The 142944-nt window shown below is 42.2% G+C and overlaps 5 protein-coding genes and 1 long non-coding RNA gene across 16 annotated transcripts in view; 2 read left to right on the top strand and 4 right to left on the bottom strand.

The window, feature by feature from the left end:
• Window positions 1-8517, bottom strand: part of HHIPL2 (HHIP like 2) — a 20265-nt gene extending 11748 nt beyond the window's left edge. Inside the window, exons 1-4 of the mRNA XM_036277770.1 lie at window positions 8146-8517; window positions 3993-4645; window positions 2982-3125; window positions 434-765 (exon numbers count right to left, since the gene is read on the bottom strand). Of these exons, the coding sequence (XP_036133663.1) occupies window positions 434-765; window positions 2982-3125; window positions 3993-4645; window positions 8146-8466 (1450 nt within the window). The 5' untranslated portion in view covers window positions 8467-8517. The remainder of the gene's footprint in view (window positions 1-433; window positions 766-2981; window positions 3126-3992; window positions 4646-8145) is intronic.
• A 5026-nt stretch (window positions 8518-13543) lies between these two features.
• TAF1A (TATA-box binding protein associated factor, RNA polymerase I subunit A) lies at window positions 13544-33906 on the bottom strand. 2 transcript variants are annotated; one of them, XM_036277695.1, is made up of 10 exons: window positions 33736-33906; window positions 30731-30900; window positions 29398-29511; window positions 27609-27807; window positions 23448-23578; window positions 22219-22410; window positions 21536-21602; window positions 20404-20527; window positions 18590-18744; window positions 13544-13671 (listed from the first exon to the last, which is right to left on the bottom strand). In XM_036277695.1, exons 1-10 carry the CDS (start codon window positions 33854-33856, stop codon window positions 13559-13561), a joined length of 1386 nt encoding a protein of 461 aa, XP_036133588.1. In that variant the 5' UTR covers window positions 33857-33906; the 3' UTR covers window positions 13544-13558. The 2 variants fall into 2 exon arrangements, with proteins under 2 accessions (XP_036133588.1, XP_036133589.1); XM_036277696.1 differs by having other exon boundaries at window positions 22219-22377.
• Window positions 33907-48956: 15050 nt separating this feature from the next.
• MIA3 (MIA SH3 domain ER export factor 3) lies at window positions 48957-89104 on the top strand. 7 transcript variants are annotated; one of them, XM_036277686.1, is made up of 28 exons: window positions 48957-49089; window positions 51845-51978; window positions 55181-55267; window positions 57657-60480; window positions 61857-62018; window positions 63840-63985; window positions 72307-72438; window positions 74706-74727; window positions 75379-75467; window positions 75715-75792; window positions 75880-75990; window positions 77433-77504; window positions 77678-77782; window positions 78425-78547; window positions 78654-78765; window positions 79727-79782; window positions 79878-79968; window positions 80102-80240; window positions 82566-82667; window positions 83489-83549; window positions 83647-83682; window positions 83756-83823; window positions 83946-84043; window positions 84209-84343; window positions 85251-85330; window positions 85437-85508; window positions 87218-87368; window positions 88306-89104. In XM_036277686.1, the coding sequence occupies exons 1-28, from the start codon at window positions 48957-48959 to the stop codon at window positions 88611-88613; spliced, it is 5727 nt and encodes a 1908-aa protein (XP_036133579.1). In that variant the 3' UTR covers window positions 88614-89104. The 7 variants fall into 7 exon arrangements, with proteins under 7 accessions (XP_036133579.1, XP_036133578.1, XP_036133581.1 ...); XM_036277685.1 differs by having other exon boundaries at window positions 85248-85330; XM_036277688.1 differs by lacking the exon at window positions 85437-85508.
• LOC118640686 lies at window positions 66084-70869 on the bottom strand. The gene is made up of 3 exons (XR_004961438.1): window positions 70492-70869; window positions 67066-67152; window positions 66084-66258 (listed from the first exon to the last, which is right to left on the bottom strand). It is a non-coding gene; the product is annotated as an uncharacterized LOC118640686 (long non-coding RNA).
• Window positions 89105-91796: 2692 nt separating the features above from the next.
• On the bottom strand, window positions 91797-120817 carry AIDA (axin interactor, dorsalization associated). Its single transcript, XM_036277693.1, has 10 exons — window positions 120528-120817; window positions 114802-114871; window positions 107326-107379; window positions 106614-106668; window positions 102856-102919; window positions 102592-102698; window positions 98011-98133; window positions 94519-94641; window positions 92952-93069; window positions 91797-92829 (listed from the first exon to the last, which is right to left on the bottom strand). The coding sequence occupies exons 1-10, from the start codon at window positions 120635-120637 to the stop codon at window positions 92733-92735; spliced, it is 921 nt and encodes a 306-aa protein (XP_036133586.1). The 5' UTR covers window positions 120638-120817; the 3' UTR covers window positions 91797-92732.
• A 299-nt stretch (window positions 120818-121116) lies between these two features.
• BROX (BRO1 domain and CAAX motif containing) lies at window positions 121117-141666 on the top strand. Of its 4 annotated transcripts, none has more exons than XM_036277408.1 (13): window positions 121117-121247; window positions 123035-123151; window positions 126127-126233; window positions 126871-126967; window positions 129917-130012; window positions 131448-131520; window positions 132570-132675; window positions 133772-133861; window positions 135394-135479; window positions 136798-136879; window positions 137183-137333; window positions 138913-139072; window positions 140275-141666. In XM_036277408.1, exons 2-13 carry the CDS (start codon window positions 123051-123053, stop codon window positions 140356-140358), a joined length of 1233 nt encoding a protein of 410 aa, XP_036133301.1. In that variant the 5' UTR covers window positions 121117-121247; window positions 123035-123050; the 3' UTR covers window positions 140359-141666. The 4 variants fall into 4 exon arrangements, with proteins under 4 accessions (XP_036133301.1, XP_036133299.1, XP_036133302.1 ...); XM_036277406.1 differs by lacking the exon at window positions 121117-121247 and adding an exon at window positions 121626-121694; XM_036277409.1 differs by lacking the exon at window positions 121117-121247 and adding an exon at window positions 121651-121966.
• Window positions 141667-142944: the final 1278 nt, after the last annotated feature.

Genomic DNA, 142944 nt, shown 5'->3' with positions numbered 1-142944 from the left:
AGAAACACTGCGAGGGCCTGTCTGGATGCTCTGTGACTTACAGGGCCAAACACACTAAGCAGGGGAGACAGCGTGCAAACCTCGGGAGCACGCGTTGATGACCGACGTTTGGGGCTGGTGCTAGTGACTGATCACAGAGGGATGGCATTTCAGTGGGCTGTCCCGACTGGGAAATAAATAACGCACAGCCCCCCATTCTTCTCTGCCAGTGGTTCCCAAAACAGTGTGCCTAAAACCGCGTGGGGTACTTATTTAAAAGAGAGATTCCTCGGTCTATCCTGCTCCCGGAGTCCACCCAAGATTCTAACTGATTAGGTAGACACATCGATTCCCGAGACACAAAGACATTTCGGGGACCCACAGGGCAAGACACCCCCAGGTTGTATGCCCCACCCCACCTCCTCCGGGAAGTCATCCAGAAAGCCTTACTTACCCAGAGAAGCATTGTGACAGAGTTTCCTGTCGTAACACTCAAAGCCTTCCCTCGCTCTCCAGCCATAGTTCCCGCCTTTCACAATGACGTTGACTTCCTCAAACCGGTTCTGTCCCACGTCCCCACAGAATATCCGGCCCCGGCCCCGGTGCGTGACGGGGTCGCCTCGGTCCACGGCACAGCGCCATACGTTCCTGATCCCATAGGCATAGACGGCGGGGTGGGCCCCTGGCTCAGAGACAAACGGATTGTCCAGGGGCACCCGGTACCGCCTGCCGTCGGGGCCGGCCCCGTTCACGTCGATCCTTAGCACTTTTCCCAGCAGGGAACTTCTGGAAGACAGAGGGCCGAGAAGTAGGCACAGCATAAACACACAGGGTGGATTGCTGGTCGTGGGCTGGGTCTGCTGCGTGTCTGAGGGACCTCCGTGGCTTCCACTCCAGCTGCACCAGTCTGCAGTCCCACCAAGAGTGCACAGAGGTTCCAAGGTCCCCACGTCTTGCCAACACTTGTTTGTTTGGTTTTTGTTTGTTTGTTTTTTTAAATAGCAGGGGTGAGGTGGAAACTCCTTGTGGTTTTGACTTGCATTTCCCTGACGACCAGTGCCGTAGAGCATCTTGTCATGTAGCTGGTGGCTGTCTGCAGGCAAGAGGAGCAGGTACAGGCTGCTGTATGGCACTGTCCCTGTAACTAACCGTGTTGTACTGGACACTTGTATCCAAAAACAAACTGGAGCAATACAGTAAAAAATGAGCCCTGGCCGGTTTGGCCCAGCGGTTAGAGCATCGGCCCACGGACCAATGAGTCACGGGTTCGATTCAGGGCAAGGGCACGTACCTCGGTTGCGATTCGTACCCAGTCAAGATGGGAGGCAGCCACTCGATGTGTCCCTTTCATGTCAATGTTTCTCTCTCTCTCTCTCTCTTCCTCTCTCTCCCTACTACTCTACCTGAACAAAAATGGAAAAATGTCCTCAGGTAAGGATAAAAATAAAATAAAAAATGAAATTAAATTAAATAAATAATACAATGGCACAGGACCAGAGGAGACAGCCAAGGAAGGCCTGCTAGTAATAGTCAATGGCCAACAACTGCTAAAAATCACAAGGGGAGACATGAGTCTCGATATAGATATAGATATAGATATAGATATAGATATAGATATAGATATAGATATAGATATAGATACAGATACACACACACACACACACACACACACACACATACGCACACACACGATATTAAGACTTCCTGACTTTTGGCTCAGTGAACCACTAGGCAAAAATTAGAGGTAGTTCTGGTCCACAGGACCCTGAGCAAATTTTATTTACAATGAAATGGTTTCTCTCAGGTTTGGTCTAATATTGTGAATTTTTATTTATTTATTTTTTAAATAGGCCAGAACGTTTTATTTTATTTTTTAAGTGCTTTATTGATTTTTTTTAGAGAGAAAGGGAGAGACATAGAAACATCCATGTGAGGAACACGGATTGACTGCCTCCTGCACGCCCCCTACTGGGGATCGAGCCCATGGGACCACGCTCAATCCACTGAGCCACACCAGCTGGGCTAATACTGTGAATTTTTCGAATGTGCTGCTGCTGTTCTTCCTCACAGAGCAATGTGATCAGCAGAAAGAACAGAGGTTTCACAAGCTCTGCCAATGACTGGTCTCTGGGCCTCAGTTTCCTCACTTGTAAAGCAGGGGAGAATCGCACTACCTCGCGACGTGGTTGTGATGGAAGGGTGGCATGAGTTATGGTGATACAGCACAGAGTACAGCAGGCATTTTACAAATGTTGACTCTTAATTACCAGCCGCAATATTGCTGTGCTGAGGGGTGGCGGGGACCAAGTGCTTGCTGGGTGGGAAGGGCCCGAGGATCATGTGACCCTTGTGCAGGTAGTGCAGCCTCGTTGTCTGAGTTCAAATTCTGGTTCTGCCTCAGCGTGACCTTGGACAAGCTACTTCACTCTTCTCTGCCTCTACTGTCTTGTTGTAAATGCTGTCATGATACCTACACTCCACAGGACTCCTTCGTTCTGTGAGTGTTGATGAGTGACTCCCTTGTGCCAGGCACTATTCTAAGGTTTGGCCTTGTGGGTCGTTAGAATTACATTCTCGAACAAACACAAGGTATTTAGACAGCACCTGGGCACAGTGGGCACCCAATATACGTAGCTCTTATGAACTGACCTGTCACGTGTCTCCAGGGCCTTGCACAGTGCCTGGAACTCAGTGCTCAATAATATTGCTGAGCTGAGTTGAATTGGATGGTCAGATCTTAGTGTGCAAATAATGTTCTGATAATATACATTCAACATTCTGAATTCGTCTCTACAAAGTGCTCTGAAAATTACACTGACATCCATAATATTAATTACCAACATGCACTATGCCTGAAATGTACTGGACAGAAAGCCAAATGTCCCTCCCACTTGCCTCAACAGAGAGAAATACCTCTTGCAGTAAGTGGTTTGGGTTTGACCCTCTGGAGGTTCCTTCTCCGTAAAACATTGCCCCAGAGGCTCAGCCTCCATCCAGCTTACTTGTTCTGAGCATTTCCAAATTTGCCAAAGGGATCCCCAGCCTGTCCTCCATCCCCGGTGAATATGTACAGATAGCCATCCAGACCAAAAAGAAGTTGTCCACCATTATGATTCGAGGCTGGTTCCTCTATCTCCATGATAACCCTGGAAGGAAAAAAGAAACCATCCATTAGGCTTTAATGTAAGCTCAATTTGTGGCCTCTTGAGATACTCAGAAATAACTGATCCAAACCAGCCAAGACCTGCTTCAGAGTTTCCAAGGATCACAGAGCAGGTAGCTCTGGGGCTCTGAGACACCCCTTGCATCTTAGTATGACTCCTTCATGCATCATTTTTCTTTTATATCATGACTTCATGAGAAGTAGACACAGCCGAGGTAACCACCATCCTTTTCTGAGGTTTGGCCTTACTCTCTGCTCTACCAGAACCCTCAAATCCCTTCCTTTGAGCATCCGCACAGGGTTAGTCTATCCATTAGTCTACCAGTTCTCCATGCTCTTTTCATTCCCCCAACCTGCCTGTACAGTACAAGAGAGACAAGGCAGAAAGAAGGGTAAAAGGCAGGATGGTAGAATGGAAAGAGCATGAGCTCAGGGTCAGTTAGAACTGACCCTTCTTCTCTGCGTCATCAGCGAGCTTCCTGTGAGGACGAGGATTCCCACATTCAAGGCAAATAGCCTGGGATCTAATGGCCACATCACAACCAGAGACTATTTTATGTATGTTGATATTATCTGTGCTTATTTGTCAAACCATTCTGGCCTTTGCTTACCTTCTACAAAGTCAGGCAAGCACAGTTCTAATTGGGCAGCTACAAGGTGATGGCGATACCCCATGAAGACCCTTGACTCTAGAGTCTAACTTGGGCAGGCCTCATTCATCAACAATGACTCCTTGGTCAACATTACAAGCTAGTGGCCCTAAAACCAAGAAAGTTCCCCCATATCACCTCAGAGGACTGAGTGCATGATCTTAGAACACAGTTCGCAGATGCTCACAGGTATGGCTCACCTTTCTGACACCGGGTCAGCTTTGTTGGGATCAGCCTGAGAAACTTTCATCTGACTAATCCGGATCTTTTCTGCCTTCTTCTTGCCCAGGCATGAATAATAAATGTAGAACTTGCGATTCCGGCGGAACTTGGGATGAAAAGCCATCCCCAGGAAGCCTCTCTCGTCCCCAATCCATGGAGTGGTCAACACGATGCTCCTGAGGTCCAGGAAGGGTTGCTCCAGGCGACTCCCATCAGGCAGATAGACCCACACCACCCCCACCTGCTCAGCCACAAAGAAGCGATGGGTGCCGTCCGCAGCATGGACCATGGAGACGGGGTTCCTCAGCCCGTTGGCCACCTCGGTCACGCAGAGCTGCAGGCAGCCCTGCTGGTCCTCGGCCACCACACCCAGGTTGCGGTTGAGATGGTCATTCCTCAGGACATTAGGGAAGCAATAGTCCCGGTCAGGAAGGCTAAGGGCACGGCAGAAGTGGGCGCCGTCTTTCGCACGGGACCCCGGGAGGCGACGGTTGTTGGTCAGCAGGGAGATGGCCGAGGGGCAGTCAGAGTGAAAGGCGGAGCAGTAGTCCGAGCAGAGGCCGGGAAGGCTCCTGCGGGGCGTCTGAGGGTTCTCCGCATCATAGAGATGGGCCGCGTACGGTGAGCATTCCTAGAAAGGACAGAAAGCTCAGCGCCCACGTGTCAGGCTGCCCGTGGTGCGCTGGTCCCAATGTGGGAGCTAGCAGAGGGGAAACGGTCTAGGGAAGAATCAGGAGGCTGGAGTTTCTATGACCAACGACTGGTGAAGCTGTTCCCTGGGGCCCAAATTCTCCATGCAGTCGACCCTCCAGGAAGGCGGAAAGGGGGGATAAATCGCCTTAGTCACTATACAGCTCCCGCATCTTAACTTAGTTCTTGACACATAAAGTTTTATTAAGTGATACATTTTTTAAAATTGTTTTTACCTTTTTTTTTTTTAGAGAGAGAGGAAGGGAGAGGGAGAGAGAGAGATAGAAACATCGATGAGAGAGAACATTGATCGGCCGCCTCCTGCATGCTCCTCACTGGGGATTTGGCCCACAACCTGGGCATGTGTCTTGACTGGGAATCAAACCAGCAACCTACTGGTACATGGGTCGATGCCCAGCCACTAAGCCACACCTGCTGGACAATACATTTTTTTTTTAAAGAAATAGTACCAAAGTTCTCCATCTTTCCCTTTATCATAAATGCTATATCTGTAAGATTTGACTTCTTTATACGAATCTGAAGCAACATGGCAAAAGTTTCACATTTGTTCAATCTTGAGTGTTGACTACATAGTATCAATTATTTCATTTTCAGCACTTTTCCACACGTCTGAAATATTTTATAGTTTAAAAATAAAATGATCGAAATGGACACATGATTGATCTATTGCTCCCAGAGACCAGATGTCTAGTCATTTCATCATTTATTAAAAATATTTAACTGCTTGCCCTGGCCGGTTTGGCTCAGTGGTTAGAGTGTTGGCCTGCGGTCCAGAGAGACCCGGGTTCGGTTCCCGCTAAGGGCACGTACCTTGGTTGCAGTTTGTCCCTAGCCCTGGTTGGGTCGTGTGGGTGGCAACCACTTGATGTGTCACTCTCACGTCGATGTTTCTCTCTCTCTCTCTCCCTCTCACTCTATCTGAACAAAATATCGAAAAATGTCCTCGGGTGAGGATAAAAAAAAAAAAAAGATAAAAATATTTAACTGCTTAATGAATATAAATCTGATTGTGGCTATAGGGACATATGATCTCTCTTTCCACAAACATACAAGGACAGCTTGCCCGAATGAATGAGCACCTGCTACTCAGACCTCCCTAAACTAGAGTAACTTGTAAGAAATAAATAGAATATTGAGGGTAGACCACCAACTCCCAGTAGTGACGGAAGGCAGAGGCAACTGAATAGGAAAGTAAACAAGGCCCATCTAAAGGGTGTCATTGGGCTGTTGAGAAGTATGGAGTCCTCTGGCCCTGAACCCCTGATCACAGACATCGCTCCCAGCCAGGAGGCCAGCACGGGACTGTCTGTTGTCTCATCTCTTAGCAAAGGGACCAGCATCATTTCTCAGTGTATCTGCGTTCCCCATTCTCTAGTAGTTCAACCCTGACTGCAGACTGCAGAGCCAGGGCTGTTGCCGGGAAGGAGGGAGAAAGCCCAGGATTCATGGGGTCTGATTCAGGCACTTGTCAGAGCTGCGTAGGAAGCAAACCGGACCGCATGAGGCTCATCTCACCGACTGCGCACTCCTGGGGAGCAGGGAGAAGAGGAAGGGGAGACAGAAATCGGGATGAAATGCCAGTGAACCGAGGGCCTGTGGAAAGACAACCACCATGACACGCCTCTCAGGGCCTGCCCAGTTGCTGCTACTGCATGAGCCCAGTAACATCATTTCTCTCAGAAAACCGAGCCCAGGCGGGGTCCCCCTGCCACCAGGCACTGCTCTGCTGCTGGAGACACAACGGCTCTGTCCCCTCTGTCCCCACGAAGCCTACACTCGCCCCGGGCAGACCTTAAGTACCTGCTGGGACTCCCCTTCGGAGTGGTGTTATCTAAGGCACGGGACTTGGCTTCCGAACCTCTAGACTCATGCCCCGCTGTTTGACCTTGGCCTGGTCCTTTGACACTCCTGATTCCTCATCAGTAAAGTGAGGGTCCTAACTGCTGCCTGCGGTCATTGCTGGGAACACACTACCTGTGTGGGGGAAGAGAGGGAGAGTTCTTTGCAGTTTTTTAATAAATAGACGCCTAGAGCCCTGGGTGGTTTTGCTCAGCGGTTAGAGCGTCGGCCCGTGGACCAGAGAGACCCGGGTTCGGATTCCGCTAAGGGCACATACCTCGGTTGCAGTTTGTCCCCAGCCCTGGTTGGGGTCGTGTGGGTGGCAGCCACTCGATATGTCTCTCTCACGTCAATGTTTCTCTCTCTCTCTTCCTTCCTCTCTCCCTCCCGCTCTGTCTGAAGATAAGTAGAAAAATATCCTCGAGTGAGGATTAAAAATATATATAAATAAATAAACAGATGCCTGTAGGTTATTCTGATTCTTCAAATCCCTAAAGCAGGAGAGCTCGGAATTTGGCTCCTGAGTTCCCAGCCAATGGGGAGGGGCAGGGGAGAGATGGAGGAGACATTTTGACCAAGAGAATTCTCGGAACCTGACAACCTCTGAGTTGCTCCTAAGAGCAAGCACCCAGCTTCTGCCCAGACGCTGTCCCAGAGTTAATTCTCCAGGAAGCAGCCGGGGGTGGTGCCGAGGTGAGAGCACAGCCCCAGGCGGTGCCACGCGGGTGGCTGGCTTCCGTGCCAGACTCTGCCGCGCTCCCTGCACGGAGCTGGCCACGCTCTCCAGACTCGCAGCAGCGGGAGCCCAGTGGTCACGCTGACATGCCCAGGAAGGTCTCAGATCAGAGGTCTGCCTGGATTTCCTGTGTCTGCCCCCGCCCGTCGTTGGAGCGCTTCTTCCCACGGCAACCTCTTCCATCAGCTCTCCCAAGCTGGCTCTCTCCTGAACCCCTGAGCCCCTGAACCCCTGTTCCCACTAAGCTGGTGTGTGCAGCCTGCACCTGGCATGGGAGATGCCGGCTAGGGAAGTGGCTCTGGGCTGCTGGAGAGCCAGGAGAGGCAGAACCTCTGAGTCATTGGCCCTCAGCACTGGTGCGCGCCCAGGTCAGCTCTGGAAAGGCGGGGAGAGCCCCCGACCCCTGCCGCCAGCACCCACACACCAGGCCCCTGGCACACATGACCCAGTGAGGCCTGGACCCCAGCAGCTGCCACCGCCCCCCACCCACAGGTACCACACGGACACCACAGGTGTGCACTGTGCCCAGCTGGAGCACTGTGGGAGGACCAGACGACACTGCACTGAACGCATGAAGGACACAGGCTCATTCTCCCCGGGGGGAAACAGCACCGGAGCAGCAGAACCCCGGGGAGCGCTTCAGGAAACCAGGGGAACCAGCCTCGGCACATCCCAGCCTCCAGGGGCCTCCAGAGCCCAAAGCTCCACGGTGAGGCAGCTGAGCCTCTGGGTCCCAGGGTCCCAGGGTCCCAGCCACCCGACCAGCACCCGGTCTGCTGGGCTGGAGGGTGCTTCTCCAAGCCGGCTGGCTCACTTCCCTCGGTTATTTTTACACTCGGGCCTACCTGGCAGAGGATGTCTTTAATGTGACCGCCGCACAGCTCCCGGCCCTTCCCATCAAAGTAGTCCATGATGTCCCCATACCGAGCGGCGATGCGCTGGTCCTTACGCTGGTCACAGCAGCCGAGGGACTCATAGTCGGAGCAAAACGCGAGGTGCAGGGAGGGCTGGAAGGGGGGGCCGTAGTCCAGGCACTGGGGGTGCCCCTGCAGCAAGCCCACCTGGTCCAACAAGAACGTGAGGCAGAGGCAGAAAGTGCCAGAAGAGGTTGGGAGCCAGGGGGCCTCCCAACTCAGACCACCCCTGGGAAGGGTTGTCCTCAGCATTTTGGCCTCGGCAACACTCAGGCTGCTGTGTTTGCTCAGGTTGGCTTCCCCGCTCTGGGCTAATCCTGCCCTCCCCTCCCCACCCCGTTTTCCTCCTTCCTTCTCTCCCCCCCCCCCCACCAAGTTCACGGGGGGTGGTTTCTGAGCAGTAGCCCTTCTGAGGGCTGGGCAGCCAAGTGTCTCCTGTGAAAGCCAGGAGAGGTTTCCCTGTCCCTTCTAGTCCCCTGGACATGAAGTCCAGGCACCTACTGCTGACTTATTGGGGTGCATGGCTGCTTAGCAAACAGAGGTGATGGTGTCAATGGCAGGGGTGCTGTGAGTCATTAAAACTGCAAAGAATTCCTGCAAGGGGGAAGGAGCCAGAGACCAGGACATCTGGGCTGTTTACCACTAGCTGAGCCCCCAAGTCTCCCGCAAAGACATGTTACGCAGTCCAGACAGCCGTCTGTGGAAGCCAAGACTCAAATGCTCCCGCGGTGCTTGGTGGCTGCAGGGACTTGGGTGTGGATCGGGAAGACGGGAGCTGTCTGGTTCCTGGGATCCGGAAAGGTGTATTCAGAGTGGGAGGAAGCCAGGACATTTCATGAATTGAGAGGAGACGGTGAAGGAAAAGGAGGGGTGTGACCCAGTGCAAACAAGGAGAAGCAAGGCAGTTCTATCAGGACGCAGAGACGTCTGGGTCCTTTATTTTTGCCGAAGGGATACCTGCTTAGGTATTCCTCTGCACACAGCGTAGGTCTCAGCATTAGTATGTAAGAACGTGTTCTGTTCTATACATGTGCCATGCACACAACAGGCCTTTGATAAGCGTTTCTGGAATAACACGGAGTCCCAAATTCACACAGCCCCAAACCCACACGGAGGCACGAACAGGGGCCTCGGCCCTCGGAAAACACTCGGTACCTGAGCGCACTTTCCTCCTGGTGTTTTCCAAGCTTCCCCTACACCCTGAAACTTCCTTACTGGCAAAAGCTTCCCTTTGAAACGCACGTGAAATCAGAACTTCTTCTTGGTCCAGATGGGCTTCCAACGAGGGCCCTCCGCCTGGCTCTCCTACTCACCACCAAGAACAGCCTTTGCACCCTGGCTGGATTGGCTCAGCGGTTAAAGCATCAGCCTGCGGTCCCGAAAGACCTGGGTTCGGTTCCCGCTAGGGGCATGTACCTTGGTTGCAGTTTGTCCCCGGCCCTGGTCGGTCGTGCGGGTGGCAGCCACTTGATGTGTCCCTTTCACATCGATGTTTCTCTCTCTCTCTCTCTTCCTCTCTCTCCCTCCCACTCTACCTGAACAACAAAAAAAATGTCCTCGGGTGAGGATAAAAAAAAAAGAACAGCCTTTGCCACGTGTCCTCAAGAGGGGACAGCCGTGTCTGTGCTTTCAAGGCTCTGGATTAGGGAAGCCCCAAACTGAATTTAAAATATAAACATTGCCTGGCCCGTGTGGCTCAGTGGTTGAGCGTCAACCCATGCACCAAGAGGTCACCAGTTCGATTCCCGGTCAGGGCGCATGCCCAGGTTGTGGGCCCGATCCCCAGTAGGGGGCATGCAGGAGGTGGCCGATAGATGTTCTCTCTAATCGTCGTTTCTCTCTCTCTCCCTCTCCCTTCCGCTCCCTCTAAAATCAATAAAGGAAAATATATGTATATATATTGAGTCCAAAAGAAATACCTTCGTTGGAAAATAATTCTAAATGAGTCCATTTACAGAATTATGGCACACATTAAACAAACAAGCAAACAAAGACTAATATGGCCACAATAAAACATGAAACTTTGTAACTACCCAGGCCATGTAAGACCAAATCAGATCTTATTGTTTGGAGCCCAGCGATTACAAATCAGCACAAATCAGCAGGAACGGATCAGCTGGAAGGTCCCCTCAGGCAGAGGACAGTGTGAGCTTGATTGTTACAATATGTAACATTTCCGATGGGACTACATATTTTAGTTGTAATGACATAATACATGACTATATAATACTTAACGCAACAATCCATTTTACAATAGATGACTGTCAATTCGGCAGGTGTGTGTGATCACGTGCAAAGGATTGTGCTGGAAGAGGAATGTCTAACCGAAAACTGATACACAAGACAAACATTTTCAGGGAGTTTTTGACAAGAAGAAAGGTTAAAGTGGGTGTCCAAACTATACAAGGCAGATGATATTAAGATGACAATAAGAAAGGAACACATAGTCATCAGGGATTCTGAGAGAGAGAGAGGACATCCGGCTGGAGGGGATTAAGAAAATCTTAATAAATTTTAGATAAGGTACAGGTGAGCAAGAACAGGACACAAGCTGTGACTAAGTATTAGGTGAGTTTGGGAGGTAAGTCTGGAGCTGGGATCACACTGAGTATCCGAAATCACTTAAACTCCCACTTTTGAAAGAGATGGTATTTAAAAAATAAAATGAAATACAACGGATTGTATTAGCTTGCTAGAAGCAGCACAAACTGGGCGGCTGAGACAACAGGAAATTGTGTCTCAGTCTGGATGCCAGAAGTTCAAGAGCGAGGTGTCAGCAGGGTTGGTTCCTTCTGGGAGCCGTGAGGGAGAATCTGTCCCGGGCCTCTCGCCCCTCTTTAGGGCTTACTGGTACCAGTCTGCAGTCCTTGGCTCGCAGAGGCACTGGCCCAGTTTCTGACTTTGTGTCCCGTGGTGTTCTCCCTGTGTGCATGTCTGTGTCTAAAGTTTTCCCTTTATATGGACATCAGTCATGTTGATGAAGACCCAACCTAATGATGTCACTGAAACTTGATTACCTCTGTAAAGACCTTCTCTCCAAATAAAGTCACATTCTGGAGCACTAGGGGTTAAGACTTAAACATACCTTTTGGGGGGTACACAATTCAATCCACAGCAGTTGTACACACACATACACACACATAATTTTATATGGCGACTGCCTTGTAAAGATAATGTTGAGAGCTCTCTGTCCCGTCCCTTCTCCCCCAGGCCCTTATACCATAGCTTTCTTTCTCCTAAGTTCCAAGGGCCTTCTTTTGCCTCTGTAACTTATTTCCTGAGCTGACACAGCGCAGATGGCTCATTTATTTCTACCTCTATAAAATTAAATAAATAAATAAAATAAAAAGATAATGTTGAGAGGTTAAGAGTCTGGTATTTACCCTTGAATCAGGTCATGGAAGAGAATAGAAAAACATATAAAATGAAATGTTCTAGCTCAGTAGCTTCTCCCATAGTTTACTGATTTCTCTTGTGGTGTACCTGCTTGCCCTCAGTCTGAAAGCGATGAGACTAAGGAAAGTATTAATAACTTCCCTCACTGGTACCAAGCATTACAATTTACGGAGAATTCTCACACTTGATCTCATTTGATCTTTGCAACCATCCTTTTAGGTGAGCGAGGTAGATTTTACATCACCAATATATGGACATGTGAATTTAGTCTCACAAAGGTTCCGACATAGGGTCACAGTCTAGGTGCACGTAAGATGGCAGTAACATTTAGGTGTTCTGAATACAGCCCAGATCTTTTTCAACCCATCATTATGTATAAATATTAATAATTAGTAGTAGTACAGCACTTTCACCTGTTCTTCATTTATAAAAATGTGTTAGATGCGGCCAGCCAACTGAAGAGCATGTTTCGATGAGATTATCCGTGAACTCTGGGTAGAGGCATGCTGGGAGTTGTAAATCAACACTGGCCGTGGTTTCATTGTGGAGCTCAAGGGGCATAAGCAAATTCACGATCTGCCTCTACTCACTGAGTTAAAGGCTACATCCACACCTGAGAGGTCCCTGTAGCACTGAGAAGCAGACTCTTACTTGAAGGCTGAGCGTTTCTTTCAGAAGCATGGTTCTGGGATGGAGGAAGTTAACAGCCTCAAATAGATTCATTCTATAAGAATGGAGAAAATACATGGTTTGCCACCTAAACATTGGACTTTCTCTGAAGTTGGTGAGCCTCCGCAGAACTCAAATACTAGTTACCTGAACAGTAAACGTGTAAGAGCCAAGACAGTTTTTGTTGTGGTTAATCCTCACCTGAGGATATTTTCCCCATTGATTCTTAGAAAGAGTGGAGGGAGGAGAGAGAGAAATATCGATGTGAGAGGCACATCTATTGGTTGCCTCCTGCATGTGCCCCGGCTGGGGTCAGGGATCAAACCTGCACCCAGGTATGTGCCCTTGACGGGAAATCAAACCCACAACCCTTCAGTCTGCGGCCGACACTCTGAGCCAAAGCAGCCAGGGCAGAGGCGACGGTGCAGACGAACTCTCACTCCACCAGTCTCCACAAGAGGTTCCAAAGCTCGGCTCACACTCCAGATGTTGTTCTGGCGTCTGGGCCACGCTTTCCCAGGGGCCTGCGTGACCCCGGGGCCCCACTTCCTGCAGTCCCCTGCGCTGTCCGGCCGCCTGCGGCAGCATCCTCGCTTCCCAGAGAAAGCAGAGGACACAGGAGTTCTGAAGCATGCCGCAGACTGCTGTGCCCGGTAAACAAACAGCCCAGAACCTTCGCAGCTCAGCCAGCGCCAGCTGAGAGCAGCCAGCCCCCTCCCCTCTTGGACCCGATCAGTCCTCCAGAATCATCGGCACCTCTTATCCGGTCACTCAGCCCCAAACTGCCATGTCTTCACACCAAAAGAGAAAGGAGTCCTCTAAATCTTTGTTTCCAAAGTTTCCCAACAGAACTCATCACCAAAATCCGCTTCAGGACAGTCACTCTAACAGGACTCATTTAGCATCTGAAAGAAGGCTCTAAATTCACTTAACAGTTCCACAGTTCTATCTTCTTACACAAAGTCAGGCGAATTATCTGCAAATAACAGTCACTGCTGTACAGGTGTATTCTCTGACTGAACAAATATGTTTTTATTTGAAGGCTATTCCTTAATAAATGTTATATTTAACAGTACAAAAAGGAAAATATTTATAAAGAGGCAAGGCAGTGAGACTGTTTCTGCAACTATAACTAATAGTAAGAGAAAATATAAAAATAACTTTTTTGTAGCCGTATTAAACTACCTTAAAATACCAAATAAATAAATAAATACACTCAATAATTATCTGTTGAGCTTCTACACTGTAGCTACTAATCTGAAATAACTGAAATTCAACATCAGAGTCCTGGATTTACAATACTGTATTTTTTCACTAACTTCTTCATCCGCTTCATTTTCTTCTTTAAGACTTGATGATCTTGTTTTGAAATATACCGCAAATATCTACAACCTAAAAAAAATAAAACAAAGAAAAAAAATAGTTTTAATACTTATCAAATTATTCACATATATTTCTACATTTTTAACTTTGCTTCACTTCAGGCATAGTAATGACTATGAAATAGAATGACTTGTATTGTCTACACCAGCACGTCCTAAGCACATTCTCAACATGAAAGAGAATGACTTGTGTTGTCCTCACCAGCACGTCCTAAGCACATTCCCAGAGCCATTACCAATAAAATGTACTGCTTCCTCTTTACGGAGATGCTTCTGATCCATCAACATTAAAGCATAAACTTTAGCTGGTTTTCTATGCTGCCTCCCACACCCTAAAGTGATATGCATAGTATATACATTCATATATTAAATGAGCCTTCTCCAAAAGCAAATTACTATAGATTCCCTCTCAATGTTAGCTTGTAAGGCAGTGAAAAAGGCATCTGTTCTCTAGAGAAAACTTGATATAAAGCATTAGAATAAACAAATCATAGGTTAATCAGGGATTACCCAGTCCTTCTTTTTTTTTTTTAATCCTTACCCGAGGATATTTTTCCATTTTTTTGTACAGATAGAGTGGGAGGGAGAGAGAGGAAGGGAGAAAGAGAAACATCGATGTGAAGGGACACATCGAGCGGCTGCCACCCGCACGACCAACCAGGGCCAGGGACAAACTGCAACCGAAGTACGTGCCCTTAGCGGGAACCGAACCCGGGTCTCTCCAGACCGCAGGCCGACGCTCTAACCGCTGAGCCAAACTGGCCAGGGCGGGGATTACCCAGTCCTTCTAACCACCTAGCAGCTGGCTGGAGTTTATGTAGCCCTGTCAAAGGTGCTGGGTGCTCATTAGAAGTTCTGTCAGGTCCTCTGCCCATTTTTCAATCAGATCATTTGTTTTTGTTGTTGTTGAGTTATATAAGTTCTTTATATATTTTGGATATTAGCCCCTTATCAGAAGTATCATTTGCAAAACCTTCTCCCATTTGGTTGGTTGTCTTTTTGTTTTGTTGATCTCTTTTGCTGTGCAGAAACTTTTTAGTTCGATGCTGTCCCATTTGTTTATTTTTGCTTTTGGGGTCAAGTTTACAAAACCCCCGAGACCAAGGACTATAAGTTTAGTATATGTTTTCCTCTATGTATTTTATTGTCTCAGGTTTTATAGACAAGTCTCTAATGCATTCTGAGCTAATTTCCGGGTCTGATGTCAGAGAGCAGTCCAGCTTCCTTGTTTTGCATGTGCTTTCCAGTTTCCCAGCACCACTCATGGAGTGTTTTCGGCTTTTTTGTCAAAAACTAGTTGCTCATATATGTGTGGGTTTATTTCTGGACTGTCAATTCTGTTGCATTGGTCCGTATGTCTGCTGCATGTCTGTTTTTCTGCCAATACCATACTGTTTTGATTATGGTAGTATAATTTGAAGTCAGGAAGTCAGGCTTTGTTCTTTTTTTCTCAGGATTGCTGTGGCAATTCGGGGTCTCTTGTGGTTCCATACAAATGTGAATTTTTGTTCCACTTCTTTGAAAAATACCATTGTGGTTTTGACGGGGATTGTATTGTATCTGTATATTGGTTTAGGTACTATGGCCATTTTAACTGCTAACTCTTCTAATCCATGAACACGAAATATCTTTCCATTTCTCTGTCTTCTTCAATTTCTCTGAACAATCTCTTGTGATTTTCAGTGTATGGGTCCTTTCACTTCCTTTGTTAAATTTATTCCTACGTATTTTATCCTTTCTGTTGCAATTGCAAATGGGATAGTCTTCCTTTCTTTTTCTGATATTTCATTCTTAGTATATAGGAACACAATCGATTTTGTACAGTCGTCCCTCACCACTTCACACTTCGGCTTTCTCGGCTTCACTCTATCGCGGTTTTTTCAAATATAGCACAGTAAAAAGATGCGCAACCTCACTAGCTATAACGGAAATGCAAATCAAAACCACAATTATATTCTACCTCACACCTGTTAGAATGGCTACTATCAATAAGAAATAACAAGTGTTGCCCAGGCTGGTTTGGCTCAGCAGTTGGAGTGTCAGCCTGCAGACCAGAGAGTCCCAGGTTCGGTATAGCTAGGAGCACATACCAAAAATAAAATAAAAAAAAATAACAAGTGTTGGAGCGGATGTAGAGAAAGGGAACCCTTGTACACTGCTGGTGGAATTGTAAATTGGTGCGGCCTCTATGGAAAACAGTATAGAGGTTCCTCAAAAAATTAGGTTTAGAGCTACCATATGGCCTAGCAATCCCTCTTCTGGCTATCTACCCAAAATATTTTTTAAAACACAGTCATAAAACTGTATGTATCCCTACGTTCACTATAGCATTATTCACAATAGCCAAAATGTGGAAACAACTTAAGTATCCTTTGATGAATGACTGGATAAAGAAAATGTGGTACATATATACCACAGACTGCTATTCAGTTATTAAAAAGTATGAAAACTGCCATTTGCAACAGCATGGATAGAACTTAAAAATATCATCATAAGTGAAATAAGTCAGATACAAAAGGACAAGAACCAAATGACTTCACTCACACGTGGGATATAATGCAGAAAGCAACAAACTCAGAGACACAGATAACAGTATGGTGGTTACCAGAGAAGAGAAGGATTGTGGGGAGGATGAAGAAGGTAAAGGGGCCAAACATATGGTGACAGAAAGAGACTAGACTTTGGGTGGTGAACACCCAACACAGGTGCTGCGTTACAGAATTGTGCACCTGAAACTTACTCAATGTTATTAACCAATGTTACCCCAATAAATTTAATTTAAAACAAAGAAGTGCTACCTGCATTTCATAGTCTTACAATGTAAGAGGATCAATCAGTTGTTAAATATTTCAGAGACATGAATCAAATTTCTGCAAGAAAAATGTAAACTGGATGGTGTGAAAGGTATTTTACATTTGGTAAATGAATGAGACCATAAAGAATATGCGTAAATTTAATTTCATTACAGTCTTAGCTTGTATATATCCATCTTCTCTGGGAAATTGTTGGGATATACACTGTAACTAGAGCAGTGGTTCTCAACCTTCCTAAGGCCGCGACCCTTTAATGCAGCTCCTCATGCTGTCTGTGGGCGCATCTGCATGTGGGCAGACCTGCCTACAGACGGACAGAGGAGCGGGGTCTTGGTTCCTAAGACCATCGGAGATATGTTTTCCGATGGTCTTAGGCGACCCCTGTGAAAAGGTTGTTCGACCCCCAGGTAGAGAACCGCTGAACTAGAGTAACCATTTTATTATCCTTGAAAACACCAGAATTGCTAATATTTTATTGGCTATTGGGTATTAACAGAATAATTTGTGTCTCTCAACACATCTACCGCTTTGGTAAAATCAAAATACTTTGTACACTGATTTCTGCTTCTACCTGGGATACAAAAAGCTGGAGAAAACTTTGCTTCCACACTAAGACAGAGAAAAGCTGAGTAAACTACCAGCTCCCCCAGAGCAGAAGCCACAGGGCAACCGAGTAGCCTGAACAGCAAGGAGGAAAGGCCTCTCCAGTGACCAATGGGCCTGGCTCCCCTTAACAGAGCACGGAAGAAGGGCGGCCCCCATGTCCCACTCTAAGCACAAAGCAAAGGCGGACCACAGCTAGAACTGCATCCTATGATGCAATGAGGGTGACCAGAGCAAGAACAAAACCCAGCTCAACATTTGAACCAACTAGCTCAACCCCACATGAACACCCGGAAAGAAGAGGGGAGCCCATTTTCAGGCATAATTAGAACTTTTACTCATAGAACACTTAGAATTTCTAGAGCACTTGGACATGATGCTCACTTGAGGCTTACAACAACCCATGGACGGGTGTCACAATGTTCCTTTCACAGAGAAGGCTCCCAAAGGTTAATGCTTGGCTGAAGGACGTGGGAAGTTACAGGACAGAGCTGGAAAATGAACCCAGGTTCTCGGACTCTGCTCAAACACAGGCATCTTTAGGTATCAGTACTAGATACCTCTACACTCAGACAGGCAGAGAATCACAGTTCAAGTCACATTTCTGTTCCTGGTCTTTGGCGTATTAGAGAAAAATTTTAAAATCATGTTCAGGGTTGTTAATCTCTTTCCTCCTACAAAGCCAGCATTTTAGTAATCTTAGTAACCATCAGAAACACCCTGAAAATACAAATTCCAAAATAATAAAGGTCACCTAAAATCCACCAGAAACATCACTTTAAGATGCATGCCCTGGCCGGTTTGCTAAGTGGTTAGAGCATCGGCCTGCGGTCCAGAGAGACCCGGGTTCGGTTCCCGCTAAGGGCACATACCTCGGTTGCAGTTTGTCCCCGGCCCTGGTTGGTCATGCGGGTGGCAGCCACTCGATGTGTCCCTTTCACGTCGATGTTTCTCTCTCTCTCTCTCTCTCTCTCTCTCTCTTCCCCTCTCTCCCTACCATTCTATCTGAACAAAAAAATGTCCTCAGGTGAGGATTAAAAAAACAAAACAAAGATGCTTTAAACCCGCTAGCAACACACTGCTTCCTTGTGGTCAGTGTGAGGTTCACCTTCTTCCTCTCTGAACATATTTTGTGGCCACCTTTTCATATTTTAGTGATACAGAGCAGGTAAGAATTTTAACAGCTAAAACAGGGTTTTTAAATTAAGTTAATGGGAAATATACTTTTTCTTAAGGGGAAAAAATGTTTCATCCTTACAGGAATAAGTAAGTAAATATAATACAGAGCTATTGTAGACATGAAGGTCAATAAAGAGTATTTCTCTATTTCTAATAAACTAGACAAGTTCAGTAAACTTTCTACACAGAAGGATATTAAATGCTATTTCTCTAGCATCTAAGATCCTTAGGTACTGTACTGGGTGAGCTGTCAAGATGAATGAATGGTCATACTTTGTCATTTCAAAATAGTCTAAAAGCAATGTCTAGATAAAAAGAAAATAAAGCGTGTACCTTTTCCTAACAATATTCCAGCTACGAGAGCTTTCTCATAAGCCAAAGCTTTATCTTCCTTCCAATCACTTTTTGCCCAAAAGTAGCTGAAGTGAAAGTCTGGCCACCAGTTTTTCCTGGAATTCCACTCTTTTTGAACCCAGGCAAGATGATTTCTGGAAAAAAAAAAAGGTAAGTGATGGACACGGATCTATACTGTCAGAACATGAACTTCAGTAGTCTGTGGAATGATGAGCAGGAAGACATTTCAAACTAATTTCTGAGCTGGCCATGGACGTACGAGCACGTGCATGAAATCACATCCGCTTTGGTTCTCTGATCTCCACGTCCCATTTCCAACTCACTGAACAGCCAGTTCAGTACAGCGCAGTGGTTAATAGCACAGACTCCGAAGTCAAAATCCTGGATTCAAACCTCAGATCTTCCATTTGCTATCTATGTGATCCTGGCCAAGTTGTTTAAGCTCTCTGGGCCTCAGTGTCCTGGAAGATATTAATGGCACCCAGCTCCCAGCTTTGTTGTTATTCGGATTAAACTGGTCCAGCCATAGAGTCTCATATAAAGCTCTCGGCATAATGTCTGGTACATAAATGTCAGCTACAATTATTACTTAAAAGTAACTTTAAAACCTGATTTTAAATTATATGCTACAAAGAGTTACTATCCAAATTCAGATGCCATTATTATACAAATACATGAACAGTCCTGTTTGACAGCTGAACCAGACAATGCTAAGTGTTCATCAACAATTTAATTGAGCAAATACATGTTTAGGACCTATTTGTGTCCTGTGGCAGAACTTCCATAGCTTCAAAAAAATGAACAGCACATTTCTCTGCCTTCAGGAACTTTATGGTTAGTAGGGATTTAGATAGTGCTTTAGAGATGAAAAGTGGTTTACAGTAGTATATTGCTCCAAAAATATTTTAGATTCAGCTCTATCTCCCAGGTCAGGTCAGATCTGAAACCTGAAACAGGTCCCCACTGATAATGAACTTCCTAACCAACCAAAATGGATACAAACATAGATGAAACAATTTTTTGATATCCCTTCTTCTCGCAAAGGAAAAATGCAGCACTAATGATGTTATAATCAAAGCTATTGTTTGATGATATCCAGCTCATGCCCTGACTGGTTTGGCTCAGCGGTTAGAGGGTCGGCCCGTGGACCAGAGAGTCTCGGGTTCGGTTTCTGCTAAGGGCAGATACCTCAGTGGCGGTTCGTCCCCAGATCCAGTTGGGGTTGTGGGGGTGGCAGCCAGTGGATGTGTCTCTCTCACATCAATGTTTCTCTCTCTTCCTCCCTCTCTCCCTGAGTGTACTCGGGTGAGGATGAATAAAAATATCCAGCTCACAATGCACGTAAGAAATATTTGCTGAATGAATTGCCTACGATAATCTTATGAAGCCCTAAAAACCCACTGAAAATTACTGAAAACAGCTGAGAGGGAAGCTGCTTCCCATGCAAATGACAAAGAGTTTTACAAGAGTCTGGCAAAGAGTGGGAGTGATACCGTCTAGTCTGTATTTCCACTTGGAAAACCTACATAGTCCCTAACAGAGAAGTGCTCCTTATTTTGTGGTGTAGTCTTTGTTTTGCTGGTGTAAACAAATTTTGATAGACCTTTTGTATGTTATACTTGTTATTTTGTATGTCCTTGCTTCTGATGAAGTCAGAAGCAGCAGAAGACAGTTCAATAAGTCCAAAAACATAAACAAAGAAATTTATTTAAAAAGTGACAGATTACCAGCTATAATGTTGGGAAATACTACGTATGCTGATCTGGTAGTAAATACCATGGGTGCTTACTTACCCCATTAAGGTCTGTCTGAGATATTTTGCCAAATATTGCCAAGCAGTTATATTTTTAGTGCATCCAGCAAAATCTAAGACACCGAATAATACTTCCAACGCCAGTTTCTGGTGTTCTTCTTTGTCTGCAATGGTCACAGCAATTCGGGTTTACGAAAGTACTGAAGTACACAAAACTTAAGCAATATATTCAGCTGATAAAATGTCACTGAGCCATCAGCCCTCTAATTTGGTTAACAGTTTAAAACAATTCATTGTACTCATACTCTCCTGTGATGAATCGGAAAAATTCAACGATTTAGTCCATGCTAAAGTCAGAAAGCTGAGTCTGGTCCCTAAATGGGCTACACAGTTGAACATGTCAGTTAGGGGCGTCAACCCCCATCCCCAGTCAAAAATCCATGTCTAACTTTTGATTCCCTAAAACCTCAACTACTAATGGCTTACTGTTAACTAGGAGCCATACTGATCACACATTTTGTATGTTATATGTATTATATACTGTCTTCTTACAACACAGTCAGCTAGGAAAAAGAAAATGTTAAGAAAATTATAAGGAAGAGAAAATACATTACAGTATTTATTGAAAAAATTCTGCATATAAGTGCACCCACACAGTTCAAACCCATGTTGTTCAAGGGTCAACTGCATACACTGAGAACATTATTTAAAGTACCTGCTCTATTTGGACATTTCATATATGTTTTCTCCCGTCAGGAGAGGCACCAAATACTTTCAGTACCTGTTGGACTTGGACTGATTTCTTCCTTTTCTACACTGAGCTGCGATTGCAGTAGTAACTAAAGTGAGTTAAATTATGTGAATTAAGGCCACTTCTCTTTTGTTGACTGCTGCCTAATGTGCTCCAGCAGGAAGCAGGGAACTTCCTTTGTCAAGGGCCACAGTAAATGGTTAGGCTGTGTGAGTCACGTGGTCTCTGGCACAACGGAGCAGGCATGCTGCTGCAGTGCAAAAGCAGCCCCAGACAACACGCCGTGCAGGGACGGGCTGTGCTCCCGCAGGACTTGATTCGTAAGGACGGCTGAGCAGTGGGTTTGGCCCATGGGCCAGTTTGCTGACTCCCTGGTCTACAGATTGCCTGCACAGAGAGATATGAAATAAACATGACCTACCTGATTTTCTCAGTAACCTGTGGAATTCTAACATCAGTTTATGAGATGGTACAATCTGATACAAAATCTAGAAGAAAAAAATAATTGCGTAGTATTTACACATTCAAAACGCATTTCTCAATTTTCAGCTTACATTCAAATAAAGTTCTTTCTCTCGAATAGCCCCTCAGTGAATGAATCACAGATTTAAAAGATACTTTGCTTTTATCCAGTTTGAATTTGGGTATAGAAAGCAGATCAGCGATTGCCTGGGGCCAAGAGTATGTGGGATTAGCTGTAAAGCGAAATCATGGACTTTCTAGGCCGATGGAAATGCTCAATATCTTGATCATCATGGTGGCTACATGGATGTATATATTTGTTAAAGTGCATCTAAGCGTACACTTAAAATAAGTGTTGTATTGTATGTAAATTAAATTTCAATAAAGGTGATTTTTAAAAAGATAGCGATGTGGAACTTTCCAAGCAGAGGGGCAAAGGGTTTCTGAAATACTGATCCTCTCCCTCCGTCTCACTTGGGCAGGGGCGTGGTCTGGAGCCTACGGCCTCCTCTGTGTACTTCAGTGCACCGCACAGACATTGGACTCTGTGGGTGCTATAACTGAAGCTGGAAAGCAATGAACTAACAATGTTTTAAAACAGATCCCCAACCCTGCTCAAACACTGACATAAAACTTCTATACCTTCAGCACACTTATCAGTTTCTCTCTTGGTGCCTTCTCTCTCTTTAGAAAGTTGTATAAGTAGATGTGCGCATTGGGGTTTGATGGGAACTTTTCGTCATAGGCATAATTAGTGAGGACCTCGCGGGCTCCATCTTGATCTCCATAGAATTCCAGAATCTTTATAAAAAGACATAATACCTTAGCTACATTCTGTAAGATAGCCACATGAAAGATAATGCACAAGTTAATGATGGGTACAAAAATACCATGAACCTGAAAAATAGCCTTGACTCTATGGGGAACGGTGGTCATGCCAGTTTCTGCTCTCACCAGCCTGTTACAACCTCTATGGAGCACAGAGACCACTGACCACGAAGGCCTCCGTGGCTTCCCATTTTCTCCTTCTCATACTTTGTTACTGAAAAACGCAGCCACTTCACACAAGAAATGCTCCTATGAGAAATAAAGTGCTCAAAGCAGAGCACACTACAACTGAAAAGACCACAGGACGCAACTAACCTCGGTGCCCTACATAGCTTCAGGGGAATGACAATCCCTTTCATTTCATTCCCACCCTTACACAGGAACTTCCAGATTCACGAGCATTTGGTCTCAGAGATTATCTTCTGACAACACAATGATCAATTTAGCACTCATGAGACGTTCAAAAAGCACATTATTTTATTTTGTTTTGTTTTTTTTAGGTACGTGTCCCTAGTGGAAACCGAACCCGGGACTCTCTGGTCCGCAGGCCGACGCTCCATCCGCTGAGCCAAACTGGCCCGGGCAAAGCACACTATTTTGATGATTTATTCCCAGTGCCCTGTGCCAAGGCCCTCTGTCCTTCCGCAGTGTCTCTGAGATAAGAGGATGTCCTTATGAACTTTCGGAAAGCCATTATTCTTCATTCGATACACTGTGACCTAATTTCGGACTTTTGTCCCCTTCTCTTCTAAAGCCCGTCAAATCATAAAAGATCTTTCTGCTTTTAAGTTTAATAAGAATAATATAGCGTTGACATTTACAACTATATTGCTATTTTGTAAATATTTGGCTATGACATGTTATCCAGTTGTAAAAATAAACACAAAGTCACATGTACAGTATACTAGTAAAATAATCAAAATTGCCCAGAACAAAGAAAGTGACATTATTTATTTAACAATTTTTAGACATTAGTGTCCTTCTAATCAGTACAGATTAGGCTTATAATGAAACTAATAAAAATTTATGAAAAGTCTATTTACCTCAACATAACTCTTCACAAAAGGGTCCCAAACTCCAGGAATCTGAATCAATGCACAAAAGTTCATAGATGTATTCCAGCTGTGGTTGTACATACTCTGAGATGCTGTGTTATAAGCATAATCATCCTCATCTGTTCAAAGACAAAGGATTTGTAAGAATCATTCAGTACTGAAGACTTCTGTTGAATCAGCAATCAATAACTACCCACAAGAGAAGCTCAGGCCGCAATGGCTTTACTGGTGAATTCTAACACTTAAAGAATAACACTGATTCTTCACAAACTCTTCCTCCCCTCCAAAAAACAGAGGGAACACTTCCAATTCATTCTATGAGGACAGTATTACTCTCATACCAAAACCAGACAAAGACAAGAAAACTATAAACCAATATTTCTAGGAATACAGATGCAAAAATCCTCAACAAAATATTAGCAAAATGCATCCAGCAACATATAAAAAGGGCTACATACCACGCTCTAGGAAAAACTTGGAGGATTCACTATAGTAGTCCCCCACTTACCAGTGGCTTCCCTTTCCCCCATTTCAGTCACACTCAGTCCACTGCAGTCCAAAAACATTAAATGGAAATTCCGGAAATAAACAGTTCATACATTTTAAATTGTAAGTAGCAAAAAATCCTTCAACTACTGAGGATTCCCAGCCATGGACATTGTCTGCTCCTAATATCCAACCACTGACATCATCAGGGTTCAATGGGTCAAGACCACTGAAGCAGACAATGCTCCTTCCTGAAGTATCGTCAGAGGCCAGCAGTGGCCTAACACGTCTGAATGCCTGTCACTCGCCTCGCTTCATCTCCTCCCACGGACACTGTATCAGCTCACATCATAACAAGAAGGACTTGGAAAAGCCTGATTCATCAAGTGAAATTAAACGGGGCGGGGGATTAAGAGTGACAGCTAATGGGTACAGGGTTTAATTCTGGGGTGATAAGAATGTTCTAAATCAATGAGGTATCACCTCACACCTGTCAGAATGGCTGCCATCAACAAATCATCAAACAACAAGTGTTGGCGAGGGTGTGGAGAAAAGGGGACTCTAGTACACTGCTGGTGGGAATGCAGACTGGTGCAGCCACTATGGAAAACACTATGGTGGCCCTGGCCAGTTTGGCTCAGCGGTTAGAGCGTCGGCCTGCGGTCTGGAGAGACCCGGGTTCGGTTCCCGCTAAGGGCACGTACTTCGGTTGCAGTTTGTCCCCGGCCCTGGTTGGTCGTGCGGGTGGCAGCCACTCGATGTGTCCCTTCACGTCGATGTTTCTCTCTCTCTCTCCCTTCCTCTCTCTCCCTCCCACTCTCTCTGTACAAAAAGTGGAAAAATATCCTCGGGTGAGGATAACAAAAAAAAAAGAAAACACTATGGTGTTTCCTCAAAAAATTAAAAATAGAATTGCCATTTGACCCAATGATCCCACTTCTAGGAATATACCCTAAGAAGCCTGAAACACCAATCAGAAAGAATATATGCACCCCCATGTTCATAGCAGCACTATTTACAATAGCTAAGATCTGGAAACAGCCCAAGTGTCCATCAGTAGACAAATGGATAAAAAAGTTGTGTTAAATATACACTATGGGATACTATGTAGCTGTAAGAAAGAAAGATCTCTTATCCTTTGAGACCATATGGAGGGACCTGGAAAGTATTATCCTAAGTGAAACAAGCCAAGCAGAAAAAGACAAATACCACATGATCTCACTAATTTGTGGAATATAATGATCATAACAGTCTGAGGAATAGGGTAGACCCAGAGACATGGAAGTAGGGTACAGACTGATAACCCTCAGAAGAGGGGGTGGCGGGGGGGGAGATAAACCACATAACTTATAGGCATGTACGCATAACCAATGGACATGGACAACAAAGCCGGGGACAGGGTCGGGGAGATGGGGAGGAGGGTGTCAGTGGGGTAAAAAAAGGAGAAACACCTGTAACAAAAATACAATTTTTAAAAATGTTCTAAATCGATTATGATAATGGTTGAACAACTCTTTGTGAATATACTACAAAGCACTAAATTGTACCCTTTAAATGTATGAATTGTATTAAGAATTATATCTTGCCCTGGCCAGTTTGGCTTAGCAGTTAGAGCATCAGCCTGCGGACCAGAGTCCTGGGTTCGGTTCCCGCTAAGGGCACGTACCTCGGTTGCAGTTTGTCCCCACCCCGTTGGGGTCGTGTGGGTGGCAACCACTCGATGTGCCTCTCTCACATAGATGTTTCTCTCTCTGTCTTCCCCCCTCTCTCCCTCTCACTCTATCTGAAGATAAATGCAAGAATGTCCTCTGGTGAGGACAAAAAAAAAAGAATTATATCTCAATTCTCAATAAATCTGTATTTTTAGAAGAAATACGAGCAATCACTACACCTTATAATTTGGGTGATATGGAAAATTTGGCAATAACATACATTAAGGAAATAAAAGAAACCCCTGATCAGACTTCTAGTGGAATATAAATTGGAAACCACTTTGGAAAGGGTTCAGCCTATTACACACTAAAGCTGAGAATGTACACACTCTGTGACAACAATCCTACTTCTGTAAACACATACTTATGTGAACCAGTATACATACCCAAGAATTTGAAAGCAGCATTAACTGTAATAGCCAAAAACTATTAATAACCTATATGGCCATCAATATATAGAAGAAATAAACTGTATGAATATCATACAATGAAATGTTTTAAAACAATAAAAATTAACATAACTCTTATCTAAAAATCAATGGAAAAATATCCTTGGATGAGGATTAACAAAACAAACAAAAAAAGAAAGAAAGAAAATAAAACTTACCCAACCAACATCAGCAAGCCCATATTTAAGAAAAAATAAATCACAACGGCATTATGGCAAGGTTAACTAAAGAAACAGAGGACAGATATGTGATCTCAAAAGACTGACTTGGTTTCAACAAGGAGATACAACAGAAAACACACATGAAAAACAAAGCAAGAGACAAAGAACCAAATAACACAGGCTGCACAGATGGCTGATCTAATAGGTTTAAGGTATAAGAATAAGGGGTCTGCTGAGTCTTGAAGGGCAGAGGTCATTCTAGACAGGGAGATGGCACAAAGACCATGCAAGATTGTCCTGATGGAGACAGCATTTCAGAAGTGTCTTGGGAGAGATCAAAAATAGGAAGAGGGAGGGAATTTTGAGACTAGCAAAGTCGCATAACCAGAGACCAAGGAAATAATACTTATCCCATAAGTATAATAAGGAAACACTGCTTACCACACATGACATGATAAATACCAGAGCTGAGATTTGGATAGAGAATGAGAACAAAAAAAGAAAGGGGTTAATCCCAGAAAAGCTATGGAAGAAAACTAAACAAGAGAAAGAAAATGCAGGCAATCTATAGCTCTAAAGAACACAAACAAGGGGCTAGCATAGGATACCATCCCCAATAAAAAGTAAGAGAAAGGGAGCTCAGTTTGACACATGGTCAGTTTTCGGTATGATCAGCAAATCAAGAAAATTGTCTATTATAACCTTTGTACAGAGATGAAACAGCTTTATCTTGCTCTATTCTTTAAACACATTATTCTGAGAAACAACATTATAAAACACACTAAACCCCATTCTTAACTCACAAGAAGAAACATTTATGATATGCAATAATGCCTGAAGAAAATGATCACCTTTCTTGGAAATCTTGCTTAAAAATAGTCATTAATCTAAAATGGTCATAAATTTGCCCAGCCAGTGTGACTCACTGGTTGAACATCGACCCATGCACCAAGAGGTCACTGGTTTGATTCCCGGTCAGGGCACATGCCCAGGTTTCAGGCTTGATCCCCAGCAGGGAGTGTGCAGGAGGCAGCCCACACATGTTTCTTTCTTACATCAGTGTTTCTATCTCTCCCTCTCCCTCTAAAAATCAATAAAAACCTATTTAAAAATAAATAAAACTATTATAAACTTAATTTATAAATCGTCTAATTTATGTCTGAAAAGTTTTTTGACATACCAGAAATACAAAGGATGATTGAGAATTTTACATCCACAGAAACATCTGTTATCTGGATAAAGCTCAACTGGGAAGCTGGGGGATTAGATTATTCCTTAAAATCCCTGTGTCCCACTGATTCAGTCTTATCACCACAAAAAAGCTCACTCAGATCCACTCACCAAGCTTAGACAGCTCCATCTTCTTTTTAGACCAAGTATAATATTGCAAAAGCCCTTTATAGGCCTGAATCAGGTTGATTAACACCTCCTGGGAAGACGACTTTTCACCGTATCTCCATGTCTCCGCCTGGCTGAGATTTCTGCTGGCATCGTCAAACATCCCATGATGCAGAAGATATAGTGCATGTTGTAAGGAGATCTACAACAAAAATGAGAACATGCCCCCTGTTCTATAGGTCCTTAGATAATCATTCATCAGAAAGCTAAGTAAACATAGGATGTATGCTGGGTTAAGACCTTGGTAGGATACACATGGTGTAACAGCACTGTTGCTACCATCAAAGGTTTCTCATTCTTATCTTATTTATTTATTTTTATTTTTATCCTCACCCGAGAACATTTTTCCAGTTTTTGTTCAGGTAGAGTGGGAGGGAGAGAGGGGAACAGAGAGAGAGAGAAACATCGACATGAAAGGGACACATTGAGTGGCTGCCACTTGCATGACCAACCAGGGCCGGGGACAAACTGCAACCGAGTTACGTGCCCTTAGCGGGAACCAAACCCAGTTCTCTCTGGACTGCAGGCTGACGCTCTAACCGCTGAGCCAAACCGGCCAGGGCCCATCAAAGGTTTCAATCTAGCAAAGAGGATACATGAAACAACACTATGTAAATGAGAGTAAAACTATATAAACTTACAAGGAGAGGATGATGTGATCTAGTGAAAAGAACCTGGGCTTTGAAGACAGAGTCCTGGCTCAGATGCTACTTCAAAGCTACATGAACAGAGAGTAGACTAGTGGTTGCCAAGGGCGGAGGGTGGAGGAAACAGGAAGATGTGGTCAAAGGGTACAAATTTTCAGTTATAAGATGAATAAGCTCCGGGGATCTAATGTACAGTACAGTGACTACAGTTGATAACACTGAACTGTGTACCTGAAAGTTCCTATGAGGGTAGAGTTTTAATGTTCTCACCATAACAATGACACAGTGGTATCATGTGAGATGAAGATTGTGTAACTCATTTATCATGATAACTCTTTCACAATGCATATGTATATCAAATCATCATATTGTACACATTACATTTAAACACTGTTATATGTCAATTATATCTCAATAAAGCTGGGGGAAAAACATATTCAAACTCCCAATCTGTTTAGCTCTATCCTTTCCCAAACGCACCAGAGCCTAGAGAGCTCAAATGATGAGCAAAGGATGAAAATATGGCCCCCCTACAATGAACACATGTGCCATCTCTGAAGCAATGGTTTGGGCAGCTAGAGATCTACAAAGAGGAGGTATTTTAACTCCGAGAACAAGGCAGGCGGCAGGAAATGGAGCAGTGCATGGTTCTCATAGCACTGCTTTCTTTCAGCTTCTCTTATTTATCCAGGTGCATGCCAGGTGCATCACCCTTCTGTGCATGCCTTTTGCCTGACTACCTACCTTATCACTGAGACAAGCATCTTTTTTTTTTTTTTTAATTTGTATCCTCCCCCGAGGACATTTTTCCATTTTTTGTTCAGATAGAGTGGGAGTGAGAGAGGAAGAAAGAGAGAGAAACATCAATGTTAAAGGGACACATTGAGTGGCTGCCTCCCGCATGACCCAACTAGGGCCGAGGACAACCTGCAACCGAGGTACGTGCCCTTAGCGGGAACCAAACCCGGGTCTCTCTGAACCACAGGCCAATGCTCTAACCACTGAGCTAAACCGGCCAGGGCGAGACAAGCTATCTTGTTGAAATGAACACTGCAAAGGTAAATTCACAAAGCCTACATTCTTACCGTTAAGTAATTCATGACGCCAATATTTTTCATCCTGTCAGCGAAGGCATTAAAAGTATCCACGCTGCTTTTGGGATGATAATAGAGAATTTCACTTCCGAGTTTCCAAATAATCTGTCAAAACAGAAATTACTAAAAAAAATGTAAAATTTTTGCCTTAACAGATGTCTGTCTAAGAAACCTAAGAAACCTATTTTAAGGCTATGAAACTCAATGATCATTACGAGTGAGTTCAGATAAAGAAGAGATTAAAGGACTGAGATCTGGGGCACTCCTGAGTCAAAAGGCCGAGAGGAGGAGCAGTCAGAAGAGGAGACTGGGGAGTGGCCAGTGAGGCAGGAGAGTAGTGTCCTGGAAGCGGGACGAAGATGCTATCACACAGGAGGGAATGGTCTTCTATTACCAAAAGATGAAGTTACATGAGCACTGAGGGCTGGCCTCTAGATTTAGCAACATGGAGATCACTGTTTTTTATTTTTAATTCTTTTTTATTCTTGAGGTTTGTAGCTATTTATTGCACTGAAAACACCAAGAATAAAACACACGCCCCTCCCCGGGCCCTCCCGCAGCACCGGCATCATCTGCCATTTGGTGTCTCCTCGGGAAAGAAGCTGTTTTTAATTTTTTTTCTTTATTGATTTTTAGAGAGAGAGGATGGGAGAGGGAGAGAGTGACAGGAACATCGATTGGCCGCCTCCCGCACGCCCCGCACTGGGGATTTGGCCCACAACCTGGGCATTTGCCCTGACCCGGAATCAAACCGGCGACCTCTTGGTACATGGGTCGATGCTCGGCCACTGAGCCACACTGGCGGGGCAAGATCACTGTTGACCTTGACAAAGAAATTTGGTAGAAATGGTGACATTGGTGGTCAGAGAAGTTTAACTGGAGACTGTTTGAAGAGAACAGGTATACACGCTCTTTCAAGGAATTTTGCTGATAGAGTTGAAAAATGGGGTACAGCCTTTGGAGGGAGAGGGGGTCAAGAGATGATTTTAAGACAGATAAATAACATGTCTGTATGGTGATAGGAAACATCCTATAGAGAGGGGATAATAATGACAAGGGGAAAGAAGGATGAATTACTAGAGTAAATAAATGAATACTAGAGAATCTGAGAATTCAGAGCTTACACTACTTTTAGTCTCCTTTACAATAACAGTAAGTAAGAAGCGTGTGCAAAATAAATGTCCCAATACAAATGCTCCATCTAAAACTCCTTTAATGGTTTTTAGTAAAATCAATTTGAGATCCTGCGAACGCTGTTCTGGGTAGAGCGCAAGAGGCTGCCACTCGCGGCCAGGGAACCTCTCCCAGCCGACACTTGCCGTACCTCGGGCGCAGCCTGCCTCTTGCTGCTGTCCGAGTCTTCCAAGGTCTGGACGTAACTGTGCATGTACTCTGCCGCGAGCTGCCACTCGTGCCTGAGCAGGGCCTCTTGGATATTCCTCAAACAAGCACTTGTTGTCCGAGCAAAATCCTTCTCCTTTTTCCCTCGGGTCGCTATAAAGATTAAAGAGAAGAGCCTTTTATCCAGTGACCTCAGTTCAACGGCTCAGAAACTTATTTCCAATAAAAAGTTTTAACAAGTAGAAAAATATGGGCTTTGAGACAGACATGGCTTTGACTCCTGAGACCAGTACTTAAAGAATTATCTGAGATTCAGTTTCCTCATCTTTAAAATGCCTAGTACATAGATTTCCTGAGGAGTAATTTACTGATGTAATTACATGTGATGAGATTTACATCAAAAGATAAACAAGTCCTGGATGATTTTGCTCAGTGGTTAGAGTGTCGGCCCGCGGACCGGAGTCCCAGGTTCGGACAGTCCCAGGTTCGGTTCCCACTAAGGGGACGTACCTCGGTTGCAGTTAGTCCCCAGCCCTAGCTGGGGTCGTGTGGGTGGTAACCACTTGATGTGTCTCTCTCACTTTGACGTTTCTCTCTCTCTTCCTCCTTCCTGCTTTATCTGAAGACAAATGCAAAAATGTCCTTGGGTGAGGATTAAAAAAAAAAAGATAAACAGAAGCTAAAGTCTAGGAGCCAAGGGGAAAGAAGCAGCATTTGAGATCTTGCTTCCCAGCAACTGTTGTCAGTTTGGGCTCAAATAAGTTATTATAACAGTTCTTTTCATTGTATTTATTAATTGACTTTAGAGAGAAGAAGGGAGGGGAGAGACAAACATCCATTTGTTGTTCTATCCATTTTTACATTTCATTAGTTGATTCTTGGATGTGCCCTGACCATGGAATGAATCCACAACCTTAGTGCATCAGGATGATGCTCCAACCAACTGAGCTAACCAGCCAGGGCAATAAAAGTTCTTTAAAGGTTTGGACGTTTCTTACATGAACAACAAATTCAGATGAAAGCCACCATTACATAAATGCACTATACTGTAAAGAAATGAGTAATTTTAACTTTTAAGTTAACATTTTATTTGGGGCTAATTAATTTCAAATGCCCTGTTTTCTCTTTTGGTGTTTGGGTATTTTAGGACACAGAATATTAAGAAGAAGGAACCTAGCCCAGCTGGTGTGGCTCAGTGGTTGAGCACAGACCCATGCACCAAGAAATTACCAGTTCGATTCCCGGTCAGGGCACATGCCCAGGTTGTGGGCCCAGTTCCCAGTGCGGGACATGCAGGAGGCAGCCAATCAATGTTCTCCCTCATCGATGTTTCTATCTCTCTTCATCTCCCTTCCCCCCTCTCTCTAAAACCAATAAAGAAAAAAAAAAAAGAACTTAAAGATGACCTCATAAAGCAGTGGTACTCAATCTTCCTAATGCTGTGACCCTTTAATACAGTTCCTCATGTTGTGGTGACCCCCAACCATAAAATTATCTTCGTTACTACTTCGTAACTGTAACTTTGCTACTGTTATGTCTTAGGCGACCCCTGTGAAAGGGTCCCACAGGCCCTGGCCAGTTTGGCTCAGCGGTTAGAGCGTCGGCCCGCGGTCCAGAGAGACCCGGGTTCAGTTCCTGCTAAAGTCACGTACCTCGGTTGCAGTTTGTCCCCGGCCCTGGTTGGGTCGTGTGGGTGGCAGCCACTCGATGTGGCCCTTTCGCGTAGATGTTTCTCTCTCTCTCTCTCTCTCTCTTTCTCCCTCTCTCTCCCTCCCACTCTATCTGAACAAAAAATGGAAAAGTGTCCTCGGTTGGATTTTTAAAAAAAAAGGGTCCCACAGGTTGAGAATCGCTGTTATAAAGGAAACCACAGTCGTTCCCTCGCCACCTCGCGCTTCCACTTTCGCGGCTTCACTCTATCGCCGTTTTTTCAAATATATTCATTAAAAAGTTGATCGACACAGTGAAAATGATACAGCGCGTGCTCGGTTGTCTGAATCAATTATACACCCATGTTACAATTAAAATTAAAATGACTGTACGTATGGACTGTAGGCCTATGTATTCAAGTACCCCAGGAATCCCTCAACACCAGGGGCAACCACCAGAGTCTGGATTGAATTAACCTCGATAAACGAGGGACCACTGTAATTTGCACAAGGTCAAAAGTTAGGAGGATAAGTGGGTGACTCACAGCTTTTCTCCACCCTCCACTTTCTGACCTGGGCCTGTATTAATAGATCCCAATATTGGGACTCTTACTGAATGTGTTCTCAACCTGGCACCTTCTCTTTTCCATTTAATCAAATTATTTTTCTCTGATTATATATCAAACAAGAAAAAATAAATCACCTATAACCCATCAGCCACAAAAAGGGTGGGGCATGGAAGAAGGCTAGGCTAATAAAGATGTATTTGAGGGCAATAAGGAAAGTGTTGGTTTAAATGCATTCCCAGATCTACACCATCCAACATGCCAACATACAGATAACTGCTTCGTTTACATGTTCTTATATGGAATTTATCCCACAGAAAAATTTACATTAGATAAAAATGGAAAAAAATATTATTTTTCAACATCTACTATAGATCAATTCTATTAGCAATTATTCCATGCAATTTAACAGAAACTTCTTGAATACACCTCCTAGGTATGTACTCCTCAATGGCCATTTGTACTCCTCAGAGACCATTAGCTTCTTCACCTGTAGCCCCACTATTTAACCAATGCCAGGTACATAATAAGTGCTCAGTTAAAAAAATAAATAAAAAGTGTATCTATCATAATACAGACTGTTGTTAATTCAAAGAATTCTAAAAGAAAAAAATAATCTTTTTTTATTTCTTCTTTGCTACAGCATAAGAAACCCTCATGTATTTATTTCTATTTTGAAAAGTAAACCAGCTTGGTTATTCATTTTGTATCCATATTGAATCTTATCATCTCTCTGCACTGAAATTAAATCGGCTGTATATTGTTTTACTTACCCACGCTTTCTATATGCTTTTGCAGCCAAGGAAAACGCATTCCGGAACCAGAGCGAACATTCGTTTGCCCTGGGTCATCCTCTGACATGGGCCTCAGCAAGTCGTCACTGAAATCACTCATACTTGTTTCAAACTGAGAACATCAGTTACTTTCTGTTCATCCACAGCCTTCTGAGTTAGACAGAAAAACAGACGTTTTTTATTTCGTAAATGTCATTTGATCAGCAAAATTAATTGTACCTGGTAATCCCTTTAAAATTATAAATTTAGCCAGGCTTGTGTGGCTCAATGGACTGAGCATCAGCCCATGGACTGAGAGCTCCCAGTTCGATTCCCAGTCAGAGCACATGCCCAGGTTTCAGGCTCAAGATCCCCAGTGGGTAGGTGGGGGAGAGGGGGCATGCAGGAGATAGCCGATCAATGTTCGATGTTTCTATGGCTCTCTCCCATCCTCTCTCTCTCTAAAAAAAAAAATTCAATAAAAACATATTTTAAAAATAATAAATAAGCGCTGGCTGGTTTGGCTCAGCGGTTGGAGCGTCAGCCTGCAGACCAGAGAGTCCTAGGTTCAGTTCCCGCTAGGGGCACATACCAAAAAATATATATATCTTTTTCAAGTTCTAGAGGAACAAACAGCAAAACAATGCATAATAACAAAACAATACAACAATAATAGTAATACAAGTTAACATTTACTGGGCCCTTTCTATACACTGGGCATATAAATCATCTAATTAAATCCTTACAGACATCCTGAGGTAAGTACTATCATTTTCTTTCATTTTCATGTTGAAAAAAACTGAGGGGCTTGGTGAAGAAATGGAACCTGGCCCAACGTCACAAGAAAGGTGAGGAGCCCTGGCTGGTTTGGCTCAGTGGTTGGAGTGTCGGCCTATGGACCAGAGAGTCCCTGGTTCGGTTCCCGCTAGGGGCACATACCAAAAAAATAAAATAAATAAAATTTAAAAAAATAAATAAATAAAATAAATGCCCTGGCCGGTTTGGCTCAGCGGTTGGAGCGTCGGCCTGCGGTACAGAGAGGCCCGGGTTCGGTTCCCGCTAAGGGCATGTACCTCGGTTGCAGTTTGTCCCCGGCCCTGGTTGGTCGTGCGGGTGGCAGCCACTCGATGTGTCCCTTCACATCGATGTTTCTCTCTCTCTCTCTCCCTCCCGCTCTATCTGAACAAAAAATGGAAAAATGTCCTCAGGTGAGGATAAAAAAAAAAAAAAAAAGAAAGGCGAGGACAACATTCTATGAACTAGAGTATCAAACTTGGCCTGAACAGAGTTTGAGGGTCTGTGTGAAGGAGGGTTATCGGAAAGCAGAAGTGACGGTGGGAAACAAATCTAGAAAGACAGCCACATGCCAAACTGACTTTGGACTTCATCCCCAAGATGCTCAGGGCCCTCTTCCTCACTCCCCACGCCCGGTGGCTCATTCAGTCCTGCTGACACTACCTGCTGGTACTTCAATCTTCCACCTTCACCGCAATCCTACACCATACCCTAGACCAGCAGGACTCCTTTGAAATGGGCCTAGAATACCGCATTTGCTTTCTAACTGGTGCCCCTGCCTCAAATTGAGCTTTTCCACATCACTGACAGAGTAAATCTTTTAAAATCAAGTTCCAGCCCTGGCCGGTTTGGCTCAGCGGTTAGAGAGTTGGTCCATGGACCAGAGAGACCCAGGTTCGGTTCCGCTAACGGCATGCACCTCCATTGCAGTTTGTCCCCGGCCCCAGTTAGGGTGTGCAGGTGGCACATAGATGTTCTCTCCCTCTCTTCCTCCCTCTCTCCCTCCTGCCCTATCTGAAGATAAATGCAAAAATGTCCTCCGACGAGGATTAAAAAAAATCAATAAAAACATATTTATAAAAAATAATAAAATTAAATCAAGTTCCATAGTTAGGAGCATGGGTTTTAAACACTTGAATTTGAATCCCACGCGCGTATATTTTAAGGAGTCCTTAAAGCAGCAGCTCTCCCTTCCCAATTTCTCAAACACTACAGAGGTTTCATTCATTTGCCAAGTTCTCCAAAGTTTCTCCACCCTGCTGCCTCCTTCTCAGAAGCCGAGGTGTGGAGCACCAGGAGCAAACATCAGGAGAACAAGGGTGAATCCCACCGCAGCCCTTCCGGCCCCTCTGGCTGCCGGCAAGGATTGCTGGAGGATAACCGCGGCACCAACCTGCCTATGGCCAGACCTCTTCTGTACTACCAAACGCAGTCCCCTGTATCCGGAGCGGCGAGAGCAAACACCGGAAGCGGAAGCGAAGCAAGCGAGCGCTTTGTGTGAGCATGCGCAAAATCCGCTTCGGGGCATCTCAGGAGGCACGCAGACGCAGCTCCGCCCCTGACTCCTCCTTCCACGGCACAGCCGTAGCCTTCCGCCGCTTGACCCCACCCCCACACCCGCGTTCTCCACGCCCAAGTAACCCGGAAGTGACCGCGGACTTCCGCTTTCCCATTGCTTTCAGTCCCGTTTTACGTCTTTGTCTGTCCCAGCAGGGAAAATGCGAGACTTTGATGGCAAGCGGATATAGGGGCGACGGGAGGACAAGTGGATGATGAGGTAAACAGTCAAAAAAGCTAAATGTCAGTTGACCCGAGTAATCACTTGGCTCAGGAGCGCACTGCGCGAGCCTGAGAGGTGTGGCGGCGGGTGGTCCTGAGGAAACCAATCTGCATTGCCTTTTCATCGCTTTCTTCAAGTCATTTCTCTCTCTTATTCAAATTTCGCTTTGAATTTAAGGAACTCTTAACTACCTCTCCAAAAGCTGGGCAAGAATTTTTTTTTTTTCTTCTCGGCAGTGGTGATTCTGCAGACTCAGCTGGAGTCACTGTCATGAGCAAGGTCGACCAACTTTTTATGCAATAAAACTTCTTACGCAAGTAAGACGGCGACATGTGAAGGAATGGAAAGTGGACGAGTTCTAGGGAAGACCAGCCTGGCAAGGCTGAGACCCGTGGGAACACAACGTGTATCTCCAAACTGGAAGGGTGATCTGTGAAAGAAGGTCAGACTACGATTTCAAAACATCCAAGTGAACAACTAGGTAGAGCTAAGGAGTTAAAGGGAGGCGGCTCGAAAGGCAGTACGAGAATTTTGTGAGGCTGCACAAATGATGGCATAGGCCGGCAAAGGACGCCCGACTTTTCCCTAACCCTGAAAGGGAACCATTTGAGCAGAACCGGAGTCTTGTAGAGTTGCCGGAAGGGTCTAGTAGGAGTTTGTACAGGACTTCCTTGCTACAAATACTCGATTCTGCGTGGTCGTCATAAACACCTATGAGCTTGAGCTTGCAAGAAAAATTCCTTCTGTTGTTCCTTGTGTTCTAAGTCCTTGTCCTGACTCAAGCCTGTGCTCTAACTCCACTGTCAAGGCTAACTTAAGTGATGATGAGGCCCAGGAAGGCACACAAATCAAGTAACATAAATATAGGCTTCTAGTCTCAAGGCTTGGAATGGCTACATTTTTTTCCCTTGGGTGTAATTTCACCCAGACCAAACCAGAACTAATTTAATATGGCTAGAAATTCACGATCTTGCAAAAATGGGGAAGAAATGTCTGACTTAACAACAGTCTTAGATAACTCTAGGTAACAATAGATAACAGAGAAAAAGTTATGGACCAATATCTTCATATGCCCTACCTACCCCTTCCCTTTCCAACAGTTCAATTCTGGTAGAAAATGTGTTGCGTGAAGAGAGTACAAAGAAAATGACTATACTATATCGCATCCAATGGCATAAATAAGATAAAGAAATGGCATGACAAAAACACAACACAAAAAAAAACAAAGCATGCAGAAGGTTTTCTAGACTCCTATCTAGAAGAAAACATATACAGTACTAAGGAACAGAAAGCCTTTCTTACACTTTCATTGTACCACAGAGCAACTTAATGTAATTAATTATATATTTTTTAAAGCTGCAAACTTATTTAGAGAAACTGCAAACTTAGCATATTGGGATGGTGCTCTAACCAGCTGAGCAACCCGGCCAGGGCTAAGCTATTTAAATATAATTCTTGGCTTCTTTATGTTTGTCAAGAATAGTACATGTGTGTGAGATGATTATGAGAAATACACAATAAAAGCATGACAAGCACTTAATAACAAGGAGCATAATGATGACTATAGTTTACACTTTTTACTGAGGACTTCAGATTCAACTGAAATGGCAATGAAATTCTTAAATATCCTAATAAAAATCTCAGCCTCTGACCACAAACAAAAATTGGTGGGTTTTGAAATAATCACCATCCTTTTTCCTTCCACAAAAGTTCCAAAAGAGCTAGGCCAGAATTTTTTAAATTATAAAACACAATTTTAAGCTTTTTCTTTTCTTTAAAATAAGTATATGCAAAATAATGTACAGATGTATACACATATATGGTATGGATCTGATGTTAACTTTTAATCCCTGCTTTCTTGAGCTGTGCTGTCTTTAAATGTGCCTATTCTAAACTGATTTGTGCTCTAAGTGTAAAATACACACCAGATCTCAAAAGAGTCCATATACAATAAAGAACGTAAAATTTTATATTAATTACGAGTTGAAATAGTAATATTGTGAATGCATTGGGTTAAATAAAATGTATTATTAAAATTAATTTCATCTGCTTTGTTTTGTCTTTCTAATGTAACTTGGAGAAAATTTAAATTTGTAGCTGGCATTATGCTGCTGTTGGATAGCATTGTTCTAGGGAGTCAGTGGGAAATATCAGGTTTAGATCCTTTATTAGTCATTCTCTTTGATGTCATTCGTTCATCCTCTAATGTATCCCACACCATTTTCTATCCAGTGCAGATTTAAATAGGAATGAGCTCTTACACTTGCAGGGAACCCTTCTTAATCTTTCTGTATGCAACTACTCGATATCCACACTTGAGTAGTCTTCATAATGGTATTTATGTTCCTGTTCCTAATTTTATGCTGAATGTATCAATTAAAATGTTGAGGATTCAGGAGGTTAACTTTGTCTGGATATGTGATCTGTTAACGGGTCATCTGTGCTTGTACATTATCTTCAAGAACTTATTTTCTTCCTCTCAGTTCTTAGTGTCTCCTCCAGGAGGCGCTTTTGAACTGCCAAGCATAGCTTGGGAGGATGTTACTTGACACGCTGACTTTTTATAAGAAGGGAAGTGTCCAGGGTAGGTTCTATCTAAAAATGTCTCCTCTGTGACAAAGTCATTGGTTTGCTGAGACTCTTGTTGCACCATTAACCATCCCTGTTGGTTAAGACCTAGATATGTTGCCATTTAATTTTCAAACAATAAAAATGGGCAACTTTTAATATGTGACCTTATTTGCTTCTTAAAGAAACAGCATCTGGTGTTAGCATTAGCCCCAGTTTTATAGATGAGGAATCTAAGACACACAAAAATTTAAATTTGTAGCTGGCATTATGCTGCTGTTGGATAGCATTGTTCTAGGGAGTCAGTGGGAAATATCAGGTTTAGATCCTTTATTAGTCATTCTCTTTGATGTCATTCATTCATCCTCTAATGTATTCCACACCATTTTCTATTCAGTGCAGATTTGAACACAAAAATGGATGACTTGCCTTGGGTCACAGGATTAGACTTCTGATACTTAGCTCAGTCCTTTTTTTTTTTAATCTTCACCCGAGGATATTTTTCCATTTATCCTCAGAGTGGGAGGGAGGGAGAGAGAGAGAAACATCAACATGAGAGGGACACATCAACTGGCCACCTGCCGCATGACCCCAGGGCCGGGGATGAACCGCAGCCGAGGTACGTGTCCTTGACCAGAATCGAACCTGAAACTCTTCAGTCCACAGGCCGATGCTCTAACCATTGAGCAAAACAGCCAAGGCCCTAGCTCAATTCTTTTGGCTACATTTCCTGCCTCCACTGTTGTGCTGTAAGGAAGTAATTCATATCTGAAAACTGTAATGGATAAAGCCAGTCTACACTGGAAACTGAGTTGTATAGTCCCCACCCTGGAATTTGCTCTGCGTTTGTTTCAAAGCACCAAATATTTGACTTCTATGAAAACAGTGCCAAGGTAAATTAGTCCGAACCAGAAACAGGAACTTATATATAAGCTTATATACTAGTGGTAATTTCAGATGTTTGAGTTTCTTTGTACAATAGAAATGGGGATATTTGCCAAGACTAGATAAATAGTACATGCTGATAGACCTTGCCTTGTATATGACTCACTCCCAGTACCTTTGACGTGGCTCTTTTTTGGTTAATCCTAAACAGAAGATATTTTTCTTTTTCAGATAGAGTGGCAAGGAGGGAGTAAGGGAGAGGGAGAGAGAGAGAGACAGAGAGAAAGAGAGAAACATCAATTTTAGAGGGACACATTGATTGGTTGCCTCCCACACAACCTCAGCTGGGCTGGGGATTGAACCTGCAACCCAGGTATGTGCCCTTGCCTGGAATAGAACCCAAGACCCTTCAGTTGACAGGCCAGCGCTCTAACCACTGAGCAAAACCCGCCAGGGCTGACATGGCTTTTTAATTGTGGGGAAGGATTTAACCCTACTGGCCATGCTTAACACAAAACTCCATTCTCCATGGCTTCCAGAACAGGATACTTGCTTAAAATTCATTTCAAACTTAAAGTCTGATAGCTTTCTGTCTTTGACTCTACTGAGTCTTAAATTTGTGTGCTTGATTTTCATAATCTGATCCACACTACCCACCCAAATTTATCTCCCACTACTCTTTAATGTCACTCTAGTAAGATTAGGTCTCCTTACTCTCCTTTAAAATTATTTTCTGCTCTCTTTTGTCTTACCTTGCTTTCTTCACTCACCTTTTCTATTTAGGATCTAAATCCTACATACTTACCAAGACCTAACTCAAATCCCACCACCATCATTTATTTTCCTCCTTCTTTGAACTCCTTAGTGCTTAGAATTTGTACCAAAATACATTTAAGCACTAATTGTGTGGCAGGGTTCTTTTCTCTCTCATTCCTCCATTCTTACTTTTAGATCCTCACCTGAGGATATTTTTACATTTATCTTCAGACAAAGTGGGAGGAGGGGAGAGAAAGAGAGAGAAACATCGATGTGAGAGAGACATCAACTGGTTGTCACCTGCACAACCCCAACTGGAGCCAGGGATGAACCGCAACTGAGGTAGGTGCCCTTGGCTGGAATCGAACCCAGGACTCTGGTCCACAGGCCAAAGCTTTAACCGCTGAGCCAAACCGGCCAGGACTATTGTCATTTTTTAAAATGTTAATCCTCACCTGAGGATATTTTTCCATTGTTTTTTTGTTTTTGTTTTTATCCTCACCCGAGGACATTTTTCCATTTTTTGTTCAGATAGAGCGGGAGGGAGAGAGAGGAAGAGAGAGAGAGAGAAACATCGATGTGAAGGGACACATCGAGTGGCTGCCACCCGCATGACCAACCAGGGCTGGGGACAAACTGCAACCGAGGTACGTGCCCTTAGCGGGAACCGAACCCAGGTCTCTCTGTACCGCAGGCCGAAGCTCCAACCGCTGAGCCAAACTGGCCAGGGCAGGTTTTTTTTTTAAATAACTTTTTTTTAGTTTTTTTTTTTTTTAACCAGGAAATCTTTTTTTTTTTTTTTCAGATAGAGCTAAAGGGAGAGGAAGGAAGAGACAGAGAGAGAGAAACATCAACGTGAAAGGAACACATCGAGTGGCTGCCACCCGCACGACCCAACCAGGGATGGGACACTGCAACCGAGGTACATGCCCTTAGCAGGAACCGAACCTGGGTCTCTCCAGACTGCAGGCCAATGCTCTAACTGCTGAGCCAAACCGGCCAGGGCTCCATTGATTTTTTAGGTCAAGTGGAAGGGAGGAAGAAAGAGAGAAACAACCCTGTAAGAGATACACATCAATTGGTTGCCTCCTGCTTGATCCTAACTGGGGCCAGGGATTGAACCTGCCACTCAGGTATGTGCCCTTGACCAGGAATTCAACCCAAGACCCTTTGGTCTGCAGGCCAACGCTCTAACCGTTGAGCCAAATTGGCCAGTGCAATGTTGTCATTTTTTTATTTGACAATCTAAAGGAAAAGAGGTCAGTGCCCCTGACTAAAGAGTCAGGTATTGCATGTTTTTAAAATTCTTGCAGCACACTGTTTGAAAATTGCTGTTGTAGGTGCAAATTCCTTATCAGGTATATAACTGACAAATATTTTCCTCCTTTCTGTGTGGTTACCCTTCTTTTCACTTTCTTGATGATGTTCTTTGGAGCACATAAGTGTTAAGTTTTATAAAGTCCAATTTATCTGTTAGTTTCTTAGATTGCTTGTGCTTTTGTTGTCATATCTAAGAAATCATTGCCTGCTCCAAGATTTCTCCCTGTTTTCCCTAAAATTTTTAATAGTTTTAGCTTTTACATTTAGGTCTATGATCCTTTATGAGTTCATTTTTGTATGTGGTGCAGGGCAGTGTTCAATTTCTTTTATTTGCATATGGATATCCAGTTGTCCCAGCATCATGTGTTAAAAAGAATTCTCATCTTTGAAAAATATATTCCCTTGGTATACAACTCCACAGGGTCATATTTTTCTCTTAGCACTTTAGATATGTTGTTCAGCTGTCTTCTGGCTTCTATTTTTCCAACAAGAAGGCTCCTGTCACTTATTTTTGTTTCTCTGTATGAGGAGTGACTGTTTTCTCTAGATGCCTTTCACATTCTTTTCATTACCACTGGTTTTAAGCAATTTGATGTGCACTTGTGCTTGGGGTTTGTTGAACTTCTTGGATCTGTGAGTTTTCATCAAATATGGAATGCTTTTATTCACTATTTCTTCAAATATATTTTCTGTCTCCCACCTTCGCAGGGACCCCTATTACACATATATTGGAATAATTGAAGTTGTGCACACTGATGCTCTGTTCATTTCTTAGTCTCTTTTCTCTCTGTTTCATTTTGAAGAGTTTATATTTCTAGGTCTTAAAGTTCACTAATATTTTCTTCTGCAGTGTTTCATCTGCTCTTAATCCCATTTGGTGTATTTTTCATCTCAGCCATGTTTTCTTCACCTAAGTTTGACCTGGATCATTTTTGTCCACTATGTTTCTCTTTTACATGCTTATGCTTTCCTACAGCATCTTTTTTTTTTAACTTTTTTTTTTTTTTTTAATCCTCATCCGAGGACATTTTTCCATTTTTTATACAGACAGAGTGGGAGGGAGAGAGAGGAAGAGAGAGAGAGAGAGAAACATCGATGTGAAAGGGACACATCGAGTGGCTGCCACCCGCACGACCAACCAGGGCCGGGGACAAACTGCAACCGAGGTACATGCCCTTAGCAGGAACCGGACCCGGGTCTCTCCGGACCACAGGCGGACGCTCTAACCGCTGAGCCAAACCGGCCAGGGCTCCTACAGCATCTTTAACATATGGAATATAGTTCTGTTAATGTCCTTGTGTAGTAACTGTCATCTGTGTCATGTATGAAAGTTTCTATTGATTGATTTTTCTTTTCACTATGAGTTGAACTTTCTCACTTCTTTGCATGCCTCATAACTTCTTATTGGACTCCAGACACTGAGAATTTTCCTTGTTGGGTGCTGGATATTTTGTATTCTTTTAAATATTCTTGAGCTTTGTTGTGGAATGCAGTTAATTTACTTGGAAACATTTACCTTTTTGAGGCTTGTTTTTAACCTTTGTTAGAGTAGCCTTCAATCTTAAACTGCTGTTTTTCCCCCTTTACTGAGCAATCTATCTGATGCCCTGTTTATTACAGGTTTTCTACTCTGGCTGGTGGGAACACAAACTATTCTCTAATCCAGCAATTTTTCTCCTTTTCTTTTCCAGTGGTTCTTTCCCTGCCTTCTCGTAGTTCTTTACACACAAGTGGTATCATTACCCAGTTGAAGACTTGAGAGAAACCATCTGCAAGTCTCTGGAGCTGTCTCTGTCTGTTAAGTTCTCTATTCTCCACGCAGCTCTCTTTTCTCCTATGCTCTTCCCTGCAAATCCCAGCTGCCTTGACCATCCCAAAATTTCAAATGTGTCTCTTCAACTCAAGGAGATCACCTGTTTGAGTTTTCTTTCTCTGGTGTAGCCTGGAGTAAGCTGGGACAATCACAGAACTCACCTCATTTGTTCCCTTTATCACAGGGATCATTGCCTCATACTGCTTACTATCCAATCTCTGACTCATATATTTTGTCCAGTTTTTTTTTTAGATGTTTGACATGGGAGGATAAATGTGAGCCCTGTTACTTCATCTTGGCTGGTAGCCATGGTACTCAGTAAATGTTTTACACCATTCTCTAGACTCTTAAGTGGTTTCATCATTGGCAATAGACTTGGTTCTTCCTGGTAACTTCAGTGTTAGACATTCAGGTGTTCCTGGGCAGGCGCCATGGGAAGTTTACAGTGATAGATGTTACTATGCTGTATTCTATTTGTTTCAGATGTATTTGTCTTGTTCTTTTCCATCAGACTACTAATTATTTACAATCAGAAACCCTCCATATATTATATTTTGATATCTCCCCCCTAAACTACAAATTACTATTTTAACTCTTACTCATGTTTGCCCAGTGAAAATTCCATTTGAGGTGTTAACAAATAAAACACTCAGGATTTTACAGTATATGTTAAGCTTCAGTGCCACATAGTCAAATGCTATTAAAAATTAATGCTGAGCCCTGGCCGGTTTGGCTCAGCAGTTAGAGCGTCGGCCTGTGGTCCAGAGAGACCCGGGTTCGGTTCCCGCTAAGGGCACGTACCTCGGTTGCAGGTTGTCCTCGGCCCTAGTTGGGTCATGCGGGAGGCAGCCACTCAATGTGTCCCTTTAACATTGATGTTTCTCTCTCTCTCTCTTTTCCTCTCTCTCCCTCCCACTCTATCTGAACAAAAAATGGAAAAATGTCCTCGGGGGAGGATAAAAAAAATGAATGCTGATTCATCCACTATAATAATACATATGCTGGCAAGAAGAATTACCAGCACCACCCTCTTTGTGGGCAGCTAAGAAATTTTTTCAGGTTATTCACCAAACTTGTTAATATCTGTTTAAGGCAGTAATAATAATAATAATAATAATAATAATAAATGCAGCCTGGCTAGTGAAACTCAGTGATTGAGTATCAACCCATGCACCAAAAAGGTCGCCGGTTCGATTCCCGGTCAGGGCACATGCCCAGGTTGTGGGCCCAATACACAGTGGGGGGCATGCAGGAGGCAGCCAATCGATGTTCTCTCTCATCAGTGTTTCCATCTCTCTCTCTCCCTCTCCCTTCCTCTCTCTCTAAAAACCAATAAAAAAACCCAGCTGCTGTGGCTCAGTGGTTGAACATTGACCCATGCACCAAGAGGTCGCTGGTTCAATTCCCGGTCAGGGCACATGCCCAGGTTGTGGGCCTAATCCCCAGTGGGGGGCATGCAGGAGGCGGCCAATCGATATTCTCTCTCATTGATGTCTCTCTCTCTCTCTCTCTCAATCAATAGAGAAAAAAAAATTGTTTTAATAAAATAAAAACCAATAAAAAACCCAGCTGGTGTGGCTCACTGGTTAGGCATCATCCCATGGACTGAGAGGTCCGGGTTCAATTCCTGGTCAGAGCACATGCCCAGATTTTGGGCTCATTTCCCAGTGGGGGTGTGCAGGAGGCAGCCGATCGATATTTCTCTCTCACATCGCTATTTTGGTCTCTCTATTCCTTCTCTCTCTAAAAAAATCAATAAAAACATATTTTAAAAAAGGCATAAAATCAAACATTTTGAAAAATAAATAAATAAAAATCAATAAAGGAGGGGGGGGAGAGTGTAGATAAACCCACATCCAGAAAAATACAAACTAAGCAGTAACTGAGAGTTCTCATCCTTCATATAAAAGCATTTCTGAATACTAGTCAAAGAAAATATTAGTAAAGTAATATTGAAGTCATTTTGGAATTTTGCTTTTTCCACCAATGAACTGTCATTAATCTTATTCTAAATAGAAATAAGAAAAATTAAAGTTACCTTTATTTGCTCTAATATTCTGGTAGTATATAGGGAAAATTATAGTGCAACTCCTTTCACCCTCTGCAACAATATGCCTCCAATCTACAAATATCCTCCAGGTTCTGTTCCCAGTGTTAAGGGTGCTGCTGAAGGCAAGACACAATTTGCCTTGCTCTCATGTCATATTTACTCTTGCTGCTGTTCATATATGGAGGCCGCCTATAGGTTAATAGTATACTATATTTATAATATGTGAGGAATCATGGTTTCATCCACCAAATCATTTGTTGAGTACCTCATACATTCTAGACATTTTCCTAGGCACTTGTGTTATAACAGTGAATAAAAATGCCTTTATCCCATGGAACTTATATTTGGAATATAAGTTTACCTACTGACAGCAGTCAAATAGATTAACAAATGTAAGGCAGATGGTAAGTGCTCTGAAGAAAAATAAAGCAGGATGATGGTCTAGATAATCATAGTGGAAACTCTATTTTATGTAGAGTGATTTGGGAAAGCCTCTGTAATAAGATGTGGTATTGTTACAGACCCCTGATGAAGTGAGGGAACTAGTGAGCCAGGTCAGCTCTTTGTTGGAATTGTTCCAGGTTGAAGGAAAAATGCTCTGATGCAGGAGTGGGCTTGATGAGTTTGAGTGGCACTAACAGAGCAAGAAGAAAGTATTAGGAAATGGGGGTAAAAGGGATGAGCAGGGTCCGATCAAATAAGACAGTACAGTCCATGACAAAGTCATTGCATTTTACTTGGAAGTGGGATGACATAAGAAGGTTTTGGGCAGAAGAGAGACATGACCACATTCATATCATGAAAAGTCACTCTGGCTTCTATTACGACGATAGGCTTTAGGAAGGCAAGGACAGAAGCAGAAAGGACAGTGAGGAGGCTTTGCAGTCTTGCAGGTGAGAGAGAGTGATGGCTTGGCCTGCAGTGCTAGCGTAAGAGATGTGAGAAGTGGTCCAATTCTGGATGTATTTCAAATGCTTATGCTTGGTGAAAGAAGTCTGAGAAAGAAATAATATATACTGTATGATTCTATTTATATTGAATTCTCAAAATTACAAATCCATCTGTAGCCACAGAAGGATTTCTTGGAGACAGACAGGAAAGGAGAGGGAGGAATTACACAGGGGCACAAAGACTCTTTTAGGGATGATGGTAATGTTAATTATCTTGACTGTGGCAATAGTCTCACGGGTGTATACATATGTCGAAACTCATCAGATTGTATACTTCAATTTTTTTTTCTTTATTGATTTGAGAGAGAAACATAGATGAGAAAGAACATCTGTTGGCCGTCTCCTGCATGCCCCCCACTGGGTATTTGACCCACAACCTGGGCAAGTGCCCTGACCAGGAATTGAACTGGCGACCTCTTGATGCATGGATCGACACTCAACTACTGAGCCACACTGGCCAGGCAAGATTGTATACTTTAAATATATGTAGCTTATTGTATGTCAATTATACCTCAATGATGCTATTAAAATAAAGAGTGCACAGGATTGTCTGATGGATTGGACTTGGGATGTGACAGAAAGCAGTGTGAAGAATGGTTTGTAGATTTTTGACTTGAGAACCTGGAAGATAGGAATTAAAATGTCATTATATATTCAGATCGGAAAGTTGAACAGAGCAGGGTTTGAGAATGAAAATAAAGAGTTTAGATTTTAACATATTGAGTTAGAGATGCCCGTTAGACACACCTAAGAATCTAAAGCAAACAAATACATAGTAGAAAAACAGAAGAACTCCAGAGGGCACTACTACTTAAATACATGGTGACTTTATTCAATGTGCATTCTCTCCAGACAGAATGGGAACTACATTGGACCAGTGGAACACCTCACAGCTCCTATAGACAAACAACTGTGAACTTCTCTGAGAACATCCCATCTTTTCCTTTTGTCAACATTATGGATTATCTTCAACATTACCTTCTTGCTTTTAAAGAATCTAATAATTTAGGAAACCAACTGATGGGTTTGACTGTTGTTCCAGGTTGATGAATAACCTTAGCAAAACTGCAATGAGCAGGCCTTAGTCACAGACAAATGCAAAGTGCTCCAACCAAGGCCCAACATCACAGCCACCTCTCCCTGAACTGATCTGTGGGCTTGTGGCCTTTTTTAAAATTGTACATATAGATAATTCAGTTATATTGTGATTTAAACAAGGTTTTACTTACCATAGCCAGAAAATTCATGTTGCTTGGTGAAGGTTTAAAGGGTTGTGATTAAAAGGGAAAATACTACGTGGTTTGAATTTTAGCTTCATCACCCACTAGAGTTCAAATGCCTCAATTCACTCATCTCAAAAATTAAGATAGGTAGTAATAGGATCTACTATTATGAGGTACTATTGTTTTGAAGATTAAATGAATTGATACATATAAAGACCTTAGAATAACATTGGCTCCTAAAGAAAATACTGAATGTTCGTAGTTAGCTTTCTCCTACTGACATTGATTTGTTAGTCGTTCTTATGCCAGTTGGTTTGCATTAAACTGAGGGCTTCCTTAGACAATGGCCAGATATCTTGTCTTTGACCTACATATTTTCGCACACCACCCTAATACTTTGTCCAGTACCTGAGGCATGAAATGGTAGTATAAAATGGAAGCACAACACATCTGTGTTAAATTAAATCACTTCTTCCCTTATGGGTAAAGACGCAAGAATCTTAAGATCTCGGCACGGAGACCCATAGCCTACCACCTCCCAGGGCCCCTAAAAAGACCAAACCGGCCAGATGCTCTAATTTACATCACCAACGCACCAATCCACTCACTCTCCGCCTCCGTAATCAAAGGGATGCCTGGGATGAGGCCCCAAGAATCCCTGGGAGTGCGAAGGAGAGGGAGCCTCGAAACAGAGATTAAGAGGGGCAAACCGTGGGTGGGATTTCGTAGATGGGAAAAGGAGGCACTAAACCAAGAATAAGGGTTGCGGATCAGAAATAAGCTGCGGCAACCTCGCGCCGTCCCACTAACAGGCTGGCGCGAGGTGAGGGGATCCAAGGTCGCAGAGCCGGGGTGGAGCGAGTGGGGAGCGGAGACTGGAGTGGCGGTCCTTTTCCTCCGAGACCCCTTCTTCCCCTCCCAGAGCCGGTGCTGACGTGTCAGCCTGAACAACTCAACCCTCCCAGGCGCCGCCCCTCGGAGCCAGCTCCCCACCCGCCCGCGGGTCCCGCCCCGGCCCCGCCCCCTGGCGCCAGCCCCGGCCTCCTCCTCCGCGTCACCGGCTCGCCGCGGTGACCACAACATGGCTGCGGCGCCGGGGCTGCCCTTCTGGCTGCTCCTGCTCGGGCTGCCCTGGCGGGTCCCGGGGCAGCCGGGGCCTGACATGAGCCGGCGCTTCTCCGAGCACAAACTCTGCGCGGACACCGAGTGCAGCAGTGAGTGGTCCGAAGGCGACAGTGGCCCGGGCTGCGCGGGGGCTGGAGCGCGGGAGCTCGGCTGCCCGCATGCCGGCGAGGGAGTCGCAGCCCCGACGGGAGGGCGGAGCACTGGGAAGGGGGGTCTGGACCGAGCCGGAGTCCTTGCGTTTGTGCCTTGCGGGTCTCCGGGCACCGGGGCCAACAGGCCCCGGCCTAGGGGTCTGCACCTCCCACTTGTTGCCGGCGATTTATTTTTCTTTCGCTGGCCGAACGGGGGTTTGGGGGCTGAAGGTGGCCCCCGATTTCCCTGGGGCGGCTCCCAGCGTCCGCTACTCCCCGTAGCCTGGCTCCGAAGGGAGATGTGGTGGCGCGCCGCGTGCCCTAGTCTTCCCACGCTGCCTCCGAACGCTTTCCTGCCCCCGCTGCGGGACCCGGGTGGGTGCTGTCGGGGCGATGCGATCAGCGCTCAGCGGGGGATTCACTGCTGGAGGCTGATGATGAGGCTCAGGAAGGGCGCTGCCCCCTCGCCCTTCTGCCTCACTAGGATTTGGGGGCGCATACCGCTTTTGGAATAGATAGTGGAGTTTAGGTTTGGGACAAGCTCGGAGTCCAGGCATGTGATGTATCCCAAGGTCTCCGCCCGGCTCTGCCTCTATTTTGTCATTTCTGTGCTTCGAAGCCTTACAAGCAGCCAGGCAGGGAGGGCGCCAGCAAGGCCACAATCTGGCTCTAGAAAGTTGCGGTGGATCTGCAAGGCCACCTGGGACCCACAGCCTCCTCTTCTTTGCGCAGGAAGCGGAATTCTTCCCCGGTCTCGGATTGGGGGTGGGGTGCGTTTCGGAGAGCAGAGATCTCCGGACTCCGATGAAGAGGATTATTAAAGTAACTAATAAATACTCCAAGGGTTTTTATAAACCCAACCAGCTTTAGCCTTAGCCCCTTGTGTTGTTGGAATCTCTTTCTAAGTGTTTGCTGAACCAGGGTCATTCTTACAGTCTCCCAGCAGGTCTCAAAGAACCTTAACTTATTGATAACCGCTTCCGAAACGGTTGTTCATAAATTGGAATCCAGAAGTATAGAAAATGTTCACTGTGAAAGGCCGTCAGCCTACACTTTAGCTGTTTGTATTCAAATAGGTGTTATTCAAAAACAAATTTCATAATTTGAAGTTTGTATCACTGCAACACCATTCCTGGAGGTAACCCCAGGGCCGATGTAAATAAGCACAGCGGAAGCAAGCAACTTAATGACTTTTCCTTTAGTTTTCTCGGAGCAAACGCAGATTATTAGCACGCGGGGCTGGCTTTGGCAAATGTTTGCTATTCTTTGCTTTCAAGCACTATCCTACCTGAGTTCCTCAAAACCAGTTACCTGGAGAATCACATCGCCCGCTGATGCTTCCTCAGTAGGAGACATGGTGTTAAGTTGTCTCATGTCCTGTGTCCAAGCAGATGTAACCAAACACAGCAGCAAGCAGCTGAAGCAGGGTCTGGGTTGTGTGGCATGTGCTTTTCTGATAGCTGTTCTACAGTATGCATTATATTGTCATCTCATTTATTATTATAAATTCTCAATGATCTGTTCTGAGGGGAACAAGAGAAACACTGCTATTTCCAATTCTGATAGAGTCCCCAATCTTAAATTGTCCATCACCTTCAATCTGGCATCTCACCCAATTATATCTGAATTAGGAGGCTGACATGTATTAAAATAAGGAGATTTTTTAGCTTCAAAATCCATAAATCCCCCTTTATGTTTGTCCCTCAAATATGTATTTAAAGATACATTTTAATGTACTTATTGCTAACTGGCTTTTAGAAAAGTGTTATTTCCATTTCATCCATTTTTTTCCTGCTATTTAATTGCATTTATTGTTCATTTCCTCTTACATCAGAAACTGTGTATTTGGCCAACAAAAAGAAAAATACTTCTACCAGTTTCTAGATCAGATGTGATTTAAGTCCTGCATCTTAAGACTGAAGGTAGCTACTGACTAATTCACACATTTTGCTTGTCCCTGCCACATGTGAGGTCCACTTTTGATTTTGCTTCAAATAAAGCTATTTAAACTTTGTTTTGAAACCTTCTTAATGTTGGCCACAGTGAACATTATTTACTTTCAGAAAATATTACCTTGTAATGTGATTGGATCCGCAGAATAGGGTGTGATACCCTTTCCCATGAATTTATCCAGATATTATGAGGCAAAAACAACTTGGTGTAAATGAAATTGACATTGTTTACTGCTTCAAGGTAGCACTTAGAGCCACTTTAAAATAGTGCCTTTAGTGGTTAGTTCAAGCTAATTGATCCCCTGGGGGTTCCTGGGTGCTCTTCCCAGTTACCTCTACATGTAGCCATGCTTAAGCTAGTCAGCATCTGCACCTGAATTTACCCAAATGCAAAATGAAGCTGTTTTATGATTATGAAACAGCAAAGATCGAGGACTAGAAACTTAGAGAGGGAGACAGGAGTTTTATTTGAGACCAGCCCTTTGTGGTGGTGGACACACTGGTTTTTGTTTCTCAGTATTATCCATAAAGAAAACTAGTGAGTTTCCCTCTCTCCTGTCTACTTGCAGAGGGGTGTCATGATTTATAAAGATAAAGCTCTAAAGATTTGACACTTTGAGCATGTGACCTGAAAATGATTGATTCCAGACAATATGGAAAAAGTTGTTCACAGCAGGTTCTTATATTTCCTGATAAATCAGTATGGACTATGAAAGTTGAATCGTGCTATCTGGTTATTTCTTTTCTCTCTTCATATACAGTGTTAATGTACCGGGGTGAGGCTCTAGAAGATTTCACAGGCCCGGACTGTCGGTTTGTGAATTTTAAAAAAGGCGACAATGTCTATGTCTACTATAAACTGGCAGGGAAATCGCCTGAAGTTTGGGCTGGAAGTGTAAGTAAAAAAATTTTATTTTTATTTTTTATCACCCAAAAGGATTTATTCAGGAAAAAGAAAGGATTGCATTTCAGAACCTGCAGACTTGAGGAGCTCTGTGCAAATTCTGCCAGGAAAAAGATGGAGAGAAGGACATACTTTCTTTTCTGACTTTGTATTGGCTTGTTTAGCACTATTTAAATAACTTTTCCTGGGGTCCTTGATGGCATTAACCTGTCCTCTGCTATGTCCCCAGCAGGCTTGGCACAAAGTAGGGGCTCAGCGGAGGTTTCTTAAATAGAACTGAACTGCTTCCAGCTAGTGCTCCTCAGCATCACGTTCTAGGCCTTCTCAGCCATGGGTACTCCGTACGTAGTAAAGGTTGAAATGTTGCAACCTGAAAATCCTAACTTCATGGCTTTAAAATGGAAGGATTTGTGGGCATGAGACTTACTCCTGTAAGCTATGTGCCAGATGGTGTATTGGGCACTCATGATTAAAGTTGATTTTGTGTGCATTTTTTTCTAAATTATTAATGTTTATGAAAAACTGGCAGCTCTGGGAACAGTCATCTAATCATGTATGCTGTTTTTAGTATGTTAATAAAGCAAAATGTTATTTTGTCTACGTGCTCTCTTGTTGGTGGTGTTGGCACATTCTGGGTCATCCTTTTCCTGCTTTTCAGATACTTGCTCCCAGTGGGTCTCCCAGCAGCTTGATTCCACCCAGTTCCATGGATACCCAGATATTGGGCATGGAAATCAATGAATGCATCATGCTTTGATGTTTTGAATTAGGAGATTCACTATGAGTGAGCTGATTGGAGGTTTCTGAGTTATTGTCCTTTATTTAAAAAAATTTTTTTTTCTTTATTGATTTTAGAGAGAGAGGAAGGGAGAGGGAGAGAGAGGTAGAAACATCGATGAGAGAGAACATTGATTGGCCACTTCCTACATGTCCCCCACTGGGGATCGGGCCCACAACCTGGCATGGGCCCTGATCAGGAATTGAACCAGTGACCTCTTGGTGCATGGGTTGATGCTCAACCATTGAGCCACACCGGCTGGGCGAGTTATTGTCCTTTTTAAAAAGTGTGATGTGTGGACTGTGTATTTATTGAAGTAGTAAGAGTCCTTGATGTCCTTAGGATTGTCCAAACTTAGAGAACTACCCAGTTCCAACTGTGAAAGCTTTCAATCTCAATAAAACACCAAACAAACAACAGAAAATAAGGCTTGAGAAACCTCCATAGGGAAAAACAGATTGATTTTGTTGGCGTTCCAGCTTCCCAGGGAGGAATCTTGAAAGGCCAAGTGTGGTCAGGTACAGCCCTTGCACTTAGGCAGAATTCCAGCTGAATCACTCGATACAAAGAAGAATCTATTCTGTTTCTTTCAAGTCTACCACATGAGATTTCTGAGTAATCTCCATGTCCCTTACACTGCATTTTTAATCTAGTGGTCAGGTTTGAGCATTTGGATGAGTGAACTCAACTTGCATTTTTCTACCTCCACACTTTTGTCACGACCATATTTACCTCCAGAAAGCCTGGCCCAGCTCTCTTCCTGCCTTCTTTGGGAAACACTGTCCCCAGCAGAAGGGATCTTTGCTGTCTAATAATTGTTTAGGAGGCTCTTGGTGTTCGCACTGCTTGTGTGACATTTTTTTTTTTTTGCTTTGCATTGCAGTTAGTGTGTGAACTGTCTTAGCTCTTATAAACTCAGAAGCTCTGTAATGGAAGGGCCCACGTGTAACCCATCTTCCTTTTGCATATTTGCTTTCAGGGCCGTGGCATTTATATTTGTCTGGAATGTAGCTATGCAGAATTTGTTCTCTTGAAACAATATTATGTTTTTTTCCCCAAATCATATCAGCAATTCCTTGACAGCAGTGATATATGGAAGCAAAATTAGATATAAAGATTACTTTGGTTATAAGGGCCCATGATTCTGCAACATTTTTGGGGGGTCAGGTCATAAGAAATAGGATCCCACCCACTATAAAGTTTTATATGACAAAGATTGCACAAAGATAAATGTATTTTTTTTCTTTATAGATCTCTGATATTTTCCCTTTTCCAGATTCTCTGTAAATAAAATTTCCCTGAGAAGGAAAAAGATATTTTCCCTTACTCTCCTCCTTCATTTCGTGACCCTTATACTTTAGGAAATTAAAAACCCTCTCTCCTTGGCTTTCAAGTGATTCTTCTTTCTATTTCTTAGTTTTCATCCTGCGGTCTTACTTGGTTTCTCGGAGTTTCAGACGTGAACTGCCAATGTGGCAGTTTCTAATTGCCTGGCTTATCTAATCTCCAAGGCAGTTTCTACCACTAACACTGGCTCTCAGGTAGTTGCCAGATATAACAAGAGCACTCATAATGAGGATATTTTAGGAGTTCGTGATAAGATAGCCTATTTTCTTTTTGTGCACTTGATCTGCTTATCAGTCTCCTTCTTTAATGATTGGGAAGAGATCTACCACTCTCTTTCAGACTGTAGCTAGTAACAGACAGTGTATGTTTCTCAAGAAGACATACTTAGTATAAACTTAGCTGTTACTGCTATAGATAAGTGGGATCATCTTCTACAGAGGTTTACTTTGCATAAAACTAAAGCTTGATATGTAGATTCGTATGAATTTTATTTTCTCCCCAAATACTTGTAAGTCAAGTTTTTGAAAAAGCTAGTACAGCCCATAATATCAATAAATAGTTGCCTTTTGTTGTGTTGAGCATACTTTTCAGAAATTTTATACTTTTTGTTAATTTTCATGGCTGGTGTTTATTAGTGTTAAGAGACATACAAGTTTTGGTTTATGAGCAATGCTGTGAAATGTACAGGTAAATTCTTGATAGAGGTTATTTGGAATTGTGATTCCAACCAGCTTTGATTTGCTTAGTTTTAATCATATAATATACAACAATATTTTTGAAGCAGATTTTTTTCTCTACCTAAAAAAAATCTAACTTTATGTGCCCTGAGTTTAGCATTAAGCTGAATGTTGAAAGAAAACTTAAGTGGTTTTAGAAAAGTTGGCTTTACAATATTATGTACTTAATTTTTATTGGAATAATCCTCTCTCTAATTACAGGGACTGTGTGTTTCTGTGGTTATATCTACCTGTCTAGCTATATATTTCCTCTCATTTACATTTCTCTCATTTATATTTCTTGTACAGAATTTTGATTGATATTTTTTCTTTTGCTCATTCTTTTATGTAGGTTGGACGTATTTTTGGATACTTTCCAAAGGATTTAATCCAAGTGGTCTATAAATATGCTAAAGAAGAGCTAGAAGTTCCAGCAGATGTAAGTTGTGGATTTTTTTTTTTTTTTTGGTTCTCAATTATAATTGGTATTCAGATTCATCAGTTATTAACTACATTAATCCTCACTTAATGTCATCTATAGGTTTTTTTACTTGAAGAAAAATGACATATAACAAAGCCAATTTTATCATAGGTTAATTGATATAAGCAAGAGTTAAAGTTCTGTGGCATCTCATCAATGAGATAATGAAATGACATTGAACAAGATGTTATTCAAGGACCTGCTGTATTTTTTTAAGTCTTTGAATGTGTTTTGGTTAAAAAAAAAGTTAACATTTATGTATCAGATTTTAATTTAGAATCAGACTGCCTTGTAAAATAGAAAAAAGAAAAAGAAAAGTTTGAAAAGAATTTCTAGGAGACTATATCATAATCTGATAGTTATCTAATACATTGAAGCAGGTCTTATACAAGGCTGTGTACTTTTATATAGGGCTTTTCTTTGCTGCTTTAATGAGAAAAAAGTTAAGAATTCAGTATCTTTGCATTTAGTTATTAAAATGAAGTAAATAATTCTTTTCATATGCTAAAAGGAATAGCTGTCAGACAGTTTAAGTATATAGAAATCAGGTTAAATTTATCAAACCTTAAATTATGTACTAGGCCAGAAATGCAAATTTACAGGGCTTTTCTTATTATTGACCCTTTAGTGATTTAAGGGATCATGGTTATTATAGATTTGGAAAAGGAACGTGAGAGTTGCAGAAGTTGTCCTATTGCAAATCAACAAGGTACTGACTGCACGTTCTATAAAGCATTTGTCTAGGGTGCACTGACTTAGAGTAGCTTTATCAAGGCAGGAATTTTGTGTTCTGGGGTCCTCGTTCAGCTGATTATTTCTGGAGTTTGGGAATTTATAATAATTGATGCCCACCTTCATTCAGAGTCTGAGCAGCTCTCCGGGGTTGCTGCAGAGCATGCTAGCTGCTGGCCTAGGGAAATTCTTAGGTGACGCTGCAGAACAGATGATGTTTTAGAGCCATCACTATTCTTAAAATTTCTTGATAATCCCAAGGGCATAAAGTCAGCCCTACTGCCTGTTTGGCCTCAGTCCGAATGAAGAGACTTCCAGGGTATGTGTGGGACAGCAGTCTGTTGGTCACAGGGACCTCACTTGTTTGGGATTCTGCCTTCTCCTTGTACCTCCCACTGTATGCTTCCCTCCCTGTTAAGAACATGGCTTAGAAATGCATGTGATGAAGAAAGGAAATCATTTTTCTCTACCACACTGGTCGGGTCTCCCCAGAGTAATGTGAAAGTTTAGTTAGGAGAAGAAAATGATCTTTGTTGTTGTTTTTTAACTTTTCCCTCTGGTTATGGCCCCTTTTATGTCAATATGGTTTTTAAGGGAGGAAAGGAAGAATATAGATCTATAGATAGTCCTGAAAGCAGATTTTAATGACACCAAGAATCCTGATGCAGAGTAGAGCACAGCCCTGACTGAATCTTGTTTTCAAGTTATACTTGTAATAATTAAGTGGGAGTCCCCTGACACCATTCTTTGTTCCTTTAAATTTTTACTTCCTGTGCACCTGTATTTCAATAAGATACTTCTTGAGCTAATAAGTCTTTCCCAATCCAAGTAAAAGATAAGCCAAAAATCTGGGTAGCCTTGGAGCCTGATAGCAAGGGGATTCTGCCTGTTTCTAGCTGGGTAAGCAGAGAAGTTCAGCTCAGAAAGCAGGATGGCAGAGAAGCTGGATGGTATTGTAGCTTCACATGCACAAATTATTATGTGCTGGATCCCCAGAACATCAGGTATTGGTGTTGGAAGTTGGGGGACCCAATCAGTGACACCCCACTTTTCCCCACTTGTGGTCAGAACAAATTGAGAGACCCAAGAGTTGGGCAGATGGAGACTAAAATGTCACCATTATTTATTGATAAAGCTTTTTGGCAAACATGGCTCAAGTGTGCAGAAATAATAGGCTTTCGAACATTGCAGTCTAGAATAAGACAGACAAACACAGCCAGAGGCAGAGCTAGGTAAAGGGGAACCGTCCCTATAAAACTGACAGCACAGAGGAGAGAGGATGTGTGTTCCTTCCTGCTGGTCTCAAACAGAAAACAGGGCTGGTACAGGGCGGACTCACCAGCCTCATGAATCATCCCTTCCCTGGGGAGAGAGAATGAGGGGAAGCCAGGAGTATTACTCAGGTCGAAGTCCTTCCTCGGGGAAGCAGAAAGCCAGGGACAAGTGGGTCCCAGCCTCCTATCTCCCCGCTACACAAGAACAGCAATTCCCGAGGCTGGCACAAAAGCCCCTGAAGAGCCATATATGAATTTGAGATTCTCCTTGTCATTAGCATGGTTAATTTCTGCTCTTGTGACGTGGCTGGCGACACACTCATGTTTTCTTTCCCTTACAGGAGACAGATTTTGTTTGCTTTGATGGGGGAAGAGACGATTTTGATAACTATAACGTAGAAGAACTTCTAGGATCTTTGGAACTGTACAATTCTGCAGCTAGAGATTCTGAGAAAGCTATTGGAAAAACTTCTCAACATATGGAAAAACCTGCCGAAGTATCTGAAGAAAGTCACCCTGAACCTGATTCAATACCAGCCACCTCCGAGGAAAGAGAAAATGTTTTCTCAGAAAACACTGGGGAACTCAAAGAAAGACATGCAGCTCAGAAGAACCACCCCCATGTAAACAGTCAAAGAAATCACCCTCAGCGAGAGCCAGCTTCATCGGAACCATTTGAAAAAATGCTTCAAGATAAATTAAAAATGCCAGACAGTGAAAACAACAAAACCAGCAATAGTTCTCAGATCTCAAATGAACAGGAGAAGACTGATGCTTATAAACTTTTGAAAAAAGAAATGACTCTGGACTTGAAAACCAAATTTGGCTCCACTGCTGATGCACTTGTGTCTGATGATGAGACAACCAGGCTCGTTACTTCATTAGAAGACGATTTTGATGAGGAATTAGATGATGAGTACTACATCATTGGGAAGGAAGAAGAGGAAGAGAATCAGGAAAACTTTGATGACTTGCCATTACTAACCTTTACAGATGGAGAAGACTTGAAATCTGAAGTTGGGAAATACTCAACTGATAAAGAGCAGAACTCAAGTGAAGAGGATGAAGTGGAGGTAACTCAGCCCTTGGGCATCAAAGATGATGATAAAAATCTACGATCACCTTGGGAGGATACCGTCTTCTCTGCTGTCACAGAAGGTGAAGAACAAACAGGTATGGATTTCGAGAATTCTAACTCAGAGGAAGAGATGGAAGGCGATGATGGATTAGTCACAGACAGCCAGTGGGAGAAAACACAATCAGCAACAGATTATAGTGACCTTGAAAAGGCAGAAGATGATCTTTTGACTGTAGAAGTTTCTAAAACAAATAATGATAAAAATACAGAAACGGACAGAGAACTTGACATTAAAGGAAAAGGGAGGACAGCTGAGGACTCCAAGGGGGACCTGGTACTGGATAAGAAAGGACTGGAGGATGAAAAGAAAGAAGACAGGACTCTGCACGGTTCTACTCAAAGCAGTAACCTCAACTCTTTGCCAGCTATTGGAAAGGGTAAAGAAACATTAAAATCAGCTTTTGGTAACAAAGAAAACGATCTAAAAGGAGCAGCTGTTCATGCCTCAGAAAGAATGGCCCACGAAAGGAAGCCTGGAGAGCAGACGGTGGAAGGTGGCTCAGAGAGGGGATGGGAACACCGAGCTGCAGGGAATGAAATGAAGGAAGAAAAGAATAAACAGGAAGCCAGGGATGTTACACCGCTCTTGGGAGATAATCAGCATAATGTATCCAAAGATGGTGTGGAGAAGGAAGTAGATGTTTTAGTAAATGGACCAAAACAACACATACTTGCAGCAGAGCACCCAAACGAGGAATTTAAAGAGGAACAGCTTCTGAAAACTCAAAATCAACCTAGATTCTCCTCTCCTGATGAAATTGGTTTGTCAACAGAACTGGAAGATGAGGGTCCCATTGTGGGACGAAATCTTTCCTGGCAGCAAGAAAGAGATGTGGCTGCTGCAGTTAATAAGCAAGTGAATGAGACGACAAGGCTGTCTGAGCAAGAGGTCACAGGAAACACCTTAGATGAGGAGTTTGTTCATCAACAGCCGGGCACTCCAGAAGCAGAAACAACAGGCCAAACTGATAGTGCAGAAGTACCAGGTTTCCATCCTGAGAAACCAGAAGCAGAAGATGACGATTCCACCCCTGAAGAACTATTGGAGGATGAAAATGCTGTAAGTGCAAAACAGTCTAAAGAAAAGAGCCCTGAGATGCAAGACAGGCAGTTAGATATTCATCTACAAGTCCCTGAAAAAGGAATTTTAGGCTCCGCTAATACTGATGCAAATATTGAAGAAAACAAAGAAAAAACGAGTAATATTTCAGAAATGGAAGGAAAAAATGAAACTGGGGGCAAAGAGGTAGGCACACTAGGCAATGAACCTGGCGGTCTGGTAGAAAAAGAAGAAAACACTCTTCCAGATAATAAAGCACAGAGACCACCTGCAGGAAGTGAATTTCTTGACAAGAAAAAGCACCAGACTCCAGAGTTAGGTGAAGTGTTTCAGAATAAAGATTCTGGTTATCTCAAAGAGGACAACCCTGAGGATTACCTGAAGACCTCAGGGCTCGCCGAGAAACCTGGGGTAGAACTCTCCAAAGAGGACCAGGAGGACATAGAGAAGAAGTTCACGGACGTACAAAGCCAGGAGGCAGCTTCTGAGGAACACGAAGGTGGTCTGTTCCACAGGACTTCACATACACCTACAAAGCCAGAGCACAGTGACCATGTGGAGGACTTGCCTATAATAAGCAGCTTCTTTAAAGAACAGCAGTCTTTGCAGAGGTTCCAGAAGTACTTTGATGTCCACGAGCTGGAAGCCATGTTCCAAGAAATGTCACTGAAGCTGAAGTCAGCACAGCGGGAGAGCCTGCCCTATAATGTGGAAAAAGTCCTAGATAAGGTCTTCCGTGCGTCTGAGGCACAGATTTTGAGCAGAGCAGAGAACATGCTCGATACTCGTGTGACTGAACGTAGAGATTTGGGGATGAAGGAAAAGAACGTACTGGAAGAGGCTGCAGTGCTAGACGATGTGCAAGACCTGATCTATTTTGTCAGGTACACACACTCCACAGGGGAGGAGACTGGACCACTGGCCGCGACGCAGCCTCCAGAGGAAGGCGGCGGGGAGCCAGCAGAAGGTAAAGTACCTGCCTATGGCCTCGTGGAGTTGGGCTGGAGAAACAGGCGTGGAGCTGGGGGTTTGCTGAAGTGTCTTACCATTTGTAAAGCTCTGTCCTCGGTTTAGAGCATGTCTGAAGGCAAGAGGCAGCACAGTGACATCCACATGTCCCTTCCTGCCTTCTTCCAGGCCTGGATAAGGGTTTCTTACCCTGTTTTTCTCCTTAGAACAACTGAGAATGGTAGCATTTTCAAAAGGAAACTATAAAACGATAAAGGTGCAAACAAGAAAAAGATGCACAGAATAGACTTGTTAACAAAGTACAAGTTTCATGTAAAATTATGAAAGTGCTTTTGCGAACACACTTTCTTAATCATAAAATAACTGCTGTTGGACCAAGGATTGACTGGCGTAGGTCTTCAATCGATGCCCTGCCTGAGGTTCTTCATTCTCCCAACTTTCATCTTTTGTGCATGCCATGTACTTTCTGCTTCTTTGGAGCAGTCACCTAGGTCAGTTCAATTCTGCTGGGCCCTGGGGTTCTTGCAAGCACTGAAGGAGGATCAGGGACGTCTAACACAGCACTGACACACAGTAGGCATTCAGTAGACAGTGGTTGAATTGACCCTGAGACAACGTCCTTGTTCCAAGTTCCAAGTTCCATGCTCTCTCCTCTTCCCTGTGCTTTTCAAACCCATGGCATATGGGGGAATACCAGGCAGACATAAAGGCATAGGGTAAATATACCCAGAGTGCCAATTTTCTTGAGTATTTGAGCAAGGGAACATCTTTGCATTTCATTAAAGCACATACATATTGGATTAGAACGTAAAACTCAAAATTTCAGGGTAAATTCTGAGGTTTGAAAGAAATTCATCTTTGTTGTGGGTCACACTGGGCTAAGCCCTGAGCCTCTTAGGGACAGAAATGGATTCTCTCTTTGACTATAAGAGGTAATTTGAAGATATCTGAAAGGCACTTCAGCAAGCTGCCTTTGTATGAAATGCCCTTCTCTGTGCTGGCTCTCAGAGGCAGACATGTTTGTGAGCGAAAGAGTTCATGTCATTTCTGTGTAGAGACGTTTCGTATGTTTGCTCTTGAATGGGATTCTCTTTTGCATATTTATCTGTGCGGTCCAAAGAAAGTTAGGTTATTGAGGTCCCTACTGTGAATATATTTACTTATGAAATACTTTGGGAAAAGAGTTTCTTTGTAACTTTTATTATGTAGATTAGCCATCTTTGAAGTGAGATACAGACATTTGAAACTCTTATTTCCCTGCCCACTGGTGCTCCATGAGCTGCACACGTGGAGGGCAGTGGGGTGCCCTGGAGCTGAGATGCAGGAGCTCAGTGGGGCAGCAAGCTTTCCAGTGCAATGCTTTCTTCCCTGTAGAGGTACAGCCACCGCTGGAAGATCATTTCCCACAAGAGGACATGGAAGATCTTAACATGCAGATTCTTGAGGAGCCTGGCCACTCGGATCAACCCGTGACTGATAACATGGGTGTCTCACAAGTGTTACAAAAGCCAAATACTGAGAAAAACATGCATCCAGGTAAAGCTTGCTAATTTTTCTTTTCTTTTTGTACGAGACCCTAGTGGGAACCGAACCCAGGACTCTCTGGTCCGCAGGCCAACGCTCCAACCACTGAGCAAAACCAGCCAGGGCAAAGCTTGCTAATTTTTCTCTACAAAGTAGGGGCTTCTCATAAAGAAGAGCTTCTAGGAGGTTTGTTGTTAAAGATAGGAAATAGAGGGGAAAGGAATACAGGTATGAACAAATTTTGAAAATAAATCCTAGAACTAATGGAGACAAGCAGGAGTTAAGACACATGGAGATCAATCATAGGACCCAGGCCGGAGACTGTAACTAACCCACACACCAAGGACTGCTAGCATTAGCTTGTGCAGATAATTTTAAACTAAAATGTCTTTAAAATCCTTATGCTCTGAAACACTTTTCAACTAGACCGGCCGCAACAGAAACTCAGTTTAACCAGCCGTCCAGGAAATTCTGATTGGGGGAAAGTGAAAGTGAAAGCTGGAGAACCATTGCTCTCAAACTCACAAATTCAGTGTCCCCCCATTCCATACTCTGCCTCCCCCACAGCTGAATACCGTGTAGCTCAGTTCTCTCTCTCTTTTTTTTTTTTATCCTCACCCGAGGACATTTTTCCATTTTTTGTACAGATAGAGTGGGAGGGAGAGAGAGGAAGAGAGAGAGAGAGAAACATCGACGTGAAAGGGACACATCGAGTGGCTGCCACCCGAACAACCAACCAGAGCCAGGGACAAACTGCAACCGAGGTACATGCCCTTAGCGGGAACCGAACCCGGGTCTCTCCGGACCACAGGCCGACGCTCTAACCGCTGAGCCAAACCGGCCAGGGCAGTTCTCTTGTTAATTTGCTATCTGGACATGGTTAAAAAACAGGGAAGGGGGTATTTATGTGCAGGTGTCGATATACTGTAAGTACAGGAAGCAGTACAGCACGTTGCCACATGGGACAGTCCAGCGTAGATCGACACTTGTGAACAGTACCGGAATCTCAGCACAGCGGACATCTAGCGGGAGGGCAGCTCATTTTGTTTGAGTTGAGAAAGTTGTTTTAACAATAAAATTTAAAAAAATGCAACCCCAATGATAGTGCCAACAACTTTCTAGTTGTGTAGATCACTCATTTCACCAGGAAATCGGCAGCACAGCTGCTTGTGTTGTTTTGTCCATAGTGGTGACACGACATCATCACTGTTCTTTTTTTTTTTTTTTTTTTATCCTCACCCGAGGATATTTTTCCATTTTTTGTACAGATAGAGTGGGAGGGAGAGAGAGGAAGGGAGAGAGAGAGAGAAACATCGACGTGAAGGGACACATCGAGTGGCTGCCACCCGCACGACCAACCAGGGCCGGGGACAAACTGCAACCGAAGTACGTGCCCTTAGCGGGAACCGAACCCGGGTCTCTCCGGACCGCAGGCCGATGCTCTAACCGCTGAGCCAAACTGGCCAGGGCCATCACTGTTCTTGTGTTGAAAAGGTTATGGCGTAGGGGCCTAGGCATAGCTTCACCCTGGGATGCCGCGAGGCCCGGCAGCCCTGGGCTGGTCTCCCTGACCCCCAGCCACGTACAGGAGGAGTCACAGCAGGGAGAGGAATTCAGCTGATCTGGTGAGGGGGAGAGTGTGCTGGAGATACATTCATTGTATAATTGAGGCGTATGATGGCCTGATGGGAAGTCTGACTTTTTTCTCTGTGTGATTGTCTTTAGGAGAGGCACAGTGACTATTTAGTGGGCACTCAATAGCTATTTTAAGTAAAGAGAAACAATTCTTATTCGAAAGCATAAAATAACATGTCCGCCCCCCCTGGATTTTAGGGACATTTGTAACGGAAAGCGCCCCTGACAGTGCTGCTGCTGGAAGAAAGCCGCCGGAGGGACACGCTGAAGAGCCCGCCAGGGCCACACCTGTGGACGGCGAGGGTTTCTCACTGCGCTCACTCCTGCGTCATTCAGCCCAGGCGGTGAGTGCGACATTTATAGCTGCTTCAAACAGAATGCTGATTGGTACGGTTTTGAAGTTGATTTTGAGCATGAGGTGAAAAACTTGAAATGTTTTTATGAAAATTACTCCTGATTCTTTGAAGGCAGCGTCAGAAACAAGCCACGGGTACATGGCTTTGATGGGTTCTTAGTTCACTTAGCAGCCCTCGAAGGGGATTGGCTCTGTGCAGAGGGGCATGTACATAGCTATGAAACATGGTCCTTCCCCTGAAGAACCTCAGTCCAGCAAGAAGTGAGGGACATTCACTTGAACAGAGTATCATGCAGGCAGAAGGAGAAGTATTTGCCTGATGGTAGAACACCGTGTTGAATAAATTGAGTCATTGTGGTGGGAGGAGGGTCAGAGAAGGTCAGAAGTGGGCTGAGACGTGTTTTAAGCAGAGTTGAAGGACCAATGGGAGTTTGATTGTAGTTTTTTGCTGAATAGAAGGGCTGGGGGGAGGGAGACAGGGCTGTGTGCAGTCAGAAGAAATAACATGTTCAAGGAGATGGAGGCATAAAGGAAAGCTTGTTTGGGGAGCCAAGGAAGCTTTGTCTGTGTCGTTCAAGAGCAGAATAGGAGGGAGATGGACATACATAAAGGAAGCTGTATGTCATGGTATGTTAGACTGTTAGGTGTGGGGATCCTTTGAAGTTTTTAGCAGGAAAGAGGTATGGTCAGATTTGTTTCTTAGAAAGAGTTACTTATGGTGGAATATTTATTCAGATGTATCTTTCTAAAGGAAGTCATGATCCAGATGAGACATTTTTTTTATCTAATTTATCTAAGCTTTTGAGGTCTTAGCTCCCCCTTGTGGTGTTTGTTGAAATTGGGTGATTTTTCTAGGTAAATTACTGAAATGAGCTAGAAATATCCTCCCCAATAAAAATATTTTTCTTCTAGATTCTGTTATGTTAAGACTTACGTAGGAAAGAGGGTGTTTTGTTTTGTAAAATGCATGGGTTTTGACAAAGGATCTGGTTTTAAAGCCCAGATACATCATTTAGAAGCATGGGCAAATTGCTAAACTTTGAATATCAGCTTCCTCATCTCTAAAATGCAGATTATACCTACTCCAATTTTTGTAAGAATTAAATGAGTTGGTAATATAAAGTGTCTAGTGCAGTGCCTGGCATTTTGTAGGCATCATCCCCGACCTACTTCTCATCTGGATGGTCAAAGGGCAGTATGAAGATACTGAATACTGAGGAATTCAGGAGAAAGGCCGCCAGAATGGGAAGGATGGAGGAAAACCAACCCATTTCTCAGTTTTCTCCATGGTCATTGTGGTGGCAACAACCCAAGTGAAGGTGTATATGACCTCTGAGTTGGAAATCCCAGTTTTCAATAATATAAATATAATTATTTATTTAATTTATTTTATAGTAGTCACACAACAGTGTTAAAAATACCAATACCAACACTACCACCACCATGTTATTGAGAATATTTTAAAGATGTTCTGCAGGTCTTTTTATGTTTACCTTGTATCCCACTAAGGTGTGCTTGAGAGAATTCCTCTTTGTTGTCCTGCCACCAACTTGGTACACAGGTTAATTGTTTCATTTTGCTTTCAATTTTTAGGGACTTATCTTAAAGATTTTTTTTTAATTCTCACCCAAGGATATTTTTCCATTTTCTAAAAATCTTCAGATAGAGTGGGGGTAGGATGGAGAGAGAGACAGAGACAGGCATATCAATTAGTTGCCTCCTGCATGAACCCAACCAGGTCTGGGAACGAACTGCAACCAAGGTACGTGCCCTTGACCGGAATCAAACCCATGACTCATTGGTCTAAGGGCCGATGCTCTAACCGCTGAGCCAAACTGGCCAGGGCAAAGATTTTTTTAAATAATTATCTGACATAGTTACAAGATCCAAAGTCAATCTGTAAAACAAGGTCTATGCAGAAAAGTCTAGCTTTTTTCCTAGTTCTATCCAATCTGTTACTACCTTCCTCTACAGGTAATTAAAAAATTATTATCATTAGCTATCCTATCATTTAAACATAAGCAAATGATATTTGCATCTAGCCAAGACAGATTTCTAGGTATTGGCTTTAACCTCATAACTGAAACAATTAAAAAACAAAAACAGACAAAATAAATTAAAAAACTGTTTTTAAGACACTGGACATCAGGTAGCAAAGAACAGTAATTCCTGGAAGATGGGGAACAAGTGCTGTAAGCCCGACAGTTTATCCCAGCTCACTCCACTGCTTTGAGAGAGTTCCCAGGCACAGAAAGGAGGAACCTGGAAATGAAGGAGGACATGGAGCTGAGAGTCAGCAAGTTCACTAGAGTTCACAGGGCTGAGTACCAAGTAAAAGAACCATGTACCACTCTGGAGATCTCTGAAAGTCCTCTTGGGGTATTCTGCAGACTGGATCAGCACATGAGAGTCACAAAAATACTTAAGGTCAGAGAAACCATCTAAGTGAATCAAGGCAAGAGTTCCTAACACAGGGCCAAAATGAGGACCTTATAATACTAGGGAAATTGAGTAGAGGACTCAGAAGGACCCTGCCTCAGACTAAAGGCTGCTCGTGTCTTGCCTAACAAATCTTAAAAGCAAGATCCAAAAAAATCAAACTATTTTTCAGTAATTTATCTGCATCCCAGAACAAAGCTCAAGAATGTTTATTTTATTAGTCGTCAGAGTTCTCTAGAGAAACAGAACCAATAGGACATACACAGGCATACCTCAGCAACATTGAGGGTTTGGTTCCAGGCCACCACAATAAAGTGAGTATCACAATAAAGTGATTCACATGAATTTTGTGGTTTCTCATTGCATATAAGTTATGTTTACACTATACTGTAGTCTATTAAGTGTACAATAGCATTATGTCTAAAAAAAATGTACATGCCTTAATTAAAAATACTTTAATTCCAAAAAAATGCTAACCATTATCTATCTGAGCCTTCACTGAGTCATAATCATTTGCTAGGGAAGGGTCTTACCTCACTGTTGATGAAAATGCAATATTTGTGACGTGCAATAAAGTGAGGTATGCCTGTATATAGGAAGAGGTTCATTATAAGGAATTGACATACGTACATATGGAGGCTAGACATCCCACAATCTGCTGTCTGGAAGCTGGAGACCCAGGAAAGCCAGTAGTATAATTCAGGCAGAGTCCAAGGCCTGAGAACCAGGGGTAAAGAAAGTTTATTTTCTAGTGATAAGAGTCAGTTAATGTGCTCCTAATAACAGATCTTCAAAATACATGCAGCAAAAATTGATAGAACTACATGGAAGAACAGACAAGTCTACAACAAAGAAGACCTAAATATATGGAGAAATATACCTCGTTCATGAGAGGGAAGACTGTTGTTAAACTATCATATTGTCACTCTGACAAACAATATGTCAAATATTGTTAAGCTCCCCAGTTTGATCACTAGAGACAACAGGATTTTTTTTTGGTAAAATGACCATCTGATTCTACAATTCACATAGAAGATGCTAAGGACCTTGAATGGCACAAACATGACCTGATTTCAGGGCTTATAAAGCTACACTATTTAGCTTTGAAACAGAATAGCTAATTCGGAAATAGATCCATACATGTATGGCCATGGACTTCTGACAAAGGTTGAAAGACAAGTGGAGAAAGGGAAGCCTTTTTAACAAATGGTACTAGAACCATTGGAAATATCCTGTGCAAACACTAATCTATAACTCACATTGTAAACATAAATTAACTCAAAATCGTTCATAGGCATGAATATAAAACTTATAGGAAAATGTTAGGTAAAGATTCTCAGATTTGACACTAAAAGCATGATTCATAAAGAAAAGTTTAGTAATTTGGATTTCACCAAATAAAAACGTCTGCATTTCAAAATGTACTGTAAATGAAAAGACAGGCCATAGACTGGGAGGAAATCATTGCAAAGCATATGTCTGATAACAAATAAGCATATGAAAAAATGTTCAACATTATTATTTATCCAAGAAACACAAATACAAACTTCCATGAGTTATGACTACTCACGAGAATGAACTAAAATGAAAAAGACCATTATACCAGGTGTTGGAGAAGATGTGGTAATATCATACACTTAGGTGGGATGTAAAGTGGTACAACCAGCTTGCAAAACAGTTTGTCCGTTTCTTAAAAAGAAACACTCCTGCCCGGCCAATGTGGTTCAGTGGTTGAGCATCAACCCATGCACCAAGAGGTCACCGGTTTGATTCCCAGTCAGGGCACATGTCCAGGTTGTGGGCCCGATCCCCAGTGGGGGGGCATATAGGAGGTGGCATCGATGTATCTATCTCTCTCTCCCTCTCCCTTCCTCTCTCTCTAAAATCAGTAAAAAAAAAAAAAAAAAAAAAAGATAAACACTCCTGTCAAATTATCCAACCATCCCTCTGCTAAGCATTTACCCACAAGAAAATAAATTATACATTGATAGAAGGATTTGTTCATAGCAGCTTTATTTGTAAAAGCCAAAACTGGGGGGGGCAAATTATCTATCAACAGGTGAATGAATATAGTGATAAATCCACACAAAAGAAATGCTACTTAGTAATAAAAAGGAATGACCTATTGATGTATGCAACATGGGTGAATTTCAAATTATGCTGTGTGAAAGAAACCAGAGAAAATAGGATATATGGTATTTTATTCTATATGTATGCAACTTTAGGAAATGCAAACCAATCTATTATGACAAAGATCCTGCTTGTGGGGCTAGGAAGAGATGGCAAGTGGCAGGAGGTGGGATTACCAAGGAAATGTGGAGACTTGGAAGTGAAGGATAAGTTCATTATCTTGACTGTGATGATGGTGTCACAGATACATTCATGTCAAAACTTAAACTGTGTACTTCAAGTATCTGTAGTTTATTGCATGTCAATTTTACCTCAAGTCCATAAAAATATATATTCGTCTCTCCTTACTTTCTTAGATAATAGTATTTTATACTTTTCTCCACACCCTCCTTAAAAAAAAAAATTCTGGAAACCATACCCTAGCAGTGTGTAGAATGATGTAATTTCTTTTTTTCTGGTTTCATAGTACATGTTAGTGTATATAACAGCTCTCCTCTTGATGGGCATTTTGGTTATTTCCGGTCTTTTGTTATTATAAATAATGTTGAAATAATGTTTCTTTTCAACATTTGTTGTTATTTCTCCTTTGTCTTTGAGATAGATCTTTAGCAGTAGGATTGTCGTCTCAGTAGATAAGTACACAGGTCATTTTGTCATTTTGGAAGATGTTGCCAGATTCCCATTCATAGGGGTCGTATCATTTTATATGATGGACAGCAATACATGAAAACACCTGCTGCCCTTCTCTTCTCTCACCCACAGGCCATGTTGTCAGATGTTTGGATCTTGCCAATATAACTGAGAAATGCTTATCTCAGTGTAGGTTTAATTTGTATTCTTTAATTACCAACGAGGCAGAGCATGTTTCCATATGTTTGCCAGCTACTACTATTTCTTTTCCTGAGCACTATCTGATCATGTTTCAGCCCATTTTTCTATAGGTTTGCAGGCCATTTTCTTCTCTATTTATTTGTAAAGTTCTTCATACTTTAGCAATATTAACCCTTTGTCTATGTATGATACAAATATTTTTTCCTCAGGTTGTCATAATCAAACTTAGCTTATTTTGCATTTTATGTATGTGTGTGTGTGCAGGGGCTAGACAGATTTTTTTATTTTTAAATATTTTTTCTTTATTGATATTAGAGAGAGGGAAGGAGAGAGAAATAGAAACATTGATGAGAGAGCATTGATTGGCCGTCTCCTGCATGACCCCCACTGGGGATTTGGCCCACAACCTGGGCATGTGCCCTGACCAGAAATCAAACCGGTGACTTCTTGGTGCTCAACCACTGAGCCACACCGGCCGGGCCAGATTTTTTATTTATTTCTGTTTTATTTCTATTTATATATTTATTTTTTCGTACATGCCCCTAGCGGGAACCGAACCTGGGACTCTCTGGTCCACAGGCCAACACTCCAACCACTGAGCCAAACCGACCAGGGCCAGATTTTTTATTTTTAAGTAATCACGTTTTACAAATCTTTTCCCTTGGATTTTAAGACATAATTATGAAGGTTTTGCCCACTCATAATATATTGAGAAATTCACCCATATTTTTCGTAGGACTGTTTTTATTTTTACATTCAGGCTTCTGAGCCATTTAGAATTTATCCCATGAATAGTGAGAAAAAACCATTTTATCATTTTCCATATGGTTATTTAGTTATGTCAGCAACATTTATTAAAATGTCACTTTTCCCAACTTACTTTTACTTTTACCCCAAATTTCGAATGCCGTTGGGTCTGTGGATTTTCTATTCTGTTCCCTGACCTGTCTGTTGTTGGGCCAGGACCACTCCACTGCAGAGCCTGCCTTCACCTCGCGGCCCACCCCTCCATTCCTCTCCTTTTTCAGGACTTCCCTGCTCGTTCTTGCTCTATTGTTTTTATGAATTGACTTTATATTCAACCCGAAGACATACCTTCAAAGATGTGCAAAAACTGTTTTTCTCCAGGTTAATATCCCCCGTTTCTTCTTAATCCTCGTCTCCGTCCGTAAGTCCCATAACCATCAAACGTGGGACCCAGAACTGAACCCACTGGCATGGGCGTGATAATGACATCACTCCTTAGAACATGGCGTTTTAAGGGGGTCAGCAAGAATGGGGACAGTGGGAGCCTCTGGAGGTCAGGAAGGGAACCGGGAGCAGGGCACAGGAGGCAGAGGAAGGCCTCGCCGAGGGGACGGCGGCCCGGTCTGAGCGGCCGCCCGGTCCGAGCGGGCGGACGACGGGTCTGGTTGCAGCAGCGGTAGCAGAGGGTCCGCGCGGGGGCGTGAGTGGCCGGCCGGCCCGCCCCTCCTGCTCCTCCTGCTCCTCGTAGCTCGCGGGCCTCCCCGAGACCGCACTTCCTCCCAGGTCCGGGGCAGGTGCGCCTCCTTCCTCCCCGCAGCCCTGTATTGGTTTCTTCCGCGCAGGTCCGTTCGCTCTTCTCGCCTCGCTCGGCCATTGGTTCCTTCCGCCCTGGCCCCGCCCACTGCGGACCGGCCTCTGCCGGCATGTTTACGTCCGCCCGGGGCAGAGTCTGATGACGTGTTTCACGGAAGGTGTAGGTCGGGAAGTGTCAGTGCCAGCAGCCAGGGAAGGCGAAGTTCATTCCCAGCCTCCGTCCCTCGGGTCCTGTCCGAAGGAGGAAGCGGTGACAAGAGAAGGGGGTCCAGTGCTGTAACGGGGAAGCGTCGCCTCCGCTCATCTGGCCCCACACAATGGACTCAGTACCTGCCACTGTGCCTTCTGTCTCTGCTTCCCCGGGGGACTCGGAGCTCCTGGGACCCCTGTCGGTGCTCTACGCAGCCCTCATAGCCAAGCTCCTGGAGGTGACGGTCCATTCCCGGGGAGGGACCCCAGCTCTGGCAGGCCGGTGGATAGTTCTGACTGGAGCAGGTGCCCGAAGGACCGGGCGAGGGAGACAGGGAGTGTGTCAGGCCCGAGGCAGGCAGGACCCTGCAGTGCTGTTTAAGGAGGCCAACGGGAGTGTGTGTTCGAGAGGTGTCATTACTTGTTCACCTTTTTATTGAGCACTTACGATGTAGCAGGTACTGTGTTACTGTCTGGTATTCGATCACTATGAACAGTGACAAACACGTCCCTGTGGTCCTCCTCTTCCAGTGACCCTGGTACTGTTGGGGGCGGGGCCAGCCTGACAGTTAATTGTGAACTTCTAGAGGGCAGTGAAAACAGTGTAGAAGCAGGCAGGTGTTTAATGCACTGTCTTTGAGGAAGCGTTTAAACAAAGCATTGAATTTTATAGATGACAGTTAAATTCAGAGAAGTTTAGACCATTTATCAGCTGTCTGAACCTCCTCAGTATTTGTCTTTAGGTAAGAGTGGAATACCATTAGGATGTAAAATCTTAGAGGAAAAGTGCCTTATTTGTGTTAATTATCATTTTGGTTTTATTTGCCACTGTAAAAGTTTATTTTATAGTATTTCAGTTTGTTTCATGTGCCTTTTTTTTTCTTTATTGACTTTTAGAGAGAGAGGAAGGGAGAGGGAGAGAGAATAGAAACATCCATGAGAAAGAACATCAATTACCACCTCCTGCATGCCCCCCACTGAGGATTTGGCCCACACCTTGGGCATGTGCCCTGACTGGGAATCAAACCAGCGACCTCTTGGTGCAGGGGTCGATGTTCGACCACTGAGCCACACTGGCCGGGTGCTGTGGATAATTCTTTGTGGCTGCTCTATTGTAAATATTTTTATGGTTTCCCATTGTTTCTACTATTTGTGTTTCAGCTACTTTCTACATTGCATGGTGATGGTCAGCCTGGGCCTGATTTTTATGGACTGCCATGGAAGCCTGTACTTATCACTGCCTTCTTGGGAATTACTTCATTTGTCATTTTCTTCTGGAGAACGATCCTTGTTGTAAGTAAATTAGATTACCTTATACATGATAAATACAAGGAATATTTTATAAGCACTGGCCCTTTTGTTTCTTTTTTAGTTCCTAACACGAATCGAATACAAATAAATGCATATAATCTACACTAACCTTATAAAATAATTCATTGTCATCTTCATTGGTAAAGACTTAAGTGAACAAGACAACCTGTGTATAATCTCAATGGGAAAACTTCAATTTATAAATCCCTTATATCAAAACCAACATAGCCCTAGCTGGTTTGACTCAGCGGTTGGAGCGTCGGCCTATGGACCGAGAGTCCTGGGTTCAGTTCCTGCTAGGGGCACGTGCCCCCCCCAAAAAAAAAATCCAACATATACACTGTTAGTAGAATTGGGAAGTTCTACAGCCATCCTGAAAAGCAATTTCATATGTATTAGAAGCTTTAAAAATGTTCACATCCTTTTATATAGTATAATACCATGTCTAATAATCTAGCCTAAAGAAATAACCAATCATGCATTAAAGATCTTGTATGACTCTGGCCAGTTTGGCTCAGCGGTTACAGTGGACCAGAGTCATGGGTTCGATTCCAGTCAAGAACACTTACCTTGGTTGCAATGCGGTTTGGTCCCCGGCCCTAGTCAGGGTTGTGTGGGAGGCAACCAGTTGATGTGTCCCTCTCACATCGATGTCTCTCTCCCTTTCCCTCCCCCTCTCTCCCTCCCACTCTATCTGAAAATAAAATGGAAAAATATCCTCGGGTGAGGATTTAAAAAAGAAAGAGTCTATGGCCCGGCTTCCTGTGAGGACTCCTCTAATCTTATAGGGGTTTTCCTCAAACAAAAGAGAAAAGGGAGAATAGAAAGGATAAACGGAAGGGGAAAAGATGAAAATGTTTTCTATTTCCCACTCTTATTTTTCCCATCTTAAAATCCTTAACACCTGCCTGTTTAGATTTTCACAGGGTATGCAGGCTCTGCGTCCTAACTACTGCTTCTCAGCCTCGGCATCTGACTTTGGGAGACTTGGTCCCGACTCTCAGTTGCCTGCTTCTTGCTTCTTTCTCCTGCCTGTTGATTTGGGTGAAAGGAGGGCAAAGGGAGCTTACTCTCTCATTAGCATTTAGAGAAAGAATTATTATTTCCTTTTAGGAACTCAGAATGTATTTTCCTGTAACAATATTAGTATAAGTGGTACTCTAATAATATTAATATATCACAGATCATTTGTGGGCTGATCTGAGTATTTCATCACCATTTATAATGTTTGAAAGAGAAATAAATTCTGGGTTACAAAGACATTCAGTAACACTGTTTTTGAGTATTGCTTAGATCTTATTATCCTATAAATAAGTGCTACCTTTTTTTTTTAATCCTCATCCGAGGATATTTTTACCTTTATCTTCAGACAGAGTGAGAGGGGGAGAGAGAGAGAGAAACATCGACATGAAAGAGACACATCTACTGCTTGCCACCCTCATGAACCCCAGGCATGACTCCAACCCGGGTAGGGGACGAACCACAATGAAGGTATGTGCCCTTGGTTGGAATCGAACCCGGGACTCTTTGGTCCACGGGCCGACGTTCTAACTGCTGAGCCAATCCAGCCAGGGCTTAAGTGCTATCTTTAGGAGATGATTTAGATGTGAGCTGTCTTGGTGAATTTTCCTGTAGCACTCTCCTTTCCCTTTCACGTTTATGACCACTATTTTTAGGGGTTTGAGAAAATCAGACGGTAGAGTTTATTAGATTTCTAAATTAAGCCAATAGTCAACTTTGAATAGGATTTCCAAGATGTTTTCTGGTGAGAAGGAGAGCCATATCTTAGTACAAAGATAATGCATTTAATTTTGTCTTTTTGAATAATCATTGTTTCTAGACCTCATTTTGACTATTTGGGGTTGTCAAATTATTTCCGGCAAATGAAGTATTAGTATATTTAATGTGAAAATATTATCTTTTTCATTTTTAAAGTTGAGTGCTTATTCAATTTAATTCACATTAAATATACTAATTGGTGCTCATTTAATAGGGATATATAAATGTATCTTTTGTTGCAAAATAAGGTATTTGCCTTATTGCTTTTATCTATCAGAAACTATGAAGTATCACTACCAATTATATTTGAAATGCTTTTTAACCTATTTTTAATTCTATGGCTCATTAGGCTGAACCAACTGTTATTAAATTTTCCTGTAGTTATGGTTTAACTGTTGTATTAGAACTATAATATTAATATTGATACAAACTTTTGACATCAAATTTAATTTTATTTCTCTCTCTCTTAGGTAAAGAGTCATGTATACCAAGGTAAATATTTAGGCTGATTTTATTATTTGTACTGTTTCCTCATTATTGGTGTTTGATATGAGTTTTACAAGCTTGACCTAGATATAGTGATAGCTGCTGTCTGATTGATTTACTAACATTTTGATTTATAAACCTTTTACTAATCCTAGGTTGCTAGCTTGGATGCTACCCACTGAGATAGGGGATGAGGTGGAGCAAACAGGGAGTAGGAAGATGATTGGTTTACTTTGGGGCAGATTGACATTAAATGTTGATGCAACGCAAATTTACCACATGTGAACAGGGTTCCTGTGCTAATGGTTTAATCAATATAGTATATATATTTATTTAAGTAGATAATTTGGGGAATAAAAAAAGGCGAATCAATATGCCATACTTTCTGTCTGTTTCTCTTTGTAAGTGATATATATTTGAAATGATCACAGTTTCTGCAAAGAAAGGCGCTTCATGAAGGGAAGAATATAGAAAAGTTTAATATTTTTACACCTTTATAGCTCTTAACTACAGATCGCTTTTTAAAGGCTAATAGTTATGCTAAGAAGTTCTTTTCCCTGATAGTGCAGGATAAGATGTCTTTGTTGCTAATACATTAGGTAATTCAGTTTTAGCTAGTCGTCATAACCACATTGTGGTTCCCCCCCCCGTTTTTAGTCACTGAAGAGCAAATTTCTGAGAAGTTGAAGATGCTCAAGAAAGAAAACGCAGACCTTGTACAAAAATTGTCAAATTATGAACAGAAGGTATAATTCTTTTAGTTCCCCTCACTGTGGTTCCAGCTTGGATCATTGCCTCCTCCTGTCTTATAGTTGTTGTGCTATTTTTAAATCATATTTTAAAATTCCATTATTTCCTACAAACCATCCAAATGTCAAGCAATTATCAAATGTATAAAGTACTACTTTCTTTTCTAAGGGGTCATCTAATGCAGATAAGTTTTGATAGCATGCTAATTCATATTTCTATATTCTGAATGCTTTATTTAAATAGATCAAGGAATCAAAGAAACATGTTCAAGAAACCAAGAAACAAAATATGATTCTCTGTGATGAAGCAATTAAAATTAAGGTAAAACTTCTTGATCTTTTTGAGATTACATTCTAAAAACAAAAGGAAACGAGTAATTATAATTACTCTTAATGTCTTTTTTAATAGGATAAAATCAAGGAACTTGAAGAAGCTAAGGAAAATCTGAACGATACAGCTAAAAATCTGCGTCTTATGTTAGAATCTGAGAGAGAACAGAATGCCAAGAACGAGAACTTGGTAAGAGTTTTGCTGCTAGATGTTAACGGAATTTGGATTTCAAACTTTTTTTTTCCTTTTCAAGCTATTTTGTAGATTGGGTGAGTTGAACTCTGCATTTTCCCATGTTGTAACTTGAATAATTAAGATTGGGAGTCATGGAAGTCGAACCTACTCAGTCCATTTTTAAGGAATTTAAAATGCTAATATCACAAGTTATTATTTTTATGGTCCCAGGAAGTATTTTTGTCCTCAGCCCTGGGTAGCTTTTATATTGCTTGAGCAGCTAAGAAACTGTAGCCCAGTGGAACAGTTCTAGTACTTTGTTGTGTTTGCATGGTTCTTTTTAAAAATAAACGTTTAATATTAGAATAGTTTTAGAATTAAAAGCGGCAACAGTGAGAGAGGGTTCCTGTATATCACACACCCAGTTAAGCTTGATCACCTGGCTGAGGCTTCTCCACTGTGTAGTTACCCTTCCCACCCTTTGTGTGCTGTATTCTGGAAGGAAGTCACTGTGCACAACCCACAGGTAAAGAGGAGAGTATGCTCCATCTCCCTGGGGAGGCAACATCTTCATAAATTATTTGGAAGACTTCTATATGTGAGATTTGTTCTCAAATCCAACCATTTTTAGTTCAGGCAAAATAATTTTTAAAGTGACCTTGGGGCCCTGGCCAGTTTGGCTCAGCCGTTAGAACGTCGGCCTGCGGTCCAGAGAGACCCGGGTTTGGTTTTTGCTAAGGGCACGTACATAGTTGTAGTTTGTCCCCGACCCTGGTTGGGTCATGCGGGTGGCAGCCACTTGATACTTGATGTGTCCCTTTCACGTCGATGTTTCTCTCTCTCTTTCTGTTCCTCTCTATCCCTCCCACTCTATCTGAACAAAAAATGGAAAAATGTCCTCGGTTGAGGATAAAAAAAAAGAAAGTGGCCCTGGCCGGTTTGGCTCAGCGGTTGGAGTGTCGGCCTGCGGTACAGAGAGACCCGGGTTCGGTTCCCACTAAGAGCACGTGTTTCGGTTGCAGTTTGTCTCCGGCCCTGGTTGGGTCATGCGGGTGGCAGCCACTTGATACTTGATGTGTCCCTTTCACGTCGATGTTTCTCTCTCTCTCTCTCTCTTCCTCTCTCTCCCTCCCGCTCTATCTGAACAAAAACAAACAAACAAAAAATTGGATTGGTTTACTTGAAAGTCTTTTAATTTTCTTTGCTTTCACCTTTTTGTCTGATCATCTACCACATTATCTCATAGCCAGGAAGGTTGTGGGTGGCATGAAACACTTATGCCTCCAATTATTTTCTTTCCCCCCTATCTCTTTACATTCTTGACTTTTCTTGTAGTCTAAGGCTGGATCACCTGCTTTTATCTGATATGTAGGGGGTAGCTCTTCTTATTTAGCATAGATCCCAGTGTTTCTACTGAAATCCTAATATATTTTTCGTGTTCTTTTTCCACATGGCAGATATCGGAAAACAAGGTATCTTTAGAGAAGTTAAAGGACGTGATCGCAATGAATGCCTCAGAGCTGTCAGAGGTAAAGCTGCCTGCAATTCCTGCAGGATAGTAACCTGATGTGTTAGTTTTATTGAGGAGCAAACAGTTATGTGTGCTAAAACATGCAAACAAACGAAAACTATCTGATGTCTCATTGGGAGAGTGTAACTTTTTCTTTGGAATTAATTCGCTAATAGGAGTGTTTTGCATTAGGTTCAGATTGCCCTTAACGAAGCTAAACTTAGTGAAGAGAAGGTGAAGTTTGAATGCCATCGGGTTCAAGAAGAGAATGCTAAGCTTAAGAAGAAGAAAGACCAGGTAAAGAAAAGTTAATGCCATAGATTATGTAATCTAGAGACCAACTATCATTGCCTCTTGAATATCTTTTCTCAGATCTGTTTTTAGGGACATGAAATGTGTGTGCAGGATTCTATTCTGAGATATGCAAAGTTTAAACTGTGCTCTCCAAATTGAGTACATGTGTTTGCTCTCCATCTGTTCTGGATTTTCTGTTCTTTTGTGCAGTTTCTTAGAGCTAACAGAGTGTTTTAGTTGTTGTCTTGTCAAACACCAACCAGTTTTTAACTTGAATGGCCTCGAGGGGGCGATGGATTTGCTTCTGAAACTTAAGAATTAGTTTAAGCAGTTACTGCTTCACCGATCAAGGGAAGATTACAAGATCTGGAGTCTGGGAGACTGAGACTGTACCCCTCTCGTCCCACTGGAAGTTAATTATTTGAATTGGCTACAATTATAGTAAACTGGTAACTTTTGACAGCTCTTTTCCCACTGCAGTTCTCAGGGTTAGAGCCACTCTGCCTTTGCCCTGAACCAGGGTTTAGCCCATCATGCTGGCCAAGGAGGAGCATGGCTCATACTAACCTGTCTCATTCACATGGTCCTGATGTCTTTTGTGCAAAAGCCCTAACTTTTGGAAACTCATGTGTTTTCACTTTTCAGTTGCAGCAGGAAATCAAAGACTTGAATAAAGCCCATGCTAAACTCAGTGAGCAAATAAAATCATTTGAGAAGTCTCAGAAAGATTTGGAAGTAACTCTTACTCAAAAAGATGATAATATCAGTGTAAGTTCATTCTCTTAGATACACGTCTTATTCTCATGAATTCCCTTGCAGCCTGCTCAATTAAAACTGAGAGGTTCTTTCTAAAACCATTTTGCTTCTTTTCTAGGCTTTGACGAATTGTATCACACAGTTGAATCGGTTAGATTGTGAATCTGAATCTGAGCGTCAAAATAAAAGAGGAGATGAGTCAGATGAATTAGCAAATGGGGAAGTGGGAGGTAAGATCGGTTTCGGGGAGGTCGGTCCTCTTTTTGCCTCCCTGTATTTAAGTATACTAATGCTCCTTGAGAGCTATGGGCATTGGGCAGAGGTGGGTTGCTGGGCTGTGGTTTAACTGGGCGAGCAGTGAGCACTGGCTGCTTTTCCAGCGCATTAGAACTGGATGTGCACTGGAGCTAAGTACTGAACCCTGTTCAACTGGAGACACTTGGCTCACCTTCATGGAGATGGCATTTGAATTTAATGCTCATCATCTCTGAGCTCTGTGGTTTTAAGGCCCCACAACCGACTTTCAGAGCAGTGAGTTGGTGGGAGCCATAAGCTAACTGGGGTCAGGAGAGCGAGGCTGAAGTGTGGCTGTGTCACCTGATGACATTTCTAGACTGTTTCCCAAGGTGGATATTGCTTGCACAGTGGGTGCTTTCAACCTCACCCAGGAGCAGATTCTAGGGGAGAGCAGAGGAGTGAGTCTTTCTAAAGAAGATGCCTGAGCAGGTGGAGGTAGATGTGGGGGAAGGCAGAGCTTTGCCTCGCACACCTCCTTGCTCAGGACAGCACGGGTAACATTGTTACTACACCTCCTTGCTCAGGACAGCACGGGTAACATTGTTACTACACCTCCTTGCTCAGGACAGCACGGGTAACATTGTTACTACACCTCCTTGCTCAGGACAGCACGGGTAACATTGTTACTACACCTCCTTGCTCAGGACAGCACGGGTAACATTGTTACTGCACCTCCTTGCTCAGGACAGCACGGGTAACATTGTTACTGCACCTTCATTCTGAATCGAAGTTTGCGATTCTCTTAAAAGTCAAGCAGCCCAATTAGTGCTATTGGTTAATTTGTTTTGCCTTTGAATGTTTAAACATGGTAATTGTTAAGTATGGGGAAAATTAAGAAAATGTAGTTTAAAAGCATGGAAGGAAAAAGTAATGAAAACCTTTTGTTTTTTTTAGGTGACCGAAGTGAGAAGATGAAAAATCAAATTAAGCAGATGATGGACGTTTCTCGGGTATCATCCTTTGTACAGAACAGAGTGCCATAAATGCCTGTGAATCCTTACTGTGCCTCACTTTTAAGAACGTCTCTCTCTGCTGCATTTTTTAGACCCAAACGGAAATATCAGTAATTGAAGAGGATCTAAAACTTCTACAATCAAAGCTGAGAGCCTCGATGTCCACAAAATGTAACCTGGAAGGTAAGATGCCAAATACTGGAAAGATACAGAATTGTGTTGAAAAGAGAAAGGGGGGCCCCGTTTTCGTATTTCTCACCCTCCAGCTGTCAAGTCCTTTCGCACACACACAGCTCAGAGGTGTTCTCCTTCACAGACCAAATAAAGAGATTAGAAGACGATCGCAGCTCCCTGCAGTCTGCCAAGGCTGGGCTGGAAGAAGAGAACAAGACGCTGAAGCAGAAGGTGGAGATCCTGAGTGAGCTCTATCAGCAGAAGGAGATGACTCTGCAGAAGTAAGGTTTTCAGGGGTTGTCAGCAGTCTTGTCACTTAACTGTGTGTACTCTGATAGATCATTTTGTCTCTTTTTAAGAGATTATGACATTTTTCCATCTACAATTAGTACAGGGTTGCCTTTTTTCCTTCCATTTTCCATAACTTGAAGTTTTCTTGTCATTCTCACCGTTGTCAGAAATTATTGCCTGCAATTTATTTGAGGGGGAGTGGTGTATTGGGACTAATAGTTATTGTTGTGGAGTGGTTTTTTTTGTTTTTTAACATCCGTACCTCTTCTATAGTTTTAAAAAATCCTGAACGATTTATATACATGATTTTTAGTAAAATAAATACTTCAAAAGGAATATTTGGTTATGAAGATATAAGTTTTGGACTTAATATAATCAAATACTCACACTGAACATTATATAATGTAATTGTGGCAAGGATGTTGAGAGTTTTAAAACAGAAATGACTGTTTGGTGTGTATATTTTGGGATTAATCTTCTGAAATATACATCTCAAATTTGGAGTTAGGTATCTTTGGAAAGATATACTTTTATAGATCATTTTAAGTTTTTTTCTGCACAAAAATACCTGAGTTCCCTGCATTCCAGTGCCATCCTATCTTCCTGTCAGATGCTCCCCGGTCCTTGCTGCCTTTTGTCATTCTTTCTGGTCTTGCAGCAGTTTCATGGGAAGGTGCCATGTGTGGGTGGTTCTTTGTTTTTTTTGTTTTGTTTTGTTTTGTTTTTTAATCCTCACCCGAGGACATTTTTTGTTCAGGTAGAGTGGGAGGGAGAGAGAAGAAGAGAGAGAGAAACATCGACGTGAAAGGGACACATCGAGTGGCTGCCACCCACACGACCAACCAGGGCCAGGGACAAACTGCAACCAAGGTACGTGCCCTTAGCGGGAACCGAACCCGGGCCTCTCGGGACCGCAGGCCGATGCTCTAACCGCTGAGCCAAACCGGCCAGGGCGGTTCTTTGTTTTTGTTTCTCTTCCTCATCCCTTCCCTTTCCTATCTGTTTTGCTGCTTGGGATCATCAGCACCTCTTGAATTTTGGTGTCTTTTTTGTGTATTGATTCTGCCTCATTCTCTCTTCTTCTGAGATAACTGTTTAAACATTTTAAATTATTTCTTCTATGTCTCCTATGTTCTTATCTGTCTTTGCTTTATTCTGGAATTTTTTTTCTGACCCATCTTCCAGCAGATTTGTCATTTCTGCTGCTAAAATCGTTCATTGAATTCTTAATGTCAGTGTTTCAGGTCTATAGTTTCTGTTCCTCTGCTCAAACTCATAATTTTGCCATTTACTTCCTTAAATATATAAGGCACAATTATTTCGAAGTTTGTGGGTACCTGATGGGTCCATTTTGCTTGTCTTTCAGATTTTGATCACAAAGTCTTGCAGAGTGCCCTGACAGTTTTAATTGAGTGGCGAACATTGTATATAACAGTATTTGTCCATACTTGAATCGTAGCATTGTACTAGGCAACTGGCGTATTATAGCCACTCATAGAACACTTACTGAAGTACTGAATGGGCAGTTAAGAATACATAAACCTTTTTCTCTTTGTTGCTATTAATACTTTTTACTATTGCTCTTCTCCCATTTTGCTTCTGATTCATAGAAAATTAAATTTCAAGTTAAGTGTCTTTTGAATCAGAACCATGAGCAAAGAGGTCCAAGAGGAACAAGAAAACAGCATTTTTAAACCATTCAATGTTTTAACCATTGTCATTTATGTTATAGTAGATTGACATCTTGAGCTTGAAGGTTATTGGGTTAAAACCAGGTTCTGGTAGATCGTACGCCGATTATGGGACAGTCGGATTCTTTTTCTATTCAGTAGACATTGCCAGTGCTTAGGCTCTTTCTTCAGCGGACTGTCTCGTGGTGCCAGTCTTGAACTGAGGAGCAGTCCTTCCTTAACAGAAATAAGAGAAGTAATTATAAATCTTTCCATGGTTGAAACAGGAGAAGCGTCCCCTGCTCCATCATAAGCCTGACCGTGTCAGGCAGGTTGGCCCTGGCTTTCCACATTGTGTCCAGTGAGCTTCGTCTCAAGCCCGAGAAAGTTGCCAGTGGGGCACATGATTTTTTCCATGTGTTTGTTTTATTTATTAATAAGTAGAGATATACGAGAAGTTAGAACATGCAGGTGATTTGCCGACAGACCAGAGATCGATTTTTGTCCCTAAATGGCAGGCGTGACTTCCTTCTTCTGAATTTGTCTGTGTGTCTGTGCATGTGAGAGAGGACGGGAAGTAGTGACGTTTGAGTAGGGCAGTGACAGGCGCCGGGAGGAGAGCTCACCGCGCTGGCTTTGCCCTAGGAAGCTGAGCCAGGAAGAGTTCGAGCGGCGAGAGCGGGAGCAGCGGCTGTCGGCGGCCGATGAGAAGGCGGTGTCGGCGGCCGAGGAAATAAAGACCTACAAGTGAGTTCAGCCTCTGGAGCTTGAAACTTCTGTCGGCTTTATAAAAAAACGAACCATTTTTATAATTTATACAACAAAATAGCCCAGAAGCATGAATAATGGTCAAAGGACATGAATATATTTAACTTACATTTTTTTTAAGGTAACAAAGGAAAAAAATATTTAACAAAAATTTTCCTACACCCAACACTGGCAAGGCTGTAAGACAGCGGTTCTCAACCTGTGGGTCGCGACCCCTTTGGGAGTCGAACGACCCTTTCACAGGGGTCGCCTAAGACATAACAGTAGCACAATTACAGTTATGAGGTAGCAACGAAAATAATTTTATGGTTGGGGGTCACCACGACATGAGGAACTGTATTAAAGCGTCGCGGCATGAGGAAGGTTGAGAACCACTGCGAAAGGGAACCTGGTTCATGCCAACAGTTCTGAGTGGTTTTATATGGGGCAGTAACTGCTTGAGGAAGGCAAAAACCATTAGAAAGACCATGCCATTATGGACCCATTACTCATAGCTCTGGGAAATTTTCTGTGGATATAAGGAAGAAAAAGCTTTGTCGAGGAAGATATTCATGGCAGGCTTATTTGAGAACAGATTGAAGAACAGTTAAAGACATTATAATGTATCAACTCAGAATAAATAAGGAAGTTATGTGGTATTAATTTTGATCATATTGTACTCTTATTATAACCATGTAAGATACGTTTCTGCTTTACGGATGAAATTTGTTTGGGTACAGTTAGAGTAAAGGGGACACGGTGAATTTAACATTTTATTCAGTTGTGCTGAATTGATAAAAGCAAGTGAAATTCTCACTCAGGTGGAGAATTGAAGAATTGGAGGATGAATTACAGAAAACAGAGCGCTCCTTTAAAGACCAGGTAATTACTGCCATATTGCTGCAGAATTCTTTGGGAGCTCCTACAGACTAGTATAATGAAGCTGGAAACATATTTTTTGATGCGTTGTCTTTTTCAGATTTCTGCTAATGAGAAGAAAGCTCACGACAACTGGGTAAGATTTTTTCCTCTGCTTTACTTGCTGCACAGTTGACCGCAGCTGAGTTTGGGTGCTTTTCCCTCCACAGCTCAAAGCTCGTGCTGCAGAAAGAGCCATGGCTGAAGAGAAAAGGGAGGCAGCCAACCTGAGGCACAAGTAGGTGACTCCCACCGTTTCTTCCGTGTGTTTCAGAGGTTTTTAAGGCTTATGCTGTGTGATATTTAATGAGAATTGAGTTTTGATTTCATATTTAAATCCATCCTTTCTTTATATTCAAGATTATTAGAATTAACCCAAAAGATGGCAATGTTGCAAGAACCTGTGATTGTAAAACCGATGCCAGGAAGACCCAACGCACAAAATGCTCCGCGGAGAGGTAGGGAGCCTTTCAGCGGGCAGCAATCTCTATTTTGGTACAAACTGTATATAGGTTACTTTTTGTTTCTGTGTGTAATAGTAATGATGCCCTGGAAATAATGCCAAGAACTTACTAAAAAAAAGAAAGGTTGCCTGGAAGTGGTAATTGGACTGTCGTCTGCAGGTCCCCTGAGCCAGAATGGCTCTTTCGGCCCATCGCCTGTGAGTGGTGGAGAATGCTCCCCTCCACCAAGAGACCCGCCCGCGAGACCCCTCTCTGCCACGCTCAGTCGGAGAGATGTGCCCAGAAGTGAATTTGGTGAGCATTCTCATGTTGCCTGTAAACTGTTTCAAGAGTGTCTTCCCCTTTTATTTGAGAATTCTAAAGTGAGCAACATTTTAGAATTTGGGCTTGTCCAACTAGAGAAGAAATTTCTTAATTATTCTTACTGAGTGTTTCAAATAGTCTGCTGCAAAATGCTTTAGAACAGAATATCTATTTATTATTACTAATATTTATTACATATAAATAAATATGTAAAACATATTTATATGAAAGTAAATACATAGTTTTTGCTTTTTTTTTTTACTGGGATGTGTAAGCCTTTATTTTTAAAATACATTTTTATGAAGTTCCTTTCTTGAATATTATAAAAATAGCCTTAAACTTGATAATTTATGCAGCATACAACCATTTCTCATTATAATATGAAATGCTGTAAGTCTGTTTCTATTCATAAATATGTCTATGAAACTTGACAAGATATGGAAGTCGTTCCATACACACTGAAAATAAACCAGCCTACAGAGCTGCATCAAGCCGGTAGCGTGAAGACCGACCATCGCTGCTAATGTGCAGGTTTTGTTGTCATTCGTTCAATCCAAGGCAGCTCTCATTTTAATTCTTTAAGTCTGTGCATGAATTGTGATTTCCCCTCTGAGGTATTGGGGGACCCGTTTTTAATGTTGCTTTCTAGGCAGAGTTGAACCCTGGCTGTCCACAACTGGTTTTTTCCTTCTGAACATCCATGCAAGGGCTCTGTTCTTTCTTTCTCGGGGTTCAGTGGAAGGACCTCTGCCTCACCTCCAGTGCTCTGAGGCATCTGGGAAACCCTCTGCTTCTGACAGGGACCTGAGTGTGTTGAGTGTAAAATCATGTGCGGAGAGGACCTTTTATTCTTCCTCAAAGAGGAATCAGTCTAATTCAGTCCTCTGGCCTTCAGCAGATCCAGGGTCTGGTGCAGCTCTGCTGATGAACAGCAGCCCGAGAAGCTCTTCCCCTTCGAAGGTGGTGGATGAGGGCAAGGTAAGCATTTCAGGAAACGTTTAACTGTTCCTGCAGCACCCTCTGCCTCATCCTCCCGTCTCGGTGTTCTGTCATATCTGTACTGTCTCATTTATTTTTTAACAAGCAAATTGTTCCCCAAGAGTGTGAAGGCCCTTCGGTTCCCAGCAGTACATCTTTGGCTGAGCATCCAGCAGCAGTAAGTACTCAGAGGCTGAGGACTGAGCCCGGCTTTCTCGTGGTGTGTTTCTGCAGGACATGCAGAGCACTAATCGGCCTTGTTAAGCTGCATGGCAGCGTGATCTTCTCCGTCTTGGACTCACAAGTGTTTCTCAGTTGCTGAAATCTGACTGGTTGCTTGTTTTCTTTGTCCTGTTTCTATTTTGGTTAGGTGATTGACCTCCTTAGTGTTGTAATTAACTGAAAAATGTGCAGCCATCACTCCGCCTTGACATGTGTGCTAAATTGTTGAGTGCTCTAAGGCAAAGAAAATCCATGTGTATTGCACAGTTACCATTATTACATACGCGTTTGGAAGTCTACTATTTAAGACTATCTCCAGGCAAACCCTGTTTTGAATAATCTGGAATTACAGCTTGGTAACAGAAGATAGCATGTGTGCTGGAGGTGAAGTACTGACTAGTGAAAACCTGCAGTTCCTGCTGTGCCGGTTCCCAGCAAGGCCTTGACTCTCCTTCACAGGAGAGTTACTCTCTTGTCACTTGTGTAGCTGTTTTAGTCAGTAAGTCCCCTGATCATGCCTCACAGTGCTGCTTTAGGTTGAGATCGAAGTCCGTGTGATTTAATCTTTTAGAATTTCCAACCCATGCCCTGGCTGGCTTGGCTCAGCGGTTAGAGTGTCAGCCCACGGACCGGAGAGGCCGGGGTTCGGTTCCCTAAGGGCACGTACCTCGGTTGCGGTTTGTCCCTGGCCCTGGTTGGGGTCGTGTGGGTGGCAACCAGTCCATGTGCCTCTCTCACATCCATGTTTCTCTCTCTTCCCCGCTCTCTCCCTCCTGCTCTGTCTGAAGATAAATGCAAAAATATCCTCGAGTGAGGATAAAAAACAAAAGAATTTCCAACCCAGTTTCCCATTAGAAAGCTTAGTCATCATCTCCTAACATACAGCACCACTGGTGAATGAAGGCAGTTGGCGCCGTGCCTGTCCAACTTATACATAGAACACTGCTTCTGTTGGAGAATTCTTCGTTTCAGTGCAGGACTCCAGAAATATCCCTTTGACAGCTCCTTTTCTCCAGGGGCAGCTTGAATAAGACCCCAGGCCCCTTTGAAGTGGAAGACTTCAAAGAGAACAGACTGCTTTGTTAGAGGGAGACAGAGGTGGGAGGATCGGACCTGACAGTGACTTCTCCCTTAGCCCCTTACATGCTGTATAACCTTCAGCACATTGTCCAATACGCTCTATGTTGTTTGCTATTTAAAACAAGATGATTATATCTAGAGATTCAGAGATCTGAGAATTAGAAAGGAAATTGAAGTTGCTCTGAATAGTAGCTATGATTGCATGTGCAGAAAATGAATTTTGTTCCCTTTTGTTTTCTCTATTCTTAGTATGGAAATAATGAACTTTGTGGTGATGGGAGGGATATGCGGAGGGAGGTGTTGCCCTAGAAACAGGTGATCGTGTATAGTATGGTGTGATTTTTTTATTAGTTCAGAATCACCTGTTACTGTCCTTTGACAGACAGCCCCCCTTTCCCTTCCCCTTGCACAGAGCAGCAGCAGCACGATCACAGAAAACTCCCTGCTGCGCCGTCCTGTTGCACCGGCTCTGCTCATTGGCAGGTGCCTGACATCTGCTTCCTTGGGGGTTCAGCTCTTCTGGTGTTGGTGCTTCTGCTTGTCATTCCAAAGTATTTCAAAACTTGAACTGTTTCTGCTCTGCAGGTGAATATGGCTGCAGAAGGACCCCCTCCTTTCCCAGGGGTGCCCCTCATGAGCTCCTCCATGGGAGGCCCTGTACCACCACCCATTCGATACGGACCACCTCCTCAACTCTGCGGGCCTTTCGGGCCTCGGCCATTTCCTCCACCATTTGGTATGATTATTGAACAGTGGTCCATGACCTGTAAAGCTAATCATCTTTTCTGTGTGTTCCTTGCTAAAATTTTAACAGTTGCTATCACAGGGCTATGTAATGAAAGGGTAAAGCTGGCTGAGTCCATTTGAACTTGCCCTCAAGTTTTGTAGGACACATGACTGCTGCATAACCGCCTGTGTGGAGATGGGCAGCAGACACTCTGGTGGACAGCAGAAAGGGGCTGTCTACAAGAAAGCCAGGAACAGCACTGCGGCAGATGTTTATGGAACATCTGCGGCCACATGCCAGGCTCTGGAATGATGGATGGACCTCCCCACTGTCCAAACTCCCGAGAGCTTCCGGTGTCCCATAGGACACAGCTACGCACATTAAAACAACGTAAATGGGTCAGAGTCTAAAGGGAAGATTAAACCCTCACTCCTCACCTTGGGACTAAATGGGAAGGAAGTTTTAGAGAAGGTAGAATGTGACAGCTACCTAATGAATGCTGCTGAATTTAGTTAGGTGGAGCTGGACGGCCTTCCCAGGACGGCGAGCACCTTGAGTTGATGGCCAGTAGGTCCAGCTGAGCTACTATGTGGATTTTTAATTGATACAGTAGACAGAGGATTTCCTGTATCAAAATTTCTTTATCTTGTGAAGCCCCATTTCTCATAATGTGTTCAACACAAACCAAGGTGTTGTGCGGTAGCTGCAGACTTGTTAGGAGGAAGACCGTAGCTAGTGGAGCCATGTTGAAATCCTGCCCGTGTTGTTTCACGGCTGGTTGGCCATAGGCCGAAACTCAAACTTGCGGAGTCTGTTTGATGTATGAAGCGTGGGGATCACCCCCTGACTTCTAGGGTTGGGAGAAACTAAAGATCAACATATCTGGTATCACGTAAATCTAGGTATGTTCGTATGTATTTACATGATGCAATTTTCATTTTTCCAGGACCTGGTATGCGGCCACCTCTAGGTTTAAGGGAATATGCACCAGGGGTTCCACCTGGAAAACGGGATATGCCTTTCGACCCTCGAGGATTTGTACCAGGACACCCTCACTTTAGACCTGGAGGCTCTCCGGGCCCTCGAGAGTACTTTATTCCTGGCCCCCGACTACCGCCCCCAAGCCATGGCCCCCAAGATTATCCTTCACCTGCTGCAAGAGACTTACTGCCTTCTGGCTCCCGAGAGGAGCCCCCCCCCGCCTCTCAGAGTGGCAGCCAGGACTCTTCCCAGGCAATGAAACAGAGCCCATAACTGACCTCCGACGTGCAGTCTCGTGGGAGCGGACTGCACATTATTCATTACAGTCTTAATCCAAAAGTTTAAATAAAGTTAGTTTTTAGACCTAAGCTGCCCTGGCAGTGTGCATTTTTGAGCCAAACAATAAAAAAATACCATTTCCCCCCTAAATAAAAACCACCTCTTAAGCTAGAGCCTCCTTCCAACTTTGAAATGTGCAATAAAGAATACCTGTGTTTTAGTTAATGTAGCATATGTGACTGTTAAATGATTTAGAACATCATGAAAAATATGGACATTTCCTGTGGAAATGCTCTAAGAACGTGTATTTCCATTTATTATCCTGTTTTTAGTGTACACCAGTTGAATGTAGAGCGACGGTGTTTATAAGCTTGAATTTTTAAAGTATCTGGTCGCAAGGACTGTTACGCTAAAAATGTTTACTAAAAGATCACTGAACTTTATCTCCCCTCTTGCTGAAGTTCTTTGCAGTAAAAGTTCATTAAAATTTGGTTATTAATGTTTCCCAGGTGTCTGTTGATTCATTGGCTTGTTTGCTCATGAGACTGTGCCTTTGGGAAGCTATAAAGGCAGGCGCCCTGCTGCTCCTTGCTCAGGAGGTTCGGCCTCCGTCACCTGGGCACCATGACTGAGGTCTTCCTTGACCTCAGCAGTGGGCCCATCTGTACAGCACTCACGGGCTTTCTGTGGCTAACTCTAGTCCGTTTCCTGAGCATGAGTTTATAGTAGCAGCAAGAACTGTTTGACCTGATGTTCTGTTGCTTCTGCTGTTCTTGCATTAAGGGTGCACAACAGAAAAATGAAAACAACATCTTGTGACCATATAAGGAAATTTATTTTATTAAAAAATATAGAGTCTATTATTTCTCCCATATTTTGCCTATGATTTTCAAAGAATATGGCAAAAACAATCAGAAGAGTAGAATACTATGAGAAAGAACGATTTGGAATTTTCAGGCTTGTAACATGCCCTAGGTCAGCAACCATGGCCGACCTCGATTCTTTTCACTGATTGATTCTACTCCACAGTTAATATTTGAATGTTGGCCCTTATATTTAAAAAATCAGTATATCTAAGAATCTGGGATTACACCATAGTTAAAAGTCTTATACTGTTACTACACCCTGTCTTATAAACAATTGTTTCTTAAGAACTAACTCTTTAGACCCTTTAAATTATAGTAACTTAATAGCACATTTCAAAAAGTTTAATATGTAGATGAAATCAAAATTATAAAAAGCTGATATCCTTGTTTACTGCTTGACCAGACTCTCCCATTCTCTGAAGTTCTATGATGTAATGATATTACCTAGATCAGAGTTATGATCTTTAATCCACAAAGAATAAATACCCTATTAAAAAAAGCAAAATTTTTACTGTGAAACAAAATATTCCTTTAGACTAAACCACTGATATATATACTACTTGAGAAAGATAAAGACCTTTGAAAGAAGAGAACTCTTTCAAAATTTGTAAGTAATATATCTTCAGCAAAAGAATTTCAATAGGTCCTCCCATTTAATATCAAGACTAGAAGAAATTTAAGAGGAAAACTCCATAGTTAATAGCAAAAATTATTTTTAACCATGTAAAATAAGATTAAATCATAAATACAACTTTTGAATATTTCAATCTCTTTAGGGCACAAAATAATGATGAAGTTCATATCATTTCTAATTTTAAATAACATTTAAATATAGATTATACCAGCTAGGAAGATAAGTAGGAAAGGTAAATGAAATCTGTTTTTTAAATCAATCAAAGCTGGAGTCTTTTTTTTACCTCTAAAGCTTTTTTGGGCATTGATTCTATAGCTCATATCACTGAAAATCAGTAAGCTGGAGAATATCAGTGTCACTTACCTGAGCAGTTCTGAACCTGCCCTGGGGGCCCCTCTCGGCCCACAGAAGAGCCCAGGCAAGCTGCCGTTATCCAGAAAGGGGGAGGACCACCTCCAGGTCACATGCGACCATCTCAGAATTCACAACTATTTCAGAAGTCATCTCCAGCTAATTGTTTCTGGGCTTAGTTGTGGAAATCATCTCATTGATCAAGCAGTAGGGTTTCAGTCTGAAAGCATTTCTGCTACACTCATGGTGGTTGGTCAATAGCTGATTTTTTTTTTTTTTCATTTAAAGTAAATTTAAGTAATTTGTGGAATATGGAGTATTTTGTGTCGACTGCTTCAGACAATCACTCATTTTGTCATATCATTCGGGTCTGAATTAAAGCTAAGCTACTCACACAGTGTTCAATTTAAGCTTCTTTAATACTGATGAAAGGCATGTGTAGTTCATATAAACCATACTTATGTGAACAGTAGCAGATGCTTCATATAAATTATCACTTTGATATACATGTCTTATGGTCTATGAGAAAAGAGAAAGAACAATATATCAGTTTTGCTACATTTTAATAGTAGGTTTTTGAGGGGTAATTTTTTAGGTCTCGTCAGCGACATCAAAGGTCCCGAGTGCCCCGCAGGGCACGGCGCTGCCAAGCTCCTCGGGATTGACAGGACAGGGAGAAAGTGTGGTTCTTGCCCCTCGGGAGCTTACAGTCTGGGGGGCTGGCAGCTCACAGTCTAAGAGTTGAGTGAACAACGAAGTTATTTAAGGCAATTCCTCATCCCCTCCAACTACTGTGCACTGAATCATCTTGGAATTAATCTAATCAAGACGAGAGACAAGACTAAATCTGGTTGAGAATTCTTTCAGGCTCAAAGTTTCTGACATCCATCTTAGTAGTAACCAGAACTGACCTAACAGATAATGGAAAGACAAGACTAGATCTCTTGAAGTGCAAGGGCTAGGACAACTTAACTGTGGTTACTTATTTTAAAAAGCAAACATTGAACAGTATGGTGGGTTATTACACTATTTAAAAACAGGCCAAACACTGGCACCTCATTCCCTCCTGCCAGCACTGGCCACTGAAAGTAGTGAAGAGTGCACACGTGGGCTCCACATCCAACCCACAGAGCCCACCCCAGATCTCGATGTGCTGTGCATCAAATAGCCGCCTCGTGTGCTACGAAAGTTTTATTTATGCTCCATTAAGTCAAATGTAATGTAAATAGTCAAATTATAATAAGCTAATGACCTGCATATTTCCATATGGATGAATGTTGATATATCTAAACAGGAAATAAATGGCAATCCTATCTACCTATGTAAAAAAAAAAAAAATAGAGTATCTCCAAATGTCGCATACTCCTCGCTATAAGAGGTTTGCAGGTTTCAGGTTTCACAATCAGTCGTCAGAAAAACAGCAGTCATTCCTGCAGAGTCTTGTTAGCATCTGACTCCAATTATTTTTAGATTACATGATTTAGAAGACGTTATTAACCCATCTAACAATTTGTAATTATTCTGAGATGGTTCCACGTTAACCCGAGAATTGCTATTGGGAAGAATAACAATGTGGCATAGAAGGACCAGCAAATCAACACGACTAAACACATGCTCACTTTCAGGAACAATCTGGTCATCTGGCAAAATCCCAGCTACAACCTGGGAACGCTCCCATATGGATACTGATCTGGCCAAGGCACACTCTAAGCAGGAAAGGGATGAGATCAGGGTGAATTTAGGCCATCTCGGAGGAGTGGCCTAGAAATTTCCTTCTTGGACAGCATAATTGGTCCAAGCCCTCAACGCAGTTTCATACTATCCTACCCACATCGGCCCAAAGTTTGACATTAACTCAAAAATCCAAAAGAACATGGTGGAGCAGAAGTGAACAGATGTGTAAACTCTAGTACATTCTTATTGCTGTAGTAAGTTTGAAGATGGGCACATCCTACCCACAGCAGTGTTGTTCCAGGAAGCGGGCAGTAGTGGTAAATCAGAAAAGAGACTATTAATTGCACAATCAATAGAAAAGTAAAAACAGGTTTCAAAACCTACAGTAAGCCTGTATCCAAAGGAGGCTTGCATGGCAGTGATGCTCCGGACATGGGGCTGCTGCAGCTTGGCCGTGGACTCGCACTGGCCTGCTGGCACGGTGCCGGCTTGCTTCCTGCCTGCTGAGGGTGAATGTTCTACACAGAGCTACGACGGTTTCTAGTGAGTGGTAAAATTCACAGAAGTTCCAGGTTATTCATGGCAGGGTCATTCCTTGTGCAAAGTTTGATGTAGATGAAGATAAAGTGGTTTCTTGGTCAGTAATTGCAATTTCTTTCTTTTAAAGTCAGTGGGTTTCTTGTATCTGTAACCACAATAGAAAAACCACTGTTTAAAATACTTTGATCATCGACCTAGTCCAAGGTCACATACTAAGAAGTACTGATTACCATTCCGTCCGACTAATCCCATATATGCATCACTTACAGTTCTATTACAATGGGCCCAGGCTTAACTTCATCCATCTCCATGAAAGCGAAACACTTGGTACTGGTGAACCTTTTTTTAGGCTTGTAGTGTTTGAATTCAAAGAAGATAGCTGCACCTGAGGGATTAAAACAAACCAACTAGCCACCATTCTAGTCAATACATTTTCATTGATCCCAGAAGCATATGAACAAGCTACAACTGGCATAATTTCAAAAGTAACCTCTGTCAGACAGTCTGATGGTATGCCTGTGGCTGTCACCCCAAACTCTTCTGTATCTGAATGGAGGGGCATTTCTACAAAGCACAGCAAAACTTCTAGAGCCAGAGTGACTGAACAAAAGGTGAAATGAGAACAGCCTAGGAAGATGAGCTGAAATGCTCGTAACCATGAAGATAGCACAGTATATTCATTAGCATTAATGTCAAACTACAGTAATTGCACATAATGAATTCAAAGCTGGAGAAAATGAATGGAGTCAACTTCTCAGGACCGCAGTCTGACGCTCTAACCGCTGAGCCAAACCGGCCAGGGCTGGAGTCAACTTCTGAATACAGTCCTACTTATAACACCCTGCGAGTCAAGTCATCGAGAGCACAACTCAATAACATAGACACACAATAAAATAGTCCAGGAAACATACCCCTATACCCACGTCAGAAACATTTCTCAAAGCAATGGAGTTAAATGGAAAAAAAGTTTCATTAATATTTTTATGCAGGAGGCACATTTCATACTGAAATTTCTTGGACACAATTTCTTAAGCATGTCCTATTTCTCTAACACGATGTCCCAGCCTCAGTGGGCATCAGGTCTAGGGTGGGGCCCAAGCATCTGCATGTAACCAGGAAGGTTCCAGGTGCTGCTCACACTGGGAGAACCACCCCTAACTGGAGTCTTCAGAACAAGGAACAGCAGCACCAGGTCTGAGAAGGGAAATACCAAATGCTTTAGGGGACGAGGCAGGGGTTCAGAAGGCGCCTGTGTATCTTGCACAGCCTCCCACAGGGCTTGAAGTTTCCAGACTGCAGCTGACGCTCAGGTGACAAAGGGTCTGCAGCCTCCCTTTCAGGGAACACTCACATTCCCGACGGGCAAAGGCACGGAGAAACATTGCCTCCTAAGAACCATGTAACTTGGAAATGTAACTTCACCTTTTGAAAAATTTGTTTTGTCCTTTCCCATCCTCCTGCCAACAAACCGCAAATTATAGGATCAGTCTGCCAATAAATTCAGCTGGAAAAGAGTGTTTCTTTCAACTACGAGAGACTTAACCTCCAGGGAGCCCTGCTTCCCCCAGCTCTTTAGTATGAGGAAAGTTCTCACTTAGTTCTGTTGTTAAAGACGATATGATTTTACTATCAAAGACTATTTGATTATATGTTATTTATTATACAGGTAGATAATATGATCCCTAAGTCCCACATTTAAATATATATTTATTTCATTCAAACCAATAAACACTGTGTGGCATTTATTTTTTCCAACGCTGCTCGGTCCACCAGGCCAACAATGAGTAAGTTGAGACCTCTGAGCACAAGAGGCCAATTACTGACCATTACACACCTTTGGTTAATTTCTCCACATGCTTCTGGAGCTCAATGTCCACATTAAAATGAACATACGTATCTTCCTTCCTTGAAGCCACAGGAGTATCTTGCACAGGAGTTAAATCTATGCCGTTCAGATCTAGAGAAGAAAAAAGCTTCTGCTCAGCAGCGTTCAACTGCAGACTCCAAACCCGGCAACCGAACCCCAGGGGACTGTGTTTTCTAGAGGCAAAAGCCCAGAGGGGACTCCCAGCTAGCAGGAACTCCCATTTGGGGCGGACGGCCACCTGGGGACCCGTGGCTTCCAGGGGTACGTGAAGGGGGCCGAGGAGAGAGGAGGTGGGGGACCTCATCGACCGGAGGAGGAACCCTGCAATGACCGATCCAAAAGAAAGCCTGGCGATAACAAAATCTGACCCTATTGTCAAGAGAAGAGAATCCGGTGTCTTCCTCAGGGAACAGGCCAGTATATTTCTGTGTGCAGTAAAAATTTGGAACATGAATACTACCCCTAATTCCCCACCTTGATCGTGGCATGGGAAGGCTTTTAAATTCCCATTATCAGAATGCCCATCGTATTCAAGTCCGAGGACCAAACAGCGGGCATGAAAGCTGCCAATGAACCTCTCGATACATGAGTGCTTTTCCATGTATGGTACCTAATTCTGGTCATATCTGCTGTAACAAAACCTGGTTTACAACAGCCAGATGGTACACTATGTATGGTGGATGGTTTTAACTTCCTGGAGGTGGGAATCTTCCAGTTTAATCAAATTCAACAGGGACTCCATTAATGACTCCTCAGTGTCCATGCATTACTCGACGGACCCATCTTAGAGGACTTAAAACGATTTAGTACATTTAATTATTTCAGTTCCTAAAGACATTTACACAAAAACACATTTTAGTTCAACATGTGTGGAAAGGCAACATAACACTTATCACATTATCGGGACATTTCTGTGTGTTTTGCAGTGTATTTCCCGACCAAGATGGGCAGCTTTGCGGACGGCCTACGAAGCAATGCAGGGCACGGACACTTTCCAGCCGACCTTGGATCTGGCAGCTGCACATCAGAAGATGAAGTAGCACAGAGCTAGTGCTGTGGTCATAGTCTCTCCATGTTAAAATTCTTCTCTGTGGTCAAATTCCTTTTTCTTTTATTTGATACTGATGCACCCACATGGGTCTGAGTGTATTTCTGTCACTGGTAAAAGTTCCCTCTATTTAATTTCAGTCCATGTCTGTTTTTTTGATTTGCCTTGAACTGCAGATTAACTGTGGATGGGATTAACTCTGCCATCATTTCTGAGTAACAGTATGGCAGCTTCATCCTCAATCACCCAATAGTTATTTTTAAAAGACCGCTGAGCGCCTTACAATAAAGTTTGGTATAAAATGCTTGGCGACATCAACAAAAGAATTCGACCGCTGTGGTTTCCCTCTTAAACCAAAGACAGAAAATGTTGTTTTTAAGGAATCAATGGTTTGCCACATTGGATAGAAAAAAACAATTCTCAAAAATAACCATGCTTAATAGCCTCAGTAACATAGTTCAGAACAAGAAACACACCACTTTTTACTGCCCCACAGGACTGCATGCAGGGTGTGGATGTTTATGGATATGTCCTATTCCCTGTCTCTACTGATAATTTATCAATGTCCTGACTCTGATGCCCCTGGGCACAGCTCTCCCCTGGGTAAGCTTCTCCTGGCCAGGAAAGGGAGGGCTCAGGTAGAGCACAGGAATGGGAGGGCTCAGGTGGAGCACAGGAATGGGAAGGCTCAGGTGGAGCTCAGGAAAGGGAGGGCTCAGGTGGAGCACAGGAAAGGGAGGGCTCAGGTGGAGCACAGGAAAGGGAGGGCTCAGGTGGAGCACAGGAATGGGAGGGCTCAGGTGGAGCACAGGAAAGGGAGGGCTCAGGTGGAGCACAGGAAAGGGAGGGCTCAGGTGGAGCACAGGAATGGGAGGGCTCAGGTGGAGCACAGGAAAGGGAGGGCTCAGGTGGAGCACAGGAAATGGGAGGGCTCAGGTGGAGGCACAGGAATGGGAGGGCTCAGGTGGAGGCACAGGAATGGGAGGGCTCAGGTGGAGGCACAGGAATGGGAGGGCTCAGGTGGAGCACAGGAATGGGAGGGCTCAGGTGGAGCACAGGAATGGGAGGGCTCAGGTGGAGCACAGGAATGGGAGGGCTCAGGTGGAGGCACAGGAATGGGAGGGCTCAGGTGGAGCACAGGAATGGGAGGGCTCAGGTGGAGCACAGGAATGGGAGGGCTCAGGTGGAGGCACAGGAATGGGAGGGCTCAGGTGGAGCACAGGAATGGGAGGGCTCAGGTGGAGGCACAGGAATGGGAGGGCTCAGGTGGAGGCACAGGAATGGGAGGGCTCAGGTGGAGGCACAGGAATGGGAGGGCTCAGGTGGAGGCACAGGAATGGGAGGACTCAGGTGGAGCTCAGGAATGGGAGGGCTCAGGTGGAGCTCAGGAATGGGAGGGCTCAGGTGGAGCACAGGAATGGGAGGGCTCAGGTGGAGCACAGGAATGGGAGGGCTCAGGTGGAGCTCAGGAATGGGAGGGCTCAGGTGGAGCTCAGGAATGGGAGGGCTCAGGTGGAGCACAGGAATGGGAGGGCTCAGGTGGAGCACAGGAATGGGAGGGCTCAGGTGGAGGCACAGGAATGGGAGGGCTCAGGTGGAGCACAGGAATGGGAGGGCTCAGGTGGAGCACAGGAATGGGAGGGCTCAGGTGGAGCACAGGAATGGGAGGGCTCAGGTGGAGGCACAGGAATGGGAGGGCTCAGGTGGAGCACAGGAATGGGAGGGCTCAGGTGGAGGCACAGGAATGGGAGGGCTCAGGTGGAGGCACAGGAATGGGAGGACTCAGGTGGAGCTCAGGAATGGGAGGGCTCAGGTGGAGCTCAGGAATGGGAGGGCTCAGGTGGAGCACAGGAATGGGAGGGCTCAGGTGGAGCACAGGAATGGGAGGGCTCAGGTGGAGCTCAGGAATGGGAGGGCTCAGGTGGAGCTCAGGAATGGGAGGGCTCAGGTGGAGCTCAGGAATGGGAGGGCTCAGGTGGAGCACAGGAATGGGAGGGCTCAGGTGGAGGCACAGGAGAATAGGGGAACACGGCTGTGCAAAGAGAACCACACCCTCGGAGGTGGGGGACATCTTTAAAACTCATTTCCTGAAATAAACCTGTTTCTCTGTTGTAAAGAAAGTGTGTACGTCTGGGCACACTCCTGATGAAATTTTAAGAATAAAAAGACATACAAAAAAACCTCAAAAGCAAACACGAGTATAAGTTACAATAGGAAAATATTTTTAGTAAATCTGTTAGAAATGTTCACAGAAGGAATGATGACCTCTTCTCAAGGATCCTGCCTCACTGTACAATGAATAAAAATGAGTATCACAGACACAGAGCCCTGCCTCTCCCCGCCAAATACTCCAATGAGAAGCAACATTATAAAATTCAGCAGAGGGGAAGTATGCAGACAGAGTTATTTACCCTTTACACTAACTGTGATATAGGGATCAATGCACTGCCCGGCATCTTTCAGACCGATTTTCTCAATTCTGATAGTGAGTAACGTCATTCCTGGTTCTGATGGCAACCTTGGTAATAAAGTACCTGGCAACAGAGAAAAAGCAATAAAAATGAGCTCCACCATTAATTTCAGAGTAAATATTTCGACACAAACATATGCCTGGCTCATCAACAAATCATCAAACAACAAGTGCTGGCGAGGGTGTGGAGAAGAGGGAACTCTAGTACACTGCTGGTGGGAATGCAGACTGGCGCAGCCACTATGGAAAACACTATGGTGTTTCCTCAAAAAATTAAAAATGGAATTGCCATTTGACCCAGTGATCCCACTTCTAGGACTATATCCTAAGAAGCCTGAAACACCAATCAGAAAGAATATATGTACCCCCATGTTCAGAGCAGCACTATTTACAATTGCTAAGATCTGGAAACAGCCCAAATGTCCATCAATAGATGAGTGGATAAAAAAGCTGTGGTACATATACACAATGGAACACTATGCAGCTGTGAAAGATGCCTTATCCTTTGAGACCACATGGAGGTACCTCAAGAGTATTATGCTAAGCGAAATGAGCCAGTCAGAGAAAGACAAATACCACATGATCTCAATTATTTGTGGAATACAATGAACGAGGTGGGCTGATGAACAAAACAGACCCAGAGACATAGAAAGGAGTACGGTTCAGACTGACAAACCTCAGAGTAGGGGGTGGGGATGGGGGTATAGATGAGATGAACCAAAGAACTTATATGCATGTATGCATAACCAGTGGACATAGACACCAGTGCTAGGGGGGTAGGGGAGCAGGATGGGGAAGAGGGTGTCCGGGGGGAAAGGAGAAACAACTGGAACAAAAATAAATTAATAAAAACTGGAAAAAATAAAAAAATAAAAAACAAAGAAAACCCCACATGCCTGGCTGAGGGGTTCTTTGTCTGAGTCTTCTGCCCAGCCTGAGAACTGAAGACTTAGAGGGACTTTGTGAATTGTGGCCTAACCACACCCTTAAGATGCTATTATCAGGGGGATCACTCTGTAAATTACATTACTGTCTAACTACCATGCTGTACACCTGAAATTAATACAAAATAATATTGGATTTCAACTGTAATTGAAATATAAAGAATAAAAAAAGAAGAAAGAAAAGATGATGTTACTGCTACGCCCCTAGACATGCTCTGAATTTCCGTGAAGGCCTGGGCCTGCATTCTGGTGGCAAGATGGTTCTAGCAATTGTTGTGACTTTGTCTTTCCGTTGGTTACCTTTGTTTTTGTATAATTTACTGAATTGTAATTTTGAAGTGTCATTTATATACATAAAGTCCCCCCCTTGCAGTATGAGTTCTGACACGTGCACACAGAGGGTAATCACCACTGTAAGGCTGATGAGAAGTTTTTTCCCATTTTATCAGATAATGTCCTGATGGTCACAGGAAAGCAATTTCAGCTTCTCACAACAGACACTGTCTCATCTCAGCTGCAAAGGAATCCACGTGTGCTTCTTTCTTACGTTCAACTCAGAACTGAGTGTTTGTGCAACAACCAAGCAGGGGTTTCACATTAAAAAGGTGAATTTCATTCTTTATGTTTAGTAAAAAAAATAAAATAAACATGTTTATGCATATTTATGCCTATATAAGAGATCAAGAGATTATGTTAGTCCGGAAGAAAATGTTTTTTAAAATCTTGAAAATTGTGTCTTGGGCTATTTTTTAATTCATATTGCTTTGGTTTATGATTTTAGTTGCTTTAATGTTCAACATTGTCAATAAATTTTCAGGTCATAAATAACAGGTTATAAAGTTATATCCTTGATTTAAATAAAATCTACCAAGCCTACCATCAGAAAAATTAAATCTCATTTTGGCATAAGCCAATTATTTAACAGAAATTTATTGTTTGCCTTATGAGTTTTTAAAAATTTGAAAAGGAAACAGATTAATATCAAGAAAGCTAAGCTTAACTATCTTCTTTTTTTTTTTCAAGAAAGATAGGCTAAGAAGTCATTTTTAATTTTTAATGGGAAAAAAACGCATCAGCCTTTCAGTGGTGATTACCCTTTGTGTGCAGGGTCAGAACTCATACTGCAAGGGGGACTTCATAAATGTGTACGACACTTCAAAACTTACAATTCCGTAAATTATACAAAACCCAAAGTAACCAATGGAAAGAAAAGTCGACAATTACTAGAGCCGTCCTGCCACCAGACGCAGTCCCGACTTCCCTGAAACCTTGGGCTCTCTCAGGGCAACAAGGAAAAGACATTTTTTCCTGATTCACACGTAAGTTAGAAGTTAAACGTCATCTTGCTATTTCAATGAGGATTTCAGTGAATGTAACTTTAAAAGTTCCTTTTTTTTTTTTAATATATTTTTTTATCCTCACCCGAGGACATTTTTTTGCATTTATTTTCAGATAGAGTGGGAGGGAGAGAGGGGGGAAGAGAGAGAGAAACATCGATGTGAGAGACACTAACTGGTTGCCACCCACATGACCCCACCCAGGGCCGGGGACAAACTGCAACCGAGATATGTGCCCTTAGCGGGAACCAAACCCGGGTCTCTCTGGTCCACGGGTCGATGCTCTAACCACTGAGAAAACTGGCCAGGGCTATCAGTTCCTTTTAAACAGCACTTATAGGCCCTGGACAATATGATTCTCACCTAGATATACCTCAAACTACATGTACTTTTTCTTACTTTTAGGAAAAAGAAATTCAGGGCATTGAAGGGTGCAGTAAGCTTTCTATATGTTAGCAGTGAAATATCACAATGCTACATCAGAATTCAAAGATCTATTCAGTTGGGCTTATTCTTACATAGCAAATAAAAAGCTTAATCTTACACAACAGAAGTACAGATAAGCGAGAGAAAAACCACATCAGATAGACTGGAAGCTACAGCAATCACAATATATGGTTTGAAAAGGGAATGACAATTAGTAAAATAGCGACATAATCTCATCATCTCAACCACCTTAAGATTCCCTACAAAAGTGACAGAAGCAAGAAAACCCACCTCTCTCTTCTTACAGCAAAGTGCACTAGAAATGATACCCTTGTGCCAGAGAAACATTAATAGTGACAGCTGCTATGATTTCCCCATGACCCTATCTACAGAGTAGGTCCTGTTATGCCCCACTGAGAGGTGATGGCGACGAGAATAACTGCATACGGATTTTCAGCTATGACAGGTACTACACTAAAAGCGTTGCGTGTGACGCCCTGTGCGATCTTCACAGTAACCTTACAAGTCAGCATTATTATTAACCCACTTTATAAATAAACTGAGGTTCAGACTGGTATAAGAAACGGGCAAAGTCACTTAACTAGTAATTGTCAGAGACTAGACTCAAGTCCAAGTATCTGTTGGCTCAGGCCTATGTTGTTCATACTCCATACAGTATGTAATGCTCTCAAAGGAGCATTACAAATACTGTATTACTATACTTTCATTACCAAGAGAGTTACCTGGATGACACACGTATTGCATTTAACTGTACGGCAAAGCTTCTAGAGTCTATTTTAAAACACATCATGATATTATAGCATACTGCTGTACTTCCTAAAGTGAACTGGTTTACACAAATAGAAACTGAACTGCTTAAGAACAGAACAGAGGAAAACAGTTATTGGGAGGGGCAGGACCTTTATCCAGGTGCCTGCCCTCGGTTATTTATAGGGAGGGAAGAACCTCACCGAGATATTCTATAAATAAAAGGCTGGCCATCCATTATTTGCTTTCCTAAAAGATGGGTAAAGAAGAGTATTTGCTCAGTATCCATTCCCCCGGAGCCAGGTTGAATGACTACAATGTGGTTAGTGATGAGTGCACAGGAAAGAGTTAACGGAGCAGGACTGAGACTGTTACGCCTAGAATGGCCTGCTTGCAAGGTCAGCCCTTAGCTGGTGCCTGGAAATTGAGATCTTGGTAGAGTTTCCACCATCCTTTGATAAGAACAATTCTTGTGCCTAAACTGTCTGTACAAACAACCTGGTTTATGCTGATTATCTGCTTTTCATGCGGAGTGTGGAATCCTGGCCAGTGGCAGGCAGAGGTGGCTATGTGATCGGCCTCCGGTAACAGATCTGGGCGCCGAGTCCTACTGTGCTTGCCTCCGGAAAGCATTTCCCTCGCGCTGTTACCGTTTGTTCCTGGAGGAATTCATCACAACCCAACCGTAATGAGAGGACTCCTGGAAGCGTGCACCTGGCTTCCTAATGCGCGCCTTCTCCCTTTGCTGGTTCTGTTCTTGTATTTTGCTCACCATAATACCTTAGAGCTGTGAGTACAACTATATTCTGAGTCCTCCTAGCGAATCACAAGCCTGAAGGGTGGTCTTGGGACCCCTGACTGTAAGATACTTTCAGACCATACTTCTGAAATAGCTACTGCCAGTGACACGGCCATTAACATGTGCTTCGGACTGACATGGGCTCTGGAGAGGTTTTGCTCCTCACTAGCAACTACCAAAATGAGTTCCAAACACGCTGACCTGGGACTAAGTTAAGTGATATCTATTTTTAAACAAGTGACACCCACCAGGAACTCTAGCAGGAAAGGAATCAGGAGACCCTGCTCCGGCACCACCCTCTTCTTCATCTTCTTCAAATTCCAAATTCTCTTCTTCACCAGGTGCTAGAATTCTTCTACACGCAAAAGGACAGAAAACAGAGTGAGCGACAAAATTAGCTACATAGAGAAGCCTTGCAGCTACTCATTTTCCTGATAAGATGTTGATATGAACAATGTTGACAAAAATAGGTATGAAATAAGAGAACAAACATTGATGTGTATTTATTTTACCTTAAGGGGACAGGCTGAACGTCAAATGGGAATTCTTTATTATATGTAAGAATATTCTTTAGGACTAGAATAAAAAGAGAGATAAAAAGACATAAATTCTTCTATGAATCAAAATTTAAAATTTTACCACAAATGACTGTTTTTAATCAACTTTACTATGCATATTAATTATAAAAAAATTGCCAATCTTATCATGCACGTGTCCATTGACTTACAGGTCTTAGCAAAATTAAAATATCCGTAGTATGTTCTAGGCACTGATAGTTTCAGAGTACTGTCAGATCTCTAAGAGAGTATAAGTTCCAGAGTCTCAAAGCCCTCATGGAAAACAACCCCCAAAATAGTTCTTCTATGTACAAGGTCAGACATGAGGGCCAGAGACAAATGATGCCTCCTTCCTGAAGTATGTCAATTAAAAGACTGACATTAAAGATGACTAATCAGAGGTACATGAGCATATCTTATTCCATGTCCTGATTAGATTTTCCTTCAACTCCATGAAACTGGTGGTTATAATTCTCCTATGTAAAGCTTATTAAATACACACTATATTATATACACACATATAGACATTATCATTTATGATAAAGATTATTACATGCATAAATATGTGTATACATACATGCACACATACGTAAAGAAAGACTTATCCTCAAGAGAAGTCTTCAAACAACACAGCATGGCTCACCTCCTGTACTATGGTTGTGGGCAAAGATTACATTTTGGCATGTAAACTTAAAGAGAGGTGTTCCACACTTCTGCCTACATTTGGAGAAGTACTATGAATATGTGCTTCATATTTAGCTTTATGGGTTTCCAGTGACCACCTGCAATTATATGAAGGTGACGTAGTGGCATTCATTGGGCAATCCAAAAAATTCCCAGGATTTTACACTTTTCTTATGCAGCCTATATTTGGAGTCCTGCAGCTTAAACCTGAAATTGGTACAGGGACTGTCATCTCAAAGTAGGAAATCCAAGTGCACAGGTTGCAATTATATGACTTCAACAGGAGTCAGATTTGTTTACCAGACTTCTTGCAATATATGCACCCCCACTAAGTCCTTCAGTGAGAGAGGAGACTTGCGTCTAGATTCTCATTCATTCTTGTCCTCTCTCTCTCTCTCCCTCCAACTCATCCTTTCTCTCACTCTCTTCTTCTCAACAAATGTGCCTTGAATGCCCATAATGTCCCATAATATTTGAGATATGGCAGTGACCAAGAAAGAGGATTCTTTTTAAAAAATATATTTCCTTTTTATTGATTTTAGAAAGAGAGGAAGGGAGAGGGAGAGAGAGAGAGAAACATCGATGAGAGAGAACATTGACTGGCCACCTCCTGCATGCCCCCCACTGGGGATTTGGCCCGTAACCTGGGTATGTACCCTGACTGGGAATTGAACCGGCGACCTCTTGGTGCATGGGTCAATGCTCAACCACTGAGCCACACCGGCTGGGCAAGACAGAGGGGTCTTGCCCTCACATATAGATCTTAGACTTCAGTGAGGAATGGCAGACAATAAAAGAGCCAACAAATTAACAAGGTAATGTAAGGCTGTGCTTAGTGTGAAAAAGGCCATCAACAGGCAGACTGTGTAAGTGGAGCAGGGGAGAACTTCGGCTAAGGTGGATGAGGGTAGGTCTTTCAAACTAAATGGTTAGAAGACTGTGAGCTGTGACCTGGAATGAGAGGAACCGTCTATTAGTAGCTCTGGGGCATGGGCTTTCCAAGTATTAGAGAAGTGAGAGTAACAACAAAGGCTCTGAGGCAGGAACGAGTTGGGCTTGTTAGAGGAATAGAACAGACTGTAGGGCTGAAGTTGGATAAGCAAGAGGGAAGTGGCAGAGATTTGAAACATGATATATTGATATTACAACGGATTAATTTAAGACAATTATATCGCTAGTATTTTCAAGATCTTAGTTTTAGTATATTTCAGACAGGATTATTAAGAGATTTAAAAACCTTGGAAAAAAATATACATTAGCAAAGTAAAGCAACCAAGTCCCATATATTGAAAGGTACAGTCATTCATTAATTTTCCTTTTCTTACAGTTTTAGAAGGGGCGGAGGCTAGTTGGACTAAGTACACTTAACTTGAAATATATCAAATACCAATTTATAGAAAATGATTATGATAAAATAATTAACTCATAAGTGCCTAAGCTTTAATAAAATCAAAATTACAGAGCATATCCTACTGAGATACAATAGACACACTGATCTTTTTATAAGAGGCAAGAGCAAATTAAAATAATCTAAAAAGATAATAAATACCAAGAAGGGAGAAGCCCATATGAAAAGCACTATATAAATTAAAACTATAACAGAATGAATCCCAATGCTGTCTTTCCTTTCCATTCCCATCCCTAATCTTAAAAATATAAAACAAAAACACAATAGAAGACTAATGCAGATTTTAGCCTAATCTACTAATATATGCATCAATAATCTCCCAGGAGCTTGAATTGGAGAACTACGATATTTAGGATTGATGTTAATATTGCACCACTACAGGTATTAATACAGAGTGTAGTGGAAGAAACATAGGCTTTGGGGTCACTTAGAAACCTGGTCAAAACCCAGTTCTGGCATTTGTAAGCTGTAAGGTCAGGGGCAAGTATCAGTTAGCAAACTGTAAATGAGTACATTTCTCTGAGTGCTTGGAAGGTAGCAGCTACTGTAAAAAATGGTAACTTTGATCACCAATGAAAGATCCTTTCAGGAAATAGAAGAATAATGGGACATGTTTAGAGGAAGAGATAATAAATACCCAAGGATAAGCAGTTTATAGTCATCCTACATATCTATTTGATTTTAAACTTTTACTCGGAAACAAACTAAAAAGAAAAAAACTAATAAAAGAGTGATTCAATAAGGACTCAAAATCCTAATTATACTTATCATTAAAAAAATTGAACATTATAATTTTCTTTAGAAACATTATATAACCATTAAAGCCACCAATGTGCTTTTCTTAAAATAACAGGATATACAGCCAGTCACAAAAGACTGTACGTATATTGTATGATTCCATTTACATGCAAATGTCCCAAACAGGCAAATCTATAGAGACAGAAATTAAATTAGTGGTTACCCTGGGCTGGGAATTGGGGAGTTGGGGGAAATTGGTGGATGCTAATGGGTACAGGATTTCTTTTTGGGGTGATGAAAATGCCCTAAAATTGACTGTGGTGATATTTTAATACTTGTGCCTTTGCCTATATTGCAAACATTTCCTCTAAAAGACCATTCATTTGAACCAGCAAAAAAAGCTTTATTTAGTGGCATACTAACCACCAAAACATTTGAAGAAATTGTTTACTTCAAAAGAGCATTCAAAAAGGGGGAAAAAATAAGGACAACAAAAAAATATTTTGTACAGCAGCTCAAACAGCTGGACTGGAGTTTTGGACAACATGGTATAAATGCACATCAATGACTGTAATTTTAAATTCTCCAGTACACTCTACTGCAAACACTTAAAAGTAATTGTAGTCTTATTAAAGTAAGTAAAACAAAATAAAAGCTAAAACATCCAGATGAGGTAAGTACAACCTGGAATCAAATTTTCCATATTCTAAATGAAAAGAAACCAAATAAACATTACTATAAATACTATAGGAATTATAAAAGCATTAAAAATCACACAGGACTAGATAGTAACAGAAGTAAGTCAAATAAGCATTTATGCGAAATAATCTTAATATCTCTAGTAAATATTTTTTGAAAGGAGTTATCATTAAATGAAACTTACTTGGTTCTAGCTTCTTCAGGTCCTCCAGTTTAAATTCTTCTTGGGACTGTGTGGACTGAATTTAAAATATACACATGAGATCTTTTTTATTATACAGATTTTACTACACCTGATGTCTTTTAAGCAGCAAGAACTAAATAGTCAAAAAGTAGCCAAAATAAATGAATCTATTTCTTGCTTTCAAAGTAGAAAATAAAAGTGTGAAACTGATTTTTGTTTGTTGTTGTATTTTGGGAACATTCAGACTAATAATAACAGAAAAAAAATAGTTATGTCTTTTATCTTCTATTTCTAGTTTATAAAAGATAAACTAACTTTTTTTTTCCATTTAGAGAGAGAGGAAGGGAGAGGGAGAGAGAGATAGAAACATCGATGAGAGAGAACACCGACTGGCTGCCTTCTGCATGCTCCCCACTGGGGATTTGGCCCACAACCTGGGCTGTGCCCTGACCAGGAATCGAACCGGCGACCTCTTGGTGTATGGGTCGATGCTCAACCACTGAGCCACAGCGACCGGGTGACAAACTAAATCTTTTAATATGAGCTTAACTCATGAATTCCCATTGTTACAAAACCCTTCTGAGATAATACTTCTTTAAGCAAGCATGCCTAATGTTTCCTCGGAATAGTTTATAATATTTTCTTTTCCTTAATTTTGCAGACCTAACAGTTGATGGTTTCCTTCTATCAGAAAGAGGGGAAACCTATTTACCTGTAAAGCTGCGCTTCGTAATTCCAAGCATGCTGCAATTTTGCCTATGGTTTTCTGCAGGAGAAAGAAAAAGCTATAAATACCAAATATGACAGTTAGTTGTCAAAATCAGCAGTTAATTTTTATTGATAAAAATGTATAATTTTAAAAATCAAGTTAAATTTTATTTCATTTTAGCATCCTGCAGACTTTAAAGAAGAGAAAGAGGAAGCAAAGGGCTGGGATGAGGGAGAGAAGGTGACTATATATTCTCTCCTGACCTAATGTGCCAAAACCAATTTTAAATCAAGTTTACTTTGATGATAGCTTTGTGATATGATTTAAAGGGCAATGAAAAGGACTTCCAACATCTTCCCTCCCAAGCTCTGCCTTTTTTTCTGCATTAAGCCTGAAATTTGCAAAATGATTTAAAAGTAAAAATATCTGAAAGTAAGCATAATGATATAATTTAATTTTGAGTGAGTCCAATCATGACATATAATTACACAGGCAATACTAAGCAAACTTAATGCTTGTGATGAATGGTGGCAAATTTTATGTAATATGAGCCATAAAATGGATGTAAGTGATAGGGCGTAGTCCATGCCTCTAATAAGCTCAGGCTCTATTATGTAAGATGAGACACTTACAGAAACCACTGCAATACAAAGAAGAGACACTAGCTTCTAGAAGATTCAGCAAAGTAAGCCACTACATGTTCTGAAGAAACGGGACTAGACCATGTGCTGGGAATCAAGTTCCAGTGACTGGGAGGATTTTTGAAACTAAAAAGTTAAGAACACTGTCATGGTTCATTTGTCCCAACTGAAAATAGGTTTGGAATATGAGGGGGGTGTGTGTGTTAGGGTGGGGATCATTCTGAAGGGGACCTCAGATAGCAGCATCCACAGGTGGAAGAAAAGGTAAGATCAGTCCAGTTATTTCAACTGTCCAGGTAAATGGTAATAAACAAGAACGTGAATGAAAAGGAGGAGACCCATAGAAGAAACATCTGTAAGAACAGGCAGCTGAATTATACCCATCAAGACTTTCAAGTCCTTACAAAAAAGATATTTCTTAAGTTTTTATTAGAAATCAATCCAGACCATAAAAGTGAAATATCTTTGTATATATTCTGAAAACAAATGACATGTTTTTTTAAATATACAGATGACCTAGTAAGTTGGATTTGGTGGTTTCTCTTTGCAAGATAAATGAGGAGTAAAGAAGAGTAACAAGTATTGTCCTGGCCCCCAGTACTTAGGCTAGTGGGCATTATTGCAATTATTATATCAACAACAAAAAGCCAGTAGAATAAATCACAAAGTAAACCACTACTGAACAAGATATGAACCTTGGCTAAAGCACAAGTAACAATATTTAATTATCTCTACAATCTAAAAATTCCTTTCAATCCAATTATAAGAGTTTAGACAATACCCAATTTTATTCTGAAAATTTACATCTAAAGATTCCATTTAAATATATTAAGTGCAAAAGGATTCAAGATACTCAGCTTTATTTACCCTCTCAAATAGCTGTTGCAGGGGAATCAGTGAGTTTTTCTAAATTCAAACATACAACTCAACTCTGACACAACTAATAAATAATTTCAAACACAAATGAATAATATAGTACTAGTAATGGCTAACAACTACAGAACACTTACTAAGTGACAGGCTCTCCTAAGTGATTTACAAACATTAATTCATTTAATCCTCACTATAATTCTACCAGTTAGATACAATCATTTTATAGATGTGAAAATTGAAGAGATGTTAAATAACTTGCCCTAGACATCATTTTTTTCTAAACAAAAGCAAATAACAAAGCAATATATTTATTTTAATACCATTTGGTCATACTTTTTATGTTCTTTCAAAAATAGTTTTTAAAAAGGATTTTGTCTGTAGTAAGTGAAATATATCAATGAGTAAGTCTTTAAAAATATTAATTCGTTTCCTTCTTTACTATAAAATCCATTTGATTTGATGCTTTTTTAACTTTTAAGGAAAAAATGTACTTTAACAACTATGAGTCCACTAATAACCTTTTTTTAAAATTAAACATTTCTTCAAGTTGAGCAGAAGCAACAGCTTTTTGTATGAAATCTACTAAACTATGGCAAAATACCAAAAGGCATTATTCATAACTATTTTAAGGGACCACACCCAACATCAGTATTAAAAAAGGAGTGAAACGCTATCATTTTCAGATGTAGCAATGACTTTGAAACACGAAGCATTTATTGGTGTCAAAACCAAGTGCTCGCTACTGTAATTGTTTCACTTTTCTTAGAAGCAAATGGTTCACAAAAATGACTGAGAAGCACAAGGTCACTTGTGCCAGAGTATAAGTACTATTAACTAATGTACATTAAGACTAAGCATTGAGGGTGAGTTTAATTTTGAAATATTTAAATGATCAACACTTCATTCAAATTAATTACTCATGCCTAATATGATATAGAAATGAAAAAAGTTCTCACTTTCAGAATATTGGTTATTTTACTTCATCATTGCTAGGGAAATTGACAGCTCAAAAAGGGGAGGAGGCAGAGAAGGGAGGAGAGGGGAGGCAGTAGCAAGGGTTATCTATAAATTATACAACAAGCACATAGTCCTGGGATTCTCATTACCACTGAATTTGATTCAAAACAGGGAAAGACTTTCTAAGCATCATGAGACATTATGTTCTCTTCTGCCCAGAAATTTACAGGAGAAAATCTACTACACCAAAGTACGAAATTGAATGGAATGGAAACTTTTCGCAGCTATTCCTTGGCTACTAAACCCAGTTGTTGTTATGATAAAACTACTGAGAATTGAAAGCTAAGTCAGCTAATTATGAGGGAGGATCAAATAAGAATCATAAATTTTCTTACTTTCTACCAGAAATATTTGAGAATATTATGAATAGACAATCCCTATGAATGTTTTTATCAACAATTAGTAAAGTTTAGAGAAATCAGTAGTTCTGCTTTGAAGTCCTTTAGAGTTAAAATAAACATTGTGAAGATGTACATAAGTTATTCTCTCAAAAATGAGAATTTCTCTCATCTTAAAATAATCATATGTGAATAAATATCAATAACCTAAGATTAATAACAAAGCATTTATCAAATATTTTGGAAAGTTTACTGTGAGCTAGACAGTGAAAAGTTTCATAAAGAAAGCATTTTAGAAATATGGTTGGTTTTTTAAAAACCTTCTTTCTAAGTCCCACAAACTACTGAACGATTGCCATAATTCTCAAATTTCTCACTGCTACAAAAACAGTGGAAATAGTAAAAGCATAGGAATATAATTCAAAATAGAAAACATAAAGAACAATTTTGCTTAGAATAATGTAAGGAACATTTTCCATTTTCCTCTTCTAAGGAAAACACAATCAAGTTTCTTCTACTTTGCCTTATGTGCCAGGTGGAGCATTCAATTAATTTGGCAGACCTAACAGCTGGTTTCCCATAACGTGTCCTTCTGAACGCTAGGCCCGATAAAATACTTGCTAAAGGGAGGAGGGGGCCTTTCAAAATACTCCATTACCCAAACGCTTTAAAAAATTCATCATACAGCCCTGGCCAGTTTGGCTCAGCGGTTAGAGCGTTGGCCTGCGGTCCGGAGAGACCCGGGTTCGGTTCCCGCTAAGGGCACGTACTTCGGTTGCAGTTTGTCCCCGGCCCTGGTTGGTCGTGCGGGTGGCAGCCACTCGATGTGTCCCTTTCATGTCGATGTTTCTCTCTTTCTCTCCCTTCCTCTCTCTCCCTCCCACTCTATCTGTACAAAAAATGGAAAAATATCCTCGGGTGAGGATAAAAAAAAAAAATAAAAAAAAAATTCATCATACAAAAAAGAAAAATAAATAAAAATTTTAAAAAGAGAAAAAATAATTCAACATACACATTAGTATGTTACAAGCCCTGTCAGGTCGCAAACTCTGTGTTCAAATAACATGTATTAACTTTTTCAGAGCCAGTGTCCAGATCATGTCTGGGAAATATTTGTTTTCTAATCATTCAGCAACTTTTTCCTTATGAAACATTCAAATAAAAGCTATGTATCACTGTGGATTTTTTGACCTGTTGTGAAGGTTACCCCTGTATTTGTAAAGAAATCTGAATTTGTAAATGTATACAACTTGCCTTACATTAATACTGTAGAATGGAGTGAGTTGGGGTCCTTCTCCAAGCCTAAGAAACAGCCAGGCAGGCCAAGCTCTCTCTGTACTCACACTGGATGCACACACGACTGGAGGCAGGTAGTACAGTCCCTCAGAAATCAGGCCTCCAGGAAAGGAGGCGGTACAGAATACTTCAAAGGTAGGGGTCATTAGGAACTTTATGATCGTTTTACAAGGATTATCTGATTGCTCATTTCTTTTTAAAATATATGTTTTTATTTTTTATTGAGATGACATTGGTTAATAAAATTATATAGGTTTCAGGGGTACAATTCTATAATACATCATCTGTATATTGTACTGTGTGTTCACCACCAGAGGTCATATTTCCTTCCATCACCATTAATTCCCTCTCTACCCTCTCCTACCTGCCCCCACCCAGCCTTTCCCTACGATAATCACCATACTGTTGTCTGTCTAAAAGGGTATTTTTTTAATAAAAAATAATAATAAACATCTTTTAAAAATTTTTTTAAATAGATTTTTAGAGAGAGATGAAGCGAAGGGAGAGGGAGAGAAACATCAATGTGAGAGAGAAACATCGATTGGCCGCCTCCTGCACACCCCCTACAGGGGATCAAGCCCATAACCTGGGCATGTGCCCTGACCAAGAATGGAACCAGCAACCTTCTGATGCATGGGATGACGTCCAACCAACTGAGCCACGATGGTCAGGGCTTAATTTGTTTTTAATCCTCGCCCCAGGATATGTGTTTATTGATTTTTTTTTTAGAGAGAGAGGAAGAGAGAAGGAGAGAGAGAAACAGCAACTGCTTGCCTGCTGGACGTGCCTGATGTCCAGATGTGCCTGACAGAACCCGAAACCTGGGTATGTGCCCTGATTAGGAATTGAACCCATGACCCTTCAGTGTATGGGACCACACTCCAACCCACTGAGCTACACTGGGCAATAGCAAGGGATTTAATTTTTTTGCTCAAACCCTTCACCTTTTTTACCCAGCTCTCTACCCCCTCCCCTCTGATAGCTGTCAGTCTGGTTTTTTTTTTAAATCCTCACTGGAGGACACCTTTTCATTTTTTGTTCAGATAGAGTGAGAAGGAGAGAGAGAGAAACATCGACGTGAAAGGGACACACTGAGTGGCTGCCTCCCGCACGACCCAACCAGGGCCGGGGACAAACTGCAACTGAGGTACGTGTCCTTAGTGGGAACCAAACCGGGCCTCTCTGGCACAGGCCGACGCTATAACCACCGAGCCAAACCGGCCAGGGCAGTCTGTTCTTTCTTATTTGTTTTCCTCTTGTTTTTGTTTTCTTATTTGTAATCCCTCATTTCATACATAGGAAAATTAAGGCCCAGAGACAGAGCTTGTATTTCGAAGACCAAGTCTTTTGACTCCAGATCTCAGGCTCTTTCCTCTAGGTTGTGCTGCCTCCTGGGTCTTACAAAGTGTAAGATCTGTGGGTCTGTGTCAGCTAAAAAGGAACAGATGGCTACTAAGGAACAGGCATAATTAAGGAATAAATAAATAGAACTATCAAACACCGGCTCTGCCTTAGAAAGTTTTAAAACCTTAAGAAAAAGTTAAAAACCTATTTTTTTTCTCATTAGTCATTATCATAGGACAAAGATCATTTCTTGATAGCATTTTTAAAAATGTAAAGTTTCAGGTCAAATCACTTTAAATTTGGGGCCATGCTGCTCATTGGTTTATACCTAAGCAACAGATGTTGGAGACAAATCATATTAGTAACTTAAGGCAAATAAGTGACTAAAATATGGTGGGGGGGGGGGTCATCAAACTTTTAAAAAAATTCCCTAAGCTTTCATTTTGTTCCATATTCATAATAGACTTCACTAGCTATTAATTTACATATTTAGATATTTGAGATTGTTCCAAAATTTAGGTGTTTTAACTCAATACTGTGAAACCAGCTGACCATTTCCTATTCAGTTCCCAGAGAGATTTCACAAATGTCAGAGATGTGATAAAGCATTTAGCCTTTGTTCCTCTCCGTAAGCAAACCAATCGTTTCCAAGATGGTAATTATTTTCCAGGGCCCAAATCCTAAATATCTAAATTGATTGTGAGTACTAGTAATTATTAAGAAAAAGGGAATAGTACACTTTTAAGTTGTAGCAATGTATTTTTTCTTTTTCAACACACAAAAAAGTACATTAGACAATGTGGATCCTAAGTATTTAAAAAATACAAATATACTGACTTGTGTAAGAATATGGCTAACCCAAATCTTTGGTTTTTTTTTTTTTTTTTTTCTTTCCAAACTCCTATAAATAACAGTCAAATGAATAGGCCTAAGGTCCAAAATAAATTTGTTTGAGCTTACTTAAAACGTCTGCAAAAAAAAAAAAAAAAAGATCTACTCCCACTCCTTGCACAAAAAAAGAACTAAAGCAAAAGAATTGAAGTCCCATCCTTTTCACAATGTGTTTTCTTAAGAGATGAGGAAAAAACTGACACTTTTTCTTATTATCTACAAGATTATAAGTTGATTTTACATTTGATACTTTGAGCCAGGAAAAAATGGGAATTGTTTCTTCCTCTTTCTTTTCACTCTTTACAGTAAAGCTTCTTAAATTATCCCATTTTTCTTTAAAAAAATTTTTTTTCCTTTAATGATTTGAGAGAAAGAAGAAGTGAGAGGACGAGAGATAGAAACATTGATGAGAGAGAACATTGATTGGCTGCCTTCTGCATACCCCCCAGTGGGGATCGGGACCATAACCTGGGCATGTGTCCTGACTGGGATTCGAACCGGCAACCTCTTGGTGCATGGGTCGACGCTCAACCACTGAGCCATACCGGCCGGACTACCCCGTTTTTCATGGTCTCTAACAGTACAAGGAATCAATGTGACACACTAGCATTTTAATTCAAGGAGAAAGAGTACCACTGAACCATTTTGCAATCTTATACATTTATTTTGCTGACAGGGTCTTATGCCAAATTGTTCAACTAATTTTTTCAGTGGTGATTTTTTTTTTGGGGGGGGGGTTGTTTTGAGAGGAGGTAGAGAAGAAGTTAAGAAAGGTCAGAGTTAAAAATAAGAATTGAGGTGGGATGCCATTACTCATAATCAAACTCCAGTCTCCAGACTCCCCCGCCACAACCAAAGTGTGATCTTCACTAAAGATACACACAGTCTAAATGGCTAAGTAAAGAAATTCATGAAGTGATAAATCATGTGGTATCTCTATGTGATCACAATGTTCAGCAAAGCACAATCGGTATCATTCTTCATGTAACAGTTTTTGTTGTTTGATTTTGCTTAACAGAACTAAAAGACAGAACCGTTTTCGTTGAAATTTGATATATCTGGCAATTATTTTATGGTACCTTTTGTTCTTCTGTGAATTCAGAATTATTGTGTTGAGCTTGGGCCTCTTTTTGTAGATGTCTTGCTAATCTATAACAAGAAAAATATATATTCTTTAGAACTGAAGGAAAGCAATTTATTTCAAGTGCAACAAGGTGAAACAATTTCAATGTTTTAAAAAACAGACAGTGAAGTACAATAATACTATGTTCTGTTTTCAAAGCATTAATCTACATTATCTTTAGAATCAAACTCTTTATACAATGACAATGAAATAAGATATACTCTTCATACCATTTTGCTGGGACAAACCAGCTCTAGATAGTAAAAATAGAATCTTAGAGCTGGAAAGAATCTCAAATGGCATCTAATCCAACTTGCTTGAGTATGCATATATTTCTTCTATAACAAGCCAATAAGCAGTTGTCCAGATTCTGCTTAAGCACTTCCGGTGCGCGCCGATATCGGGACCAACCAGAGACACTTTATCAATCTATCATTAATTTGCTGATAAGATTAGTCCAAATTGCAGCTATGCCAAAGTGGTAATATTCAATCAAATTATAGTTTTGAAAACATTTTTCATGGAAAATAAAGAAAACTCCACCTATCAGACATGAAAATCATTGTTTGCCCAATTATCATCAAAATGAAAAGTAGCAGCTAAGTCTTGGGTGAGTTTCAAGGATGGAGCTATGCTACTAGTAACAACTCAATGGTAAGGCTCCAAAATGATTTCTGAGACAGCAAAAACCAAAAGACTGACTCTTAACAAATGAAGAATAAAAAGACACATAACTTAAAAATGGGCAAAGGATTTGAATATACATTTCTCCAAAGGAGATATAAAAATGGCCAATAAGCACATGAATGCCTTATCATTAGTCATTAGGGAAACACAAAACAAAACCATGAGATAACATGTCACACCCTCTAGGATGGGTAGAGTTTTTAAAAAGAGTGAAAAAAAGAACAGGTGTAGCAAGGATATGAAAAAATTGGAACCTTCATATATATATTGCTGGCAGGAATGTAAAATGGTATAGTCACCGTGGAAATCAGTGTGGCAACTTCTCAAAAAGTTAAGCATAGAGTTAACATATAATCCAGCCATTTCAAAATCCTAGGTACATTCCCAAAGAAACGGAAAACGTATATTCACACACACAAAAAACCTGCACACGAATGTGTATAGCATCAGCATTATGAGTAACAGCCCCAAAGTGGAAATACCCCAAATATTCATCCATAGATGGATGAGTAAACAAAAAAGAATATATCCATTCAATGGACTATTATTTGGCTATAAAGAAGAATGAAGTAGTGATACATACTACAACATGGATGGGCCTCAAAAACATTATGCTAAATCAAAGAAGCCACAAATATCACATATTACATAATTCCATTTACATGAACTGTCCAGAAAAGACAAATCTTCAGAGATAGAAGGTAGATTAGTGGTTGCCTGGGGCTTGAGTGGGACTATGAAGGGCTTGCAAATGGACACAAGGGCTCTTTTTGGGGTGATGGAGATGTTCTAAAATTTTATTGTAGTGACGATTACCCAACTTGGTAAATTTACAAAAAATGTATTCAATTGCATATGTAGAATGGGTGAATTCACGGTATATAAACTATACCTCAAAGTTTTTTAAATGCCTATTTTTAAAAACCTAGACAAAATAATTTTTTTTTCTAAATCCATAGATTATACCATTGGAAGTTGAAGTGAGACATGATTGTGTCCATTGAGGAGAAATCCACATACTCTGGATATCAGACGCACAGGTTCAAGAGTTGCCATTCTATTGGTAGAGGTGAGAAACCTATCAAATGTTCTCTAGAGAATAAACGCACCGTACAAGGCTACCTACAGATAAAACAAGACTATTCTCAAGGGAGAGAGTTTAAAAATAGGCATTTAAATATACTTTAAACACTAAACAAGTAGTTGCCTGGCAGCAGTCGGTGACAGAAATTAGTGCTTCTGAAACTATCTATAGTGAAGGACTAGTTCTTTTTCCCCAATCTGTTTCAGACTAACACTTTTTTTCTTTATTGATTTTAGAGAGAAAAGATGGGAGAGGGAGAGAGAGAGATAGAAACATGGATGAGAGAGAACATCGATGGGCTGCCTCCTGCATGTCTTGGACTGGGGATCGGACCTACAACCTGGGCATGTGCCCTGGCCGGGAATCGAACCGGCAACCTCTTGGTGCATGGCAACCACTGAACCACACCAGCTGGGAATTGATTTTTATAAAATACTATAAATATTATTGTGCAGGTGCCACATTGCTATAGTTTCTATTTTTAAATCTCAAGTCCTTTATTTATCTTGCTGCAGACCAGTAACAGTTTGCAGACCAGCACTGATCTGTGGACCACACTTTGAGAAGCACTGATATAAGGCATAGTAAAGATGATTAACAGCAGGTATTATTCAGTCTCTAAACTCACCCATTCACGTAACAAATATTTATTGAGCATCCACATGCTAGAGTAATACTTCAGGATCGACTCTGAGCAATAATCTCCATACCACTCTACCATAAGTTAGGGGTCATGTACCCCTAGGTTGCTGAAACAGGTGCTTGCTAAATGGAGTTGTTTTTAATTGACCACATTTACTTTGGATAGAAATTTTATTTTTGCAATAATTTGTTTAAATCTTACAACAAAATTTTGGCATCAACTCTTTCATGCTCACCCAGCATAGTACTGAATCCATTCATTAAACAGACTACAATAATTACATAAGATCCAAATAAACAATTATCTAACGATAGCTTACCACTACTCTGGACACTAAGTATACCTCAGATACCCGCCCTCAAAGAGCTTACATTTAAGTGGGAAGAGAGACACCAAACGAATGTATAAAATATGTTGTATATTTGCAATGGGGAAAAAGCAGAATTGGTGGGGGTAGAATGTACAAGGTTGAGTAGAGGGGGTGGACAGCAGGTTTTGTAATTTTATTTATTTATTTATTTATTTATTTATTTATTTATTTATTTGAGTGGGAAGGAGAGAGAGAGAAAGAAGCATCGACGTGAAAGGTACACATCAAGTGGCTGCCTCCCACATGACCCAACCAGGGCCGAGGACAAACTGCAACCAAGGTACGTGCTCTTAGTGGGAACCAAACCCGGGTCTCTTTGGACCGTAGCCCAATGCTCTAACCACTGAGCAAACCGGCCAGGGCAGGCTTTGCAATTTTAAATAGGGCTGCCAAAGCGTACCTCATTGAGAAGATATTATTTGAACAAAGATCTGAAGGATGTGACCAAGTGACCTAAGCAGATAATGAGGGAAACATGCTCCCCAAAAAAGTACAAAAGCCGTAAACCAGAAACTTCAGGAAACAGCAAGCAATGTGGTAGCACTTACTCTTCCCACTTCAGTAAGAGTCTTCTTGGTTAATTCTAACACCCTCCAATTAGACCATCAGTGCTTTGATGGTGAATCAAATCTTCTGGTCTTTCCATCCCTAGCTCTCACTTGTTGAGTGATGAAATTGTTTAAGCTATAGTACCTTACATTATAATACTAAACACATCCATTTCTTTCCCCAAATTCCCTCCCATAAACTCACTCCTGTATGCTGTGTGACCATACCCCATTAGAAATGCCAGAAGACTTTTCCTCCTTCACTCCCAATATCCAGTCAGTGGCTGTAACCACTTTCCACATCATTTAGTAGCCCCCCAAATGGTCTTCTTTTCTGCAGCCTTTCCTCCCAGATAATTCAAATAAAAAAGACAATCTGCCCTCATTTTTGAGTATATGAATTTCAAATTCAAACTCACTTTATACATAGCCTGCATGTTTACAAAATTCAAGCCGATCATTACACATTTCTCTTCAGATTCGACACAGGCAGTTTTTAAAATTTGAGACCTACTCTGAATTATGAAGTTCCAAAGTTAGTATTGAGGTCCAACAATAGACTTGTATGTGCCTGTTACTCAGTTCCAGCTAAACCGCTTGCATACTCATTATCCTTTGTAATTTCAATTGGACATGCTATTCTTCACTTTCCATTGTGAGGCCTGCTGTAAATGCCAACAGCTGCTAAGTCCCATCACAGCACAAGTGAGAGGCAGCTTTATACTTCAGGGTGTGCAATTCTGGTTAACACACAGAATGAGTACACATAGGTGTTCAGTCTAACTGGCTATCTTATGGAAGGACATGTTCTTTGGTGATGAAAGAAATCTACTTTGTCCAATTCACATACACAACACATCTCAGTGTCGTAAGCACTAGAGCAGACAGGATTTGGAATTTTTTTTAAAATCTCAGATTTCAGTGATACAGTTTTGTGACCCTAGGTAATCTGCTTAACCTATGCTTCTGCTACCTCATTTTTAAAAATGAGAATAATATTCTCACTGAGTAGCTGCAAGAGCAAATGACACCACCTGAAAGTACAAATCAAATGACAGTAGTTGTTATACATGGCAAACCGGCCCACAGCAGGGTTGTTTTTGAAACTCAGGCAATTCAAAGTCAATAAGATGGGGTAGAGAACACTTAATTATCTTCATGATCAGACGAAAACAAATAACTATTGTAGAGAAAGGACAAAGAATTTAGAACTTCCAAGTACCAATCGTGTATTCTTCCCAGAAGACATTGGGGGGGGGGGGTTACTCACATGGTTTCATATTCCGTAAAGCCTCAAACAATAACTTGCTTTAACCCAAGAAGTAATTAATGGCAACAGTTTGCAAACAATAGCATTTTGGTAGCCAGTTATTTCCAGGAAAATGTGCAAGAATCTAAGTAAGGTTTTATATGTACGTAAATCTTGTTTTTTTAATAATAATAATAATAAATCGCTGAAGTGTTTGTGGTGGGGAAACCAGAAAGGGCAAGGACTCGGCCCTGGGCTGATCAAAGACACTGGTAGCACATGCACCCAGCGGCTATACATTACACACAGGAAAAGGAGGAGGGACCCAAGGAGGGAGTGGTGGCTCCCGTGCGTGGTCTATTAATTCACATTTTGCTCTCTTCTGTTCACATCCTGCGCGGACTCCACCCAAAGCACCCGAGCGAGGGGGTGGGTGGGACCCACACTGCTTAGCAAATAACAGTCCCAGAAACCGAAACGGAACCGAGGTGAACTGGGAAAACACGGCTCGCCAGAAAGAGGGGTGGAGAAGGGGCGCGAGGGGGGCCCCCTTGTTTTGGCTGGTGAGGCTCCCCTGGCCTCGCTGCTTCCCGGGGGCACCCCGTCCCCTCAGCCGCCACCAGTTAGCTGCCTCCGGTCCGACCCAGGGGAGGAGGATGGCCCCTGCACGGAGCCGTTCATCCCCGGACCGTGGGCGGAGAACATCCCAGTCTTCCCCGGAGACTGAGGGAGAAACGGAGGGGCGGCAACCCGGGAGAGGCGGAGGAAAGCAGGAAAAGAAACTGACTGCAGGTCGGGGGACCCGTGAGACGGTGGAAGGAGCGAAGAGGTAGCCTGATGGGGCCGGCGCCCCGGGGAACAAGGGCTACCTGTTGCCTGGGAACCGGCCCGGTGGAGGCGGAGAGGGGAGGGGGCGAGCAGTCGGGGCGCGGGTCGTGCTCCCCGGGGCAGCCCCTCGGCCGGGCGATCTCAGCCCCGGTGCCCGCGGGGCCCCGCCCGAGACGCCTTGGCTGCAGAGACAGGGATGAGCGAGCCCGACAGAAACGGGGGGAGGCGGCCCGCTGCCGCCGGCCCGGCCCGCGCCGGCCGTTAGTCACTCACATCTGATACTCGTCTATCGCCTCCACCAGCTGGCCCCAGGAGTCGAAGTCGGCGCCTCTCCTCAAGCTGGCGCCCCAGCGCTGCAGCAGACTCCGGGTCACCTCCGACATGGCCGGTGCCCACCCCGACCCCTCCCGCCCCGACCCCAGTGAGGCCGGGCTCTAGGGCGCCATCCTCCCCGGGCCTGGCCCCGACATTAACAGGGCCGGGAGGAACCGCTACGGCCACCACCGCCACCCGCCGAGGAGCCGCCCAAGCCCATTTGCCGCCACAGCCAAACTTTGCGGCTCGGGGGCGGCCGCCCCGCCGCGGCCCCGCCCCCGAGGCCCCGCCCCGCGTTAGGTTGAGGCCGCCCCGCGCCCCCAGCGGCCGCGGGCGCTACTGCGGCATCTCCCCCGGCTGGGGAGGCCTCGGCCCGGCCTCTCTGGAGACGGGGCTGCCGCTGGGGAGGAAAGACGAGGGCGGAGCAGCGGCGAAAGGGCTCGGGATCGGCGCTCGCCGGGGCGGCGACCACGCGGCAGCCTGCGCCCCCCAGCGGCCCGCACGCCGCCGCGGAAGCTGTCATGGCCGCCCGGTCACATGACGCCGGCTCGGCGCAGGCCCGGTTGCCGGTCGCTCCGGCTCAGTAGCCTGTTCTCCGCCTCCCGCCCTTTCTCGCGGGCCGACCGGACACGGCCTTTCTTCTCTGAGGAGCACTGCTGCCCGACTCCGAGGAATCCGGTAGGTCGGGAGGGTGGGCGCTTCCCGTAATACCCCTGCCCTTGTCGCCTCCCTGGACTCCCAAACAGTGGGGTCACCCCCTTTCACACAGTCTCCATACATTCCCGGATAGTGATCCCCGGACGTCTCCTTTTAATACCTTGACACCAAAGAAAGGGAAAATCCACTTTGGCCCTGAGAATCAACAGTACGAACAGATTCGCGGAGTCCCCTTGCCCGCGCCTCCCCGGGCGTGGGGGACTGCTAGCGAAATGGGGGTCCGCTGAGCGGCCGTTGGCCCCAGGCTGGGTGGATGGATCGGCTTTCCACAAAAATGCCTGCTGGGAAGGGGCGCGCTAGGGTTGGCGCCTGCGCAGATCGCCTTCCGGGCCGGGATTGGGACGGGCACCGGCGGAAGAGGCTGGTGGTAAACAGGAAGTGCACGCTCCGGGCTGGGGCGCCGCTCAGGTAGGCTCCTCTCGGGACCCGGGGCCCCCGGAGTGGGGGACCCTTGTCAGTGATCGAGCCTCCACCCGGCTGTTGTACTGGTGGCTCACACTGGGGGGAACCTTTTTTCTGCCAAAGGCCGTTTGGATAGTTATAACATCATCCCCGAGCCATACAGAAGTATCAACTTAAAACATTAGCCTGCTGTGTTTTCTCCGGCTAATTTGGCGAGGCGTGTGATGTTAGCTGGTATTGATTTCGGCGGAGGGCCAGACGTTCCCCACCCCTGCAAGGTACCCTTGCACCTGCGGGTAGGTGTGTCCCTCTACCCCACCCTCGGAATTCCGGGAAACTGAGCGCCGGGTCTCGGGAAGGGAAAGGGAAAGATGGAACAGAGACTACAGTACAAAGATAAACTTAAGACATTTCATCCAGGAAGTAGGAAGCTGCCTTAAAAGAGTATTGGTAGAAAATTTGCTGCTGCAAAATCAAGTGTATTGTGTACCATTGTCTCTGGAAGGCTTGATTTACCTGCACGTAGAGGCTGTATTAGTTTACTTACGTTAAAAGGATGTTTACCTCGATGACGTTTAGAAGATTTTATGTATATTTAAAAGACTTGTTAAATGTTTTGAGTCATAAGTGAATTTGCCCCGTTTCTCATTGAGAACACAATGCATTTTGTCTTCATTAAATATCTAGTGCTCTCCAAAACTGATTTTGTAGTGAATAATTAAATAGGTAAGGGAGGTGCTAAAAGTAGGTATTTCACCCCCTGTGTAGCCGGGTTGTTTTTCCCATTAAGAAAAATTGATCAGCAACATTGTATAATCCCTTCAAGTTCATTAAACCTTGTCAGAATTTCTTGGTTAAATGTCATTTTTTAATCATGAAAATTAGTTTTTTTAATAGGCCTGATCTAAACATAGACTACCATAAATAGACAAAATAAGATTGACTTATAGCAATGAAGCGTTTTATTTATATATATTTTTTATATAAATATGTATACATCTTATAGTAAAATTTTATTTTATTTCTTTATTTATTTTTTATCCTCACCCGAGGATATTTTTTCGATATTTTGTTCAGATAGAGTGGGAGGGAGAGAGAGAGAGAGAGAGATAGAAACATCGATGTGAAAGGGACACATCAAGTGGTTGCCACCCACACGACCCAACCAGGGCCAGGGACAAACTGCAACCGAGGTACATGCCCTTAGCGGGAACCAAACCCGGGTCTCTCCGGACCGCAGGCTGACACTCTAACCGCTGAGCAAAACTGGCCAGGGCGTAAAATTTTATTTTAAAAGTAATACTATTTAGATTGTTTATTTAACTTTTGTACATTTTTGTTTATAGGAAACATTTGAAGAAAATGACACATTGGTTTCATAGAAACCCATTAAAAGCCACAGCTCCTGTTTCCTTTAACTACTATGGCGTAGTCACTAGTCCTGCTGCTTCAAAAATTTGCAGGTAAGTTTTAGTCAATCTCAACGATTATTAATTGAGCCACCCTTGGATACCAGGTACTTATATAGGTCCCGTGGTCAGTCCAGAAGTATGTAATACACTGTCCCTAACCTTAGGCTCCTTACAAACTTTTTTTTTTTTTTTTAGTATGTGCCCCTAGTGGGAACTGAACCCTGGACTCTCTGGTCCACAGGCCATTGCTCCAACCACTGAGCCAAACCGGCCAGGGCGACTCCTTACAAACTTATAAATGATGTGAAGAGTTAAATTATAGATTTCTTAAACTTTGGCAGTCATCAAGCCAGGTTTCTTAATTTTCGATTAGTGAGTCCCAGAGAAGCTAAAGCAATCACGATAAAAGAGTTAAGATATGTATTGTAATAGTACAAGAGACTCCACAAAGTCATATATGGGTATTGTTAGTTGGCTAGATAGTAAATTCATTGAGTTCTGACCCTATGACCTGATTAGCCTTCAGACTGTTCCTATAGGAGAAAGGAGTTTAAATAAATATAGCTTATATCAGGGGTTGGCAAACCATGTTCAGCAGATTTCACCCACTGCTTGCTTTTATAAATAAAGTTTCATTGGCACATAGCTGCTTCACCACCATTTATTTACATATTGCCTAAGGCTGCTTTTGCCTTCTCTTCTCTACAACAGTAGTTCCTACCCAGACTTAGATGACCCAGAAACCTTAAAATATTTACATTCAGCCCTTTACAAGAAAAGTTTGCTGATTCCTTCTATAGATAGTAAGAAGGGAGAAGATAAGTCATGTCTGTCGGGAAAGCCTTTGTTCTAGAGGAGTTTGACTGGAACAAAAGAGAAAGATGCAATAGATATTTCAAAGGAGGGGTCATCTGGCCAGATTGACCGATTTGCTCTGGGAAGTTGAAAAGGATTCATTCTATATGACATATAAAACCTAGGTGATCAAGACATTGTTGGTACCAGTAAAGGAAAATCAAGAGAGATGCTGCTTTTTTGTGGGAAGAAGTAATTGGAGCAAAAGGTAGAAAAACTGGCTTATTAATCTAGACCAGAGGTTGGCAGACTTTTTCTTTATATGGCTAAATAGGTATTTTAGGCTTTATGGGCTACATACAGTCATTGGTGCATATTCTTCTTTGTTCATTTGAACAAAAATAAGCTGTAGGCCATACAGAGAAAAGTTACAAGTTCTATTTTGCTAGTGCTGATCTTAGACTCCTAAAGGTCAGTCTCAGATTAACTGTTTTATCTGTAGTATTGGGCAAGTCTTTTAACTTCTTCGAGTCTAATTACTCATTTATAAAATGACTAACCTAAATTAGATATTTCCAAGGTACACTTTCCTCAAATTCTGTAATTTTAAAGTGACTATAAGTTTATACAAGTTGGGTTGCAGATGATTGAGCTCCTACTGGAAATAGCTAACAAACTATGAGTCTAGAATAGGCCTTAAGAATTCAAATGTTCTCCTACTTCAGGAATGATTTCTTCCCAGCTTCTAGTTAAATGGTTTAACAATGACAAATTCATAAGGTAGCCCATCCCATTTCGGGTCAGTTGTCTGTAACTGTTAGTCTGTATTTTCTTGGAGTAAGTCTCCTCAGTGCTAGTACTAATGAATAAACACTCCATCTAGCCTAGACCATTCAAGATTAAGTCTGTGCCCAGTTTTCTGTTTAAATGGCACTGCTATGTTACAGCCCTTTTCAATCTTAAAACAGTTAAAATGTTAGTATTCTTTTCCTCAACAAAGAATTTTGAGTGCATGATTTGTCTAGGCACCTACTAAATTATAGGTATACAGTCCATACTCTCTTGGTGCTTACAATTTAATTTAGTCTTTCTTTAGTCATTTGCACACAAGTGTCCTTAGTCATTGTCAGTGTAATGTGATTTCTGGAACCCTCACTAAGCAAGTGCCTTCTGAAATTAGATGTGGAACTGGCACAGGACCAAGTTGGAGCTGATGAGGTACATCTAGGATTGGATAGAAAGTTGCACTAGTAGGTGAGACTTCAGAAGAGAGAAAAGCGAAAAGCCAGAGACTGAACATTTTGGGAGGTGGGAATTAGAAGGGGGCATAGAAAAAAATACAGAAGAAACCTTTAGACATAAGAGGAAAAGCTGGAAAATTTAGAGTTATTGGAATCAGGGGAGAAAAGAATTTCAAGGAGAATGGTGGACCAGCAGCATTTATTGCTGCAGGGAATTAGAATTAAAATAGAAGGGAAACATTGAAAAATGACAGACGGCCATGTGTTTTTACGTGTTCTTTATGTGTATATTATAGAATGTGATTTCATTTTTAAAATTTGGGTTTCTACTTAAAGTATATTTTGTCATGTCAAATTTTGAAATTTCAGGCAGATGTTAGAATCATGCACAAACATGTTCAATTTCCATTTTTCAAGATTTTGTTTTGAACTGATCAGTTTAGTTTACTCATTCTTAATTCGTTTCTTCCATCTTAAGTGCTTGTATTTAATTTTTTAAATTAAAACTTGCTATATATTTTTATTACATATTATATCTATGATTTATCCCTTTATTTGGACTGAGTTTATTTTAGTACAACTTTTAAAGCAAGTGTTACTAGAAATTTCAGTTACCTCCAGTGTTAGTCCTAATTAAATTCATTTCCCTGCACTTAATACCTTAGAGCAGTGGTTCTCAACCTGTGGGTCGTGACCCCTTTGGGGGTCGAACAACCCTTTCACAGGGGTCACCTAAGACCATTAGAAAACACATATTTCTGATGGTCTTAGGAACTGAGACCCCGCTCCCCTATCCTCTCCAGGCGGGTCCGCCCACATGCAGACGCGCCCACAGACAGCATGAGGAGCTGCATTAAAGGGTCGCAGCATTAGGAAGGTTGAGAACCACTGGCTTAGAGGGATGTGTGTGTGTCGGGTGTTTTTACATATTTTTACGTAGATTCATTGTAACACAGTTTACTTCACTTGACTGTCTTTGTCTCACTTAAGCGACTTGAGATCATCCAGAGCGCGGCTGCTTGAATTGTTCACTGATTTGAGCTGTAATCCAGAAATGATGAAGAGTGCAGCAGATTCATATTTTTCACTTTTACAAGGTTAGTTATTTATTTGAACTTTGGAGTTTTTAAAAGATAAGAATGCAGAAGTTCACATTTAATTCTTAGACTTTTCAAATTTGAATAGTCTTCTAGGTTATATTCTTTACTATACTTGAGGTTCAGAAATGTGAGAACATAATGGTGGTATGTGGTCTTTCTAACATTTTGAAAATTAAATGTACACATTTTATATTGTGTTATCTTAGGAGAAGGTGTGAAATATAGAAAGAGAGAAAGGGGCCCTGGCCCCTTAGGCTCAGACAGAAGTTATCTCGTTGGCCCTTGGACCAAAGGGTCTTGGGTTTGATTCCCGGTCAAGGGCACGTACCTGGGTTGCAGGTTCCATCCCTGGCTCTGGTCAGTGTCGTGTGGGAGGCATCCAATTGATGTATCTCTCTCACAATGATACTTCTCTCTCCCCCCCCTCCCTCCCTTCTACTCTATCTAAAAATCAGTGGAAAAATATCCTCTGGTGAAGATTAACCCCCCTCCATTCCCCCCCCAAAAAAAAAGAAAGGGAGAGAGGGGTTAGGAGTTTCATTCAGGTACCTGAAAAAGTCATTATCTGAAAAACTTTCTAAATAGAGTACTTGATAGTGCTTCTAAAACCGAAATGTTTTATACCCCTTTATAGGTTTTATAAATTCATTGGATGAATCTAGCCAAGAAAGTAAGTTACGATATATTCAAAATTTCAAGTGGACCGATACATTACAAGGACAGATTCCAAGGTAGGCAGCACTAATAGTACTACATTGAAGCCATTTTCCTAACTATTTAGCCAGTGTTTAACTCATAGCCACTGTGTTTGAAGAAATGAAAGATCTGATCAGCCTTTTCTCTTACCAGGAAATTAACTTTAAAATTTTCACCTAAACTCTTAATATATATTCTATTAAGTAAAAATATAGTGTTTCTCCTGGACCAAATCTGTTTTTGAATAATCAACTAGAATTGAGCAGCCCTGACTTTTAATAACACACACAGCATAGTTTGAGGATTTGGAACCCGGAGCTAGCTTTCAGACTTTGCCCACATTCAAGCAGAGCAGAATTTGGTTTTTCCCCTACTTTTCTTTTCTGATGAATAATTCAGATGTCTTTGGTCAGTCTGTTTCTTTCTCTCTTTCTCCCCAATTCCACCCCTTCTCCATACTCTTCTGACTCACGGTGTTTGTTTTCTTCCTAATTTCTCTTCCATCCTGCTCTTTTAAAAACTTTCCCTTAGAACTTTCTTGTCACTCACTTGAAACTAATTAGAAGAGATCGAATTCTAACAGGAAGCAGGTCTTTATGGTGCTAAATTTTTACTTGACTACTTTTCTTTTACACCACTGGGCTATTTAAATGGTTGTGTATCTTTTATCTCAGTTTGCTTTAGACTTTGCGCTTTCTAAAATCGGAAGGGAAGGTCATGGAGGTGGCTGAAAAAGACCAGGACAGGCGTTAGATGGGCAGGAGCGTGGACTTTGGAGTCACACCTGACTAGATGCAGTCTCGGGGCTTCTGGCGTGAGCATCCGCTGCTTCCACTGCGTGCTGGGGTTACAGGTAGAGGGCTTCTATGAGGAACAGAACAGGAAAAGTTCTGCTGAGTGACTAGTACAATGCTAGGCACATAACAGACATTCAGTAAATGTTAGTTTCCTTCCTTCCTTGAGAACGTTGTGTGTAGAATTCATAAATTGCGTTGGAAGTTGGGGACTATAGATCCTTTCCACATTTTAATATTCTGGGATACTAAGGTTTTCCAAGTCCTCGTGTTCTGGTTTTCTTTCTGTGACTCCTTTGTACTTTATCTAAATTAAGGAATATTATTCCTTAAGACTTTTAAAAAGAATCAGCCCTTTATCATTATTACATTAGAAAACTTGGACAGATCCCGAGGTTTTTGCGTTACACACGTTTGGCCCGCTCCCCACTGTGCCAGATGGTGACCGGGAGCGGCGCTTCCAGCACGGTTTTATGAGCCAGTGCAGACTTATGTGATGAAGGCCGCAAGTAACAATACTGACTGTTCAGTACCTCCAAGATTTTTAAGTAACTTTATTCTTGACTGCTATTTATATGCAATAGAAAATGCTCTAGTATAGAATGACTATATCTTTTCTAAAAATGTTTTTTCAACTCTGTACTCCGATTGCTACTTAGATGTGGTTTAGTAAAAGTGGAATATTTGGGAGTGAGGAAGATTGAAATAAATGAAGGGGGAAAAAGAGAATTATCCATGAGACTATAAATTAGCAAAACTATTTTATTATTTAAAAGTAGTTATAAGACCAGCTGGTGTGGCTCAGTGGTTGAGTGTCGACCCATGCACCAAGAGGTCTCCGGTTCGATTCCCAGTCAGGGCAGGTGTCCAGGTTGTGGGCCTGATCCCCAGTGGGGGGCATGCAGGAGGCAGCCAGTTGATGTTCTTTCTCATTGATGTTTCTGTCTCTGTCTTCCTCTCTCTAAAATCAATAAAGAGAAATAAATAAATGAAAGTAATTATAAGTTAGAGATGCCTACTAGATTACCAGAGGTAATTCATTTGAAGGATTATAGTGCTGAAAACAATAAGCTATTAAACTATGCATTTAATTTTTTTCAGCAGGATAGTTTGTTCATAATTATCATTTTTTATAACATATTAGGGTAGTTTATCAGTTATTTTTGAATTACCATATGTTTTATAACACATCTTTTTTTGTTGTTTTAATCTAAAAAGTTTCTATGTCTCTATTCCTTTTAAGATGTAGGCAACAAAGTAGAATCATGATTCTAGTTTCTTCTTTTTGGGTAGTTTTTTTTATTAGTATTGGGTATGTAAAATAAGGGTGCTTTGCTTTCTTCATCATTTGAGATAAATGAGATAGTGTGTAAGGAATTTTCAGGGTCTTAGCAGAAGTAGTGATTAAAACTTAGTGTTATTTGCTTAATAAGCTTTTGTCATCTTTGTGTCATATTTAGTAATAGAATCTGAAGGAAACAAGATATAAAATATACTTGATTTTAAGACCTTTTTGGGGTACTGTGCTGATTGGCTTAGCTCGGAACCATCTCCATTTTCTTTTCAGCTTGGCTTTTTGCCTCTGTTTCTTGATTTCTTTTTACAAACCATCTGCTCCGGTCAAGCTAGCAGGTCTCTGCTGTCAGAAGATCTTCACACCTTCTTGTGCTCCAGCAGCAGCAGCCCCTTACCTGGGACGCGCTCCTGCTGCCCTCCCAGCCGTCACCGCTCAGGGCGCCCTTCAGACTCTGAATGCCACTGAGCCTCCTGCAGTTATTCTAGCCTGAAGCAATCTCTCCTCTGAATTCCATTTTCTTAAAATGTGGTGTAAGAACCACCAGCTCCAGAATTAACTGGGACTTGTTAAAAATGCAGATCCTGGGCCCCTCCCAGACTTTCCGACGCGGGTTAAGTCCCAGAAATCTGTGTTTTCACAGCTATCCTGTGTACCGTAATCTTGGAGAACAATTACCAGTTTCATGCTTATTGTTATGGAGTACATACTAGGCCATTGTGTTTAGTCATTCATTGTTAATTACATGTGTCTTATTTCCCCATCTATGTTCAACACAAGGACTGTTTTCTTCATTTTTCATTTAGCATTTAGTTCTCTCATTTTGAGTACAGTAGGCCTCATGTAGAGATGTCTTAATAATTGATAGACCTTAATAATCCTGTTTATGATTCTAGTGCCCAGCAGGATGCTGTTTTTGAATTAATTTCCATGGGATTTAATGTAGCTTTGTGGTACAGCAAATATGCCTCAAGACTGGCTGGGAAAGAGAAGTAAGTCAAAGGGGGACGGTTTTTATGCATATGTGTCATTTTTCCAGTATGTGGAGTTTTGTTATTAAAAAGTCTAGGCTGTCGATGAAAAGTACCACTCTGATAAGTGAGAGGTTTACTCATAATGTTAGTACTTAAGTATCAGAATTATGGAGCCCACTATCAGAAGGGAAAAAAAACATTAATAATCTTGCCATGGGGAAGGTCTTTCTAAATAAAACTCCAAGAAAAGGAAAAGATTGAACATTTGATTGCGTAAAAATACCAGAAACAGAATTTTAAAAATGACAGATGGGTCAAAAAGAGTGCAGTGCATATTACAAATTATTTTCGTGATGTATATTCTTAGAAATCAGTAAGGAAAAGACTAACAAATCAAATGAAAGTAAGTGAAGAACATAAACTGACAATTCACAGAAAAAGAAATACAGAGGCTTATAAGCATGCAAAAAATTTGCTGATACCCTGGCTGGTTTGGCTCAGTGGTTAGAGCGTTGGCCTGCGGACTGAAGGATTTCTGGTTCGATCCCTCGGCCTGGTCGGGGTCCTGGGGGAGGCAACCAAGCAGTATGTCTCTCTCACATCGGTGTTTCTCTCCCTTCCACTTCATCTAAAAAATCAATGGAAAAATATCCTTGGGTGAGGATTTAAAAAAAATGAAGTGGATGGAAGGAAACTTTACTTGGGGTAGTGAACACACAATACATTATACAGAGGCTGTAGTAAAGAATTGTACACCTGAGCCCTGACCAATTTGGCTTAGCAGTTAGAGCATCGGCCCGCGGACCAGGAGTCCTGGGTTCGATTCTGGCCAAGGGCACGTACCTCAGTTGCGGTTTGTCCCTGGCCTCGGATGGAGTCGTGCAGGTGGCAGCCAGTCAGTGTGTCTCTCTCACATCCATTCCCCCCCCACACTCTGTCTGAGGATAAATGTAAAAGTGTCCTTGGATGAGGATATAAAAAAAAAAAAGAATTATACACCTGAAACCTATATAATTTTATTAACCAATGTTACCCCCAATAAATTCAGTTAAAAAAAAAAAAAGAATTATGTGGGCTGATGTAAAATTATTTCTAAGGTAATTTAAGTGATTGAAATGAGCAGAGTAGTGATATCATGTATTTATGTGTTTGTCACGTGTGTGCACGCACGAAGTGTATAATATTTTATGCCTGTTTATGCACAGATTATCTGGAACGGGAAACAAGAAGGCTTTGTTCAGACTTCTAGACAGGGTTTCTCTTCTCGTTTGTAGTTTCTTCTCTTTGGATATTTCTTATGTGCATCTGTTAAATGCCAAATTAGATTTTCTAAAAGGAACAAAACTAGTGGTGAGAAACACAAATGACTAGTTTGGTTTTATGAGAATGTATTGTTGGTTTTAACACCAGAAATGGGATTTATCTTCTAAGTAATGTAAACACTATCTTTAAGCATAACAGAAGAGGAAGCAAAAGAGGTCCATCGAAGCCTGAAAATTGCAGCTGGAATTTTCAAACATTTAAAGGTAAAATGATAATAAAATATTTTTCTAATGCTTTCATTCTTGAGCTGAGGCTCCGTAGCTCAGGGGTTAGAGCACTGGTCTCGTAATGCTTTCATTCTTGAATAATTTTTATTTATTTCTAATGCTTTTGTTCTTGAATAATGTTTATGTACTTCTCGGAGGGGCATTATTATGTAAAGCGTACTCTTGTGTGTGCTGGTTTCCTTGTGTCGAGTACCTTGTGAGTGCGGCCAGTTGTGGAATAGTATATGTCTCAGTTTTTAAAAATCAGTGAATTTTGCAATGAGAAAATTCACGTTGTAATTCAATGTTTATTTTTCTTCTTAAAAGGCAGAAAGCAAAGCACCAGAATTGCTGGTTCTTACCATTTCTCACTGCTGTCTGCAGCCGGGGCCAGGAGCAGTCTCGGTTCTATGCAGCTGAGCTTCTGAGTGTTTTCTCTGTATCTCAGAACACTAGAGGGCCGATCGATGCACACTAATTATATTGAATTACCTGAAGATGTGATGGGAATTAGGGAAAGATTAAAAGTTATTTCTAACCAGAATTACCCGCACCTCATTCTAATTAAATCACTGTTTCCTGGAGACCAGTGTTGGGTTTTCTTATGAGAAAATAAGATGCTTTTACACTGGTTAGAAAGTTGCGACCCTGAGGTGGCCACAGAACTGTAGTGTCTTTGTGCCTGCCGTTCGTGGTTAGTGTGAGGAGCGGCGCTGCTGCCCGTGAAGGGCTTGGGGACTGCGGCGGGCGAGTGTTTGCTTCGGTGAAAACAGGACTCGCGCATCAAACCAATCTGCGTGACCCGGATTTTGCTGTGGAATCTTATTTTACAAAAGTTTATAAAAAGCTCTAAAAGTTTTAGTATACGGGAGTTTTTATTCTCTGTAAGCTGAGTATTGTCCTTTTTTTTAACACCTTTTTTTGTTAATACCCTAAATTTCTGGTAACTCCCCAAACAGAATGTTTCAGTTTTCATTTTTCTTCCTCTCTCACAACTGGGTTAAAATAAATTTGGCTTTTTCTTTCCTTCTTTCCTCCTCTTTCAGGAAAGCCAGATCCCAAAGCTCATCACACCTGCAGAAAAGGGGAGAGATTTGGAAGCGCGTCTGCTGGAAGCTTACCTCATCCAGTGCCAGGCCGAAGCCCAGGAAGGTGTCCTAAGCATCTTAAGATCTTGTTTTGCTGAAGACAGTTTGTATTGGCTTTTTAAGAAAATATTGTTATTGTTTTTAGTGAATTTATTTATTTCAGAGGGGAAGGGAGAGAGAAACAAAATCGATTTTTTTGTTCCACTTATTTATGCCTTCATTGGTTGTTTCCTGTATGTGCCCTGACTGGGGATTGAACCTACAACCTCGGCATATCGGGATGATGCTCTAACCAGTGGAGCTGCTTGGGCAGGGCCAAAAAGAATGTGTTTTAAAAATCAGAATTAGCTGGAATCAAGTTTCAGGTTTTGAAAAATATATAGTGAGGAATAATTTTCCCTGTAGCATTTGCCTTCAGTTTTAGTTAGGAAAAGGCCTCAAGGTTTCATAGTGCTTTTTAACAGGATTGGAGCTCATGCTGTTTCTTTTCTTTTTTTTTTTAATCCTCACCCGAGGATATTTTTCTATTTATCATCAGATAGAGTGGGATGGGGGGAGGGAGAGAGAGAGAGAAACATCAACATGAGAGAGACACATCAACTTTTGTTATCCCTCCTGCATGACCCTGACCAGGCCGGGGACAAACCGCAACTGAGGTTCGTGCCCTTGCCCGGAATCGAACTTGTGACTCGGTGTTCGATGGGCCGATGCTCGACCCACTGAGCCGAACCTGCCAGGGCAATCTCATGCTGTTTCTGACAGCGTATAATTCTGTCCTCCTCGACCTTGCTCAGGACTTTTCTTCTCTCACTGTTTGGCTTGCTTTGAAATCACCTTTCAATGGCAGGAAATAAATGAAGACTTAGATGAAAACAATAAAGAAACTTTGTAGGCTTTGTTTTGCTTTATTCTAGAACCCTGTATTTGTTTCCTCTCACATCATACTGTTTTATAGTAGTAATTTTTCGTGATTAGCTGGTAACTGGCTAGTGATTTATATAAAGAAATAGTGTCAGAACCAACAAGCTCAGTTTGTGTTGCATTCTCTCTAGCTTACTTTTCATGTAAAACTTAACAAACTGCCAGACCCCAAATAGATTGTTGGACTGTCTTGCTGTCACAGTTGAACTTAGATTTATTTGCTTGTGTTTTGGTCACAGTAACAATTGCTCGCGCAATCGAGCTGAAGCATGCTCCCGGGCTCATAGCTGCGCTGGCCTATGAAACAGCCAATTTCTATCAAAAAGCTGGTGAGTCTGTAATTCTGTTGTTACATTTTGGTCTTCAGCTTTCCAGATTAACCTCTGGACTAGGGAATAAACAAATCAAAAAGATTCTCAGATCCTTCATTATTTGCAAAATTGGAATAATATCTGCATTATTTTTATGAATTGTGCTTAAAAGAATTAGAGCTGTTCATAGTTAATATCGCTGTGTAGCTTCTAGTGGAAAGGACAGTACTATACTATTTAAGCCAGTTATGTCTAATAATTACACAGCTGTTTTGCTTTTGAAATTTTTTTGTCTTTATAACAACCTTATAGTTACTTACCCTTAGTGAGACAAGAAACTAAAATCCAGAGAATTAATGTAACTGATCCATAATTTAACTGCTAGCAGATGGGAAGCTGTACTAGAACTCTGGTATTCTCATTAGTTTATTTTTCTTTCATCCACTTAGTTAGGAAACACGTACATGTTTCTGTTTATGGGAAGGTTACTATTTTTTATGCTGGGTATATAAAGATCAGTATAGATTCACAGTCTAGGGAAGGGGACAAACACATTATTATGGCTTCTAATAAGATGTCACAGCGGTGACAGACAGAAAAACCTGAAGGATCTGGGCATGCTAGAGAAGGCTTCCCACAGGGAGATGGTGTTTTAGCTTTATTTTGAAGTACAAATAGAAGTTCTGAGTTTGCTAGGAATCTTTACTGTTGGGAAGAGGAGAACATTCTGCAGTATGTAGAGATACACAGGAACTTAGCTCCTTGTGGGACCTTTGGACAGATGTTCTTGGCTAAAACACAGGATGAGTGTGGGAAGGAAAGGTTAGGAAAAGATGCATGTGAGATCATGAATTGGTTTGAAGCCTATCTGAGAAGTTTGTCCTTTATTCGGTGAATGTTTGGGGCTCCTTAAAGGATATAAAGGAAATCTGGCTTGGTTGGATTTGAATTTTAGAAAGGTCTCTGGTTGTAAGATGAGAAATGGGTGTGCCAGGTGAAGGAGTAGTGGGCTGACTCTACTTAGCACTTAGGAAAGATGATCATAGTCTAAGGAGAAAGCAATGAGAGCTTTGACAAAGACAGCAAAGTAGCAAATGGAGAGGGAAAAACAGATTTGAGAGATGCGGCAGGATGTGAATGTGTGTGTTTCGTACGAGATTCAGTGACGGGTGGTGAATGACAGTGGCCTTCATGTTTCTGACTGGGTGACTAGGATGCTCTTTGCATTGCTATGTAAGTTAAAAAAATAGATTATATAGTAGTATAATTCATATTTATCTTGAAGTTCTTAGTTGTATCTATTTTTATTATTATGTTAAACCTAAGTTACATAAACCATCAAATCAAAGAGGGTTCCTAGTATTTAACCAATTTTATTATATAGTTATTGGAATAATAATCACTTGAAATAAAGTGAGGTTTTTTTTAAAAATGTGTAAATGCTTGAGTTTTAGACTGTCATTCTGTTTTTAGCATCTGAACACATGAACTAAAAGTCTTCTAGTGAATCAGGGTGAAATGATATTTTGCTTTTTAAAATGTAACTTTAGATCATACTTTATCCAGTTTGGAGCCAGCATACTCTGCTAAATGGAGAAAATACCTTCTCTTGAAAATGTGCTTCTACACAGCTTATGTAAGTATTTCTAACCCTAACACAATGTAAATTACTGTCCCTCCAGCGCCTTCAGTGCCAAGTGTCTCATCTCTCCTGACCCTTCATTAGTGTTTTACAAATAATGGACAGTTTTCAGAAAATGTTTGCTGGCCATCCCTGCAGCCAGCCATGGTGAACTACAGTGGATGGAAGGAGATGAATAAACCCACTTTTGGGTGGTGGTGGTAATCCTCACCGGAAGATATTTTTCCATTGATTTTTAGATAGAGTGGAAGGGAGGGAGGGAGGGAGAGAGAGAGGGGAGAGAGAGAGAGAGAGAGAGAGAGAGAGAGAGAAACATCGATAGGATGCCTCCTGCACAATTCCGACTGGGGCTGGGGGTCAAACTTGCAACCCAGGTATGTGCCCTTGATGGGCAGTCGAACCCATGATCCTTTGGTCTGCGGGCCAGTGCTTTAACTGCTGAGCCAAACCGACCAGGGCTCACTTAAGCCCACTTTTAAGCTGGAACCTTTTGCATACGTAATAAGAATTTTCTCATTTCATCCTGTAGAAAGATAGTTACTAATTCTAATCTTAGGACATAGCATGCAGTATATCACCAGCATTGGTGAAGAACCATTAATAAGCACTCATTTGAAAGTTACTTTCTTGTCTCTTGTACCCACCAAACATTGCCATGGCCACTGTGGCTCATTTGGTTAGAGTGACACCGAAAGGTGGCGGGTTTGATTTCCTGTCATGGCACATATTATCTAGGTTGCTGGTTTGATCCCCAGTTGGGATGCATATGGGAGGCAACAGATCAGTTGATGTTTCTCTCTCTCCCTCCCTCTCTCTGAAATCAATTTAGAAAACATTTTTCAGATCTAGGTAGTTTTTTTGTTTTTTATACCTTATAATCTGTTTTCAAGCATACTGCAAAGGACCGTGTGTGCTATCCTCATTGATGTAGACCTTTAAAGAGTGAACATGTTCGATTTCGTGCCAATACGTTTCTCTTAAAACCTATTTGGTCCTAACTTCAGTCGTCTCTCCTTCTCCATTAGCACAGTGTTTTCCCTACTTTATCTATAGTGCCCTAATTTTAGAACAGGTTTCAGCAAATGTGTTTTGCTCTCAGCCCATGGTTAAAAGACTAGTTTGGCCCAAAGGTTTGACGTAATTCCACTTTTCAAACTAATGGGGGGAGGTGGTATTTAAGTAAATAAATGTAAGGGATTGCATTGATATTTCAAACGGTGGACAAAGACAGTGACTTATGATGCATATATAAAGCAATGGTAGTGGAAAGCATCATTTGTGAAGAGTGAATGAAATGTATATCTTTTATCAGGCTTACTGTTACCACGGTCAGACTTTGCTGGCCAGTGATAAATGTGGTGAAGCAATCAGGTCTCTCCAAGAAGCAGAAAAATGTAAGTATTCCTGCCAGAATCTTAACTCCCTTTTTAGAAACAAATGTTTTATGATAAAGGGGAAAGGCAGTTAAAAGAGATTTTGGCTGAGTTCATGAAAAGGAATGGGAATTGGATAAAGGAAAGAATGTTTCAGAAACCTAGAGGCTAGAGGAGGGCCCTCTTTCCCCTGCTCTGTTACTGGTTTTGCTGTCACACTAGGTACAGAGCAGGAAAATTCCCCGTCTCTGACTCAAACCTTTTGGGTACAAATAGTCAATAATGAGTTATAAGCAAATGACTTTATATCCCTTTCACATGCAGTCTATGCAAAGGCAGAAGCATTATGCAAAGAATACGGGGAAACCAAAGGACCTGGACCAACAGTCAAGCCTTCAGGACACTTGTTCTTTAGGAAACTTGGAAATCTTGTGAGGAATACCCTAGAAAAATGTCAGAGGGAGAATGGGTTCATGTGAGTACCTTAGTATTATCTTAGTAATCTTAATAATAGTGTGCAGTTGACTCTTGAAAAAAGCAGGTTTGGGCCGCTTTGGTCCACATACACACAGATTTGTTTAGATAAATACTTGTAACTTCAATCTATGGTGGGGATCCGCAGATGAGGAGGGCGGACTGTATGCATTGATCTCTTTCCAAGGGTCATATGTCAGATTGCAATTAAGATTGGCAGTAATCTTATCTTTAAATTGGTAGTAAAGTTCACTTGTGTTGGACTTAACGTTTATATAGCTTCTGATGATGATGTGTAAGAGCAGGTTTTCAAAGGTGAGCGTGAATTGTTAGCACAGAGCCCCGTGTACTGTCCCAGGTTTCTGCTCCTGCCACTCTCTCTCCGTGTGCCCCATACGTCTTCACGGGTCCCTCTGCTGTCATCTCACTCCGGTGCCGGCCCCTACACAGCAGGAAAATTAATTTTCTGTCAGGTTTGTTGTTAAATCAGCATTGTTCAAACTGTAGATCAACCACCTATGTAGGTTGGTAGATACATTTTTTTTTTTTTAAGATTTTTAAAGTTCCCATTTAAAAATTATGAGATCATTGGAAATAGGAAAGCAAAGTGCTCAATATGAAAGAACTGGGGAGTGGCGTGCAGAGGATAAATCTGCCTTCATCATGGTAGTGGCTTCCCACGCAGAAGCAGTGACCTCTCTCCATGCAGTGAGAGCTCTTCTTGACTGACCCGGCCCGCAGTCGAGCAACGAGGACTCTAGAGGGGGCGTGAGGATGAGGAGGGACAAGAGACACGAGAAATGGAGACAAGACAGGATTCTGATCAAGTCTCGTTTATTAGGGGGAGTTCACATACTATATAGGGGAAAAACAGGTGAAACAGTTAATGAGTATCCCACCTGAAGCAAATTCCAGTAAATACCCCAGGTGGAACAAATAAGCAAAGAATGGAGTAAACAATTATCTAGAGGAATGCAGGCACTGCACGCAGAGACCCCGCCCTGGGGCCGGAGCCGGCAGAGCAGACTTTAACAAGATGGATGCCATGCAAATGGTCTCCCACACTTGACCCTCAGTCACATTCTAGAATTTATTTCACATAGGCTTTGTACATTTCTTTGAAGTTCATTCCTATCAGGTTTCTTTTTAGCAGTCTCAATAAAGATCCAACAGCAAATAATCGTGGGAAAGAGAACAACAACTTCTCAGCAGCAGGCTGCAAAATTAACCCCAATTTTGTTCCTGCTTTTCTCTCTCTCCGTTCTGCATCCGGTCACACCGAGCGCTCACTCCCTCGAACATGCCTAGTGTAACGTCCTTCCCCTCCCCTGGAAAGCCACCCAGCCCACTCGTGTGTGCTCGTGGTTCTCTGCATCCGCCACCGCTGCAGGGGCGCTGCGCTGTGGTTGGCAGGTCCCCTTGACCGTCTCAGCCACTCATCGGGAAGCTGCCGGGGGCAGGAAGATCTCTGTCGTCTTCACCATTGAATTGCCTTTCCATTCACAGGGCCTTGAACATGAGAGGTGCTCAGAGAGTTAATGAATAAATGCATAAACTGCTGTTTAAATGGCTTTTTGCAGCTACTTCCAGAAAATTCCAACAGAAGCCCCACAACTGGAACTCAAAGCAAATTATGGCCTCGTAGAGCCTGTGCCTTTCGAATTTCCTCCTACAAGTGCGCACTGGACCCCAGACACGCTGGCTGCATTTGACCTCACGAAAAGGCCCAAGGACGACAGTGTACGAGACTGGGTTTTTCCATTCACTCACAGACGTTGAGAAAGAATTCAGAGTTAGCATTTCGATACTGTTCTCTGGATAAGCAGATTTGTATGTTTGTCTCAGTGTTAAATTAGCTAAGTTCAGTGCTTGGTGAAATGTGTTGTAGAATCTCTCAGAGATCACACTTCTAAGGCTTCATTGTCTCCTGATTTTCTGCCAAACTGACCTTGTTTTCAACACATTGTCTTGCCTGTTTCCAATCTGCCAGAGCCTCCTGTAAGGAGAGTGTGGGAGAACAGGTTGAAGGAGCGTGGCCTGTCCGTGTTTCTGTTGCTATAGCAGCGCTCTCTGTTTCTGATTTAGTGCAGGGTCACTAAAACTGGACCTAATTTCAACATTCCATGGAATCATCCAGGGGCAAAATAAGACGCTTTTATTTATCTATCTAAGTCCTTGCTGTACTCAGTCAGAGGGTGGATTAAGAAGTGTTGAGGTTTGACTTCCAAAAGAGGGAGGGCTCTGTGAAAAAAAGGGAGTGGAAATGAATCCTCCCTTGAAATTGTGTGGTGTTTATATAATTTCCTACCCATGCAAACACCATCATTCCTTAAAATAACTGTCTTTGTATCCTGTTCTGCCTCCAGAATAAGGCCCTGGGAGGTAGCCTTTTACTATCATGAGTGATTTCCAAACTTAGAGACTCCTCGTGCATAAATTCATTCCTTGGTCTCCCTCAGACAAAGTGTGAGGGGCATGAGCTTGATTTTTGCCTACCCACAGGTTTGCATCCTCACCAACAGGTTGCTTTCTGATGACGTCTTAAATTGAACTGATAGGTAGCTTTTAATGTAGCAACTTTTATTTTATTATTATTTTTTTTATCCTCACCCAAGGACATTTTTGCATTTATCTTCAGATAGAGCGTGGGGGGGGGGGGGGGCGGGGCGGGGAGAGATAAACATCAGTGTGAGAGAGTCACATCAACTGGCTGCCACCCATACGACCCCAATCAGGGCCGGGGACAAACTGCAACCGAGGTACATGCCCTTAGCGGGAACCAAACCCAGGACTCTCTGGTCCGCGGGCTGACGCTCTAACCATTGAGCCAAACTGGCCAGGGCTAATGTAGCAACTTTTAAAAATCAGAAGTGAAAAAGACCTAGTGTTTATTTTCTGAATCTTAGCTTATGTTCTTACGTCCTATTGTTCTTTCTCCCTAGACCAAGCCCAAACCGGAAGACGTGAAACCGGTGAAAGAACCAGACATCAGGCCTCAGAAGGACACGGGGTGCTCCGTCTCCTAAGATGCGCTCGTGCACTGGAGTCTCTCTGCTAGTGTAAAGATGCGTGTGGGCCTGTCCTCAGTCCACATGGCTTGAAGTGATTTCTCTGAAGCCTGTAGAGTAATTTAGTACATTCAGAGGGGATCTTGAGTTCAGTTGTTCTAGATGTTTAATCTTCTGGAAGACGTTTCACGCTCTGTTCCCACACTCCTTTTTAACCAGGACAACACGGGGAAGACTTCTGCCTCTGAAGAGTGTAGGTGAGGGTTGGGTTTTGTTTTGGGGTTTTTTCCCCCCGAGCTCTGGGTAGTTATGTTACAGGTTAATATAGTATAGGCCAGACTCGGGTATGTTTTTCTCTCCACAAAAAGCTTATTTTCCTTCCATTTATTTGATACCAGAAGAATGACGAGTCTGTTTTCGGCAGGCATTTTTCTCTTCACCATCTTGTTAATTGAAGCACAGACTAATGTTCTGAGTTAGTTCTCTTTTCCGGAAGGGGGAAAAGTCACTTATAGTTAAAGATCAGAGAACTTGTCTACCCAATCACTTACGTACGTTCGTGTCCAGAACTCACGCAGAAATCAGTGTCTGTGGGGCGTGGAGACTGGGTGGGAACTGACTCCTGTCCCTGCGTTTGTTTCAGCCTCAGCGAACCCACAGGGCTTTACGGCCCTTTCTTGTGGGTTTCACTCCGAGGACAACTTGGTAGCAGCTCGGAATGTCTCCATGTGAAGGGAGACGGGATGAAAGGGTTTTGAAGTTGCATGATATCAAGGAAAACTAGAAACCTAAAGGAGATGGTTGTCCTGAATTACACTGGTGACTCTGCTTTGTTAGAGAAGTTAGAGTAAAATGCTTTTGTTACCTGATTTCTGTGCTTTGTTTTTATATGGTTTTCTCATACACAGATACCGTCAGAACTGTATTGCTTTAGGCCAAAGGCCATAGCAAAAACTTCATAGAGCAACAGATACAGTATGATCTCAAAAATAGCTTGTAATATTTAAAACAGTTCTGTATATACACGAACTTGGGATATATTGGATGCACATACGTTAACAAAAGTCATAACATCTGTAGGGTATTCTTTTGATTATTCTCCTGGGGCATTAGCTAATTTTTCTATTATAAATGGATTGACTCGCTTAATAAAAATAATAAAAGTAGTGTATATTGAGAGCTAACTGTGCGCCAGACACTGCACTGAGCACTTACACAGATAAACCTTTGAATCCACGCAGCAGCTCAGAAACAAGATCTGCATGAAGTGTCGAAATAGGAATAAACATTTCATTTTGAAGAATGAATAGATTATGCCTGTCTGAATCAATATTGTGTTCAAGTAAATGATTACTTAAATCATAATCTATACTCTCGATAAAAGCTACATAGAATCCGTTTTTAAAAAATATGTGGAAATGCTACCAAAATTAATTTATGGAGATACTCCTCGCTGTAAAACATTCCGTTTGAAGCTGCAGTTTCCAGAATAAGCCAAGGAACAACTGGACAGATGTTTAATTTTATTTTGCTGTCTGTAGAAAAAGATAATTAAATTTCACTGCAGTTTGATTACAAAGTCATCCGTCTGTTTGCTGTGTGCCACTGCCTGACAAAACCTGGACCAGTACCTGAGGCCAGCTGGTCACTCCCGGCCTGTGGGCTCTGGTTGTCTCTGGAACGTGCGCTTATCCAAAGAGCGACTCCCCTTTCACATCGATGTCGTCGTGGGTCACTACCACACGGATGGAAACGTGATGCTCGGTGCTTCTGTAAAACGCAGTAAATAACTAGCCTCTTAATCCATGATTGGCAGCTTTGCCAGAAGCAGATAAAGATTCTGCAGACTCAGCAAAGGTGACACTTTGTGACTGAAATACCCATGTAGTATATTTGAAATGGTGTTGGGAATTTGGGGAGGTCGAGATGAAGAGAAGTTGCATGAAGGGTCCAGAGAGATGTAACTTACTACGTTAACGTGCGTCCATTTCACGCTCACATTTAAAGCGGAGAGTGAGAGCTGACATTCTGCTAAAAGTTTGCATAATGAACTATCTTTTTATGTATGGAAATAAAAGGAATTTTACTTAGTTTCATTGGGATTTCTATTTGCTTTTCTACAGATGCTTCTACACTTACCAAACCAGTAACAGTGCAGAATCATGATTTTCCACAGCAACACTGAAAAATGACATCCATCTGCATTGGTTGTTTTATGCTACATGAGTTCACTAAGCCACACGCCTTGACCTAGGTTTCTGTTTACTGGTCCCTATCTCTTCTTAACCTCAGTAGGGTTTCAGTTGGCCTGTACGTACCCCACGCCCAGTGTTTATCCACTGTGGTAAGTATCGTGTCCTGTGGTGAGCAGGCCGGAGAGCTTATCACTGAACAGTACTCTAGCAAACTTCGTACCTGGGAAACTTGAGGTGGTATTTTCAGTGCCACATAAATACACTCAGAAATCAAACCATATTTGGAAATACTTTATTTTCCAGAGTAAACATGCTTTAGAAAATGCCATATTTTTTATCTCTTAATATGTGCATAAAAGTAAACTGCAGTGTTGTTGGTGAGGCCTGCTCTGTGGCACTGAAGCTGTCC

This window comes from Molossus molossus, unplaced genomic scaffold (genome assembly GCF_014108415.1).
Source record: "Molossus molossus isolate mMolMol1 unplaced genomic scaffold, mMolMol1.p scaffold_m16_p_23, whole genome shotgun sequence".
In the NCBI taxonomy this organism is placed as follows: domain Eukaryota; kingdom Metazoa; phylum Chordata; class Mammalia; order Chiroptera; family Molossidae; genus Molossus; species Molossus molossus.
The sequence above is the reverse complement of the archived record's forward strand: the minus strand, read 5'-3'. Positions and strand labels throughout refer to the sequence as shown.

Excerpts from the sequence above, each read along its gene's own strand:
- TAF1A (XM_036277695.1), bottom strand. The coding sequence starts at position 33,856 with ATGAGTGATTTCAGTGACGACTTGCTGAGGCCCATGTCAGAGGATGAC. Across the intron at positions 29,512-30,730 it reads AGAGGCAGGCTGCGCCCGAG|ATTATTTGGAAACTCGGAAG; the intron begins GTACGGCAAGTG and ends CTGTTTTGACAG. Across the intron at positions 23,579-27,608 it reads GATGGAGCTGTCTAAGCTTG|ATGAGGATGATTATGCTTAT; the intron begins GTGAGTGGATCT and ends GTCTTTGAACAG.
- MIA3 (XM_036277685.1), top strand. The coding sequence starts at position 48,957 with ATGGCTGCGGCGCCGGGGCTGCCCTTCTGGCTGCTCCTGCTCGGGCTG. Across the intron at positions 83,683-83,755 it reads AGAAAGCTCACGACAACTGG|CTCAAAGCTCGTGCTGCAGA; the intron begins GTAAGATTTTTT and ends TTCCCTCCACAG. Across the intron at positions 83,824-83,945 it reads GCAGCCAACCTGAGGCACAA|ATTATTAGAATTAACCCAAA; the intron begins GTAGGTGACTCC and ends TTTATATTCAAG.
- AIDA (XM_036277693.1), bottom strand. The coding sequence starts at position 120,637 with ATGTCGGAGGTGACCCGGAGTCTGCTGCAGCGCTGGGGCGCCAGCTTG. Across the intron at positions 94,642-98,010 it reads TATCACAGTTAGTGTAAAGG|ATCTGAACGGCATAGATTTA; the intron begins GTAAATAACTCT and ends TTTCTTCTCTAG. Across the intron at positions 93,070-94,518 it reads TGTGGAGAAATTAACCAAAG|GTGCAGCTATCTTCTTTGAA; the intron begins GTGTGTAATGGT and ends TTAATCCCTCAG.
- BROX (XM_036277408.1), top strand. The coding sequence starts at position 123,051 with ATGACACATTGGTTTCATAGAAACCCATTAAAAGCCACAGCTCCTGTT. Across the intron at positions 133,862-135,393 it reads CAATTTCTATCAAAAAGCTG|ATCATACTTTATCCAGTTTG; the intron begins GTGAGTCTGTAA and ends ATGTAACTTTAG. Across the intron at positions 135,480-136,797 it reads TGTGCTTCTACACAGCTTAT|GCTTACTGTTACCACGGTCA; the intron begins GTAAGTATTTCT and ends ATCTTTTATCAG.